A 144,179-nucleotide genomic window follows, 5' to 3' on the forward strand; every position below is an offset into this window, starting at 1 on the left:
CCGTTGGAAACAGCTAGTGGGATACAACAGAATAACAATCAAGAAACACAACTTTCCACAAAACAGACAAGAACACACACAACAGCTATTAAAATAGCTTTTTTGCAAAAAACTTCCCTGATAATGAAGAAAAAGGGTACTTAGCCACAGTCAAGAGCGAGACCACATCCAAGCTATACGAGCGGCAAATGAGATCTGGGGATAGAGAGCAGTGCAGCATGGGATACAATCTTAGCCCAGCCAATAGAAAGACTTTGAGCTAAAAAAGTATGGCCGAGTCGGAGCCGGCATTTGGCTCCGAACCCACGGGTAAGAATGTAGGCGAGATTGGACTACATAACATCAAGAAGTTATGTACTCACCATAATGTTCGATGTATGTAGTCCATCTCGCCTCACATTCTTACCCGTGGGTTCAGAGCTGAACCTTGGCTCCAACTCGGCCATACTCTAGCTCGAAGTCCTCAATTGGCTCGTGGCTAAGAGGTATCCCATGCTGCACTGCTCCCTTTTCCCAGATCTTGTTTGCTTCAAGCTCAGGCAATCACACCCCACACACACACAACACATAGAGAGGAAGAATCAGCCCAACAACAAAAGGGGTACTGAAACCAGAACTAACCTCTAGGCCCTCCAGGAGGGGGAAGGCGGGAGGGTAAGTAAGAATGTGAGGCGAGATGGACTACATACATCGAACGTTATGGTGAGTACATAACTTCTTGATGTTATGTAGTCCAATCTCACCTACATTCTTACCAGTGGGACAGCGTCCCCAGCATCTGAACCTTGGGCGGCTCAGTGGAAATTACTCCTGAGCACTGTGGAACCAAAGGAAGATCTGCCTCTGGATATCAAATCCAATTTGTAGTGACTGATAAAGGTGTGAGGAGATGCCCATGTAGCCGCAGCACAAATATTATCCACAGACATCCTGGCCTGAAATGCCGTAGAGGTAGACGTCGATTGTGTAGAATGAGCCTTCACCTTAAAAGGTAGTTCCTTACTGCTTGAGGCATAAATGAAGGAAATACAACTAGAGATCCATCTTGATAGGGTTACTTTGTCTGAAAATGAGACAAATAGCTGATTCGATTTCCTAAGATCCTTAGTTCTATGTAAATAGAAACACAATTGTCTATGAACATCTAGCTGGTGGAATTTAAATTCTGCCTTATTAGAAAATTCTGGGAAAAATACAGGCAGCTCAATAGACTGGTTGAGGTTAATAACCAAAGCAACCTTTGGCATAATGGAAAGATTTGGTCTGAGGGAAACCCTATCCTTGTGATATACCAAGTAAGGAGGTCTAACTGGCAAAGCTTGGAGCTCAGAGACTCACCTAGCTGAAGTGATGGCTACCAAAAAGATTGTCTTCCATGACAAATATTTCAAGTCACAAGTAGCTGCAGGCTCAAAGGGAGATGAAGTGAGACACTGTAGCACAAAATTGAGGTCCCATGGCATTACGGGATCAAAGACTGGAGGTCGAAGCAGCATAGTGCCCTTTAAGAATGCCTTACAAAGTCTATGCGCCATTAGACTGGGTTCATTAGCGACATGAAAGGTGGAGATAGTGCTAACTGGACTTTAATGATTGCGGCAGCTGACCCCCTGACTGAAAAGCATAGAGAGAAATTCCAGAACTGATGAAATTGGTGCGGTGTAAGGGTCAATCTGCCTTTCATGAGCCCAAATGGAGAATCTTTTCCATTTACTGGAATAAATCTTCCTAGTCGAAGGCTTATGGGAAGAATATGAACCACGTCCGGAGAAAAATGATGAAGCCTGACTAGTGATGGAACTGGAGTAGCCAAGCTGTCAACCGGAGGGTCTGAAGAGAGGGATGGAACTGCCCTGACATATGAGTCAATAGGTCTGGCTGTGGATCCAGAATCCAGGGGTCGTCCATGAGATAGGAATGGAGAAAAGGGAACCAAATTTGACGAGGCCAGTGTGGAGCAATTAGAATCATTCTGCTTACCAAGAATTGTGTTTTCTGAATAACCTTTGCTATCAGAGGAACAGGTGGGAAGACATAAAGTAGACCGGAGGGCCAATCATGAAGTAGAGCGTCCCTGGGTGTCTCCCCCTGAAGGGGGATAAGGGTGAAGTAGCTGCTGCACTTGGTATTGAGGGGACTGGCAAATAGGTCACAGCAAGGCTGACCACCATCTGCGGAAAATCTGCTCCACAACCTGCTTGTTCAGGGACCACTCGTGAGGTATCAGAATAGCTCTGCTCAACCTGTCGGCAATCACAATGGACTTCCCCAGAATGTGCGTTGCCACAAGAAAGCATTGGGAAGACACTGCCCACTGCCACACTCGAATAGCCTCTCTGCAAAGGGGATATGACTTGGTTCCCCCCTGTTTGTTCAGATACCATACCACCGACATGTTGTCAGAGTGGATTGCAATTGTCCCGAGAGGAAGAAAGCTCTGGAGTGCTTGCAATGCTAATAGCACTGTTCTCATCTCCAAGACATTGATATGCAAATGTATCTCGTGCTCTTGCCATGTGCCTTGGGCTGTCCTGCCGAGATAATGCCTCCCCCACCCAATCTGGGAGGCATCAGGGGTCACCGTGGCAACTGGAGGAGGTGGAATGAAGGGCTTTCCCACATTCAGATTTCTGGTCTGAAGCCATCAGCGTAGATCCTGCTTGCACTTGTCTGTAATCATAATAAGATGGGAAAGCGGAAGGTGCTGTAGGGACCACTGGGCAAAGAGCAGCCACTGAAGGAGTCTCATGTGTAGTCTTGCAAGAGGGACTAGCATAATTGTGGCAACTATTGTCCCTAACAATTTGAGAACCATTTTTGCCTTTACCTTTTTCACTGGAAGCAACGCGTAGACCTGTTGTTGTAAAACCTGAATTCTTTCTTGTGGTAAGAAAGCCCTCATGAGCACGGTGTCTAAATCAGCGCCTATAAAGGTGACACGCTGCGTGGGCAACAAGACAGACTTTTCCCAGTTTAGTGTGATACCCAATCGTTGACACAGCGCAACGGTGGCATCCCTGGTCTGTAGTAGTAGATGCCTGATGGTGGCAGACAGGAGCCAGTCGTCCACGTACAGAAACTCTTGGAATCTCTGACGTCTCAAGTGAGCCGTCACCACTGCCATACATTTGGTGAACACTCTGGGGGCTGTGGGGAGACCAAAGGGCAGGGCTCGAAACTGAAAATGACTAGCTCCCAGCCGGAAGCGTAAATGACTTCTGGATGCCCTGTCCATCTTTATATGGTAGTAAGCTTCCTTGAAGTCGATGGAGCACATCCATACTTCTTTCCCCAACAATGGGAGAATAGACTGTAAAGTGACCATTTGGAACTTGGACTTTTTTACATGGCGGTTCAAGTGGCTGAGTTCCAAGATGGGTCTCAGGTCCCCTGTTCTTTTCAGCACTAAAAAGAATCTTGAGTAAGTCCCTAATCTGAGCTGGTCTGAGGGGACATGCTGGATGGCTCCTTTTGCTAGCAGCTTTTGAACTTCTGAAGCTGCGGAATCCCTTTGACTGGGTGGGGCATCTGGGATTCTCTTAGTTGGCAGGGGATGAGAAGAAAAGGGAATATAATATCCTCCAGAAATTATCTTTAATACCCACTCGTCCTGGATGATGCCTTGTCAGGCTTCTGGGTATATGCGACCCCGACTGGCTCTGGAGAAGCGCAGTTGGGCCTCCCATCAGGAGCACTGGTAGGGGGAACCGTGAAAGGAATCATGGTCCCCCTGGTTACGCGGGTCTCCTCTGCCTCTAGGGCAGCATCTACCTGAGTTACCAACCCCTCCCCTGCCTCTGGAGGGGGAATCACTTTGTGCATCTTGAAAAAACCTATGCGGCTTTCTGAACCACATTTTCCCACCCTTCTGGCCCTTGGGATAAGGTCTAGAAGGCATGGAAAAACAGACTCCCACGGCAGACAGGGTTTTTCCTTCCTGCTCGCACCTAGTGAGAGTATCCTTCACCTTGGTTCCGAACAATGATGAACTATCAATGACGTAATTGAGCACCATATATCTTACATCTATCCACTTACACCTTGACATCTCCATTTGTTTCATTCACTTTCTTCCTATTTTCCTTCCTTTCTTTCCCTCACATTTCCCCATTCCACCCTTCCTATTTATCCTGTCACTTCCCCCCTCCCCCTATCCACTTACACCTTAACATCTCCATTTGTTTCATTCACTTTTTTCCTATTTTCCTTCCCTTCTTTTCCTCACATTTTCTCCCTTCCACCCTTCTTATTATCCTGTCACTCCCTCCCCCCCTCTTCCACCCCCCATCGTCCCCTCCCCCTGCTTCCTTTTGCACAGTATTCATTTAGGCCATTTGATATAACATCACATCCCCTTCCCCCTCTTCCACCCCCCATCATCCCCTCCCCCTGCCTCCTTTTGCACAGTATTTATTTAGGCCATTTGATATAACATCACATAGTCTGATCATTAACTGTTTTAGATATTCTACACATATAGACATACATACATTTTTATGTGTCATCTGCCTACACACATTATTTTTCATAAATGCATACACGCAATATCATAGTTCCACATCTCCGCTCCACTTCCACTAGTACATGACATGGATATTTGGATGTATGCATTACACACATGATATGTGTGGATGCACACTTTAGCTTTGTTGCAAAGAATAGAAATTATTATTTCTTCTTTTTATGTATAAAGTATGTTCATAAGATTAATTGTTTAGCAATACAGTATGGCTGACTATATATATATATATATATATATATATATATATATATATATGCCATATATTTTTATGTTTTATTTATGATTTTAGAAGTTGCTTAGAACAAACTATGTTTGTAAAAGAGGGCAGCACTTCATGTCCCTTTAATTTTTAAACAATGTATGCACTTCAATTAATTCAGGATGTGACATCATTGCATTTTTAATGTTTGCATATTTAAATGTTTGCACCAAGCACTTTAGTTATTATTGGCCTGAAGAAGACCACCAGTTGAAAGCGCTTGCCGTTTTTATTTAATAAATATTTATAACCTCCGCTTAACACTTGTATTAACTTGACTCTGCATGACAAGCTATCGTTTAGTGGAGTTGCACTAACAAGAGTCTGTGGCTGTGCTACTAGGAAGAGGAACACACCCGCTGGTTTTGGGTGTAAGCAATTGCCTGCATAGGCTATTTACATCAAGGAGACATCTGAACCTGACTCGTATTGTATTTGGAACTTTACAGTGAACTATTTGGGATCTAAAATTTACTCTGCACATTGCTTCCCACACATTCTCTTTTTTCCTGTTTTGTAACCTTAGACATATTGGTATGACAGTGCACACAATACCAGAAGACAAACCCGACATCAACAACAGAAAAACGCGGGAACTATTCCTCTAAATTTAACAGTTGTTAGAACAACAAACACCACAAGGAAGAAAGAACCTCTAACTTAAACGGCCCAGACAAAAAAAACAAAGGAGGACTAGGTCCTCTAAGTTAAACGGCCCTAGCCCAAAGGGAACCACTGGAACAAGCACGCACAGGGAAACTAGGACACACACAGCTAGGAGGGAGGACTAAGTCCTCTAACTGAAACGGGCCAAGCCCATAAGAAGGGAAGGAACGCAAATGGGATACCAAGACAAAAAGCCATGGAACAGGCTACACAAACAGTTTTATCAAAAAACAGAAACTAGTTATGAAAATAGCTTTTGGAGCAACAAACTACTAAAAAGTAGAAGAAAAAGTTATACTTAGCCACAGCCAAGAGCGAGACCACATCTGAGCATAACGAGTGGCAAACAAGATCTGGGGAAAGGGAGCAGTGCAGCATGGGATACCTCTTAGCCATGAGCCAATTGAAGACTTTGAGCTAGAGTATGGCCGAGTTGGCTCCGAACCCATGGGTAAGAATGTAGGCGAGATTGGACTACATAACATCAATTGTTCCCATAATAACTGTCCAGGCTGTTCTTAAAAATATCTAAATTAGGCTTGCTTTAATGTAGTTTGGCAGTCTGTTCCGTGTATCAGAGCTCTCTCAGAGAACCAGTTAGTACACTTCTCATTCCTATAGGGTCGTCTACATAGGTTGTCTGATGATTCTCTACTGCTTTTGATAACCATAAAGATTCCAAGAGATAGTTGTCTGTAAATGCCCTACATACCTGAATAAGATCTCCTGTTAAATATCTATAAGTTACACTGTACAAGTTCAGATAGTTTAGTCTTTCATAATAACTTACACTTTCACATTCATGGATGCGCTTGGTATAGTTCTACTGTACTCTTTCCAGTTTACTCATGCTTATTTTCTTAAAATGTTTCCATATTGTTAATCTGTACTCAAGTTTAGGTCCAATGTAGTTAACAAACGATGACTTCATAAGTTCTGATTTCCTAGACTTTATAAATCTTTTCATAAAACCTATGGTTCTATAACTGTCATTAACCAATTGGATGATATGATTAGAAAAGGTCAAAGCTGGATCTACCCATATACTCTGGTCCTTAAATGTATCTGCAGTTTCAATCATTGTGTGCTGTATTACATATTTACCTTTCAGTTAATGTCTCCCAAACCTTATATGCTTAGTTTTTGATGTATTCATCAACATATTATTCTCCTATGCCCAAATGGACAATGTAGTTGAGTACTTTTGCAGACAAGCCTTATCTGTAAGACATGTAATCAGGTTACCCAATTTCAGATAATCTGCATACAGACTGTAGAACACCTTAGGTGAAAAAGATAGGTCTGAATGATACAATCTAAACAAGTAAGGGCCTATGACAGAGCCCCGTGGTATACCCTGACTGTAACCAAGAATTTTGCCTATCTAATTGCTGTATGATACTTGCCATGTCCTATTTGTAAGCCATGCAGCTATCCATCTTATCAAAAATAAATAAATACCTAGTTGTTTTAATTTATTGGTCAGTGTTTTGTGTATGACCCTGCCAAATGCTGAAGTTAAATCTATATAAATTACATCACAGCACAATTTTTCATTCATAGCTGTTATTATATTGTTATAGAACATCATATGGTAATAGATCTATTTTCAGCATATGCATACTGATATATGGTTTCAAGCCATAACCTTTCAAGTTCTGACAATAACTTTTCCAATATTATGTTCTCCATTATTTTCCACAACATGAAAGTAGATTTAAGGGCTTATACGACTCTGGGTTTGTCCTGCTCCCCTTTTCCTTAAAGACAGGTTTAACAAGCACATGTCTCCAATCTTGAGGAATGTCTCCATATTTGTATGCCCTAGTAAATAATAGATATAATGGTACTATAAGTTCTTGCTGAAGTGTTCTCAAGTCATTATTACTTATTGTGTCTCCTCCTAGTGCTTTGTTTGAATCCAGTTTGCATAGTTTTTTCAGTATAATCTATTTTGATTCCAGTATCTGAGGTTACCTGGATATCAATAGAAAACTTATCACCACCCCCTTTGTGGAGCCAAACTATACTGCGTAAGGTTTTGTAAATACATCTATAATCTGTTGTGTCTGAGAAAAAGAAGCCAGTTCTAAAGAATATTTTAAACCAGTTATTATTATTAACACTTTTTATTCAACCCTTTTATTAAAGTTATGTGTTTTAAATGATAGGTGAATACAACACAATTTTTTAACATAAAGAGGTTATTCTGGACTTTCAAAATCATAACAAAGTTATAACTTATGTTCTGCTTCATTTTTTGTGAATTATTAGGCATTCACTATGCTTCAACACATTTTAATTTGATTTAGATAGTGATTGGTTAATTACTGTGTTACAATTTTATTGTTAACTATATATGAGTTACAGATTGATGCCAGCCCACATCTGATGAAGTGTGTTTCAAACGGAAGAATTCCAGGCTGTTCAGGGCTTTATTGTTTTGCCGTGGAGGCTTCTTATTCGGTTTACTGGTTCTATTTTGAAACCGAGTGGATTTTACCTTGTTTCTGAGAAAAAGAAGTTATGTACTTACCATAACGTTCCGTGTGTGTTGTCTTTTTCTGCCTTTATTCCCTCGGATCCATCTTGGCCTTATACAAAAGCTTGTGGCCTTTATCCAAGCTCTCAGGCACCCTTCCCTTCCCAGAATGCACCTCTCCATTACTTCAGATCTTGTTTGCCAAAAACCATAAACATTATATGTAAACAAAAATAATGATAAGAAACTATGTTATAGTAACGCATGTTCTGAAGCCAATGAGTCGATGAAGAAAGGAATTTTTATTACCCGTTCTCCTAGGAGACTAGGAATGGGGTTGGTGGGAGGGTTTTGAGAATAAAGGCAGAGATCAACAACACACCCATGGAACGTTATGGTAAGTACATAACTTCTTTATGTGATGTTCTCAATCTCAACTTTCGTCTCATGTACGGGACAGCGTCTCTAGCAACTTGAATCCTGGGCGGCTTATGGAAGAATATTCCTCGGTACCACAGATACAAAGGAAGCTCTACTCCTGGAGATCAAATCTAGTTTTAATGAGCAATAAAGGTATGGGGGTTTGACCATGTTGCTGCTGTACAAATATTATCCATAGAGTCTAAGCCGAAGTAGCAACAATAGTTCTAGTAGAATAGGCTCTCACAGGTTCAGGTTCATGCTGCTTACTCTGGGAAGTATAAATAAAGGTAATTCAATCAGAAAGCCGTTTAGATAAGGTAACCCTGGATGCTGGTAAACCTTTTCTTATTTCTGAAAAAGAAATAAATAATTGTTCTGGCTTTCTAAAATCTGTAGTTCTGTGCAAATAGAAACGTAATTGTCTGTGAACATCCAATAAATGTAACCTATACTCTCCTTTATTTTGGAAATTTGGGAGACACACCAGCAGTTCAGTTGACTGGTTTAGATTATTGTCCAATACTACTTTAGGAAGAAAAGGGTTAGTACAAAGAGAAACTCTGCCCTTATGAAACACCAAATAAGGAGGATTAGCAGATAAGGCCTGCAATTGGATACTCTCCTTGCTGAAGTAATAGCTACCAGAAAAATTGTTTTCCATGACAAAAATTTTAGATCACAAGTGGCTGAAGGTTCAAAATGGGGACGAATAATATGAGACAGTACAACATTTAGATTCCAAGGAGGAGATGGACTTTTATAAGGAGGTCTTAACATCAAGGTTCCTTTTAAAAAGGTTTTACAAAGCTTGTGTGACATGACTGGAAAGCCATTTCCCCCTAGATGAAAATTAGAAATAGCGGCCAACTGAACCCTGATAGTTGCTGCTGCAGCACCTTCATTAAAGAGCTTCACCAAAAAATCCAAAATAAAATGAAGTGGGCAGTAAAAGAATCAACATTATTCTCTGTAGCCCACACAACAAACCTTTTCCATTTGCTTCTATAAAGTGTTTGTGTGAAAATTTATGAGAGGAAAGTAAAATATGTCGAGTTGGGGATGAAAGTAGAGGATGCCTGGCTATCACTGGTGCAGCCATGCTGTTAGTTTGAGATTCTGCAAATTGAGTGAACCGTTTTCTCCAGATGAGAGGAGATCGGGAACTGTGTCCAGTATCCATGGTTCTTCCAGAAGATGAGGCCACAGGGAATGGAACCAAATGGAACCAAATCTGCCAGGGCCACTAAGGGTCAATAAGGATGATTTTTTTCTCTTTAACATGCTTGCTTTCTGTAAAAATTTGGTATTCAGTGGTATTGGGGGATAAGCATAAAGTAGTCCCAGGGGCCAGTCTTGAACAAGTGCATCTCTCGGGGTCTCCCCCTGAGGGGGAATTAGGTCAAAGTAGCTGGTACATCCGAAAGGTCAAAAGCAGGTGCATTGAATGTTAAGAGTACGTGATTGACTACACGGAGTAAGTAATTAATACAAAAGTTATGTGGTCAAGAAAACAAGCCCCTATAAGGACTTATGTACAATTTTCTTTCTCTACCTAGCAATAAGTATTCAGGTGTGTCTTAATGCTTACATGGAACTACCTGATTGGTATATGTAAATCCTCCATAGTCTACTGGTGTTAATATTCAACTCAACATCAGTATTATCTAAGCATATATAAGCTCACAGTTTCTTTTGTTCGAGGAGATTCTCTGTATTTACTTTGGGTCTCCCACACGTGTTAATAAAGTTACTACAAAAGGGAGAACTGGTGCTGCGTATCATAATTTGTGATTAATTATTTGAGTAACTGTACTATCAGTTTATATTTCTTAACAGTTGTTTATTGGAGAAGCAAAGAGGTCACAGCAAGGCTGGCACCATTTTTGGAAACTTCTTTCCACAATTTCTTGTTTGAGAGACCACTCGTGAGGCATCAAAATTACCCTGCTCAGCTTGTCCGCTATGACTTTCGATTTCCCTGGAATGTGCATTGCTATCAGAAAGCGGTTGGGAGATATCACCCACTGCTAAACCTAGATGTCTTCCCAACAAAGGGGATAAGATCTGGCTCCCCCTTGTTTGTTGATATAGCAGACCACCAACATGTTGTCTGACTGTACTACTACTGTTCCCAGATTAATAGAGTCTAGAAAGGCTTGCAACTCTAGAAACACTGCTCTCATTTGTAGAACATTTATATGCAGATGGGCCTTGTAAGGGGAAGAAGTGCCCTGGACTGTCCTTCTCAGATAATGCCCCCCCCCCCCCCGGAGGCATCCATAGACTGACTGGATCTGAATGGCTCCATCACTGAAGATCCTTCTTGCATGAATCTGTAATAAAGATCTTGTGTGACACTGGAAGATCTAGAAAGGACCACTGAGTCAACAACAACCACTGCAATATTTGCATATGTAGGCGGGCTAATGGCATTAATATTATTGAAGCCACCATTGTTCCCAAGACCTGTAGTACTAATTTTGCAGATGCTCTTTTCTTGCAAATCAGTACTTTCACCTGTTTGCGCAATGACCTTATTCTGTCGGAGGGAAGATATGCTATCATTTTTCTTGTATCTAGATGAGATCCTATGAAACCCAAATTTTGTCAAGGTTCTAGAGCTGATTTTTCATAATTCATGGTGAATCCTAGGTGTGAGCAAAGGTGTAAGGTAGTTTCTCTTGCCCTTATGAGTTGATCCCTGGTCGTGGCAGTTGGGAGCCAGTCATCTAAGTATGGAAACACTTGGAATCCTAGATACCTCGTGAGCCGCAATCACTGCCATGCATTTGGTGAGCACTCTGGAGGGCTGTAGTGAGACCAAAGGGTAGGGCCTGAAACTGATAATGACTGGTTCCCAGCCAGAAGTGCAAATGTCTCCTGGACAGTCTGTCCATTTTTATAAGGTAGTACGCATCCTGAAGATCTATCGAGCACATCCAATTGTCTTTTCCCAGAAAAGAAAGATTAGACTGTAACATGACCATTCGAAACTTACTCTTTTTGATCAACCTGTTTAGGTTGCTGAGATTCAAAATGGGTCTCCAGTCCCCTGTTTTCCTTAGTACTAAAAAGAATCTTGAGTAAGTTCTGAATCCTTGTTGGTCTGTGGGGACTTCTTGGATAACTCCTTTGTTTGGCTAGTTTTGAATTGATTACTTGATCCCTTTCATTGGGTGGCACATCTGAGATTTTTTTTGTTTCGGGGAAGGGGATGGGCAAGGGGGATGAAATAACCTCTGAATATTATTTGCTGCATCCATTTGTTGTTTGTAATCTCTTGCCAGGTCTGTGGATGCAGAGGCAGTTGGCCCTCGACTGCCTCCAGATGTGGACAATCTGGCCTACGTTCAGCAGCGCTGAAAGGGTTTGCCAAAGAAGGTGTCTCTATAGCCCTGGTTTTGTGGGCCTCCCCTGCCACAAGAGTGGTGTCTTCCATTACTGTTCCCTCCTCTGCATCTGGGGGAGCTTTCACCATGTGTGTCCTGGAAAGACCTTTGAGATTTTTGAAACCACATCTTTCCGCTACCTTTTTCACCTTTGGGCTAGGGCCTGATTGAAGTAGAAAAACAGACTCCTACGGCAGACAAGGTCTTGCCTTCATGTTCACACCTAGTGAGCATTTCTTTCACTTTCAGCCCAAAAAACAGATGGGCCATCAAAGGGGGCATTCACAAAAGAAGACTTGAAAGGCTCCACAAAATCACAAGGCCGCATCCAGGCCTGCCTCCTAATTGGCATACCTGAACCTGCGGCTCTACTCACTCCATCTGCTGCATACAAAATCACTATCATGGAGGAATTAATAACAAAATTTAGGGTGACGAGCTGAGGGGCTACATTATCTGAGACCTGCTCAGCTAGAGCTTCTTCTAGGGTACCTGTCAACTCCTTTAGCAGATCCCTCTGAGGTCTCATAAAGTGGGTAAGGTAATTCAGCGAGCGAAGAGTAAAGCCTGCTTAAGAGAGGATGCACTTCCTGTATCTATCCATCAGCCCAGAGTCCTTATTAGGAGGGTGGACAGCAGAACTCGTCTCAGAAAGTTCTTTTTTGGTGGCCACCACAACAACCATGGCATCCAAAGCTACTCCTTTTGAAAGAACATTCTTGTCCGATGGTGATGTGATGTTTTTATTTGGCCTCCTAGGAATAGGAACTATGGTATCTGGGGTCTCTCAAGCCTTCTGAGAGATTAAGTCAATAAGCTCATTGGAAGGAGGGGTCACCCAAGAGGTGGAAGGGCGGGACCCGAAAGCCTTCAGGCATACCAATTCCTTGGCTAAGGGGATCTGGACTGCCAGTCATTTCTCTGTTTAAGCATTTTCAAGATGTTTCCAAATGAGACATCTTCAGGAGGTGACCGTGGGGACCCTTCAGCTTCCTCAAAATCAGTATCCGAAGTGACAGGCTCCTAGATGTTTCCTCTTACAAGTCCTCTTCCGAAGGACTTCTTCAGTGGGATAATCTAGGGAAGTTTTGGAAGAGGGGGTTCCTTGAGGGATGTCCTGAGGCCTGGGGTTCCACTGTCCCTGTGGATGGAGTAAAATAGAGGATGAAGGCACCAGCAGGGAAGGGGGAGAAAGATCCTGAGAGGGCTAAGTTTGAGACTGAGAAGCAGTCAAAGCTCTCTTCATAGCCTCAAAGGCTCCCTGCCCCTGATCCAAGGAACTCCCTGGTGCAGACAAAAATGTAGCATCGCTGGAGGCCCCTCCAGACCTGAAGACAAGAAGTCCAAGGTCAAGGTAGGAGCCAAGCTCATCTGAGCCAACGCTCTGAGAGGCAGGGTCTGATCCAAAGGAAAAGTGATCAGATCCCTATCCTCGGAGCCAACCAGAGAGCTACAGCTCCTAGAGTCCTCCTGCTCTCTCACAGAAGGGGAACTCGGAGCAGATGTTGGAACAGATGGCTGGAGGTCTCTGATCTGACACAGACACAATTCAGACATCAGAATCTTCCAGCTCTGAACTCAAAGGTTGGGTCAGAGGAGGAAGAGAAGCTTCAAAGTCATAGGGCTCAGATCCAATAACAACTTGGTTGGCGCATGTGTCTTGAATAACCTCTATACAACCTTATCCACATCATCGTCTGAGAGGCTCCTAGTAGATCAGGTAGATAGGGTTGGAGACATGGATCTTGCCAAAATAGGGGAAGGCAGTCTGGAAGAACAGATTCAATGGAAGTAGACTGTTCCCGGGTCCGAGTCGGTGTCAGAGCACAGGTTGTTGGAGCAGAGACTACTAAACACTCTGATGAACCTTCAGATCTGATACTCTTCTACTCCAAAGTACTTAATGGAGCAGAGAGTTTTGTCTTTTTCTGAGCTGGCTCCAATGAAACCTTCGGAGCTGACAGAGGAATCTTTTTTGGTTTATCAGAAGTTGTTGAAGAAGCAGACGAAGATTTAGCAGACCCATGGCCAGAAATGGCTTCAGAAAAAAGGGCTTTTCAATAAATCCTTTAACATCAACATATTCTTTCTCTCTAACAAAGCATGCTGATTAAAGCCATGGCAAATGCTGCAAGATTCTTGCAGGTGTAAAGGGCACAGACAATACACACAGAGTATGAGTATCACTCAAAGGCATTTTTTACCACACTCCTCACACTTCTTAAATCCTAAGGGTTTGTCAGGTTTTTGAGACATTGTAATAACCAACAAAAACACAGGATAAGCAATGCAGAACTAGTAACACTACCGCTATCTTAAGGAACTTCTACCAGGAAAAAACACCACTTAGTAATCCTAATATTGAAAACTAGAAAGATAGTAAATATTACTATATATATATTACTATTTCTATTATTTCTTTTTTTTAAAGGAAGAATGAAAGAAATCCTATTTAAAACAACAGAGTTTAGACTAACAAGAAAGGAAGGGGGGAGAAAGGGAACAGAGTTCTTTCTACTGACAAATACAAATTCAGTAGAGACAACTGGACAAGGAGTATAAGAATATACAAAGAAAGGTTAGAACAGAAACCAGTGTTAAAGGTAATATAATATATGAAAGAAATAGACAAAATTTAAAACTTAGCCTGGAGCTCAGTGAAAAAAAACACGTCATTCGTGAAGTGGCAAATGAGATCTGAGGTAATGGAGAGGTGCATTCTGGGAAGGGAAGGGTGCCTGAGAGCTTGGTTGAAGGCCACAAGCTTTTGTATAAGGCCAAGACAGATTCAACCCATATATGTGAATAAAGGCGAGATTGACAACATCGCATTAAATTTTAGAATCTAGACAGTTTATCAATTTGTATGTCTTTACTGCTTCCATATCTCATGTACCTATAAAATTGTTTCCTATTATGCTCAATATCTTTATATGAATATTCGTCAAATTATTTCTTGATCTTATCTCACACTATGCTTAATTTGTTTATGTAACTTGTTTATTTCTGTTTTCAAAGTTGTAGTTTGACCTCTTTTCCCTTTCTCATATTTTTTGTCTCTTGCCTTAATCAGGTATCTTGTTATTATGGAAATATATCCCCCTGACGTTGTATGCCTAGATCCTGATGTTAAACATTTTTTTATCTTTTGCACTCAATTTTTCTTTCAAAACTTTCCACATTCCTTCTGTAGTTTTTTCCACTGAATGCATCACTCCAATTCATTTTATATAGTGACTGTTTTACTTCCATATAATATGTAATTAACCTTCAGTGCAACGGTTTAGATTTCAGTTTGGCAGAATTATCTAGCAACAAATTACCCTTTATAACCTCATGATCACCGCACATCAACAGTGGTAAAACTTTACATGGTTTAACAGTAATTTCTTTAGGAACACAAACAATGTCTAGTATGTTCCTTTACCTGGTAGGTTTTTTTTACAATCTGAAGCAATTGCTGTTCATGAACATACATTGTGAATAATTTCCTTACTAATGTTGTATCAATATTATTCCAGAATGTTTCTGGTAAATTTAAGTTCCCAACCACTATTATTCTTCCCTCCTGTGTTTCATGAAGAATTCCTCTAGGTCATCAGCATTTGACTTTGGTGGTCTATACACTCCAATAAATGTTATATTTTCCAGGGTTGTCTTTATTGTCACAGTTATATGATCTATAGTATTGGTGTTATCGCTGAACATGTAACAATCACAGGTTTCATAACTATACTTAATCTCTTATCATAATACCTCCACCTGATTTTTGTTAGACTGTCTGTTGCAGTAAAAACATTTATACCCTGACAGAACTGGTTTCCAGTCATTGCTCTTTAACCATGCTTTACAAACAATAACAAAATCAATGTTGTGGAAATGTAGCAAATTTTCCAGTAAAAAAAAAAAAGGTTATGTACCTACCATAACGTTCCATGTTTGCTGTCGTCTATCGCCCTTCTTTCTTACTAGATGGGACAGCGTCCCTAGCACCATCTTCCTCGGTGGCTTACAGGAGTACACCTTTGAGAACTGTGGACCCAAAAGAAGCTCTGTCCCTGGAGGCGAAATCTACCTTGTAATGAGTAATAAAAGTACGGGGCCTGGCCCATGTAGCAGCTGCACAAATGCTGTCCATAGACAGTCTGGAATACTAAGCAGAGGATGTTGCTAGAGCTCTAGTTGAGTGGCCTTTGATTTTAAAAAGTAAACCTCTATTGTTTGAAGTGTATATAAAGGTAATACAACTGAAAAGCCAATCTGAAAGTGTAACTTTTGAGACTGGCTTGCCTCGCTTTGCTTGAGAGAAGGAAATAAATAGCTGGTCTGTTTTCCTGAAATCTTTAGTTCTATGTAAACAAAATCTCAGTTGTCTATGTACATCAACTGATGTAATTTGTATTCTGCCTTGTTGCTATGATTAGGAAAGAAAGCTGGAAGTTCAATAGACTGGTTCAGATTGGTTTGTGAGCAGACTTTTGGCACGAAAGATGGATAAGTCCTCAAGGATACGCTATCCTTATGAAAGATAAGGTATGGTGGCTTAACTGATAGAGCTTGTAACTCCGAGACTCTTTATGCAGATGTAATGGCCACTAACAAAGATAGCCTTCCAAGAGAGAAACTTTAGATCGCATGAAGAAGCAGGCTCAAAAGGGGGTAAAGTTAGGTAAGTGAGAACAAAATTTAGGTCCCAAGGTGAGAGAGGTTCCTTTATGGGAGGTCTCAACAAGCAAGTTCCTTTTAAAAATGCTTTACAGAGCCTGTGTGACATGAGATTAGGAGAGTATTCACCGATGTAATAATTGGAAATTGCAGCTAATTGGACTTTAATTGTAGATGCAGCAGAACTTTGCTGAAAATGTTCCACCAGGAATTCTAAAATTGAACTAATAGAGGCATAGAAGGGATCTATGTCTCTCGTCCTTGCCCAGTAGGAGAATCTCTTCCATTTGCTGAAATATATTTTTCTGGTGGAAGCCTTATGAGAAGAGACCAGAATATGTTTAACTGCTGGAGTAAAATTTTGAAGCCTGACTGTTTGGAAGTGGAGCAGCCAAGCTGTCAAATTGGGGGTCTGGAGAGAAGGATGAAGCGCACCTGACATATGAGTCAGAAGGTCTGGAACTAGGTCCAGAGCCCATGGCTTCTCCTGAAGATGAGGCCAGAGGAAGGGGAACCAAATCTGACAAGGCCAATATGGAGCAATGAGAATTGGCCCACTTCCCAAAACCTTGGGTTTCTGAATGATTTTGGGAATTAGCGGAAAGGGAGGAAAGCCATACAGTAGTCCCCAGGGCCAATCGTGGATGAGTCCTTCTCTTGGTGTCTCCCTCACTGGGGGGATTAGGGCAAAGTAGCTGCTGTATTTGATGTTCAGGTGGGTTGCAAATAGGACGCAGTAAGGCTGGCCCCAAGTTTGGAAAATCTTGTCCGCTATGCTCTGTTTCAGGGACCACTCGTGAGGCATCAAATTAGCTTTGCTGAGCTTGTCGGCTATCACGCTGGATTTCCCAGGGATATGCGTTGCTACCAGAAAACGTTGGGAAGAGATTGCTCATTGCCATACTCTCAGTGCCTCTCGACAAAGGGGGTATGATCTGGTTCCTTCTTGTTTGTTTATGTACCAGACTACCGACATGTTGTCTGACTGGAATGCAATCGTTCCTAGTGGAAGAGAGTCCTGAAGTGCTTGCAACATCAGAAGCACTGCTCAAATTTCTAGAACACTGATGTGCAACTGAGCCTCGTGTTCTTGCCATGTGTCTTGGACTGTTCTTCCCAGATAATGCCCTCCCCCACCCTATCTGAGAAGCTTCTGTGGTCACAGTAGCAACAGGCTGTTGTGAAACAAAGGGTCTTCCAATGGTCACATGATCAGACTGAAGCCACCACAGGAGATCTCTCTTGTATGAATCTGTTATCCCTATCTGATGGGACATACAATGTTCTTTTAGAGACCACTGCACAAACAGAAGCCACTGAAGGATTCTCATTTGCATCCTGGCTAGAGGAACTAGAGTAATTGGTTGATGCCATGGTTCCAAGAAGTGTTAGGACTACTTTCGCTTTTATCTTGCTCTTGGGAAGAAGGTCGATTATTTGATGTCTGACTCTGTCAGACAGAAGGCAAGCCATCAAGGAAATGGTGTCTAGATCTGCGCCGATGAATATAATACGTTCACAAGGCAACAAGGCAGATTTTTGAAAAGTCACTGTTATGCCTAACTAAACACAAAGTTCCGGTGTAGTGTTCCTGGCCTGTAGAAATAGATGCTCGGTGGTGGCAGTTAGGAGCCAGTCATCCAGGTATGGAAACACTTGGAATCCTAGGCATCTCAGGTGAGCCGTTACTACTGCCATGCATTTGGTGAACACTCTGGGGGCTGCAGTGAGACCAAAGAGCAGAGCTCAATACTGATAATGACCGGCTCCCAGCCGGAAGTGTAGATGACTCCTTGATGCTCTGTCCACCTTTATATGGTAGTATGCATCTTGGAGGTCTATTGAGCACATCCAATTGTCTTTCCCTAAAAAGGGAAGAATTGACTGCAGTGTCACCATTCGGAACTTGAACTTCTTTACAGATTCGTTTAACTTGCTGAGATCCAAAATGGGCCTCCAGTCCCCTGTTCATTTTGGTACTAAAAAGAATCTTGAGTAAGTTCCGAATCCTATCTGGTCTGCTGGGACTTCTTGGATGACTTTTTTGTTTAGCAACTTTTGGACTGCTATGGTTGCTTGTTTTCTCTTACTGGTTGGAATATCAGGGATTCTTCTGATCTGTGGAATGGGCTGGCAAAAGGGAATGGAATAACCTCTGGATATTATACTTTGTACCCACTTGTCTCTAGTGATATTTCGCTAGGCTTCTGGGTACAAAGTTAATCACCCCCGACTGCCTCTAGAGAAGAGCAGGCAGGCCTCCTTTCAGGAGCACTGATAGTTAGCCACGAAAGGAATTGTGGTGACCTGGTTTTGTGGGCCCCCCTGCCATGTGGGCAACATCTACCATTATTGCCTACCCCTCTGCCCCTGGGGAAGAGTTCACCTCGTGCATCTTGAAAAACTCCCTGGGATCTTTTGAACCACATCTTTCCACTCTTCTGGCCTTCAGGATAAGGTCTTGAAGGTACGGAAAAACATACTCCAACGACAGAGAGAGTTTTCCCTTCCTGCTCTCATTTGGTGAGTGTGTCCTTGGCATTTGGTCCAAAGAGTGAGGAACCATCAAAAGGGGCATTGGTAAAGGTAGACTTGAAAGGTTTTTCAAAATTCTACAAATGCATCCAGGAATGTCTCCTAAGGGAAACTCCTGAACCCACAGCTTTACTCACTCCATCTGCTGCATAAGAGATCAGTCTCATGGAGGAGTTGACTATGGAATTTAAGGTGGATAGCTGAGAGGTCACTTTTTCCAAGACCCCCACAGCTAATTAACCTTGTAGAGTATCTCCTAACTCCTTCAGGAGATCTCTTTGAAGTCTTGTAAAATGTGTGAGATAGATCAGCGATCTGAGGGTGAAAATGGCTGACAAGAAAACACACTTCCCGTATCTGTCCATCATTCGAGAATCCTTATTTGGCAGATGGACAGATGATAACATCTCAGAGAGTTCCTTCTTGGTGGCTGCTGCCACCACCATAGTATCTACATGTACACCTTTTGAGAGAAAATCCTTATCCAAAGGAGCTGACAGGAACTTATTTGGCCTCTGAGAGACTGGCTCCATAGTGTCTGGTGACTCCCATGCCTTTTGACTAACCAAATCCATAAGCTCATCGAAAGGCGGAGAAACCCAGGAGGCTGAAGGTTGAGATCCAAAGGCCTTCAGGTACATTATCTCCTCATCAGAAGGATTAATGGGTTTCTAGTCGCCTCTCTGTTGTAGTATATGTAGGATATCTGAGAAAGAGATATCTTTAGAGGATGATGGTGGGGACCCTTCTGCTTCCTCGAGGTCAGTGTCAGAAGTGATGGACTCATCAGGGGAGTCTATATGCTTCCTCTTCCATGTCCTCATCCGTGGTGGCTCCTCAGATGGGTAGTCTGGGGAGGTCTTGGAAGAATGGGGCTTGCCTGATGGGACTTCCTGAGGCCCTGAATCTCTGCTGTCCTGTGGATGGGATGGTGCCCAAGCAGACACCGGTGCTTGAGGGGGAAGAATGCCAGTATCCCTGAGTAGAGTTGTAGGAGGGGACAACACACTCTTCATCACCTCAAAGGCTGATCCTCCCAGTTCCAAGGACACCTCAGGTTTCAAAGAAGCAGAGGAAATCTCCAGCCCCAAGGAGATCGGCTCCAAGGTTGATGTAGGAGCCAAGCTCACCCACGCCGACGCACCAAGGGGCAGACTTGCAACCAAAGAAACTCAGGTCCAAGACCCCCCCCCCCCCGGAGCCAACTGGAGAACTATGGCTCCTAGACACTCTGGATGGCACAGAAAGTGTCGGAGCAGGCAACAGTTCCGAAGACTCCCGAAGGGGTCTAGGAATCAAAGGGTCTACCGCAAGAGGTATCTGGCATTCTAGCTCTGAAGATCCAGCTTGGCTCCGAGGAGGAACAGTGGATGTAGTCATCTTGGATGGCTCCAAGGACTGGTGGGGGTCGGAGCCGAGAACAATTCTACCAGCGCCAGCGACTTCAAAAGCCTGCGCACCACCCTGTCCACGTCATCGACTGATAAGCTCCTAGAGGACCTGGAAGAGAGAGTAGGGGATCGAGACCTTTGAAGAATAGGGGATCTCAAAGTCAGAGATACCAGTTCTAATTCAATGGACCGGCTCAGAGAAGTAGTCTCTATTGGCTCCGAAGTCTTTGGATCCGATGAGCAAGAGTTGTCTGCACCAATTGCCTCCCTCGGTTCAGAAGGTGGTGGAGCTGAGGAGATACATTTTTCAGTCAGTTTAGGTATTTTCTTTGGAGGCTCTGAATGAGCTGAGGAAGATGATGAAGAAGAAGGTCTCAGACTTGTTACTAGTAGTTAAAAATATGACCCAGCCAGTAAATCCAATAATTTATAAAATAAATTATTGGATTTACTGGCTGGGTCGTTTTTTGGATATATATTCTTCTTGTGTGGTGAACTATTGTTACTAGTAGTTGGCTAAGTTTGTAAAGCTTCATCAAAAGCAGGCTTTATTAAACCTCTTAAAATCATTTTTTTTTTCCTCCCATGTAACACTTGAAAGCTGAAGGAGTGACAAAACCTGCAAGATTTCTGCAAGTGAATAGCTCCTAAGCAATACACGCACAGACTGTGGCCATCAGTTATAGACATTTTCTGGGAGCATTGTTGGCATTTCTTGAACCCAGAGAGCTTGGGTTCCTTATCTCTGGAACCTTTAGGCATGTTGAGCAGGAAGGAATAAGAACTGCAATTAGAAATATTGCACCAAAAATTACCCTAAAACAAACACACAGGAAAAAAACAGTACAGGGAAAACACAGCTATACCCTCTAAGTTAAACAGACGCTAGGCCCTCTAACTTAAACGGACCTAGCTGAGCTGACAGGAAACACACGACACAAGCCTTCTAATTTAAATGGGTTACTTTTAGCTCTCTAATTTAAAAGAGCTAAAAGGAAAATACACAAATTACCATAAGACCGGCAGGGATAGGGCAGGCCTAGCGAGAAAACGATGGCCAATAAACAACAACACAACAGGCAATAAAAGAGTTACACCAAAACCTATAGGAAGGATAAACTGCCTAAACTAAGACCTATAACAACTCTAATAATAAGATTTTGCAAAAAACACCTATCAGTAATGAAATTGAAAAACAGCCACGGCCAAGAAGAGAGCATCCAACTCTAATAATAAGATTTTGCAAAAAACACCTACCAGTAATGAAATTGAAAAACAGCCACGGCCAAGAAGAGAGCATCCAAACTCGTCAAGCGACAAACAAGATCTGGGGGTCACTCCAATGCATTATGGGATAGGTATTGAGCCACGAGCCAAGTGAGAGACTTTGAGCTAGTGTATTGGCCGAGTCAGAGCCGAGTATCAGCTCTGAACCCATCCAGTAAGAAAGAAGACGAGAGGGACAACATAACATCTTTATTTTTAATGCACCTAGCATTAACACCACCAGAGATGCATCAAATGTTGCTTTCTGTGAACTGTTAAATTTTCATCCTGGCAAAAAATCCTGCCTTGTGTTTGTCAAATATTGCAAAATATCTGCTGGAAAAATTCTCTTCTCTGATGATAAATGCATACCATCCTGTCTGAACACGTCTGCCCAAAATTAGGCTTGCATGTTCTACACACTTCCACTTTTTAAAACAGGACATTTTTTCATGTAGGTATTTAGCCAAAAAATATTTTCATTCACGGTGACGTGACTCTCCATTCTATATGTGATTTGTGAAAAATACTTCCTAACATCAGTACCAGCTATACTATCAAAGAGGGCTGTAAGTTCCCTAGTTATAGTCAGAGAGTCTTTGAGATGAGGTCATTTGTACCGACATGAATAAAAACAGATCCATACTGCCTTACATTACAGCATTCTAAGGCTTGTCTAACATCCTCTGTTTTTGCACCTGGCAAGCATAACACAATTAAAAGTTCATTATCTTCTCTTGCAAATGTAAATGTATCCATTTCTCTAGTAATTGAATCTCCAATTATAAGAATATCTTTTCTGACCAGATCTGAAGAATCTTCAAGAATCTTCAACTTCTAATACAGTAATATCTACTCTGTCAATTGTTGCAAAAGAATGACCACCATTAGTCTTATTAATCCCACTGTTTTCATTGTGTATTACATTTGCAAGCATACAATTTTCATCCAGCTAGCTTTGTACATCCACAGCTTTAGCCATGTTGTCAACATCTAGCTTTCTCCTCTTTTTTCTTACAGTAATGTTCTTCAGTCCTTTCACATTCAATTTTAATTTCTTCCTTTTCATCTGCCCCTTGCATCTTCTTCTAATTTATCTTTTGGAAATATGCTACCTTCTTCTGCAGACTGAAGGTTTTCTGATAGAAAAATGCTATAATTCCTTGTAATCTGTGTATTACATAACAAAGCAGGGTATTTTTAATATGTATTGTTTTTATTTTACAGACATTTATCAGTTTCTTTTCTTCCTTGTTATTTTTTGTGAACCTCCTCCTTCCTTTCTTTTTTTATTTCCTTCTAAACTCTCTGAAACCTTAGCTTGGTGAATTCTTGTATCCATAATTCTAAATATGACAGGGGCATTGTCTTGTTTCACAGGGGCTGAGTGATCTTTACAGGCAACAGACAAATTACTTCGTACATGTGTTCTATTTGCTCTTTGTCTAACATTATTTATATTACCAGTCCAGTCAATATATGTAACAAAAGTTCTCCAAGCCATGCCAATTGCACAAGTGCAGTCGTCATCAGTAATGGTAAGCAAATCATCCAACTTTTGACATGAGGAACAGAAATCAACAGTGTTATCGGGTGTTACCTTTAAATAGACATAGCATTTATTACACTGTACAAGATATTTATGCTTTAGCAAATCATTAATGGCATACTTATTTAAGGAATCCATATTTAGCTTCAAATGAATAAAAAGTCATAAAAGAAAAGAATAATCAAAATCAGTTACCACAGAATTCAAAAAGAACTTAAATCAACTTCTGTGAGAAAAATCCCACAAACAATATACAACTAAGTTCTAAAGTAAGTACAGTAAAGTTGTTGCTCTGACCATACAAGTTCTGAAAGTCAGACAAAAGCTAGAATTTATGTTGCGCACAAATGCATGCAGTAACGTCTGCTCACTATCACTTGCAGTCTCACCTCTTTTTAAAAGTAAAGGTCAATAAATCACAAACCAAGACAGGATTGTTTAAATAAATCTGGATAGTAGTCACCACTCACTCTACATACATCTCGATCCACAAGTCAAGAAAGCATCTGACTAACTATATCTAATAACAAAATAAGATTTAAAGCAACCAAGAACTTAACGAGGAGGGTGGAAGGGTATGTAAATTATGACAAGAATAGTTTAGTTCACCTGTTGTTATGGCAAGTACTTCACAAAACTGTTCTGTAACATATCATCATCCTAGTCCTCAAAGTTCTAAGCCTCTTTAGGGGCAACACCAAATTATGCTTCTAAAGACAAGGGGGATGCTTAATATAAAGTTTAAATATAAAGTTTCTTAGACTACTACTGCAACAAAACTGACCTATGACAACGTCTTTAAAGCTGCCACATTATTTATTTATTTATATTTGTTTACCAGGGTAGTGCAGTGATCAGTACTGAATACTGAATATCAATATTACAAGACCTTTTTACTGAAGTCAACCAAAATGTCCATATTTTGAAAAAGATTGTTTTCACATGCAACAGTTCCCCACATCACCAGTCTAGTGGCTGCACACTAAAGAGATGAATATAATCAATTCTGAGAGATATTCATTCAGCTGATGCAAAACTGAAAGTTGCTCAGGTGTTTTAGTTGATTAATGACACAAATCTATGAAATGAAGTCCAGCTTATAGTAGTTAGTAAGATTATAGATTTGGAGAAAGTCACTTCTTCAAAAATAGATGTCACAGAGCCAGTAAAAAACACAGACACAAATGCAGTTGCTTCCCCTTGTTGAATGAGTAGTAACCAGACCCTGAACAATCTAACTTAAGAAATCCTAACTAAATCTATTGCATATTACAAGTCAGTGATAAACTACTCACCTGTCTAATGGCATACTGTAGTGCCTCTCAGTATTCTGTTTTGGGAACAACTTATATTCTCTGTATTCATAAAAAACATTTCCCCCTGCCTTACCTTTATATTGTTGTTCCTGTCCTCCTAAAATGGAACTCTTCACTGTTTATACATCATTTCAAAATAACTTCTTCAAATTCTGGGATGAAAGACAGGAAGACAGCTGCAGATTAATACTGTTAAAACATACATTTACACTTGGAATCCCACAGAAGGCAAAGCTTATATTTCCCATCACTGTGCTCAATGCCCTGAGTAAAATGCTCCCTATGTTCCTACTTTAAGTACTTAGGCCTCTGGAAAGATCCTACTCTGCTGTTCACCCTTTCTATTACTATACTTTATAACTTATCTAAAATGCTCCTTCTATATTGGCAAATCACTTTACAAGATAAAAATAATTTTAATTCTTAAATATCAGACTCTAGAACAATCATAATGATTCCTCTCCAGTTTTGAATAAGCCATCCTTTTTCTTTCCTCTGCCTGTTTCAATAAATCATCCAGTCTCCAAACCACATGAAGCACAAAATGCCAATTCATTTCCCATTCTCCAAGACAGGAACACAACTGTGTTTCGCAGTCCTAAGTTAACTGTCTCTCACAGACAGATCTACCTTTTCCCTTTGGCAATTAATTCAAACAACTATGATACATTCTTACAATATCATTTGATCTATGAAAGAACCCTCTTTGATTGGTCCCATACTTGGGTTTATCCTCTTCACTAATCAGAATTTGGTATCTTTTTTTTTTTTATGTTCCTATCCCTGGGATTTAGTCATTATTGCCAGCAGTGAGTCCTTTTTTTAATGCTGGCGGTAGCTATTTCTAATTCAAAGACAGCCCCACTACTATGCTTACCATGAAGGGGTGCAGCACCACGATCTGCTGTCTCTCTGGCCTACCCCAAATGTAAATTAGATGTTCCATGGAGAGGCATATGACAATTAGCTATGCGCTTTCCCCAGGAAATGACTATTAGTGCTTTACACAGGCAAGCAAGTGATTCACAGAACCTCTCAGCTGCATAAATCACTATTGCCATACACTTTAACTCTGACAAAAGCTTGCGTCCACCCATTACCTTTAATGGCTAAAACTGTGTTAGAGGTAATTGCCAGGGAGTTTAGTGGAAAGGTACTTTTATGGGGTGTGCATGTGTGTAGTAATGTGCAGATTTCTGTGTGGTGTCCAATGAGTTAGTGAGTAAGTATGTGTGTGTGTCTGCCTAGGTGGTTGCAGTAGGAGGAATCAGTTAGGGGATAGATAAAAGGGGTGTTTGTGTGCATGGGTGAGTATGCGTTTGAGCACAATCAAGTGAGGGTGTGTGTGCTGGGTTGGTAAGTGTGTGGGGGGGTGGATCCTTATCTCTCATCTCCTACTAGAATAACAAGCATGGGTGTACTACTGGGGGAATCAGGGTCACTTCTTATATATTAATCTAATTTACACAAAAAGATGATAAAACAACAGGTTTGGCATTGAGATGCAATTTCTAAACAATAAGAAGTATGAAACTGTAACATCTGGCATTACTAAAAAAAATCAGGAATGTTCTGTAAAAAGGGATGTTTTAAGGTGTGTGTGTGTGTGTGTGTGTGTGTGCGCGAGCGTGTGTGTCTGTCTGTCTGTCTGTCCATATTTTGGGGGGGTTGTTCTGCCTCTCAACGTGCATGCTCAGCACTTGCAGGCAAAGCTGGCAGTACCCCTAGATGACACCAGGAAAACTTTGTAAATATTACTGTCAGCAGAGCAACATGTCTTGCATCACAATCTAGTTTCTGAACAAGATAACAGAGAAAGATCTACTGTGCAGCATTAGTGACTAATTTTAATGTCCATTGCTTATGAGGGGCAGGGATAACCTGAGGCACAATTTGGTATGTACCATAAAATTGGGGACAGTTAAGAGGTATGGGGATGTATATGTGTGTGTGTGTGGGGGGGGGGTGTGAATGAAGTGGGTGCCTGTATCAATGTGATGCACTGGCCACCGGCAGTGACTACCAAAGAAAAATGCTTTTTATATTTTGCCGTATTCACTGAGCAATTCAAAAAGATGCAAATTAGCTGATAATGAAGTCTTTCTTCATTGCAGCAACTGTGCCTCTAAATAGCTGATTTCTGCAATAGCACTAAAAGGTCATTTTTGCTACAGCCTTACTGCTCATAGCCAGACATGTTTCAGAATCCTAGCCTATATTCAGTGTCTGTCATACACACATATTGGCATTTGCCATAATGTCTCAGCTACCTAATCTTGCTTATCACCCACATCAATCAGTTCCTCTCCCCATGACTAAGGAGTACATTCCTATGATTAAAAAAAAAACAAAGATGATTTGGTGTTCTCATCACCAGTAATGTGTATGATAGTATTGCCTTGATCAGCTTACAGAAAACTCAGCCAGGCTGTAGTGGTTACCACCCAAAGAGAATGGCAGACAGGGTATTCCTGACTCATCAAGAATGGACCACTAATTGATCCCCTGATATTGTAAAATATATCTCTTTTGTCTAGCATCATGTCTAGCATGTGGTTGAACTGAATCACAAGCAATAAACCAAAAGGCTGGATGGAGCTAGAGGACTGCATCACATAAAGCTCACAGGACTGAAATCTAAAGAACAAATAAAGCTAGAAAAGGCTAGATTCAATAATGAAATTAGAATGCCTGGAGAGAGGTAGTACTGCAGGAAAAGGTTCATAGAGCCATTGCCTGCAGTAAGACATTCCGAGTTAGGCAATGGAAACAGCTACTCCTGTACAGCAGCAGACTTTGAATGCAGCCAAGATAAGCAGACGGAACCATCCAATGCAAAGTGAAAGCCACTGTTAGTCATCAAAAATTGTTAATTTGACAGCTGTATGTTGGTTATTCACCACAGTAAGCGAGAGAGAGAGACATGGGCCAGCATAAACATTTCAGGAAAAAAATGAGTTGGCAATGCACCCCCAGGATTTAAAGGGCCTTCACTTTAACAGGCCTATACTTCAGTATCCGTGTCTGCAAAAAACTTAGGGAGAAAAATGGACTGGTTCAGATAAAAAAAAAAATCAAAGCTGCCTCCTAACTGGAAGTGGAATTATGGTAGTGGTCTAGACCCCTTAAGAGGCACAAAGAAGGTCCCACACCTGCACTCCTAAACCACTAATCTTTGCAGAGGTGAAGCCACATGGTACGGGATTTAGTTCAAGGATGGAGTCCACTACCACCAGACTCACAGACCAATTTATGGGTAAGCAATGTTCTCAAATATAAAGTCCAAATCTCCTGTGGATCAGGGTTCTTCAAGTAGTAGTGGTAAACAGCTCTCCAAAAGGTGCTGCTTGACTAGTCAGAAATTGTACTCAGTTCTGCCCTGTACTGAAAATAACAGACAGAAGACTGAACAGGAACCCTTATGCACAAACATATTCTTGAACAGCTCCCAGCAGCTTCTGGCTCCCAATCCCAGCTGGCAGGCTCATAAGGTTGGGGGAAATAAGTACTGGACCACACTCTGAGGTATAGCTAAGACCAGGAGGGTCTTTTTACCGATAAAAGGCTGGCAGCCCTAACCTCATGTCCTATTCTGCCACCAAGAAGCACTGAGGATGAGTCTAATCTTCATCCTTAAGCTCTGCATTGAAAAGTGGAATCAATGACAACAACAAAACAACATACAGGACAATACAGCTATGTAAGTAAACTTACTGCAACTTTAGATGTTAAATGATAAGTTATACGAGTTATATCCTGCTATGGATATAACAGCCGGCCAGCTTACAAAACTTAGGGGCATCTTCCATGTGTCCAAACCATTAGACAGCTTGAATGTAGATAACTGAAACACCAGTTTGGGCACCAAGCCTTTCAGAGTTTTCATGCTAACTGAGAGAGGAAGTTTAAGTTCTGAGAAGCTATTGTAAGGAAAAGGAAAAACACATGTCCACACCCTGACATAAAAAACACACAAAAAAAGGGGGTGAAAGCAGGGAGCAGCTACTGCAACAAAGATCAATTGAACATCTATTGTTACGGTAAGTTTACTTAATACAACTGCATTATGTTCATCATACCTTTCACTGTTGCGGTAGCCTAAGCTATACTGGTGTTCCACCATAACTTAGAACATCTAGGAGAATGGTCCTAGTAAAGTCAGACTTAGACCTACAAAAGGAATCTAGCATGTAGTACTTTGTAAAAATATGTACACAGGATGGAATAACTGCTTCCAGAATAATTCTAGACTCCAACCCTTTCCAAGAAACTATAGTTGAAGACAAGGCCCTAGTGGAGTGTGTCTTCACCCTGCCTGGAATAGTTTTGGTATGGTAGGAATAACAAAGGTAATGGTCTTAAACAACCATTTGGAAATAGTCTGCTCTAACACAGGTTGTCCTATCTTTTTACCTTCACAAGAAATGAACTACTGCTCGGAAGTTCTGAGATATTTTGCTTTGTCAAGATAGAACCATAGTTTTCTGTGGATATCCAAGGTGTGAAGTATCCTATCTCCTCATTTTTGGGATGAGGGAAGAACACATGGAGATGGATAACTTGGCTTAAAGTAAACTTGAAAACCACTTTTGGAATAAAAAAAGGATTAGTTCTCAAAAAAAAAAAATTGTCTCTTGAAAATGAGATAGGATTGACCCATCACAAAAGCTTGCAACTCAGATACTCTTCTTGCAGAGGTCACAGCAATCAGTAAAACTGTTTTCCATGTTATGAACCTCAAGTCAGCTTGCTGAGCTGGTTCAAATGGAGCATGTGTTAGTTTCTCTAACATACAATTCAGATCCCATGGCAGAGCCACAGTTTTTCTTGGAGGTCTCTCATGTAGCACCCCTTTTAAAAACATTTTCACATGAGAATACATTGAAAGAGGGGGATCCATAGGCAGATATGCTGAAATGGCCAACAAATGAACCTTGACAGAGGAATAAGCTGGGCAACAGGATAACAACTCACACATATATTGCAAAACCAATGAAATACTAGCCCTGAATGGTTGCTGGTTATTTTGTTTGCACCAACTATGAAACCTTTTCCATTTACTTATACATGATTTTGCAGTAGAATACTTTCTTGCCTTCATAAGTACCTGCTGCACACCCTCAGTAAACAAGTGCCTAAAAGGTATTAATTACCTATCATCCAGGCAGTCAGTTGTAGTTGTTTGGTATCAGGATGTATCAAGTATCACTGTTCTTTTGTGAGTAGATCCAGTCTGTGAGGAAGCTTGTGGCAATTGCCCATGGACAATTCCAAATGACAGGAACCACTGTTGTCTGGTCCAGAAGGGAGTCACCACAATGATCTTTGGAGATTCATTCTGAATCTTCAGAATTACACTGGATATCACTGGAAAGGGTGGAAAAGCAAACAGGAACATTATTATCCAAGGAAAATAAAAGACATCTGTCTTCCAGTCTTTTTGCATGGGGTCCTATAGCAGAAGTTTTCCAGCTGATTGCTCAGAGAGGAGGCAAAAAGGTCTACCTGAGGAACTCCCTACAAATGGTTCGAATCTTGTAAGACCCCCCCCCCCGCCCGATATAGTTTTCATTTGTGAGAGTTTGCCTTTATCCTGTTCAACTTGTCTACCATGCAATTTTGCTCTAACAGAATAGAAGATGCCGGTAGAGTATGACTGTGCTGTGAAGCTATATCCCATGCTAACATGGATAGTCTGCATAGGGGGTAAGATCTGGTTACCCCTTACTTGTTTACATACCATATCCCTGTGGTACTGCCTGCAGCAATGTGAAGAGGTCCAGAAGATCACAGATGATTCACTGAGTTAAGAACCTTGACAAGAGCTAGCATCTCTTTTATGTTTATGTGCTTTGGTCTGTCTTTCCTGTCCCAGAGACCTTGCACTTTTATCCCTTTTGAAACTGATGCCCAAGCAAAGTCAGAATCATCTGTTATAAGTGACTGGAACAGGAAGGGAGAAGGGGAGACCTGGGTTCAGGAATATTTGCTGCTTCCACCATGTAATTTCTCTTTTGACAAATCCCAGCAAAGGAATCTGAAAAGATAATGGATATGGGTACAAGTACCAAAGAGACTAGAGATACCACTGTATCATTCTCAAGCTGAATCTTGCAAGAGGATCCAGAATCCAGAGGTATTCCCTCACTGTGACTGAATTTTGAGTGAAAAACCCTGGGAATACATCTAAAGACAGGTCTATTTTTTCCTGTGGAAGACAAGCTCTTTGTACTGAGGCATCTAGCAGGCAGCCTACAAACAAAATCATGTATGAAGGAATCAAAAAACACTTTTGAATACTGTCTTGGAATCCCAATTTGTATAGGAGATCCCTCACCCAAGTGAGAGATTCCTGAGACTTTGAAAAGGACTCAGCAAAGATAAGCAACTCATCTAAATATGGAAAAAATCTGGGTTCCCTGTATAAAATGGGCTATGATAGGAGCTAGACACTTTGGGAACATTCTTGGTTTAGTGGATAGCACAAAGTTTAAGGCAGAGAAATGATAATATGATCCAGACACTCAAAACTTTAAGAAACACCTGAAATCTGGATGAATAGGAATGTGATTATAAGCATCTGTAAATAAAAAAAAGTGATGCATTCACCATAATGTTACATCTGCGTTGCCCATTTTCATTCTTCCTGAACTAATGGGTTTCGGATCTGACTCAGATCCAACTTGGCTGCTTCTCCAGACCCTCGGATCCAACTCTTAAGCTCCTCCCTTTACCCATAAAATAAAAAGGTAAACTCAAACAAGGAACACTAGTTCCCAAAGTGATATCTCTTAGGTCTCTCCAAGAGCAAGAGGAAGGGGGTTAGGAGGGTGGGAAGTTGAGGAAGAATGAAAGTGGTCAACACAGATGTAACATTATGTTGACTATATCATTTTTTATCTTATGTTGTTATTTTCATTCTTTCCTCAACTGATGGGACAGAGTCCCCAGCTAGATGAACCTTGGCTGGTCCTCACTGAAGGATATTTCGGAGTACTACAGAGCCAAAAGCAGATCTGTTCCTTGAAACCAAAGCCAATTTGTAATGAGGAATAAAAGTATGAGCATTGGGCTAAGTGGCAGCTGCACAAATGTGCTCTATGGAATCACTTGACCAAAAAGATGAGTACAGAGCCATATACTTTGTAGAATGAGCTCTAGGGGCTTAGGCAAGGACAACCTTCTTTTACTACAGATAAAAGATATGCAATCAGTTAACCATTTGGCCAGAGCAACTTTAGAAACTGGCACGCACAATCTGTTAGGTGATAAGGACACAAACAACTGGAAACCTCTGGTCCAATGGAGATAAAATAAAAGATGCCTATGCACATCCAAAAGATGGAGCATGTACTTTTCCCATGTTTGAACATTTTGGAAAGAAAATCGGGAGGTTAATGACCTGGTTGATATATGACTCAGAAGCTACCTTAGGCAAAAAAGACAGGTTGGTCCATAAGGAAACCCTGTCTTTGTGGAAAACCAGATAAGGAGATTTGGAGAAGAGTCTAGAGTGCAGATACTCATCTAACTGATGTAATAGCAACTTGAAAATGGTTTTCCAGGACAAAAACTCAAGATCTGTCTTGGCTGAAGGTTCAAAGGGGCCTTGGGTCAAATCTTGAAGCCTGAGATTTACTGGCGGCCTAAGTAAAAATGTTCCTTTGAGAAAGGCTTTTCATAATCTAGAAGAAGCTAAGGAAAAAATATTTTCATCTAGATGAAAGTCTGGATAGCCCTTTCATTGAAAATTGAAGCTAAAAACTTAAGTACAGCTGGTATAGGGCAGATAAAAGACTCCAAATCTCCCATAAGGATGCAGAAAGCAATTCTCTTCTATTTACTTCTGTAAATCTTTCTAGCAGAAGCTTTTTGAGAAGATAATAAAGTATGAAGGACCAGTGAAGAAATTCTGGGCTGTCTATAGCAATCGGTGGCACTGGAGAAACCACACAGTTAGTTTGAGGCCTGTTATGTCCATTTACTTATGTAAATCTTTCTAAGAGAAGCCTCTTGAGAAGATAATAAAGTATGATGGAGTGGGGAAGAAAGTCTGGGCTGTACAATCTGTGGAACTGGAGAAACCATGCAGTCATTTTGAGGCCTATTAGATCCAGATGAGTCATCCCTGTAGGGTGAGACAGGAGGTCTGGATTGAGGTCCAGTATTTAGGTCGGATGTAAAGATTAGGCCAGAGGAGGGAAAACCAGGAGTGAATTTATGGTCACCTATCCTAGATCAATGGAAGGGTGACCATAAATACACTCCTGGGTGTCCCTTGTGTTCTTCATGGACAAAGGCAGTTGGTATTAATTAGCATAGACTCATACTGCTCTGAACTTCGCTGACCTAACTACTGACAATTGGGGCAACTTGGGATAAATATGGTTGGCTTGTAAGGGCTCTAGGGCCATTGGCCTAGTAACCTCATGTGAACCTATGATGAGGCCAAAACGGTACAATAAGCATCTTCAACCTGTATGCTTCCTGTAGACATCTGGGGATTATAGGTAACTGGGGGGGGGGGGGTAAGCATAGAGAAGACCAGACGACCAGTCATGGACTACAGCATCTCCAGGTGACTCCCCCTTTGGACAGACAAGTGCAAAGAAACTGCTGCACTTGTTGTTGAGGTGAGGAGTGATACAGTCACAGTAGGCTGACCCCATTGCTCATGAGGCATCAGAATGGACCTGTTTAGTTTGTTTGCAATCATGTTGGCTTTCCCCTGTATATGCATTCCTATCAGAAAGTGGCCAGAAAAGATCACGCATTGCTACACTTTCATTGCTTCTCGACATAGCAGGTAATATCTGGTTCCTCCCTGTTTTTTGATGTACCAGACTGCACACATATTGTCCATATGAATATTTTTTTAGTCTTTTATTTTATTTATTTAATATTTGTTAACTGAGAAAGTTTGACTTGGAATGAGCCAATTTTCAGTGGAGACCCGGAGAGAAATGCTCCAAGCACGTCTTTGTAACGTAGGTGGAAACCGGAGTACCCAGAGGAAACTCACATGAACACAGGGAGGACATGCAGACTCCACACAGAAGGCACCCAGATGAGAATCGAACCGGAGAACCTCTTGCAGTGAGGTGACAACGCTAACTGCTGCACCACTGCACCATCAAGTGTGAATAAAAAGAAGTTATGTACTTACCAGAACATTCCATCTTTGTAGTCCATCTCACCTACATTCTTGCTGGATGGGTACAGAGACGATATTTGGCTCCGACTCAGCCGATACTAAAGCTTGAGAACTTTTACTGGCTCGAGGGTAACCCCTATCCCATGGTGCCACAAGGCAATTCCCCAGATCTTGTTTGCAAGAAAACAATAAGTACCTAACAGTTATGAAACTATCAAAAACTGTGTACATACAGACAAAACATTATGCAATTAGAAGTTATGTACCTACCATAACGTTCCATGTTAGTTGTCTTCTCTCGCCTTCTTTCTTGCTGGATGGGGTTCGGAGCCGATCCTCGGCTCCGACTCGGCACTTGCTTAGCTTGAGAACTCCTTTTACCAGCTCGAGGCAACCCTATATCCCATGATGCAAGGCGGGACTACCTCAGATCTCGTTTGGTAGCTATAATACCCTGCTAAATGAAAGACTAACCTAGTAGAACTATGAAAACAAGTTCTTAATAAATAGACTCTTCTATTGAAGACTCAGGAGAGAAAAACCTGAGAAAGAGAAGCCCTTCAAGATCTGTCCAGGCCAGGGGGAAGGAGGGAGGGACACAAGAAAGAAGGCGAGAGAAGACAACTAACATGGAACGTTATGGTAGGTACATAACTTCTAAATGTTAAGTTGTCAATCTCGCCTTCATTCTTGCTGGATGGGACCGCGTCCCTAGCACCTGTATCCTGGGTGGCTCAATGGAACAGACTATTGAGAACTGTGGAACCAAAACTGGCTCTGTCCCTGGAGGCCAAATCTAATTTGTAATGAGAGACAAAGGTATGAGGAGTGGCCCAAGTAGCTGCTGCACAAATGGTATCAATTGGTAGCCTATCCTGAAAGGCTGTAGAAGTGGATAGGCTCCTGGTTGAGTGTGCCTTCGGTTTAGAGGGTAGTTGCTTGCCTCTGAGCGAATACACGTAAGAAATGGTGGAAGATAACCATCTGGATAAGGTCACTTTAGATACTGGGAGACCTTTCCTGTTTTCTGCATAGGAGACAAATAATTGGTCTGATTTCCTGAATTGTTTAGTTCTATGCAAATAATACCTGAGCTGACGATGGACATCCAAAAAATGAAGCTTTTGTTCAGCTTTGTCAGAATAATTCGGGAAAAAACTGGTAGATCGATGGATTGATTAATATTAGTTTGAGAAACAACTTTGGGGAGGAAAGATGGATTTGTTCTCAAGGATACCCTGTCCTTGTGAAAAACCAAGTAAGGGGAACGGATGCAGAGAGCTTGAATCTCGGATACCCTTCTTGCTGAAGTGACAGCCAGTAAGAATATAGTTTTCCAGGTCAATAACTTCAAGGAGCATGAAGCAGATGGTTCGAAGGGTGGTAAAATCAAGGATGCTAACAATACATTCAGATCCCATTGTGGAGGAGGATGTTTTATTGGAGGCTTAAGGAGAAAGACTCCTCTCAGAAAAGCTTTGCATAGTCTATGTGACATAATGTTACGATCTTGCAAGCCAACATGATATTTGGAAATAGCCGCCAATTGAACTTTGACTGTTGATGAAAAAGATCCTGACTGAAAAACTTCAGCCAGAAAATCTAAAACAGAATGCACAGGTGCAGTAAAGGGATCAATGTGCCTGGAGTTTGCCCAAAGGGAAAAACGTCGCCACTTGCTAGCATAAACCGTTCTGGTGGATGACTTCAAAGAAGCTATCAAGATATCTCTGACAGGATCAGAGATCATAGGAAGCCTGGCTAGGGAAGGAAGTGGAGCAACCAAGCAGTGAGGTTGAGAGAACGAATGGCCCGGTGCTGTTGACCCGATTGGTGGATCAGAAGATCCGGAATTGGGTCCAGATGCCAAGGCTGCACCAGGAGATGATGATGCAGAGTCGGAAACCAAATTTGTCGAGGCCAGTAAGGGGCAATGAGAATCAACTTGGCCCTCAAAACGGTAGCTTTATGAATGAACTGTGGAATTAAGGGGAAAGGAGGAAAGGCGTACAGAAGTCCCCGGGGCCAATCCTGGGTTAGAGAGTCTCTCAGGGGATGGCCTGGTAGGGGAAAGAGGGTGAAGAAGTCGGGGCATTTGTTGTTTTGGGGTGTAGCAAAAAGATCGCAACAAGGGGTGCCCCATTTCAGAAATATCTGGTCCACTATTGATTGATTGAGAGACCACTTGTGAGGCATGAGACTGGCTCTGCTCAGCCTGTCCGCTAAGAGGTTGGACCTGCCGGGGATGTGCGTTGCTATCAGAAACCGATGAGAGGAGATTGCCCATTGCCAAAGTCTGAGAGCTTCTCGACACAAAGGATAGGACCTGGTCCCGCCCTGCTTGTTGATGTACCAGACCACAGACATGTTGTCCGTTTGAACTGCAATAGTCCCCGCGGGAAGAAAGTCGTTGAGGGCTTGCAACGTTAAAAGCACCGCTCTCATCTCCAGGACATTTATGTGCAGATGGTATTCTATGGGTTGCCACGTCCCGTGGACCATCCTGCCCTGATAATGCCCCCCCCCCTCAGAGAGGCATCCGTAGTGACTGTGGCAACCGAAGGAGGGGGAACAAATGGTCGGCCCTGATGAAGAAGAGGGGAAGATATCCACCAGGTTAGATGAGTCCTGCACGATTGTGTAACTAAGATTTCGTGTCTCATAGGAAGGCTCTGGAACGACCACTGAGTGAATAACATCCACTGCAGAAGACGCATGTGGAAGCGAGCCAATGGTAGAAGAACAATGGCCGCAGCCATAAGCCCTAGAACTTTCAGAATCAATCTGGCTTTGACTTTGCTGCTCTGCAATAAAATCCGAATGTATTTTTGGATGTCCAGAATTCTCTGATCTGTTAGTCTGGCTAACAAACTGACGGTGTTTAATTCTGCGCCTATAAAGGTGATAGATCGGCAAGGCAGCAGAGAAGACTTTTCGAAATTCACTGATATTCCCAACCTTTTGCAAAGCTGCAGAGTGTAGTCTCTGCTCTGAAGAAGCTGATGCTTGGTGGTGGCGGAGAGGAGCCAGTCGTCTAAATAAGGAAACACCTGGAATCCTTGACGTCTCAGATGAGCTGTGACCACTGCCATGCATTTGGTAAACACTCTGGGGGCTGAAGTGAGGCCAAAGGGCAGGGCTCTGAATTGATAATGACTGGTCCCTAGCCGAAAGCGGAGAAACCTCCTGGAGCGCCTGTGTATCTTTATGTGATAGTACGCGTCCTGAAGGTCTATCGAGCACATCCAGTTGTCCTTGCCCAGAAAGGGCAGAATGGACTGAAGCATGACCATCCGGAATCTTGCCTTCTTGACAAATCTGTTTAGATTGCTCAGGTCTAAAATTGGTCTCCAATCTCCTGTCCTTTTGGGGACCAAAAAGAATCTCGAGTAGACGCCGGATCCTACTTGGTCTGCTGGAACAGTCTGGTTGGCTCTTTTTTCTAGGAGCTTTGAAACCTCCTGTTCTGCCAAATCCCTTTGACCGGGTGAGATGTCTGGAAGGGATTGGTGAGGTACGGGATACCTTTCGAAGGGGATTTTGTAACCCTCGGATATGATCGACTGTACCCACATATCTTGTGAAAGGGAACGCCAGGCTACTGGGTACAGCGAAATCCTTCCCCCGACTGCCTCCAAGGGTGGACAGTCGGGCAACACCTCAGGGATGCTGAAAAGGCTTCTCAGGAAGAGACTCCCTGTTGCCCTGGTTCTGAGGACCCCCTCTGCCTCTAGGGCGTCTATTATTGTTACCCCCTCTGCCTCTGGGGGTAAACTGACCACGCGTGTCCGGCGCTGCTCCTTGGGCTTTACGGAACCACATCTTTCCTCCTTTCTGACCCTTGGGGTAGGGTCTAGAAGGGGTGGAAAAATGGACTCCAACGGCAGAAAGAGTTTTGCCGTCTTGCTCACACCTGGTCAAGGTTTCCTTCACCTGAGGTCCGAACAAAGCCGAACCGTCAAAGGGGGTATTGGTGAAGGACGCCTTAAAGGGGTCCGCAAAATTACAAAGCCGCATCCAGGCTTGACGTCTAAGAGCCACTCCTGTGCCTGCGGCTCTGCTCGCTCCATCGGCTGCATAGGATATGAGCCGCATGGAGGAGTTGGTTAAAGAATTTAGGATTGCTAGCTGTGAGGCAATCTTGTCTTGAGCCCCAGCAGCTGAAGGATCCTGAACCACTTCACCTAGTTCCTTGAGAATATCTCTTTGAAGTCTGGTGAAATGACAAAGGTAGTTCAGCGAACGCATAGCAAAGGTCGCTGAAGAAAACATCCGCTTGCCATACCTGTCCATGGTCCTAGAATCTTTGTTAGGAGGATGGACAGGCACTGAAGGATCCGCAAGTTCCTTCTTGGTGGCCGCCACCACCATAGCATCCACAGAGACGCCCTTAGAAAGAAACTGCTTGTCTGAAGGGGCCGTAATAAATTTGGATGGTCTCCTGGGGACCGGTTCCACAGAATCTGGAGCTGCCCACGCCTTCCGAGCCACTACCTGCATAAGTGGGTTGAAAGGCGGAGACACCCAGAAGGTGGAGGGTCGGGATCCAAAAGCCTCCAGGTTTACCGACTCATCCTCGGAGGGGTCAATGGAGGGCCAATTCCCCCTCTGTTTGAGGAGCTCAAGGATGTCTGAAAAGGAGACATCCTCAGAGGGGGACCGTGGGGAACCCTCCGACTCATCTAAGTCGGTATCAGATGTTGTAGACTCAGGGGAGTCTGTGTGTTACCTCTTACACGTCCTCTTCCGAGGGGGTTCCCCTGCAGGATCAGGAGAAACCTCGGAAGAGGAAGTTATTCCCAATGGGGAAACCTGGGGCGATGGATCCCTGGGCCTGAGAGCAAGAGGCTGGCAAGAGACATCCACAGGCACCGAAGAGGGAGGAGCTAAAGGGATGGACCGTTGACCTGGCTCAGGTGCCAGGACACTCCTCATCACCTCAAAGGCTCCTCTCCCCGGGAGGCCAGAATATTCCCGTTCCGAAGAAATAGGAATTCCCGGCTCCACTGAGAGAGAAGGCTCCGAGGCCGATGTCGGTGCCGAGCTTACCAAAGCCGAAGCCCCGAGAGGGAGAGCGGGGTCAGACAAGGGTCCGATGCCACTAGCCCCCTCGGAGCCGACAAGGGAAACTCGACGACCGGATCCCTCCAAGGAAGGTCTCATGGAGGAGATCGGAGCCGAAGATGACGGAGCCGAAAGGGGATGTATCGGTTCCAGCGCCGACACGGTCGCTGTCCTGAGAAGCTCCGGCTCCGAACTCTGGAGGGGAGTCGGAGGAGGAAGTTCAAGGGGGAGAGCAATAGCCGAAGTCTGCTGAGATGGGCTATGGAGCATTTGGGCTAGTGCCTGTGACTTCAACAGCCTGCTTACCACCCTCTCTAAATCGTGGTCAGACAGCCTGGAAGATCTCGAAGATCGGCTCCGATGACTCCGTTCCGACAAAAGAGGAGACCTCGGAGCCGAGTGGATAGATTCCAAAGAAGGGGACCGAGATCTCTTCTTGGACGAAGCCATCGGAGCCGACGTCCTCTGGGTTCCAGATGGAGCCGAAGGCTTCTCGGCTCCGATACTGGATAATACGTCGGCTCCAGCCGGAGCCGACAAGGCAACAGTAGATTGAGTGTCGGAGCCGGTAGGAACCGACACTACCACATCAGAAGAAGAAAGATCGGCTCCGGCCGGAGCCGATCTCGACTCCGGCCGGAGCCGATCTCGACTCAGAAGGAGTCGGAGCCACCGGGGAAGGCTTAACAACTGTAGCCTGAACCTTAGGTGGCTTTGAAGGTTTACTCGACCCAGTTTTAGTGGGTGAACCTTCTGGCTTTAGTAAGCCACGGAGGATCAATTTGTTCCTCCTCTCCTGCAGGTGTAAAGGCCCCAGGCAGTAAACACAAGAAGTGTGACCGTCTGTCAGAGACATTTTCTGACAGCACGAGTCACACTTCTTGAAGCCTGAGACTTTTCCTTCCTTAGACATAGTCCAAGTAAAAAACAACACTCACACACCCCAAACAGTCACACTATTAATCCCAACAAAAACACACATACAGATAGGGATTAAGAAAAGAGGCCTAGGCCTAACTGAAAAAATTAAACTTAACTATAACTAGAAAGTTTTTAAATATATGGGGAAATAGGGTGGGCTGTAGAAACACTACACACTATGATATAGAACAAGGGAGAGACAAAACCCTGACTAAACTGTTTGAAATTTACCTGAGCTGGCAAAAAAGAGACCTCTTCGCAAAGCGGCAAACGAGATCTGGGGTAGTCCCGCCTTGCATCATGGGATATAGGGTTGCCTCGAGCTGGTAAAAGGAGTTCTCAAGCTAAGCAAGTGCCGAGTCGGAGCCGAGGATCGGCTCCGAACCCCATCCAGCAAGAATGAAGGCGAGATTGACAACTTAACATCATTACATTATCTATGCCAGGTGGACAACAACTACAACCAGGTCAGACAGCATAAGTATAGTCCACCAGATCCTCCAGGAACAGGAATGGGGCAGGAGGGAGGGACGCAAGAATGTAGGCGAGATGGACTACAAACATGGAATGTTATGGTAAGTACATAACTTATTTATGTTACGTAGTCCTATCTCGCCGTAATTGTTGCTGGATGGGACAGCATCCCTAGCACCTTTATCCCAGGTGGCTCAAGAGAAGAGACTCTTCAGCACAGTGGACCCAAAGGATGACCTGTCCCGGGAGGCCAAGTCCAATTTGTAATGAGTGACAAATGTAGGTGGTCTTACCGAAGTAGCTGCTGCACAAATACTGTCAATTGGGAGCCTAGCTCTAAAGGCACATGAAGTAGATACTGCCCTTGTAGCGTGGCCTTTTACTTTGTTGGGTAATTGTTTGCCAGCAGTCTGATAAACAAAGGAAATACAATCTGAAAGCCATTTTGAAAGGGTAACCTTAGAAACAGACAATCTTTTATTTTTGTCTGAAAAGGAAACAAATAATTGATCTGATTTTCTGAATTCTTTAGTCCTGTGTAGGTAAAACCTGAGAATTCTGTGAAAGTCTAATTGGTGTAGTCTGTACTCAGATTTATTAGAATGATTTGCAAAAAACACTGGTAGCTCAATAGTAGTGTTAAGATTATGCTCCGAGCATACCTTGGGAAGAAAGGAAGGGTTTGTCCTGAGTGAGACTCTATCCTTGTGGAAAATAATGTAAGGAGGTTGAATAGTAATAGCCTGCAGTTCTGAGACTCTCCTAGCAGAGGTTATGGCTACTAAGAATAGTGTTTTCCAAGATAATAATTTCAGATCCGATGAAGAAGAGGGCTCAAAGGGTGCAGAAATTAGTGATGTGAGAACTAAGTTCAGGTCCCAGGGTTCTGATGGTTGTTTCAGTAGATAAACCACTAATAAAAAATAAACTGTCAAGTCCTACTACCGTTCAACCTTTTATTGAGTGTAACAAACAATAAAAAGGACTAAAAGGACTTAGCGCTTTTCACCCATGAACTTCACTGGGCATCATCAGAGTAACATATAATGCCTAATTCATCATTTAAATACAATACATCACCACCCCTTCTATAAAACATCCAATCAATTTGTTCAATTCATTAATTATTTAAATACTTAAAAAAATAGTTAAAATTAAAACAAAAAACAATATATCACATACCAACAATTTATTGTGCCAACATCAATATTGTAAAAATATAAATATAAACATACATACATCTTGTTCCATATCAAAACAGAACCTACTGAATTTTACTTTAAATAAAATGTGACCTGTGTTTTAAAATGCTGGAAATAGAAATATATTCATTGATGGGGGTAGAGGCATCCAATCTCAACTGCCATAAACACTCTTTTGCTTCTAATAATATCTTACAGTCACCCCCTTTGTCATTGTGAGGAACTCGATCAATTACAAAAAAATTAAAAAATTTTGAAATTCAAACACTTTAAACTATGTGTATATGGAGAACTCACTAACTTTTTATTTTTAATGTCCCTCACATGTTCTAGAATACGTATCCTTAACTTGCATATGGTCTTCCCTATATAGTATGTGGGACAGCTCATGCATGTGGCAACATAGACCACCGTGTTCGTGTTACAATTACAAAAACCAGGGCATCTAATGGTTCTCCTGTAATTGTGAATAGTAACATATGGTCCATCATTTATAAACTTGCATACACTACAAAAAACACACTTACTCATTTTAGACATCTTATGTATACTAGTGTCTACTTCATATTCTAATAATTCTTTTCAGTTGACACCTCTACTATAAATAAACTCCAGAGATTCTCCCAATATCTGTCTTAACTCACTATTAAACACACTAGCCCAAGTTCCCACTATAATGGTCTTAACCTTAGCTGCTGTATCATTGTAAGGGAGTACTGATGCTCCTCTCTTATTACTCACAACCATATTATGATTATTGGTGTTATTGGTCACTTCATTAGTGTTACTAGGTCCCACTTTTATTAAACCTCCTTTAAGTATGGGTTGAAAAACAAAATTCCTTTTCTCTGTAACCTCATTACTGATTTTAAGTAGTATGTCACATGGGTACCCAATTTCACTAAACATATCCATCAGTTTAACCATTTAGTTATGGAAATTTTCATCCACACTAACCAGCCTTGACAGTCTCACCATCTGTCCTTTCATAATATTTCTCTTCTGGAAATAAGGGTGACAACTGTTGAAATGTAGAAAGGAATTAGAGTAAGTTTTTTTCCACTAAATACTGGAAATTATTACTCCATCTTCCTTATATAACAGAATATCCAAAATTTCACATTTGCTCTCAAAAACATTATTAGTGAATTTTAAAAATGTTGTTGTGCTATCTAGATATTCAATAAATTTTTTAACCTCATTCAACGACCCTTTCCAAAATATATTGTCTAAAAAATCCAGGTATAACACTATATTTAACATAAACCTCGAAGAGAAAACAAACTGTGTTTCCCATTCAGCTAGAGCTAGATTCATGTAAATGGGTGCACATCTGGCACCCATAGCTATGCCTCTAGTCTGTTTAAAATATTCTGCATCAAACATAATAAAATTATTCAATAAGACCATTTCTATGAGTTCCACCAATAATCCCCACTTCACATTATGTAAATCACTATATCGTGTCAAACAATTTTCAAAGAATTCCAGTCCAACATTGTGTGGTATTGTAGAAAAAAGATTAACCACATCCACAGTAACCATAAAAAAATCTTCACTAATATTAATTTCTCTAATTATATCAAGACAATGCCAAGAATCCCTTAGTATATGTGGTAACTTACGCAAAACATTTTTGCAACTGAAATCAACAAAATATGCAATAGCTTCAGTTTTGGATCCTCTAGCCAAAATTATAGGTCTAAATGGTGGGTCATTCATATTTTTATGGATTCTAGGGATGCCAAAGATGGATGGTATACTTGGTGTATCTACCATTAGATACTGAAATTCATCCTTGGTAATAATCCCCTCCATTAAAAATTCATGTAACTGCCAATCTATTTTAGTGTATGCTCTATAAACATCATATCTAGACACCCTTTCGTAAGTTTCACAATCATTTAACAACCCCATCATCTTACATGTATAGTCGGTGTTAGACATAATCACAACCCCACCTCCTTTGTCTGGTTTCATGACCCGATATTGATTAGTGGAAGTTAATTCTTTTAAACAGATTCTTTCTCCCATAGTCAAATTATCCCTCAACCCCCTCTCTGCCATTAAACATCTTCGTATTTGTTTACACACAACTGTTCCAACACAAATACCACAAAATTATTCTGGGGCATAAATGTACTACTTCTTTTTAATGAAAAAACACAATCAATACCGGGACTGGGGTTGTTAGCAAAAAAATATTTTTAAATTTGTCTCGTATATAGTTTCCAATTAATTAGTATTCTTCCTATATCATAATAGAATGTGGGGACAAATGAAAAAACGTTTTTAAAAAGTGAAAAGTAATCATATGTCAATTCCAAGGCAGTGAAATTGTATATAGAAAACCCCCCCATTCTTTACAAGTTTAAACTTACATTCTTGCACTGGAAATACATCATTTTCTTCATTTGCTCTTAACATATCATATGATTTATCATTATTATAATAAAATTCATTTGCACATGTAAAATTGTCCAGCTTACAATTGGTCATATGTAATGAAGTATCATTCAGTGTGTCCAATTGAGAAGATTGATCACATAACACTTGTTCATTTTCAAATATAACATTTTTACCAATACCCCCATGAAATATATCTCCTCATTATCATGTTCATCAGATGCTACATAATTCTCTTGAGCACAAACATTTTCAACTGGTGAAATAATGTCTAATAAATCACATTGTAAATGTGACTTATAAGTCACTTGAATCTATTGGGGCCTGGAGACCTCCATTGGTTCCTTTGACCTCTCTCCCTCCCCCATTGAATGTGTGTTGCTGTTGGCACTGATAATGGTTCCATAACTGATCCGAACATCTCAGGGGCTGTTGATCCAAAAAAGGCCTATGGTTTGCCCCCTCAGTAGCAACATTTTCACCTCCATTCACATTATCTGTTTGGGGCCTGTTATTAACAAATTTCTGTCTCTGTCCATTATTTCTACTGTTGTTATTCTTGTTCACTTTAAAATGAGCATGAGCCCAGTTTTCTGTACATTCACAGCTATCTCTAGCCAATTTCCCTTTGTTAGCCCTTTTTTAACAAAAACATCCATGTCTTTTTGAGGAAACGGAGGCGTTTCAGGACCTGATTGCATTGTTCGACCGCACAGGTATGGACCTTAAGCGTATTATTATACGCAATAATAATTCCAAGCTAGCTAAATTAAAAGACAAATTAGCATCTCTGAATAATAGTATAACTAACGATTTACTGTTTCACTTTAATAAAGTCCGGTTTGACAAAATATTGAAAGACATGGATGTTTTTGTTAAAAAAAGGGCTAGAAACAAAGCAAGGGAAATTGGCTAGAGATAGCTGTGAATATGCAGAAAACCGGGCTTATGCTCATTTTAAAGTGAACAAGAATAACAACAGTAGAAATAATGGACAGAGACAGAACTTTGTTAATAACAGGCCCCAAACAGATAATGTGAATGGAGGTGAAAATGTTGCTACTGAGGGGGCAAACCATAGGCTTTTTTTGGATTAACAGCCCCTGAGACGTTCAGATCAGTTACGGAACAGGTATCAGGGCCAACAGCAACAAACATTCAATGGGGGGAGGGAGAGAGGTCAAAGGAACCAATGGAGGTCTCCAGACCCCAACAGATTGAAGTGACTTATAAGTCACATTTACAATGTGATTTATTAGACATTAGTTCACCAGTTGAAAATGTTTGTGCTCGAGAGAATTATGTAGCGTCTGATGAACATGATAATAAGGAGATATATTTCATGGGGGGTATTGGTAAAAATATTATATTTGAAAATGAACAAGTATTATGTGACCAATCTTCTCAATTGGACACACTGAATGATACTTCATTACATATGACCAATTGTAAGCTGGACAATTTTACATGTGCAAATTAATTTTATTATAATAATAATAAATCATATGATATGTTAAGAGCAAATTAAGAGAATGATGTATTTCCAGTGCAAGAATGTAAGTGTAAACATGTAAAGAATGGGTTTTTTTCTATATACAATTTCACTGCCTTGGAAATGACATATGATTACTTTTCACTTTTTAAAAAAGGTTTTTCATTTGTCCCCACGTTCTGTTATGATACAGGAAGAATACTAATTAATTTGAAACTATATATGGGACAATTAAATTTAAAAATATTTTTGCTAACAACCCCAGTCCCCGTATTGATTGTGTTTTTTCATTTAAAAAAGTAGTACATTTAAACCCCCGAATAATTCTATGGTGTTTGTGTTTGAACAGTTGTGTGAAAAACAAATACGAAGATGTTTAATGGCAGAGAGGGGGTTGAGAGATAATTTGACTACGGGAGAAAGAATCTGTTTAAAAGAATTAACTTCCACTAATCAATATCGGGTCATGAAACCAGACAAAGGAGGTGGGGTTGTGATTATGTCTAACACCGACTATACATGTAAGATGTTGAGGTTGTTAAGTGATTGTGAAACTTACGAAAGGATGTCTAGATATGATGTTTATAGAGCATAAAAACTAAAGACCAAATAAAAACGCCAAACAACCAAAAACTGAAGAAAAATCGAACAGCAGAAGAACGCTGAAAAACAGTTCACAAAACCACAAGTCAATAGCGTAAATAAATTTAATTTCCGCTTTCGTCACAACTTTATAGAGCATACACTAAAATAGATTGGCAGTTACATGACTTTTTAATCGAGGGGAATATTACCAAGGATGAATTTCAGTATCTAATGGTAGATACACCAAGTATACCATCCATCTTTGGCATCCCTAAAATCCATAAAAATATGAATGACCCACCATTTAGACCTATAGTTTCAGCTAGAGGATCCAAAACTGAAGCGATTGCATCTTTTGTTGATTTCAGTTGCAAAAATGTTTTGAGTAAATTACCACATATACTTAGGGATTCTTGGCATTGTCTTGATATAATTAGAGAAATGAATATTAATGAAAATGTTTTTATGGTTACTGTGGATGTGGTTAATCTTTTTCTACATTACCGCACAATGTTGGACTGGAATTTTTTGAAAATTGTTTGACACGACATAGTGATTTACATAATGTGAGGCGGGGATTATTGGTGGAACTCATGGAAATGGTCTTATTGAATAATTTTATTATGTTTGATCGAGAATATTTTAAACAGACTAGAGGTGTAGCTATGGGTGCCAGATGTGCACCCATTTACGCTAATCTAGTTCTAGCTGAATGGGAAACACAATTTGTTTTCACTTCGAGGTTTATGTCAAATATAGTGTTATACCTGCGTTTTTTAGGCAATATACTTATATTTTGGAAGGGGTCATTTGATAAGGTTAAAACATTTATTGAATCTCTAGATAGCACAACAACATTTTTAAAATTCACTAATAATGTTTATGAGAACAAATGTGAATTTTTGGATATTCTGTTATATAAGGAAGATGGAGTAATAAATTAAAGTATTTAGTGGAAAAAAACGTACTCCAATTCCTTTCTACATTTCAACAGTTGTCACCCTTATTTCCAGAAGAGAAATATTATGAAAGGACAGATGGTGAGACTGTCAAGGCTGGTTAGGGTGGATGAAAATTTCCACAACAAAATGGTTAAATTGATGGATATGTTAAGCGAAAGAGGGTACCCATGTGACATACTACTTAAAATCAGTAATGAGGTTACAAAGAAAAGGAATTTTGTTTTTCAACCCATACTTAAAGGAGGTTTAATAAAAGTGGGACCTAGTAACACTAATGAAGTGGCCAATAACAACAATAATCATAATATGGTTGTGAGTAATAAGAGAGGAGCATCAGTACTCCCTTACAGTGATACAGCAGGTAAGGTTAAGACCATTATAGAGGGAACTTGGGCTACTGTGTTTAATAGTGAGTTAAGACAGATATTGGGAGAATCTCTACAGTTTATTTACAGTAGAGGTGTTGACTTAAAAGAATTATTAGAATATGAAGTAGACACTAGTATACATAAGATGTCTAAAATGAGTAAGTGCGGTTTTTGTAGTGTATGCAAGTTTATAAATGATGAACCATATGTTACTATTCACAATTACAGGAGAATCATTAGATGCCCTGGTTTTTGTAATTGTAACACGAACATGTTGGTCTGTGTTGCCACATGCATGAGCTGTCCCACATACTATATAGGGAAGACCATACACAAGTTAAGGATACGTATTCTAGAATATGTGAGGGACATTAAAAATAAAAAGTTAGTGAGTTCTCTATATACACATAGTTTAAAGTGTTTGAATTTCAAAAAAAATTTATTTTTTGTAATTGATCGAGTTCCTCACAATGACAAAGGGGATGACTGTAAGATATTATTAGAAGCAAAAGAGTGTTTATGGCAGTTGAGATTGGATGCCTCTACCCCCATCAATGAATATATTTCTATTTCCAGCATTTTAAAACACAGGTCACATTTTATTTAAAGTAAAATTCAGTAGGTTCTGTTTTGAGATGGAACAAAATGTATGTATGTTTACATTTATATTTTTACAATACTGATGTTGGCACAATAAATTGTTGGTATGTGATGTATTGTTTTTTTAAAAATTTTTAACTATTTTTTTAAGTATTTAAATAATTAATGAATTGAACAAATTGACTGTATGTTTTACAGAAGGGGTGGTGATGTATTGTATTTAAATGATGAATTAGGCATTATATGTTACTCTGATGGTGCCCAGTGAAATTTATGGGTGAAAGACCTAAGCCCTTTTAGTCCTTTTTATTGTTTATTACACTCAGTAAATGGTTAAACAGTCCTGGGACTTGCCGGTTTGTTTGTTTTTTTTTTATTTCTGATAGTTGTTTGTTTGGAGGCCTGAGAAGAACTCCCTTCAAAAAGGTTTTGTACAAAGAGTGGGACATGATGGGATTTCCCATGAAGCCAAAATTGAAATTAGAAATTGCAGCTAACTGAACTCTGACTGTAGTGGCTACAGCTCCTTCATGAAAAATGGATGCAAGGAAGGACAAAATAGATTCTATAGGAGCTGTATAGGGATCTAAGCCTTGGTTTACAGCCCAAATAGAGAACCTTTTCCATTTGCTGGAGTATAACTTCTGAGTGGAAAGCTTATGGGAAGAAATCAGAATGTGTTTGACTGAAGGAGAGAGGGAAATGCACCTGGCTATTCGTGGAACTGGAACAGCCATGCTGTCAATTTGAGAGTGTAGATGTTGGGATGGAACTGCCCTGACTGATGAATCAGGAGGTCTGGAGATGGTTCCAGAATCCATGGTTCCTCCAAAAAGTAGGGCCACAGGAAGGGAAACCAGACTTGTCAAGGTCAGTAAGGAGCAATGAGGATCAGGGTACTCCTCAACTTTTTTGCATTTTGCATTTTGTATTACCTTTGGTATGAGAGGAAAAGGTGGGAAGGCATAAAGAAGTCCCAGGGGCCAATCGTGGACTAGAGCATCCCTGGGTGACATCTTCGGATGGGGAATTAGGGCAAAGTAGCTGCGGCATTTGGTGTTTAGGTGTGTGGCAAATAGGTCGCAACAAGGCTGGTCCCATCTGTGAAAGATCTCTTTTGCAACTTCTGCATTCAGGGACCACTCGTGAGGCATCAGAATTGCTCAGCTGAGTTTGTCTGCTATCACATTGGATTTCCCCGGGATGTGTGTTGCTACCAGAAAGCATTGAGTGTCCCTCGCCCATTTCCAAACTCTTAAGGCCACTTGGCAAAGCGGTAAGATTTGGTTCCCCCTTGCTTGTTTATGTACCACACGACAGACATGTTGTCTGACTGAATCGCAATTGTTCCGGTGGGAAGAGAGCTGTGAAGTGCTTGCAACGCATATAGCACCGCTCATCTCCAGAACATTGATGTGCAAGTGGATCTCATGGTTCTGCCAAGTACCTTGGACAGTCATTCCCAGGTAATGCCCCCCCCCCCACCCTATCTGGAAAGTGTCCGTGTTCAAAACTGCTTTCTCTTGGGGAGGAACAAGTGGACAACCTAAGAGAAGTTGTTCTGTATGAAACCACCATGTCAGATCCTTCTTGCAGGTGTTTGTGATGAGAATCTGATGAGACAAGGGAAGATCCTGCATCGACCATTGGGCAAATAGTAGCCACTGAAGTACTCTCATGTGCAGACGGGCAAGAGGAACTAATAGAATAGAGAAAGCCATAGTCCCTAGGACTTGAAGGACTACCCTGGCCTGAAAGTTCTGACTGTTTAGCAAGGATCTGACTTGGTTGCGTAGAGATTCTACTCTTTCTGGTGTTAGTCTTGCTGACATGGTGATTGTATCTATTTCTGAGTCTAAGAATAAAATGTGCTGCGAAGGAGATAAGGCTGATTTTTTTAGGTTGACTGCGATGCCTAAACTGGTGCACAAGGATAGAGTCTCGTCCCTGGTTCTGATGAGTTGATGCTTGGTGGTAGCAGTGAGGAGTCAGTCGTCTAGGTATGGAAACACCTGGAATCATAGGTTCATAGTTCATAGGTTCATAGTTTAGTACTAAGCTAACTGCCCTTGCAAGCCATTTTAAGCCTAGCCAATTAACCCTTGTGAGACTCAAACGCTGCACCTTGTGTTTGTAAGGCTAACACCTTAGCCATTAAGCCACCCTCCCAACCCTTGATGTCACAGGTGAGCCGTTACCACTGCCATGCATTTGCTGAACACTCTGGGGGCTGTAGTGAGGCCAAAGACCAGTGTTCGGAACTGAAAATGACTGGCTCCCAGCTGGAAGCTTAAGTGTCTCCTGGAGCACCTGTCCATTTTGATGTGGTAGTACACGTCCTGAAGATCTATTGAGCACATCCAATTGTCTTTCCCAATAAAGGGAAATATCGACTGCAGAGTGATCATTTGGAACTTTGATTTCTTTACGGACTTGTTGAGTCTGCTGAGATCTAAAATTGATCTCCAGTCCCCTGTCATTTTTGGAACTAAAAAGAATTGAGAGCAAGTTCTGGATCCTATTTGCTCTGTGAGGACTTCTTGGATGACTCTTTTTTGCAGCAACGAGATGACCTCTGATGTTGCACGGTCTAGCTGAATGGGTGGCACGTATGATAGAGACCAGTTTACTGGGGGATTGGAAACAAAGAGGATCAGATAACCTCTGGATATTATGGTGTGTACCCAACGATCTTGAGAAATGTTTAGCCAGGCACTTGGGTACAGTGATAGACGACCCCCGACTGCCTCCAGAGATGGACAATTAGGCAACCCCTCAGGGGCAATGGAAGGGATGATCAGAGAAGGTTTCTCTATCTCCCTGGTATTGCGGACCTCCTCTGCCGTGAGGGCGGTGTCTTCCATTATATCCTCCACCTCTGCCTCTAGGGGAGGGTTGACCTTGTGCCTGAGGGAAACCTTTTTGGGATTTATGGAACCACATTTTCCCTCCTGTATTACCCTTGGGATAGGGTCTAGATGGGAGGGAAAAATGGACTCCGACAGCAGATAAGGTTTTCCCTTCCTGCTCGCACCTGGTCAAGGTATCTTTCACCTGAGGTCCAAAAAGAGATGAACCATCAAAGGGGACGTTGGTGAATGAAATCTTAAAGGATTCCGTGAAGTTACAAAGACGCATCCAAGAATGTCTCCTGAGAGAGATTCCTGCTGTGGCTTCTCTACTCACTCCATCAGCTGCATACAATATCAGCCTCATGAAGGAGTTAGCTATCGATGTAAGGGTGGAGAGCTGCGCAGAAACCTTATCCAGAGCTCCCGGAGCTACTGAACCCTGAAGGGTATTTCTCAACTCCTTCAGGAGATCCCTCTGAAGACAAGTGAAATGGGTAAGGTAATTCAGCGATCTTAGAGTAAATGCCGCTGAATAGAAGGTACGCTTCCCATACTTATCCATTGTCCTGGACTCCTTGTTAGGAGGATGGATATTAGAAGATGTTTCAGACAACTCCTTCTTGGTGGCTGCTGCTACCACCATAGCATCAACGGGAACTCTTTTGGCAAGAAAGGACTTATCTTCCGGTGCAGTCATGAATTTATCTGGCCTCCTCGGGATGGGCTCCACTGTGTTTGGGGAGGTCCAGGCTTTCCGCGATATGACCCCTAAGAGCTGGTCATAAGGCGGTGTAACCCAGGAGGTGGAAGGTCGGGAACCAAAGGTCTCAAGATACACTGATTTTGTCCTCAATAGGGTTAGAGGTCTTCCAGTCACCTCTCTGTCTAAGGATTTCTAGGATGTTAGAAAAAGAGACATCCTCAGACGGGGATCTAGCGGATCCTTCTGATTCCTCCAAATCAGTGTCAAAAGTGACAGACTCAAGATGAGTCAACATGCTTCCTCTTACACAGTCTCTTCCAAGGGAGCTCTCCAGTGGGATAATCTGGGGAGGTCTCGGAAGAGGGGGCACCTCCAATGGGGGCAGCTTGGGTCTCTGGTTTCCTACGCTGTGGGGGGTGGCAGGAGAGAAGAGGTTGCTGCCTGCTGCTCATGGGACATGGGTTCCAAAGGTATGGCTAAAGCTTTCTCTATTGCTTCAAAAGCCTTTCCCCCCCCCCCGCTCTGAAGAAGACCTCTACTCCGAGGAGATGGATGGTCGGCTCCTAGCAAGGGGGAACAGCTCCAAAGCAGATGTGGGAACCGAGCTGAGTCAAGCTGAGGCACCGAGAGGGAGGGTCGGTTATGAAGAAAATCCAGGGTGACTATCCCCCTCGGAGTTGACTCGAGAGCGTCGGCTCCCAGATCCCTTGGCTCCAAACTGATCCTCTGAGGTTAGAGTAATCAGTTCCAAGGAAGCAGGGAGGATCCCTGGAACCAAATGATCCAACACCAAAGAACCTGAAGTGATTGGCTCCTAGAGCGAAGCAGTCGGAGGAGGAGCATTGGTTAGCAAAAGGGTCAGCTCTGAAGCCTTTGGGTCCAGAGGGGCCAATTTCTTTGCCAGAGCTGGATCAGAAAGCAACCTCTTCACCACCCGTTCGATGTCCTCATCTGAGAGTATCCTGGAGGATCAGCTGGAGACAGAAGGAGATCTCCTCCTCTGCAAAATAGGAGATCTCAAAGTAGGTGATACAGGGTCAATGTCAAGTAATTGTCTCAGTACCGAAGGTTGCCTCGGCACCGAAGAAACTGACGGTACCAATAGAAAAGAATCTGAATCGGAGCAAGAACTCCTTGGCTCCAACGCTTTGGACTTTTTCGACGGCTCTGAAACTGGAGCTGAAGACTTACGTTTTGTAGTCTTAGGAGCTGCCTGACCAAGTTCCAGCTGTTCCTGGAAGGAACTGGTCATAAGACCCCTATCAATGAGTTTACGTTTTCTCTCATTCAAGACCCTGGTACTGAATGCATGGCAAAAGATACAGGGCTCTTGCAAGGGAGCTTCACCTAAGCAGTACACACAACTAGTGTGACTATCTGTCAAAGGCATCTTTTGTGAACAACTATCACATTTTTTTAAACCCAGAAGGGTGATGGTCCTTATGTTCTCTGTCCTTTTCTTTGTAAAAAAGAAGAAAAAAGGTGGAAAAGGACAAGATTTAGTAAATAAATCTATTACTTAGCCAACGAGCCAGTAAGGAGACAACTTCGAAGCTTTCGTGGCAAACGAGATCTAGGGATTTGCTGTGAGACACCATGGGACAGGGGTTAGCCTCGATCCAGTAAAAGCTATCGAGCTTTAGTATCGGCCAAGTCAGAGATGAATATTAGCTCCGAATCCATCCAGCAAGAATTACGGCGAGATAGGACTACATAACATCAATCATTCCAGAGGAAGACTGTCCTGAAAGGCCTGCAATGCTAGGAGGACTGCTCTCATTTCCAGGACATTGTTATACATCTTGCCCTATTCTGAGGACCACATACCTTGGACTGTCCTTCCCAAGTAGAACCTCCAGTTGGGAGGCATATATGGTCACTGTAGCTGCGGGCAGAGGGAGAACAAACGGATGGCCTTGGGGAAACTTTTGTCTTAGCAAAGCCACCAAAGAAGATATTTTTTGCAAGATTGTGTGATCTTGACAAGAGTGAAAAAGGGTGGAGTCCATTGCAGAATTTGCATGTGAAACCTGGAAAAAAGGAACTAGGGTAATAGCTGCTGCCATGGATCCCAAGGCATTTAATATTCTTTGTGCTTGAAAAGGATGCAAGATCACTTTCTTGACCTGGGATATGAGTGTCTGAATTCATACTGGAGGAAGGGAGGCTATCTGAGTGATGTTTACATGCACACCTATGAACTCCAGACTCTGTGCAGTTGTGAGTTGTGATTTGTTGTAGTAGACTGGGATGCCTAAGTGAAGACACAACTGGAGCTAGTAATCTGTTGCCTGTAGAAGTAGATGCCTGAATGGGGCAGTTAGGAGCCAATTGTCTAGCTATGGAAACCACTCTGAATCTAGTAGTCTCAGGTGAGATACTACCACTGCCATGCATTTGGTAAACACCCTAGGGGCTGTGGAAAGGTTAAAGGGCAGTGTTCTGAATTGGTCATGTCTATCTCCTAGCCAGAAGCACAGATATCTTCTGGAGCACCTAATCATTTTAATGTGATAGAATGCATCCTGAAGATCTGTTGAGCACATTCAATCATCCATTTGCAGCAGGGGCAAAATGGACTGAATCGTGACCATCCAGAACCTTGAATATTTCATGATTTGAGTTAGTTTGCTGAGATCCAGGATGGGTCTCAAGTCCCCTGTCTTCTTTGGCACTAAGAAGAATCTTGAGTAAGTTACGAATCCTATCTGGTCTGGTGGGAACTTCTGGATGACTCTTATTCTCAACAGCTTTTCTATTTCTAATGCCCTCTGATCGAGTGGAACATCGGCGATTCTCTTCATTCTTGCAGGGGGAATTTGGGAAAATTGTATAACCTCTGGATATAATTGTCTGTGCTAGGAATCTTTTGTGATGGATGCCCAGGCTTTTTGGTGCAGAGACAAATACCTCCTGACTGCCTCCAGAGGGCAACAGTCAGACAACCTTTCAGGAGCACTGGTAGGAGTTGTCTGAGAAGGAATCCCGGAAACCCTGGTTCTATGGGCCACCTCTGCCACGGGGCTGGTGACTTCCATTAGAGTTCCTCTCTCTGCCTCTGGAAGAACTAGCTCCTCATGAGTCTTGGAAAGGACCCTGTGATTTACGGAACCACATATTTCGACCTTCTCATTGATTCCAGGAAAAGGGCCTTTAAGGAGTAGAAAAATTGATCCCCATGGCAGATAGGGCTTTTCCTTCTTGCTCACTTCTGGACAGCATTTCTTTAACTTTAAGACCAAAAAGGAAAGATCCATCAAATGAAGCACTGATGAATGAAGATTTGAAAGGCTTCTCAAAACTGCATACTTACATCCAAGTATATCTCCTAATGGCTATGCTTGAAATGGCTGCCCATGAGGTGCACACTGCAGCATGGGATATCAATCTCATGCACATGTTAGCTATTGACTAAAGAGTGGCCAGTTGTGAAGATAATACTTTGGTCCTCTGCCGACATGGACCCAGAAAGATTTGGAGAACTCTTTAGTCAAATCTCTTTGCAATCTCATGAAATGTGGCACGTGATTCAACAACCGCAAAACAAAGGTCAATGAAGCATAAAAGAGCTTACAGAATTTGCCCAGTGTCTTAGATTCTCTGTTAGGGGAATGGACAGAAGAGCTCTACTCTGCAAGCTGTTTCTTAGTGGCTGCTGCCACAACTATGGCATCAACTGAGACCCCTTGCTCTAGTGTGTTCTGTCCTTCGGTGAGAGCTAAAAATTTATCTGGATGTTTAAGGATGGGCTCTACAGTATCCGAATCCTTCCAGGTCCAGCATGAGACAAGGTCGTTAACTTCATCAGTGGGGGGGGGGGGTTACCCAAGATGTAGCCAGGCCAAACCCGAAAGCCTCCAGGAATACTGACTCCTCTTGGGACAGGGTGTCAGAAGATCAACCACCTTTTTGCTTTAGCATTTCAAATATGTCTCCAAAAGAGATGTTTTCAAGTGGAGATCTGAGGGACCTTTCCTTTTCATTGAAATTGGTGTCTTCAGTGAGAGATTCCTGAGGGGAATCTAAGTGTATCCTTTTACATGTTCTCTTCCAAGAGACCGCATCAGTGGGATGGTCTGGTGATGTATCAGAAGTGACAGTGGAGCCCTGATGAACTGACTGGTGACTTGAATGGGCTGGTTTTCCCAATGGAATAGAAGAACAAGGCTCAGATACAAAGACCTGAAGGTGGTAAAGATATGTGATCTGATTGGGGTAGGGATGTCCTTTCTCTAGGTAAAGATATCAGAGCTGATATTTCCTGCACCTCCGACCCCTAAATCTGTCAAGGTCATCCACCTGAGATTGGAGTGGGACCTGAGCAGTCCAGCGCCAAAGCTCTGGGGGGCAAAAATAGCTCTGATAATTTTGGAGTCAACCCCAGTTCCTGGATCAGAGGCCAACACTTTGGTTCCAAGATTCCTCCTGCTCCAAAAGGTTCAGAGACAGACAGCCCAGGGAAGTGACATGAGTCAAAGCATGACCTGACTTCAGATCCAATGAGGACATTCCCAGGGATCGTGGATCTAAGGGCTTGAAACCACAGGCTGAATTGTAGAAGGAGAAACTAAAGAAGGACTTGTAATAGACAGGTTCACAGATCCAATGGGAGATGGAGATGGAATTGCCCCCATCTGGTTTTGAACTCTGAGGAATTTCCTCATCATCCTATCCATTTTGGCCTCAGACAAGCTCCTGGAGGACCTAAGTGAGGAACTAGTAGATGATGGCCTGGAGTGCTTATGTGGAGACTCCTGCAAAAATGGGAAAGGTATCAAATCTGGCAAACAATGAGATGACCAGATTTGAGGAGATTTCAGTTTTGAAGTAGTTGGATCAGATTTCTAAATTTTGGATGGTGACTCTAAGGACAGAGCCAAAGATGTTAATGGATCTGGAGACCTCTTCCTGGTATCCTTGTTTTTGGAAGCTGAGTCAGACTTTCCTTTGTCCAATTTCTTGGAGGGGGTTGAGCACCAGTTGAAACTGTTGAAACTGAAAAAGAATAAGAAGGAAGAAGGCCTTTCAAAACTAATTTGTTCTGTATGTCAGTAAGTGCCCTGGTGTTGAAGACAGCACAGCTTGAACATCCCAAATCTAGATGAGTAGTACCCAAGCAACAGACGTATTCCCTATGGGTATTGGAATTGGGTATTTTGTGCCCACATGAAATGCATTTCTTGAAACCAGTTGGTTTGTCTGCCATAATGGAGATTCTTCCTCAACTTATGGGTATCGGATCCAACTCGGATCCAACCTGGACACTTCTTCCAGATCCTCAAATCCAAACTCTTGAGCTCTTCCCTTTACCCATAATGCCCCACCAGCCTAACATACCTGAGATGAGTTTGCTGCCCATAGAAGACAATGGATAAAACCTTAAGAAAACTCAAAAAGGTATAAAATAAGAAAAAGAGCTGGAGCTCAAACAAGGAACAACAGTTCCCAAGTAATACACTTAGGCCTCTCCAGGAGGAAAGGGAAGAGGTTTAGGAGGGCAGGAAGTTGAAGAAGAATGGAAATGGACAACATGGATATAACATCATGGTGAGTACATAACTTTTTATCTGATGGTGTCATTTCTGTTCATTCCTCAACTTATGGGACAGAGGGACTAGCTAGATTAACTTTGGGCAGTCTTCATGGAAGAATATTTCAGAGTACTGCACAGCCAAACGTAGCTCTGTTACTATAATCCAAAGCCAATTTGTAATGAGCAGTAAAAATATGAACAGTGGACCAAGTGGCAGCAGCACAAATGTCATCTATGGAAGCTCTTGACGATAAGGCTAGGGAAACAGCCATAGATTTTGTGGAATGAGCTATAAGAGGCTTAGGTAAGGACAACCCTCTTTTACTACAGACAAAGGAGATGCAATTGGTTAACCATTTGGCCAGTGTAACTTTAGAAACTGACTTAACAATCTGATAGGTGATAAGGATAGACTGGACATTTTTGGTTTGATGGAAATAAAACCGAAGTTGTCTATGTACATCCAAAAGATGAAGCATGTACTGTCATTTATTTGAAAAATGTGGAAAGAAAACCAGGAGGTTAATGACCTGGTTGATGTTAGACTCAGAAGCTACCTTAGGCAAAGAAGATGGGTTGGTCTGTAAGGAAACCCTGTCTTTGTGGAAAACCAGGTAAGGAAGTTTTGAAGATAAAGCCTGGGGTTCGAATACTCATCTAGCTGATGTAATAATGCCTAGAAAACTGGTTTTCCAAGACAAATACTTAAAGTCTGACATAGGTTCATAGATTCATAGATCAGTAATAGGCTAGCTGCCCTTGCGAGCCGTTTTAAGCCTAGCCAATTATCCCTTGAGAGACTTGAACCCTGCACCTTGTGTTTGTAAGGCAAACACCTTAACCATTAGGCCACATGAATGAAAGTTCAAAGGGGCTGTGGGTCAGAGCTTGAGATAAGATAGTTAAATCCCAAGGAAGAGTAAGATCCTTTAGTGGAGGTCTTTAAATTACTAGTTTCCCATCAGGACACAAGTGCTCATCAGCAGTTGAATTCTGTTCACTGAACACTCGGGCAACTCTGCAGTCCACGGCTACCATCCTACCCATACAGTCTAGGAAGAAATGAGTACTGCAAAACTAAACCAAGGATATAACCTTTGAGTCTGAAGAGCAGGCACACCCAGACAACTCTGCAGTCCACGGCTACCACCCCACCCATACAGTCTAGGAAGAAATCAGTACTGCAAAACTAAACCAAGGATATATTCTTTGAGCCTGAAGAGCAGGGTTAGTCCACCCAGGCATTCTACATGTATGTGTTATGATAGTGAAGCTTTAACATTAACATTAGCTGTGTTAATTAGTAGTTCTCAGTGTGCTAATAACACTGACTGTTTGAGCCTTGTGTCCTCCACCCCCTCCAGCTTGTGTAGTAATCCTAACTGCCCACTTGACAGTATACACTTAATTCAGGTCCCTCCTATTCTCTGTGATTAAAACTTAACCTTCAAGCAGCCCTTTCAGTGCTGTTTGCCTTAGTTTTGTATCACTTGACCTCCACCTGTTTATTTGCATCCCTATACATTCCCCCTCATTGTTAATGTATCTCCCTACTCTAATCTGTGCATAAACTGACTACTAATAAGCAAGTCAATGTGAAGACACACTCCCAACCTTAATAACCTTTGCTGTCTCTTCTCTCCTTCACTTTACAAGTAGAGTTTGTATTACTACTCACCCCCACTGAGGCCTTCACTCATAGTTTTCCACTGCTTGCCTCTCTGGTTTGGCTGGTTTCTTTGCATTGCACCTAGTTCACACCCTTTTTGCTACCCCTACCCCCAATACTAAGTCTATATTAGATTCCTGCTGTTTATGGAGCCATCTTTAAATTACTAGTCTCCCATCAGGACACAAGTGCTCATCAGCAGTTGAATTCTGCTCAGTGGTAAGCCATTAGACATCAGGAATTTCTTAGTGTTGTTTTTAGCTAATTATTTGGTCGCTAGTTAAAGAGCTACTAGTGGCAAATATAATCTTCTTTACCTCCCCAAGTGTGTACTATCAATCTGCAGTATAAAACTAGAGAAATAAAATATAACATCTGCAGTATAAAACTAGAGAAATACAATATAACATTTTACAACTACTTACCTTACATGCACAGAAATCAGGTACCTCGTGGTTTGGTTTGGCCCCACTCCACTTGCCCTCGCTGTGCTCGGGCTTGCTCCATGCCCTGCCCCCAAATCCCACTCACCCTCAGTGGTGCTAAATTTAAAGCTCTAAAAAACACACCCCTCCACTATAACCTATCAAAGGTAACCTCCTAGATCAAACCACCCCCCACCTGCCACTAATCTTCCTAGTCTTCTTAATTTACTCCTGCTCCAAATACAGTTCCATCATAATGTCCCAGCCAGGCACTATGTTATCCCTCAAAATACTGCTACTACTTTCACTGTTACCTCTGTTACTCATTCCATATCTCCTCAGCACCTATGAAAATCAGCCCTACCTAGGTTTCCACTATCCAAAGTCCCAAACTATCACTATATCAATATCAAGCAATACTGAACATTTCATAATTCCCCACATACTTGACCCCACCATTCCTAAAATCAACCACCCAATTAGACTCAGTTATATCAGCCCCAAAACTAAACAGGGGTTGGGAGGGTGGCCTAATGGTTAAGGTGTTTGCCTTACAAACACAAGGTGCAGGGTTTGAGTCTCACAAGGGATAATTGGCTAAGCTTAAAATGGCTCGCAAGGGCAGTTAGCTTAGTACTAATCTATGAACCTATGAACCTATTACCAAAAATGTATAAACAAAATTATTAAACTCATAGTTACCTTACATTACAACCTGACAATGGATGGAGGCATCCACACAAACCCTGGCCCATCCCCACCTGCTGATTCCAGTTCGCAAACTAATATTCCTTCTAACATAACACTGGCTAATAGGCCCCCTGCTTCTCTCTTGTCCTGCCAACTAAATATCAGAAGCATAAACAATAAGGTCCATAATTTGCATGCCCTCTTAGCAGTTTACTCCCCCGATGTATTATGTCTTAGGGACTAAAACTGGTAACTAAAGACAATGACATAATACCACCAGAGTATGACATACTCAAATTAGATCGTACTATTAGGAAGGGTGGGTGGGTAGCTGTACTCTATAAAAATACACTACATGTTGCTACTGTCTCCCTACAACCACCCCAGTTTAATAATGCAGAAATTCTTATTGCCAAACTACAGATTAACAATAACAAATGCATAAACATTGCCTGCGTTTACATTTCCCCAGGTAATAATACAAACACCCTAGAGGACATCCTCCACTGGTTATCCAGTACTTACTCCCAAGAAACTATGGTGCTTGGAGATATTAACATTGATTAGAACACCTGTTCCTCGGAATCTCCGACAACCCATGTCAACCTACACGGTTTTACACAGCTCATATCCTCCCCCACCAGGATAGGCAAACCCAATAACAAAGACAGTATCCTAGACTGGATACTTATCAACAGCCATCCCTATATGTACAAGTCAGGGACTCTCCCAGATGACCTAAGTGACCACTTATGTACATTATCAAGCATAAGGTGGACAACCCCCACCAGACAACCTTTAAAACCATCAGAAATAATAAGAACTTCAACTCCACCAATTTACAAAATGAACTTAAAGCTTGCAGTTGGTCAATCTTAAAGCACCTTTCACTGGATGATGCAGTAGCATACTTTAATTCCATATTCCTTACTATTCTTGATTCTCATGCGCCTGCTCGCTCCATTGGAACCAAAACAAAAACTGCCCCTAGGCTCTCAAAAGAGACCGAATCTAAAATCATAGCTAGAAATAATGCATGGGACAAATGGCGTGCCACAAAAGACCCACTAGATCAACTCAGATACCGACAGCTAAGGAATCACACAAAAAAATCTATTATACTAGACAAAAAAAAAAAACTTCTACCACCATCTTCAACAAAAAACATCACAACAAACCTCAAAAGTTTTGGACAGGAATAAACAAACTTCTTCACCCAGGACAGTCCTCCACTCCTACCCCATCAGCTTCCAACTATAAATCCCCAAAGGATATTGCAAATACCTTCAATAGTTTCTTCACAGAGACTATCCAATCCTTAGCCAGCCAACTGGCACCCAGCTGCTCCAACTCAAATTCTGCAACAGGCAATAGCCCACTCTCCTTTAGCTTTCAGCCTGTTTCTGCATCACTTATCAGATCTCTAATTAAGAAATTAAAACCAACTACTCTAACAGCAGATCTCCTCACACCAGAGTATCTGCGAAAAGCAGCAGATGCCATAGCATACCCTATCTCCATCATAATCAACAGAACCTTATCTGAAGCCACCATTCCCTCCATTTGAAAAATATTTAATGTAATACCACTCCATAAAGGAGGCAACTCCTTCGAACTGTCAAACTTTAGACCCATAGCTATTCTGTCACCATTGGCTAAAATTATGGAGAGGTGTGTCTATAAACAACTTATACATTATCTTACCCAGAATAAGCTGTTGGCTAACTCTCAGCACGGTTTTAGGCCACAACATAGTACCACCTCAGCCCTCCTATCCTTCTCTAACACCATAAACCATAATCGAAATAATAGCAAGCTTTCCTCAGCCCTCTTTTTAGATCTCTCCAAGGCCTTCAATATGGTCAACCACCAAATACTCATGCACACCCTTAAGGCATTCTCACTAAACAGCCTTGCACTTCAATGGTTCCAATCTTACCTGTGTGGTAGACAGCAAGCCTTCCTATGGCAGGACAAACTATCAGCTAGTCTACCCATCACCCTAGGTATCCCCAAGGCTCCATACTAGGACTGCTTCTTTTCTCTCTCTTTATTAATGACCTTCACACTGTCATCCCAAATGCTACCTGTATCCAATATGCAGATGACTCCACCTTAATTTGTTCAGCCACTTCCCAGACAGATCTAATGACATTAACCCAGAATACTTTCAATATAGTTGAAAACTGGCTCTCTAACTATCAGCTGATATTAAACCCTAACAAAACAAAGTTGCTTCTCCCCCCCCCCCACTTGTAAGTCTTCCTCACTACTCTTTACCATAAAATCTAATAATGGTATCATTATCTCCCCAGATGCGCAAACCAAACTCTTAGGCGTCACAATAGACAACACCCTCAAATTTGATATCCATGTCAATCAAACTATCAAAACCATTAACAAAAAAACTTGGCTCCCTCTATAAGATCAAACCTTTCCTTACTCCATTTGATAGGACTGCTATTGCTCGTTCCCATCTACTCTCCACTCTTCTCTATGCCTCCCCTCTACTCACTAATTTGAACAAATCCGCTCTTAGCAAACTCTCCAGCTGTTATAACCATATTGCTAGATTTGCAACAGGCTATAGGACCCACCACTGTCACAATCTAAATCTTCTGGGGTGGCTAGAATGGTCTAACCTACTTCAGTACACCAGCTTATAACTGCCTATAAAGTTCTCAACTACCCTGATAATACGCCTGCACTTAAAAATATCATTAACCCTTATAGCAACCTGAGGTCACTTCACTCTTCTAATAAACTACTGGTACAAACATCCAAAAATCAACAACTCTGCTGGGGACTCTCTGTTTGCTAACTCTGTTGGGAAAACTTGGAATGCTCTTCTTGCTGATCTTGCTCTTGAACCCTCTCTTACTCAGTTCAAAAAAAGCCTCAAGCTATACTTTAAAACTCAGTGGCTATGTCCTTGTTCCAAACCCAACTAGATCCTCCTCTATAGTCTGTAATCATGTTACACTGCCTAGTCAATTTGTCAACACTGTTTTAAAAATGTATGATTATATTACCTGCTTGCTCAACTGGAGCCTGTAAACTGTGTGTAACTTGTAATCATTTTGTGATTTTTACTGTATGTTTTACCTTGGAGCTTTTCTCTCCGGGCATCTGCTGAAAATGGACATGTATCCAGATGGACTATCCTGGTCAACAAATGTAAAATAAATAAATAAATAATAAGTCTAAGCAATAAAATTCCTTTGAGAAAGATTCTGCATAATTTAGAAGAAGCTAAGGAAAATTTATTTTCAGCTAGATGGAAGTTTGAAATGGCAGCCAACTGGACCTTAATAGTAGAAAAGCTAGCCCCTTCATTGCAAATTAAACTAAAAAGTCAAGTACAGCTGTTATAGGGGTGAAAAAGGAGTTAAGATTCTGCTTAAGTACCCAGAACACAAATCTCTTCTATTTACTTTTGTAAATCTTTCTAATAGAAGCGTTTTGAGAAGATAACAAAATATGATGAACCAGAGAGGAAAGCCTTGTCTGTCCAGCAGTCAGTAGGACTGGAGAAACCATGCAGTCAGTTTAAGGCCTGTTATGTCCAGATGAGTCATCCCTGTAGAGTGAGACAGGAGGTCTGGATTGGGATCCAATACCCAGGTCAGATTTAGAAGATAAAGCCAGAGGAAGGGAAAACAAATTTGATGAGGCCAAAAAGGTACAATGAGGATAACTATACTCTTCAACTGCTATGCTTTCTGTAGAAATTTGGGGATGAGAGGTAATGGGGTAGGCATAGAGAAGACTGGAGGGCCAGTCGTGGATTATAGAATCTCTTCATGACTTCCCCATTGGAGGGATCAGGGCAAAGAACCTTCTGCACTTGTTGTTGAGGGGAGAAGTAAAAAGGCTATAGCATGGATCAATGGAAAATTCTCTCCACCACTTGGACATTGAGAGACCACTCATGATGCATCAAAATGGACCTGCTTAGCTTTTCTGCAATCACATTGGCTTTTCCCAGTATGCAGCCAGAAGAGATCACCCATTGCCACACCCTCAGTGCTTCTCAACATAGTGAGTAAGATATGGTTCCCTCCTGTTTGTTGATGCACCAGACAACAGATGTATTGTCCATCTGAATAGCAATGGTCCAGAAGGGACAATGTCATGAAAGGCCTGCAATGATTGGAGGACTGCTGTCATTTCCAGAAAACTAATGTGCATCTTGGACTTTTCTGGGACCCCATATCTTGAGGTGGGAAGGGGAAGAACAAATGAATGGCCTAAAGAAAGTTCATCTAAGTGAAGCCACCAAATAGATATTTTTTGCAAGATTATGTTTTTGACAGGAGAGGATAAAGGCTGCTGAAGAATAGACCACTGTATTGATAGAAATAAACAACTGCTACTCCTTCTTCCTCAGATAATAAAACAACTCTGACCCAAAAAAACACCAATTGTGGCAAACAGAAACAAACAGCAAGGCAAGTACTAAAATTTTATTTTCCTAGCACTTCGGTGTCACCACCTTCAAGGAATATCAAACAGTAACAAGCATTTACACACATTTTTCTAACTTACACAATTAACATCAATCATTCACCAATTAAATAACCACTTATCCCTTAAAGCAAACATTTCCAATTTAGATAATTGTTTAAACCATTAGGCACTAGCGTTTTATATTTCAAAATATAAATACTCCCTTTATACCATAATTTATGCTTCAATACATTTTCATCATCACAGAAACATTCTACAGCTTCTAAAACTGTGCCTTGTAACAAAGTAGTATCACTACTATGTAACGCTTTAAAATGTGAAGCAATTATTTTGTTTTCCCTCATATTTCTGATATCTCTTATGTGTTCCATGAATCTGACATGAAATTCCCTTTTAGTTTCCCCTATATAATACAAAGTACAAGGACATCTCAATGCATCTCAATGCATAGACCACCGCTTTACTCCTGCATGAATAAACATCTCTGGGTTCAAACTTAACCCCATTAATGTTATTGAAAGTCCTCACAATATTTGCACAAATACTACATCTGTTGCAGTATGCAGCCAGAAGAGATCACCCATTGCCACACCCTCAGTGCTTCTCAACATAGTGAGTAAGATCTGGTTCCCTCCTGTTTGTTGATGCACCAGACAACAGATGTATTGTCCATCTGAATAGCAATGATCCAGAAGGGACAATTTCGTGAAAGGCCTGCAACGATTGGAGGACTGCTGTCATTTCCAGAAAACTAATGTGCATCTTGGACTCTTCTGGGACCCCATATCTTGAGGTGGGAAGGGGAAGAACAAATGAATGGCCTAAAGAAAGTTCATCTAAGTGAAGCCACCAAATAGATATTTTTTGCAAGATTATCACCACCTTCAAGGAATATCAAACAGTAACAAGCATTTACACACATTTTTATAACTTACACAATTAACATCAATCATTCACCAATTAAATAACCACTTATCCCTTAAAGCAAACATTTCCAATTTAGATCATTGTTTAAACCATTAGGCACTAGTGTTTTATATTTCAAAATATAAATACTCCCTTTATACCATAATTTATGCTTCAATACATTTTCATCATCACAGAAACATTCTACAGCTTCTAAAACTGTGCCTTGTAACAAAGTAGTAACACTACTATGTAACGCTTTAAAATGTGAAGCAATTATTTTGTTTTCACTCATATTTCTGATATCTCTTATGTGTTCCATGAATCTGACATGAAATTCCCTTTTAGTTTCCCCTATATAATACAAAGTACAAGGACATCTCAATGCATAGACCACCCCTTTACTCCTGCATGAATAAACATCTCTGGGTTCAAACTTAACCCCATTAATGTTATTGAAAGTCCTCACAATATTTGCACAAATACTACATCTGTTGCAACATGATGTTCCTTTAACCACTAGTGTATTTGGTATATGTATGCCAACCTTTTTATGTCTTTTTTTGAGACACAATTTTTATTTAAGTTGGGTTTTATGGAAAAAAATGTCGATTTTTATTTTCGATACATAGATGATTTGATATTTGTGTGTAATGGAGGTTTGGATGAAGTAGATGAGTTTATACAGGAGTTGCACAAAAACTCATTTGGCCTGTCATTTGATGGATTACAGAAGGGGAATAAAGTGATATACTTAGATCTAATTTTGGAAGGAAACATTGATGGAAGTGTCTCTTCCAGTATACATAGAAAGTTTGTGGATGGCAATCAATATTTACATGCTTCTAGTTGCCATCCTCCCCATGTATTGAAGGCTTTGCCTTATGGGGAACTAGTTTGTATTTCCAGATTATGTAGTGATAAAAATTTGTTGAGGAAGGAAATGGAACAAACTAGGTGTATGTTCTTGAGAAGGGGTTATGACCCTGATATTTTAAAGGAAGCCCTAACCAGAGTATGGGAAGGGGTGTATAAGAACAAAGATGGAAGGAATAACAGATATAGGTATGGAGTGAGAGGTAGTGATCGGGTACCTTGCCACAGAGATGTGAATAGTTACATGACAAACACAATTTACTATGTATCTGTATATAACATCAAAAGTGAGGAAGTAAGAGCATTGATAGAATATTATTGGAAATATTTGCTGGAAGATAGATTTCTGGCAGAGATTTTACCTGAAAAACTTCTTTTTTGCTATAAGAGGGAAAGAAATTTAAAGGATATAGTTGTACATGGTAGGTTTTGCTTGCCAGCTACTGGTATTGTCACAATTGGTGGTTTTTTGGGTCAGAGTTGTTTTATCACTGTATTGATAGAGTCCACTGCAGAATCCACATGTGAAACCTGGCTAAAGGAACTAGGGTGATAGCTGTTGGCATGGACCCCAACACTTGTAAGATTAGTTGTGCTGGCAGAGACATATGAGAGATCATTTTCATGACATGGGATCTGAGTGTCTGAATTTGTGTAAGTGGAAGACAGGCTATCTGTGTGACCATGTTTAGATGAACACCTATGAACTCCAGACTCTGAGTGGGTTTGAGTTGAGACTTGCTGCAATTTACTGTGATGCCTAGATGAAGACACAACTGGATCAAGTAGAAGTAGATGACTGGATGAGGCAGTTAAGAGCCAGTCATCTGGGTACAGAAACATTCTGAATCCCAGCAGTCTCAGGTGAGCTGCTACCACTGCCATGCATTTGATAAACACCCTGAGGGCTGTGGTGAGGCCAAAGGGCAGTGTTCTGAACTGGTAATGGCTGGCTCCAAGCCAGAAGTGCAGATATCTCCTGGAGTGCCTGTTCACTTTGATGCGATAGTATGCACCCTGAAGTTCTGAGCACATCCGATTGTCCTTTCATGGTAGGAACAAAATGGACTGAATAGTGACCATTTTGAAGCTTGAATATTTCATGTATTGGTTTAATATGCTGAGATCCAGGAGGGATCTCAAGTCCCCTGTCTTCTTTGGCACTAAGAAGAATCTTCAGTAGGTTCCGGATCCTGTCTAGTCAAGGGGACCTCCTGGATGATTCTTTTTCTGAGCAGCTTTTCTACTTCTAATGCTACCATCTCCTTCTGACTGGGTGGAACATTGTGGATTCTTTTGATTCTTGCAGGAGGAATTTAGGAAAATGGTATGATATATCCTATGACTATAACTCTCTGCACCCAGGAATATTTTGTGATGGATGCCTAGACTTCTGGTGCAGAGACAGATGCCCCCCCCCCCCCAACTGCCTCTGTAGGGCAACAGTCAGGGACACCTTTCAGGAGCTCTGGTAGGGTTTGTCTGAGAAGGAATCCCAGAAACCTTGGTTCTATGAGCCACCTCTGCTGCGGCATCTTCCATTAGAGTTCCCCCACTCTGCCTCTGGGACAACTATAGAGGACCCTGGGATTTGCGGAACTACAACTTTTTACCTCCTGGATGATTCCAAGAAAAACGGTCTTTGAGGAGTAGAAAGACATATCTATGGCAGATAAGGTCTTTCCTTCTTGTTCACTTCTGGAAAGCATGTCTTTAATTTTCAGGCCAAATAAGGATGATCCATCAAATGGAGCACTGATGAACAAAGACTTAAAGGGCTCTGCAGTTTCACACAGTCACATCCAGGCATGTCTACTAATGGCTGTGCCTGAACCTGCCACCTGTAAGGTACCTTCTGCAGCATGGGAAATCAGCTTTATGGATACGTTAGTTATAGATTGAGGGAGACTGGTTGTGAAGAGACTTTATTACGGTCCTCCACAGACATGAACCCAGAATGAGATATGGAGAGCGCTTTAGTCAAATTGCTTTTCAATTGCATGAAATGTGTCAAGTAATTCAATGACTGCAGTGCCAAGGCCACTGTAGCATAACCATGCTTACTGAATCTGTCCAAGGCACTAGATTCACTGTTAGGGGGTGGACAGAAGAGCTCTGCCCTGCAAGCTCTTTCCTACGTGAATGCTGCCACAACCATGGCATCAACTGTGACCCTTGCTCCAGTGTGATCTGTTTTTTTTTTGAGGGGCTCAAAAGTTGTCTGGATGCTTAGGGTTGGGCTCCACAGTATCTGGTTACTTGCATGCTCGGTGAGAGATGAGGTCTATAAGTTCATCAGCTGGAGAGGTGTCACCCAAGGCATAGCCAGGCCAAAAAAACTCAAAAACCTCCAGGAACACCAACTCCTCCTGGGAAGAAGTGTCATGAAACCAACCAACATTTTACTTTAGGAGTTCAAGAATGTCTCTAAAGGAGAAGTATTCCGATGGAGATCTGGGGGACTCTTCCCCTTCATCAAAACTGCTGTCTTCAATGCGAGATTCCTGAGAGGAATCCAAATGTCTCCTTTTACATGTTCTCTTCCAAGGGACCTCATCAGTCGGATGGTCTGGTCTGGTGAGGTATCAGAAGTGATACAGGAGTCACGACAGACTGACTGGAGACCTAGTAGAATAGAAGATCAAGGCTCAGAGCAAAGACCCAAAGGGAGTAGCATTATGTGATCCAAGGGGGGTAGGAATGCCCTTAGCTAGAAGGCAGAGTGCCTAGGGGAGACCAAAGCCGGAGGTAGTGGAGCCAACATTTTTTTCCACCATCAACCCCTGCGTCCCTGTAAGCTCTCCACCCGATGAAACAACCAGATCCAAGCGGAAGCTCTGAGGGGCAGAGACATCTCCAACAACTTAAGAGTTGACCCTAGCCTCCCAGATCTGGCACCAATGCTTCGGCTCCAAGAGTCGTCCTGCTCCAAAAGACTCAGAGATGGATGGCTCAGGGAAACGACTGGAGTCAAAGAACGAGTTGTCTTTGGATTCAATAAGAGCACCCCCAGGGATTTCTGATCCAAGGGCTCCAAAACCACATCCGGATCAGAGAAGGAGAGACTAGAGGAAGAATAGTCAATGGCAGGCTCATGGATCCCATGGGAGAAGGAGATGGAATAACCCCCATTTGGATCTCAACTCTGAGGAATTTCCTCATAATCCTATCCACTTCAGCATCAGAGAAACTCCAGGAACACCTGAGTGGGGAGCTAGTGGATGGTGGCCTCAAATGCTTACATGGAGATTCCTGCAATAATGGGAAGGGAGTTGAGATGGTAACAGATTGAGCAAATGAAGAGGTGATGGGATCAGAGGCAATTTTGTTTTCAAAGCAGTAGGATCTGTAGTTGTTGGGTCTGATTTTTTTGACATTTCTGGAGGTGGCTCTGAGAATGGAGCTGAATACGTAGGATTCAGAGACGTCTTTCTACACTCTTTCAGTTTTTGGGAGCCAAGTTAGGCTTCCCTCTGTTGAACTTTTTAGATGGGGGTTGAGCCTCAGCTGGAATAGAGAAGTAGATGGAGAAGGAAGAAGGTCCTCCAAAACTACTTTGTTACATCTATCTGTGAGTGCCCTGGAGTTAAAGCCTGCATAAACAGTACAATCTGCATCTAAATAGGCAGCACCCAAGCAACAGACACATTCCCTGTGGGCATCTGAATTAAGTATTTTGTGCCCACAGGAGATGCATTTCTTGAAGCCAGTTGGATTGGCAGCCATCCTTGTGTGTTAGTCTTAAAAAAGGGGAATGCCCAAGCATGAAAAAAACAGAAAATTATACATTACTTTTTTTTTTAACAAGGGTACCCTAAAACAGGTAGAAAAAGGACAATGAGAAAAAAGCCAAACTACCAGCAATGGTACTGGAAGAAAATACCAAGGTCTCAGTAAAAGTCACAGAAGAAGGAGGACTCGACTAAAAGAAAAAAAAATACTGAAATAAAGGGAGGAAGGTGAAAGTAATTCAGAGCGCACTCCACTGAATGAAAAAATTGAAAAAAATCTCACTGCTTTATTCCTAAAAAAATCACCAATAGCTCGAGAGCGAGAAGATCCACATCTGTAGTGATATGGCAGCAAACAAGATTTGAGGCTGGCCAGGCATTGTGGGTAAAGGAAGGAGCTTAAGAGTTTGGATCCAGAGATCTGAAAGAAGTGGCAAAGTCAGATCCAAGACCCATCAGTTGAGGAATGAATGAAAAATAACAAAACAAGATTGTATATTTTATTATTATTATTATTATTATTATTATTATTTTACATGAAAACTACCAGCAATGGTAGTAAGAAGTACCCTAAAATGGATAGAAAGGGACAAAGGGGTAGAAAAGGAAAGCAGAAGTACCAGCAATGCTACTTAAAAGAACTACTGAAAGTTAGTAGAAGAAAAAGGAAAGAACCTGATGAGCACAGAAAAAACAATGAAAACTCTGAATTAAGGGACAACAGGTGAAGAAGCTAAAGGGATAGCCTGCTGGAAAAATAAGTTAAAAAACTCACTGTTTTATATTAAATTTCACCTGATAGCCCGAGAGAGTGAGTGGATCCATATCTGTAACAATATGGCGGTAAATGAGATCTGAGGTATGTTAGTCTGGCAGGACATTATGGGTAAAGGGAGGAGCTCAAGAGTTGGATTCGAGGATCTGAAAGAAGTGGCCAAGTTGTATCTGAGACTCATCAGTTGAGGAATGAATGAAATGACAATATCAGATCAAAAGTTATTAAAACCTCAAAAGAGGAGAAAGGGGTAACAGGTTGTGAAAGTAAAGCATTTTCAACTTGGGCACGATCACAAATTGGTTTAGGAAAGAGAGATCCAGATCTCATCTCCAGGCATATTCTTTCTTAGACACTAAAAACATTCTTGAATAAAATCCTTTTCCTAAATTCAAATGAGGACCTAGTTCAATTACCCAAGACACCATGTGCCATAAGACAGCAGGAAATAGATGAGTTTGTCATGGTGGATATAGAAGAATTCCTTGAAAGGGAGGATTTTTTTTCTAGCTGTGATTTAATCCTTTTTGATTTAGCTTCAAAACCCATTTTATTGAAACAATCTGTTGCCAAAAACAGAAATGGAGATTCAGACTTTCTGGAATGGGGAACGGACTAGGTTTGGCCACAGAAGAGTCACCCACATGCAGCTAAGGCAAATTACTCGCCTGCTGTTGCGGCAAAATTTGTTTATTTTTTTTCTTTCTTTTTGTGGCTGTAAGATGGTATGACCGAGGGGCTGGTAGTTTGTTCCATGATCAAGCCAAAAATGGTGTTTATTTCCTGGGAAAGCAAAGTTGTACAAATTGGTAAAGCATAGAAAGTAACTGAATATAGCAACACTTTCAAACACTTTACCAGCCTGAAAAAGTAAATTAAAACTAGTTTTAAACAGTTTTTAACGACTTTTAATTATCAAAAACAAAAGTGCACTCCAGTTTAAAAGTATACATAAGTTGCATGACAGTCAACAAAAAACACATTTCCAAGCTTAAAATACTTTAGTTATCGGCAAAGTAACTTTAAACAATAAAATCTCAAATGTGGATTTTTTTTTTCCTAAAGGGAACTTATCTGCCCAGCAATGAAACAGCAATAACCATACTTCAATCCTCAAAAACCCACAAAGGAGTGCTATCTTCGGCAGCAGGAAAGCTCTGAAGGGCTTGACAACTAAACCTGTCTTTTAGTCAGCTTAGCTCAAGCTGTCTAATGGTGCGGGAGTGTGGAAGGTGACCTGAAGTTTTGAAAGCTGGCCAGCTTTTAGGTTTGTAGCAGGAAATAACTCATCTACTGCAGTAGTCATCAATATGATGAACATCACCCCTAGCCAGAAAGGGAACATGACCACTCCATACCTCTCCCTTCCTTACATGCTGGTCAATCAATTTAGAGACAGAAGACTTTATCTTTGGAGAGCCTCACCTAAAGAAATTCAGTCCAGACATGGTCTATGGAGCCACAATTGCAGAAGAGGACCATAGTAGTGTCTCTTAATGAATCATAACATGCTGTCACTCAAAGGAATGAAATTGGCCAAGAGAATTAAATCCAAGATCACAGCATGCAACCACACAAACACTACAACATGGAATAGTCTTGTACATCCTTGCTGAAAAAAGGGATCATATAGTGGAAAACATACATAGCCACAGCATGGAAACCCTTTAAAGAAAGCAAATTCTATGTCCAAAAGGGCCAAGAGCTTTGCCTCTAGACCTAAATGGTCAGAGAGACTCACAAAGTGGAAACAGACATGGTACCAAAGACAACCTATACAAATTACCCCCCCCCCAATAAAAGCATAAATGAAAGACCCACCCGGGGTTAGGTGGTGAACTCCTCCAACTCTATGGTCTGTGACTAGGATCTGACACAATGGCCTACATGTCCAGAACATGAGGAAGGCCTGCCACCCCAGAATCCTTGAAGTCCATAGCAGTACTCATATCTACAGGTGTGCCAATGCACCATAAGGAATTTGCCTACATTCCTGCTCTAAGCATGCAATCAGCTCCAACTAGGATACTAACTGCATCTACACAAAGGCTGACAAATCAAGATTTGGTCCCTCATAATGGACAGCTGCGGCAAGTAAGGGACTGCACAGATCAACTACTAAAAGGAACAAAATAACTAGCAACCAGAAAGAGAATTTGCAAAAAAGCATGGCAGCCCAAGACTATAACCATGAGGGACCCTCCTGCTGGAAATTTCTATAGGAATCCCTATATATATTGGTCATCCCAAAAGGAGAGCAAAGGGAATCTCCTTTTACAAGGTTTCAGTTAAAATAGCTAACACCTAGGATGATCTGGATTAAGAACGAACCTGAAAGGGGAACCCCCTTATCCAGTATCAATACCCAACAGAGCATATCAGTGGAAATCAAGGTGAAAACTGCAGATACTAGGTTGCAGAAATGTCCCAAACTTAAACTACTGACCCATAAAAAGAACCGAAAAGAAATAAACTTTAAAATTCTCTTTAGGATAACACAAAAGAAAAGGACCAAATGAATGCTTCTATCCTGTAATGGTAAGGAGGATTGAAGGGGCACAATCCCATCCTACCATCCCACTAAAACAGAGTCAGTTTCTACTGTCTTGAGAGTAATGGAGTTTGATCCTGTCTCAAGAATTCTGCTATGACAGAACAGGCTGTTGTGGAACAGGAAAAGGAGTGGGTGATGAGAGTAAATTGGAAAGATGGGAAGCATCTTAACAGTAATTCTGCCAGACCCCAAAATGATGACTGTCCCCACTACTGCCAGACAGGACAGCCACCATTTCCCCCAGGCCTCCCAGACTAGTCTAAACTGTAGCAAGGGGGTCACAACAATGACCTTCCTAGTGGTATGCAGCCAGGGCTGGCAGACAACACCTGGCCTTGTGCCTAAGACAGTGATGGAGCCTTCACCTCTTCTTCTAGAGAGAAGAAAAGAGAAATAAAAAAAGATGAAATGGCATCTCCATCAAGAGGATGGCTTTCTTATTCTTAGAGATACCATCGATCACATTCTGAAAGGTCTGACTAAGCAGCACTCATTTGAAGGAAGCATCCACAACACAACAATAAAGTCAGTCCTTGAAACAGGATGACCTCTGCCCTGCTATACTGTGCAAGCACTTGCCTGAGTCAACAGCACTATACGTAACATCCATGCAATCACAGTTATGATGTAGACAGTGTAAATCAATATTTTAGCAAATTTCTGATAATTAAATTCCATGGAGTTCAAAGAAATACATCTTAGACAATCAGCTAAATTATTTCCTTATAGAATGTTCTGTGCTGACATTCTCAAAAATTATATGTTATGTACTCACCATAACTTGGCATCTGTGTTGTTCTTTTTCATTCTTCCTCACTAATGGGTTCAGATCCAATCCTCAGATCAGACTCAGCAGCATATACTAAACTTCAGATCCAGCTCTCGAGCTACTCCCTCTACCCATAATGCTCTACTCCTTCCCCATCACCTCAGATCAAGTTTGCTGCCTTATCTCCCACTTGTCCAAGAGAGAAATAGGATAGACAGAAATAAAGACAGGTCTCAAACCTGGAACAGTAGGTTCCAAACACAGTCCAATAGGTTCTTCCAGAAGAAATATAAAAAACAATGGAGGATGGATGGGAAGGGAGGTAATGAAGAATGAAAATGGACAACACGGATGCCAACTTATGGTGAGTACATAACTTATAAATCTGATGTTGTCCTTTTCATTCTTCCTCACTAATGGAACAGAGTCCCCAGCTACATAGACCTTGGGTTGCCCATAAGGAAGGATATTCCGGAGTAATGCCCAACCAAAGGAGGTTCTATTTCTAAATATGATGTCCAATTTGTAATGTGAAACAAAGGTATGAGCCTTGGACCAGGTGGCTGCTGCACAAATGTCATCAATTCACATCCTTGACCAAAAGGCCGATGAGGTAGCCAAGGAAAGAGTTGAATGAGCTTGGGGTGGTCTTGGTAAAATTAAATCTTCTTGGGAATAAATCAGTGAAATACAATCTGTAATCCATTTAGCTAGGGTAACTTTAGAGACTGACTGACCCAGGCAATTTGAGGACAAGGATATGCAAAATCAGATCTGACTTTCTAAACTCTTTTGTTAAGATAAAAATGTAGTTGGCTGTGCACATCAAGGATATGTAGCATGTACTCTCCCTTATTAAAAAAAAAATTGGAAAAAAGACTGGTAAATTGAGTGTATTTTCAGATGCCACTTCAGGTATAAAGGAAGGGTTAGCCCATAGAAAAACCCTGTCTTTATGAAACGCAATGTAAGGGGGGGGGGGGGGTTGCTGATAGATCCCGGAATTCAGAAATTCGTTTTGCTGAAGTTATGGCTACCAAGAAGACCATTTTCCATGACAGAAATTTTAGATCACGTTTATCTGACAATTCAAAGGGCTTCTGAGTTAAAACCTGAAGAGCCACAGTGAAGTCCCAAGGTGGTGAAGGATCTTTTATCGGAGGTCTGAGAAGAAAAATGCCCTTCATAAATGCTTTACACAGTCTGGAAGATGCCAAGGAGAAAGATTTATTTCCTGAATGGAAATTAGAAATTGCTGCCAATTGAAGTGTAATTGTAGAAAAAGTGGACCCTTCTTGAAAAAGAGTGGTTAGAAAATGAAGAATAGCAGAAGTTGGAGCCCAAATAGAAAACCTTTTTCATTTGCTTCTATAAACTTTCTTGGTAGAATTTTTTTGGGAAGCCAAAATAATATCCTGAACTGGGAAGGAGAGCATGGACTGTCTATTACTGGAAGTGGCAAAACCATGCAGTTAACTTGTGGGCATGAAGGTTGGGAAGCTGAATCCCTGATGGGTGAGATAAGAGAGCCTGAAGAGGCCCCTGTATCCATGGAGGATAACAAAGATGAAACCACAGATACTTCCCAAGGCCAGAAGGGGGCAATGAGGATTACTGAGCTCTTCAGCCTGCTTGCTTTTTGTAAGAAATTTTGTAATCAGTGGAAGAAGAGGGTAAACATAAACAAGACCAGAGGGCTAAGCATGAAGCAAAGCATCTCTCTCAATGACTCCCCCTAAGGAGGGATCAGAGTGAAATACTTGCTGCACTTGTTTTTGAGAGGGTTGGCAAATATGTCACAGCAAGGTTGGCCCCAATGATTGAAAATCATATTCGCTACCTACTGATTGAGAGACCACTCATGAGGCATCAGAATAGATCTGCTTAGTTTGTCTGCCAGCACACTGGTTTTCCCCGGGATGCATATTGCAATTAGAAAGCAATTTGAAGAGCTCTCATGACCCCTCTGCATGGGGGGGGGGGTAAGATCAGGTTCCTCTTTGTTTGTTGATGTACCAGACTACCAACATGTTGTCTATCTGAACTGCAATAATCCCTAGGAGGAGAGTTTCTTGAAAGGCCTGCAATATTAAAAGAACTCTAGGACGTTGATATGCAATTTGGTCTCTAGGGGGGACCATATGCCTTGGACAGTCCTTCCCAAGAAATGTCCACCCCACCCACCCCAGTTGGGAAGTGTCCATGGTCACTGTGGCAACTGGATTTGGAAGAACAAAAGGTCTGCCTAGAAAGAGATCATCAGACTGAATCCACCAACGAATATGATGCTTGCAAATTGGGGTGGGTTTTATTTGAAAAGACAGGTGTTGATGTAGAATGGACCACTATATGGCTAAGGTCCATTGAAGAATTCACATAAAGAAGCGTGCTAGGGAAAGCAGTATTATGGCAGCTGATATAGACCCCCACTGCTTGAAGCACAAACCTTGCTGGAGGAGAAACATGAGAAAGGATATTCTGCACCTGATGTTTTATAGAAGTAATGCAGTGGAAAGCTAAATGTGCCACCTGAGTTGTAGTGCTCAAAAGCATTCTGATGAATTCCAGGCTCTGAACTGGAGCAGGCTTTGATTTGGCACAGTTGACTGAAATGCCCAAGGCATTGCAACTCTGGAGTAAATAGTTCCTGGTTTGTTGGTTTGTTGAAGTTGATGCCTGGAGGGGGCAGTGAAGAGCCAATCATCTTGATATGGAAACACCTAGAATCCACTGAGCCTCAAGTGAGCTGCCACTACTGCCATGCATTTGGTAAACACCCTGGAGGCTGTGGTGAGTCCAAAGGGCAGAACTCTGAAATGGTAATGATTGGTTCCCAGCCAACAGTGAAGATGTCTTCTGGATTGTCTGTCTATTTTTATATGATAGTACTCATCCTGAAGGTCTATAAAGCACATCCAGTCATCCTTGTGCAAAAAAGGGCAGGATGGACTGAACCATGACCATTCGGAACTTTGACTTCTTTATATACTGGTTCAAGCCGCTTAGATTCAAAATGGGTCTGAGGCCCCCTGCTTTCTTTTGCACTAAAAAGAAGCGTGAGTAAGTTTCAAATCCTATCTGGTCGGGTGAGACCTGCTGGATGACTCTTTTCTTTTAGCAGCTTTTGTATTTCTTGTGTTGCTTCCTTCCTCTGACTGGGTGAAACATCAGGAAGTTTCTTCCTAAACAAGGAGGAAGAAGGGAAAAGGGCATGCAGTAACCGCTGGATATTATCCCTAGCACCCATACATTTGTTGTGATATTTGTCCAGGCATCTAGGTGTAAAGATAATTGACCCCCGACTGCCTCCAGAGTTGGACAGTTGGACAGCACTTCAAGAGCGCTGATAGAGCCTGTCTGAAAAGGAAACTCTAAAGCCCTGGTTCTGCTGGCCTCCTCTGCCTCTAGGGTGATGTCTACCATTAAAATTTCCTCCTCTGCCTCTGAAGGAATTATCCCCACACAACTCATAGAAAGGTCCTTGAGATTTACGGACCACATCTTCTTACTGCCTCTTTGTTTTCCAGAAAAAGTCCATTAAGGGGTAGAAAACTTGATTCCAATGGCAGACAGGGTATTTCCTTCTTGGTTATGTTGGGAAGCGTATTCTATCCTTAACTGACAGCCCCTACATGAAAGTGCTATCAAATGAGGCATTAACAAAAGACACCTTAAAAGGCTCCAAAAAGTTGCCTTGCCGCATCCAGGTGTTTCTCCTTATGGTGATACCTGAACTGGCTGCTTGTGAGGTATCTTCAGATGTATGAGAGATTAACCTCATTGAAGCATTTGAGGCCACGTGAGAGGAAGTCCTTTTGAAATCCTCAGCAGACATGGACTCAGAAAGAGTATTTGATAGTTCTTTAGACAAATATCTCTCTGCAGCCTAGTAAAATGTGCCAGATAATTAAGAAACCTCAGAGTAAAAGTAGCTAAAGTGAACACTCACTTTCCAGATCTGTCAAACACTCTGGACTCCCTGTTTGGCAGATGGACAGAAGAGCACTGCTATGCTAGCTCTATCTTATTGGTTGCCACCATCACCATAGCATCAACAGGAACTCCTTTGCTTCAGTAAGGTCTGTCCGAAGGAGGGGCCAAAACCTTATCCAGGCACTTGGGAGCGAGCTTGATAGTATACAGTTCCTTCCATGCTTGGCGGGAAACTGAGTCGATAAGTTCATACACTGGTGGGGGGGGGGGGTCATCCAAGACGTAGATAGTCCAGAACTAAAAGCCTCCAGGATCACCGATTCTTTAGGAAAAGGAGTTTGGGACCACCAACCACCTTTCTGCTTTAGGATTTCTAGAATATCGCCAAAGAAGATGTCATTGAGTGGCGATCTGGGGGATCCTTCTCCCAAATCAAAATCAGTGTCTTTTGTGAGAGACTCCATAGGGGAGTCTATGTGTCTCCTCTTACATGTCCTCTTCCAAGGGACCTCCTCCATGGGATGTTCAGGGGAGGTATCGGAAGAGAGGGGAAATTCCTCTAGTGAAACTGTCTGGAGACTGACTGGAAATGGCTGTCCCTGAGGAGTAGGTTACATGGACTCAGAGCTCACAGCCAGTGAGTGAAAAGGGGGTAGGATCTGAAACATGAAACGACAGTTCTCTGTGGAGAGAAAAAGCCCTTTCTACCACCTTGAATGCCAAGGAACCAGGGGAAACCTTTTTCCCCCCTCATCGGAACTGAAGCTTCCAAAGAAGGTAGGTCAGGGCCACCCTCGGATCCCAGCCTCAAGTGGAAAATCAGATCTGAGCCATCCAGGGAAGAAGCTCAGAGATGGAGGGATGGATGCAACAAAATCAGAGTCAAACCCAACCCCTTGGACTTGGCACCAACATCTCAGCTCCAAGACCTGCTCAAATTCAAGGGTATTGGAGCAGAACCGGTCAGGGAAATTGTCAGAGTGGAAGAAGGAACCTTCCTCAGATCTGATGCCAAACCTCTCAGAGATCTTTGATCCTAGGACTCCAAAACCCCAGGTCAGATCAGAGAGGGAGAAATAATGGACTTTGTAGGCACACTCACAGATCTGGTAGGGGACAGAGCTGGCAGTACCCCCATCTGGATCTGAGCTCTGATGAATTTACTCATAATCCCATCCACATCCGCCTCTGACAGACTTCTGAAAGACCTAGAAGATGCTGTGGAAGGGGGCTGAGAATGTTTCTTCAGAGTATGGCATAACTGCATGGGTAGGGAAAGAGAAATAGGTTTAAATGCATATTCTGGAGTACGGCTTCTGCGGTATGTACTGACTCTTTGGTCCGAGGGCTTAGGATCTGAAGAAGAAGTAGAAGGTAATGCAGATATCACTATAGGGGGCCGACCCTTTTGGATCTGAGGATGACATCAGATCCAAGGGAAGGCCAAGAGTTTTAGGATCCAAGGAGGTCAGATCAGAAATTTTTCTAATCACGGACGGCACACTGGTACGGCAGTAGCATTGTTGCCTCACAGCAAGAGGTTCTCCAGTTTGATTCTTGGCTGTAGTGCCTTCTGTGCGGAGTCTGCATGTCCTCCTTGTGTGTGTTCATGTGGGTTTCCCCAGGTACTCCGATTTCCTCCCACATTACAAAGACATGCGTCTGGAGCATTTGTCCCTGGCCCTCTGCTGAAAATTGGCTTCGTTCCAAGTTGGACTTTCCCGGTAAACAACTGTTAAGTAAATAAGTAAATACTTTTTTCTATCAGCTCTGAAGAACCCTTGGGGACTTCAGAAGAGACCATTTTCTAGTATCTAAAGAAACAGATTTTGACGTTTTTGAAGGGTTTCAGCCCCACAAGTAGCAGGAAGTAAGCATTTGAGAATGAGCTTGTTTTAACTGTTAGCGAATGCTCTCAGATTACAAATAGAGCATACTGTACAGGCTGTGTTAAGGTGGTCTGGTCCCAGACAATAAATGCACTTCTTGTGGCATCTGAGTTTGGGATCGTAAGCCCACAAGAAGTGCACTTCTTAAAAGCTGTTGGTTTGTCTGACATAACTACAGAAAAAGGAGAACAAACCCTGTACTAACAAACAGAGGGTAAACCACAACAACAGCATTTTTTTAATACAGAAAAAAAGGATAGTTGCTAGAAAAGAGATTATCAGGAAAAGGTAATTTGGAAAGGAAAGGGAAGGATAAAAATACCAACTATGGTATTTAGAGAAAGTAGTATCTTTTAAATCAGGTAGATGCCACGGTGGTACGGCGGTAGCATTGTTACCTCACAGCAAAAGGTTCTCCCGTTCGATTCTTGGCTTGGATTGGGAGTGCCTTCTGTGTGGAGTCTGCATGTCCTCCCCGCGGTTGGGTAGCGTTCGAAAGACATGCATGCATAAATGGGCGTGCCTTTGTTGAAGGTGGGTGTCGAGCTGGCACCTATGCGTTTCGTAAAAATCTCCTGCCAATCATTAGCGGGCCAGAGTTCAGCTGTGGCGACCCCTTACCGGGAAAAGCCAAAAGACAAACAACAACAACAACCTTTTAAATCAGGTAACAGAAGGTACCAGCAAGGGTACGAAGAGTACTAAGCACTTAATAGAATGGAGGTTAATGTAAGGGTCAAAAAAGAAATCCCTAATGCCAGTGCTAACTAAGAGGGAGGTTGCAATAATTTGTTTGTGTCTTTCGGATTTTCCCGGTTAGGGGTCGCCACAGCAGAACTCCGGTCCACTAATGATTGGCAGTAGATTTTTACGTGCTGGCTTGCCAGGCCTAACGCACAACCTTCAACGAAGGAACGCCCACTCACGCATGTCGCCACACAGAAGACGCTCTAACTGAGAATCGAACGGGCAACGTCTAACTGTGAGGCGACAACGCTACCACAGCATCACCACTGCAGTGGTTGCAAGAATAAATTCTAAAATTTAGAAAAAAAACTAGAGAAGTTCTAACACTCAACAATAATAAATAAACTTGCTTACAATGCTAAGAGTGGAACCTACGTCTAACCATGATGTTGGCAAACAAGATCTGAGGCAATGGGGATGGAGTGGAGCATTATGGGCAGAGGGAGAAGCTCAAGAGCTGGATGCGAAGTCTAGTATATGGGACCAAGTCAGATCCGAGGATCAGATCTGAACCCATTAGTGAAGAAGAATGAAAAGGACAACATCAGATCTGAAGTTAAGACAACTGGGACATTTAAAAGTTTTCTTCCTACAGCAGAGCATGTAGTTGACATTTGTTCCCCTTAAGTAGCATTTCCATTATGACTTGGGAATGATTTATTGTTAGGAAATTTATTTTGACAAGTTTAGCAAGTTATGCTATCATCAAAGTTCCCTAAACAGCACACAAACATGATATTTTTTTCTTTGTAATATCTTCAGAAATTGCAGGCAGTAAAGAAACATCGTTACAGCTCAGATTTTTTTTCTGAGCCTGAAAGTAAAACAAGATTACTTTATTTAAACTGCACTGAAATAAAAAATAACCATGTCAGAAACCAGAAATGATAATATACTACCAGCATTTAAAAATAAATAAAAATAAACATTTTACATACCCTGGCAATCACAGCTTCCACCAACTAAATTAATAAAAAATAAATAAAACATAACAATTGCAACTAAATCAAAACACCAAACTGAACAAACTAATTCAAGTGATCTAGAAAACATCAGCACCAAACAAGAAAAGGATAGTGATTTATTTTTTGTTATATCAAGTGTAGAACCACTTCTGATCCATAACAATCAGGGGACACTTAAACTTTTAAAAATGTAATTAGAAAAGTGTTGTCCATCCATCACTCATGGGAAATGAGTTGCATTTTAAATTTCTTTCAGAAAATAATAAAAATTGTTTTAATACAGTCTGATGAACTGCTGGTGCCCTCATCAATGGCCCTTTTTGAAGAAATCCACCAGGTTTAACAGGCAGGATCTGCTCTTGATGAAACTGAATTGGATCGGATCCAGGGTTTGGATGTCATCTATGTCTACATTTATGAAGTCCATGATAATGATGGCTTTACAGATGAGGCTGGTCAGACTTATGGGTCTATAATTCCCTAGGTCTGTTGCTAAGCCACCTTTGCGGAGGGGAATAACTGTTGCTGTTCTCCATTCCGCAGGAACAAAGCTAGTAGTTAGGCTGTGAATGAATAGGGTACTTAGTGGTGATGCTAGTTCATGTTTTAGTTTGTTTAGAAGACAGCCTGGGATGCCATCTGGTCCCATACAGGCTTTGTTTTTTGCCTCAGACAATGCTTTAATGACCTGCTTTTCAGATATATAGGATTGGGCGGGGAGTTGGGGGCAAGGTTTATGATAAGTTTGAAGAGGATAAGAGAGTGAAATTTTTGCCACATCTGTCCGCTAGCAGGTTTGCTATTTCTGCGGGACCAGTGTGTGTGTGTGTGTGTGTGTGTGTGTGTGTGTGTGTTTGTTTGTGTGTGTGTGTGTGTGTGTGTGTGTGTGTGTGTGTGTGTGTGTGTGTGTGTGTGTGTGTGTGTGTGTGTGTGTGATACTATTAGTCACTACTTTGGCACATGCTTGGGTCCTACCTTTTAGGCTACATACAGAGCTGTAAAGGCCTTATGATTATCCTTGGCTGTGATTGCTAAGTTTTTCTCAAAGTTACCCATAGAGGATTTGACATGTTGTCTTATTTACCTGTTAAGGCTGAGGAGGGTGCATTTCCATTGTCAGGGCCTTGCCCAAGTTTTCTTAGAGAGCAACTTTTTGTGTTTGCTGTAAAGTTTGTTGATGCCGAATGTCCACCATAGTGACTTTTTTCTTAATTGGGGCTCTGGCTTTGATTCTCTCTCTCTGGAACAGCTGAGTCTATACACTTATACAAGTGATTGTACAGGGCTTTAGTGTAAGCTTTGGTGTAGTTACTGCTTCCAGCTGGGGTTGGGGCTTGAAGTGCTTTTATATCTTCCCCTAGGACCTTATAGTTTGCTTTGGTGAAGTTGTTTAGTCTGACTTCGCCCTTTGTGCGTTCTGGTGTTAGTGCCAGTTTAAAGGCGACTGTTTTGTGGTCACATTTAACTGAGTGTCCAACAGATGCAGGGGAGCATCTGTTTGTCATGTTGGTGAAGACCAGATCTAGTATGTTTGTTCCTCTTGTTGGGGTTTGAGCAATTTGTTCCAAGGCATTTGAGTTAACAAAGTCAAGCAACTTTTGCTCTAGTAAGTTAGGGCTAGAATAGGTTTCCCAGTTGGTGGTGGGATAATTGAAATCATCCCATGACCAAAGTGTTTGGCAATATTTGGATTGACTCCAGTTTGGTCAAGTAGGCCTCATGCACATCATGATCCATGGAGGGGGATCTATAACTAGCTATGACTAGAATGGGGGGGGGGGGTCTTACCCACAGTAATCTGAACTTGCAGTAACTCCATGGAGTTGTCTAGTCTAACTACTCGAGAGGTGAATTTATCTCTAATATAGATAGAAACACTGCCTCCTTTGGTTCTCACATGTTCATTTTGCAGTCTGAAGGTCTGGAAGGTATTGTAGCCTTGCAAGGCAGGGGTGCTCCCCAAGACGTTGAACCAGGTTTCTGTGACTGCACAGGCATCTACATCCTCCAGTGATAGAAGTGCTTCCAGGGTGTGCAATTCAATAGGATCTCTGACCTGATGATTATTAGTTAACCAGTGCTAAAAGGCTTATTAATACACTTTACAATGTAAACCACAATTTTACCAGTGCATCAGGATAGGCTCTAACTACTGCTACTCTTCTTGTAAAATTGCTGTACAACTGCATATTGTTTATTAACATTTCAGTCAGTAACTAATTATATCTAAATGTAATCTTTAATCAGGACCTCATACTCAATGTTCACATCATCATTAACCCCTTTTTTCCATTTTTCTACACAGTGTTGGGGTGTCACATCAGCTGTCACAATCTCTCTCGATTCACTGCCACTCTCCCACCTTCTTCAACAGCCATGCCAGACTGTCATAGGTCTTCTTTCTCATAACTGATTCATCTCTTTACTGGACACCCTCATTTCCTCTTGTCTTCTTCCTGTCTGTCCCAAATCTTCTCCACTAGAATTCTGGTTTCCTATACATGTGCCCAAACCACCGCAATCCATTCTCTTTGACTTTCTCTGCAAATCGAGCTATGTGGGCTTCTGCTCTGATGTCCTCATTTCTTTGTTTGTCCCACAGTATGCATTCTAGTCAGGCAGTTCATCTCTATCACTTCTAGCTTCCTCAAATGCTCAGCCTTCACTGCCCAGGTTTCTGATCCATACAGTAGTACTGGTCACACCACTGTTTTGTATGCCTTACTTTTCATCTTCTTTGGCATTCTTCATTCACATGCTACCTCTAACACTCTGTATCAGTTGGATGCAGCCCCTCTGATTCTAGCTTTGACCTCCTCATTCAGACTTCCCTTCTCCTTAACAACCCCTCCTACAAAGCTGTTAATCTGTTCTGCTATTTCCTTCTATTTTCTGTTGTCAGCTTTTTTCTGATTTCCCACATTTGCTGCCATTGCAAGTGTCTTATCTGTACTCAGGTTCATCCTGTGTATTCAATGTTTACATTTAAATTTAATAAACAAAATTAGTAAGACTTATACATTCACTTTACAGACTGAAACACTATCACGCCAGTACACAGGAAAGGCTCTACTTGAAATCAACTCTAAAACTGTTCTATGGACATATTTTGTTCATTAATACTTTGTTCACCACCTATAACTGGCCTCAAGTTGAGTACCACACAGAAATTTGCTGCTGATATGCAATGAAAAACACACCAATGCACCACCATCAAATCACTAAACTGCTAGACTTCGAAAATGATCTGCAGCTTTACTCAATCACACCTGCCAATGCCTGGGCTAATGAAGTGTGAAACACCTCTGTGCTGGAGGTTAGATGGTGTCTGCCTGGAACTTTGCAAGAAAATATTGTGTAAGAAAGTCATTAAACTGAGAAAATAAAGCAATGTTTTTATATACCTGTTCAAGTCAATGTTTTTCTTACACATTTAAAGGGCATAACTACATTACAGAATGCCACAAATTCATTACTGAGGTCATGTTAAACCCTCTGGCTGTGGTCTACTCTTGAAGCAATCCACAGCATTAGAGTCATACTACTTTAACAGTTACTTGTGCAAACAGTACTGCAAGCATGGTGCTAGTGAAAGTTAAGGGGCATCAGCAGCTCATCATCTACCTTCAATGCTGGGAAGATTAGAAGGCTGGGGGTTCTAGCCCACTTCAGGTGTTTGGATTCATACTGTAGTGTAAGCAGGGTGCTTCACTCAGGAGCTTAGGAGGTGCCATTCTTTAGACCAGACATTAAGCTGATGTCCCAGCTCCTGAAGGAAGATGTGGCTTAGATGGGTGTTAAACAGTGGAAAAATTCCAGTGTCTCAAATTACCCTTATGGTAAATACCACTCTTTCAAGAAAACAGATTATACATGTAAGTGGAGATAACCAGTCGGGGGAAAGCTATTGTCTCTCGTTTCAAACACAAGTCATCAGGAGACCTGCTACTATATCTCTTAAATTAACTAATCATCTTGGTCACTCATCATACAAACATACATATATCAGGGTGCAGCAATCTCACTTCATATAGCAAATGTTTCAAACTCCCCACTTATAACTAGTTACTAGCTCCTTACCAACCTTCATGCAGTGTGCCAAACTATACCAGAACAATTTATAAAACAGTTAGTATGGAACAAATTAATTTAACTTCCAGTGATCTGTTTATTTTATTTAGACTAATAGTCTTTGTACCTTCTTTTTCCTTACTACTAAGCATGTCAAGCTTTATTTCTTCTCACTGCTAAGGTGGCTGTCATATTACACTATCTTGCCACTTTGCATTACAATTTCTTCTTTTGGGTCTACATGTTCCCTTACCTCAGGGTTTCCATACTGCCAGATCACTTCATATTAAGTCAAATTCCCTCTTCCTTACCTTTATTCTCAATCCTCTATCTAATTACAAATTCTACTGCCTACTTCCCAAACCTCAGTATTAATCATCTGTCTCTTTCACTATCTGCCCTCTATACTGAGCCACAGCTACTCCATCAGTTCCTCCTCAGTATGTTTACCCTTCCATCCACATCTTAATAACTTCTCATCTCTGCTCCATTGCGCCGTCCCACTGCAATACATAAAACCCATAAATATAGTTCATTTTCTCAGTTGATACCTTTTTCTAAAATTTTAGCAAGCTATGTACTGCCATGTACCTTGTATGGTAAGTCAGCACATTTCACTTTGATCTGTGTATCATATTTAATACCATCACTTATTTGACTACATCTTTAAAATAGTCTTTATATATAGTACTTCTATGATCCACTTGTTTGACATAAATGTTTTTTCAGAATACTGTATATATTTCACTAGCATGAAAATGTCACATCTTTCCTTGAATGTATATCATTTTTGGTTTTATGACACTTGCTTCAACAGTGTCAAAAACACAAAACCAAATCCCAGTGTTCAAATATCTAGAGGTCTGAAACCCATTTTGTCTATACAACAATTGTATAAAAATGCACAAAGTATTCCAACTTTCATAAATGTCCACAGTATGACTTGCGGAACCCACCCCCATACAAGATCTGTACCCAACAACCATGCATATTACAGCTTTAACATTAAATCTGGCTCATTCCCTAAAGATAATCCTATCCCACCCCTAAACCTAGCTCCAGCCCAACACCAAAACCCAAACCTAACACTTCTCGAAAATGTAAACTCAACCCTAACTGTAAATTTACTCCTACTCCTACCCCTAAAGGTAAGCAAACTCAAAATCTCAGTTCTAAACCCAACGAAAATTCCACCTGCTGTGTGTCTTGCCCAGATTACCCTTAGTCAGTATGAACTCCATCTCAAGCCTCCACTAAAAATACTCCATAGACCTAGTGGTACTAAGCTTTTCAAAAAAGTAAATAAATAAATGAATGACTGATTAAATACATAAATTAAACAATACTCTTATAGATACTTCTTCTTCTTCATTCAGCTTTTTCCCGGTCAGGGGTTGCCACAGTGGATCATCTGTCCGCTCATGACTGGCAGTGGAGTTTTACAGTGTCGAGTTGCCAACCTGGTGCCCAAACTTCCACAGAAGGCACATGCAAGCACTCACGCCTAGGGCCAATTTAGAGTGTCCAATCCACCTACTCTTTGGGATGTGGGAGGAAACCGGAGCACCTAGAAGAAACCCACGCGACCACAAGGAGGACATGCAGACTCCGCACAGAAGGCACCCCAGCCGAGGATCAAACTGGAGAACCTCTTGCTGTGAGGTGGCAACGCTATCTGCTGCACCACCGCAGCCACCCACTCTTATAGACACTGAATTCTATAATTATTGAAGCACTGACATTAAACCAAATGGCATTCCATACATTGTGACATTCACACAAGAGTAACATTTACTGAATGCAACATCCACAGACAAGGACTCATCCAAACTATTGTTGAACAAGTGTCACATGTCAAAGGGAAGAGCAACATACTACAGCAGCATCTGTATTACTTTTGGAATGTCTCCAGTAATGTTCATCATAATGATCACTGTTGCAATAGCCATAGCTATATGGGCTATATCCTACCAAGGATACAACAGACGGCCAGCTTCCAAAGCTTCAGGGCACATTACATGCATGCAAACTGTCAGGCAGCTTGAGCTTAACTGACTAAAAGACAAGTATGGGTGTGAAGCCCTTCAGAGCTTTACTGTCAATGAAGAGTACACTTCTCTGAGGATTTTGAGGATCAACAGCCAGCTTGTGCTTTCCTTTGAGGGGCACATAAATTCCCTTTGGGGAAAACAGCTTCCACTTTCTTAATTTTGTTGCTGTATTACTACCGTACTTCCCCAAAAATAAGAATGGGTATTATACTTTTTCCCCTGGCAAAATACACATTAGGGCTTATTATCAGGTGATGCCTTATTTACCTCCCCCCTTGTACAACAATCTACATTTATTCATTTATTCAGGTACAAAAATCGACATTTATTCATGTACACAAATCAACATTTATTCATGTACACAAACTGACATTTATTTGGTGCTTTTCCGTTATTGAGCAACAGTTCTAGGTAATGCGTTAACAGTTGAGTGAGAATTCTACATAAACAGGGCAACAAACATTTTAACTTTAGAATATCTACACCTTGGCTTTCACAGTGCAATATTTCATGCTTAACAGAAAGTGCAGAAAAATCTCAATACATGTGCATTGGAGGAGGGGAATAAAACAGGGGCACTGGAAAATAATTTTCTTGGGTGGCAAAAGCCAGGGTACCTTTTTGGCCAAGCTTATATAGGCCCTAGGGCCAATAGACTAGTACCCACCTATGAACCTATGACAGAAGAATAACTGACACTTTTTGAGTGGTGATGCTTTCTTTATTCCTTACCCAAACTGTAAGAGAAGAATGATGGAAAGTCATAAAAATGAAGTCTGGGAACTAGTGGCCTTACTTTGTAATTACCCCTTGATAATGAAACGTTGCCTTAATACAATAAAGTCAAAAAACTGACAAGAGCTTGCTGGCAGCTGAAAGCAGACGCAATCCATTCTGTTGCCCCCATAATGGAAAAGCTATTCAAATACAGCCATGTCATCTTTTTCTGGAACATTGTCATAAGTCTCCAACCCCCAAATTCCAGCCTGAATTTCTTGCAACTCCATTTTCTGTAGAACCATTGGCCCCAATCTATCATGCCTAGCAACAGAGTTCTCCTTAAATGACCACTGCTTGTCCATGTAGCCTGTTCGTAGTGCATTGGCAACACAGCTGTCAGTGATTTTATCCCATGAATTCTTCACCCAAGTAACGACCTCTTGCATGCTAGGCTTCACAAAGTTTCCACACTGATTTCTCTCCATCCATTTTTCAATGTAGTCATTGAGTTCCATGCGCAAATGGTCCTTGAATGGCTTGTTTATTGCAATATCAAGAGTCTGGAGATAGGCAGTCATTCCTGCAGGAATCAATATTTGATCTATTCTTCTCTGTGCAAGGAAGTTCTTCATGTCTTTAGTGTGCTGAGTGCTGGCTGAATCCTAGACTAGCAGACCTCTTTTGCCACCTCGCAAAACAAGTGGCAGCATTACATTGACCCTTCCTTATAAATGCTTGTGTGCACCAGGCTTTTTTGGTTTCAAGAATCTTGCCCTTACTAATAATTAGAGGTGGGGTTTTCTTTCCATCTAGATGAATTTCCAAAATACAGGTAACAAGTGCACTTTTGTAACCAGTGGAGGAAATGTAGATTGATGAGGCACCCCTCTGATCAATTGTTGTTTGAGATCCTTGGCCCATAAACACTGCAGATTAATCCATAGCAATCATGTTGGAGAGATAGTATTTAGAAAAGTCGATGCCATCAAAAAAGGACTTGAATGCAAGTGCATGTTTAATAATTTCAGTATCTTCCAGCTTGAACAGTGTTGTCGATCTTCTTAGAGACAGTCCATATCGTTGAAGGAAGCCATCCAGCCAATGTTGTGATCCTTTGAATTCTTCTGGGGATATTTCTAACTGTGGTGCCATTTCAAGTGCAAATGCTTGAATATCAGCCCTGCACACAACCAAAGCCTCTGCTCTCCTGTTAGCAGTCCATTCACAGATGATGTCTTCCAGCTCAGGAAATAATGGTTGCCGACATGATCCACACTTGCACTTCTTAGCATTTCCCTCGTCCACCTGTTGACTGAGGTTATCGTACTCTGCTTGCCATTTTCAGACCATTCGTAGATCCAACTTTTTATCTTTGCAGGAAGCCAACAGATTCTTTCCCCAGGAGTCCTCCACAATTCCTTTCTTGTACTCGACGGAATAGCTCTTTCTTTTTGCACTCATCTTGTCTGGGGGGGGGGGGGGGGTTGAAGACTTACGAGACAGGAGTGGCAACAAAAACGCCGACAGTTTAGAAGACACAACCACACCCATTTGCTATCAAGTGTGCACGTTTTACGTGTGACTTCTGTACATTGACCAATCAAAGTACACTTGTCAGTGTTTACGGGCCAAGGATCTCAAACGTCAAGTGAGAGTGAGGATTAGGGTTAAAGTAAGAATCATGGAAGACTCTCGGGGAAAGAATCTTATGATTGTCTGCAAAGAGAAGAAGTTGGGTGTCCGAATGGTCCGAAAATGGTGAGCAGAGTATGATAACTCAGTCAACAGGTGTCAATAATATTATTATTTTATAATTCAACACGTCCGTCATGTGTTGTTGACGATCTTAACTGGAGCTTATTTTTGGGATAGGGCTTGTATCATGACCAGCCTGGAAAACCATGCTAGGCCTTATTCTCTGGTTAGGTCTTATTTATGGAGAAATATGGTACTTACTTCTACAAAGCTAGCAGTGTTGTGTTTTAATAGTGTCTCAAGACTGTAATGTACTTTTAAACAGAATGCTTGTTCTTTCTGTCAGTTTAAAAGTGGTATAAAGTAACTGAAAAAAAGAAGTTATGTACTCACTATAACGTTCCATGTTTGTAGTCCATCTTGCCCTTCATTCTTACATATGGGTTCAGAGCCGATCCTCGGCTCCGACTCGGCCGATTACAAAGCTCAAAGTCTCTTAGTTGGTTCATGGCAAGGTAAGTGTCCCATAGTGCACTAGTAAGAATCCCCAGATCTTGTTTGCTGCTAGCTATAGAGAAATAAAAAAGGTTATCCAGAAAGAACAACAACAATGAAAGGTCTCCACCCTACCAAAGGCAATACTATCCTGTCTCCAGATCCTTCCAGGATGGGGTAGGTGGGAGGGTTCGTAAGAATGATGGGCGAGATGGGCTACAAACATGGAATGATATGGTGAGTACATAACTTCTTTATGTTCTGTATTCCTATCTCGCCTTCATTCTTACATATGGGACGGCGTCCCTAGCACCTTTTCCTCAGGTGGCTCACAGGAATATACTCCTGAGTACCATGGAACCAAAGGAGGCCCTACCCCTGGAGGTCAAATCCAATTTGTACTGAGTAACAAAGGTATGAGGGGTAGCCCAAGTTGGTGCTGCACAAATACTGTCAATTGGAACTCTGGCTTGAAAGGCAGCAGATGTGGACAGGGATCTTGAGAAATGAGCCTTAATTTTAAACAGAAGGTTATTTCCATTGGAGGAGTAGATAAAGGAAATACAGTTGGAAATCCAAGTAGATAGAGACACTTTAGAGACTGGCAGACCTGTTCTAGGTTCAGAAAAGGACACAAACAATTGGTCTGATTTTCTAAGTTCCTTAGATCTATGCAGTTAGAACCGTAACTATCTGTGAACATCAAGTTGATGAAATTTATATTCTGCACTGTTTGAATGATTAGGAAAAAATATAGGCAGTTTGATAGTTTGGTTCAAATTAGTCTGAGAGCAAACTTTAGGGATGAAGGAAGGATTTGTACGAAGGGAAACTAGGTCTTTATGAAAAACCAAATAAGGAGGTTTGATTGACAGTGCTTGCAACTCACTAACACATCTAGTAGATGTGATAGCTACTAGAAACAAGGTCTTCCAAGACAGAAACTTCAATTCACACGAATGTGCGGGTTCAAAAGGCGGGGAAGTTAGTTTGGAGAGAATGAAATTTAGATCCCAAGGAGGTACAGGTTCCTGAAAAGGAGGTCTCAGCAAGGTAGTGCCTTTAAGGAAGGTTTTACATAATCTGTGGGCCATCAGATTAGGCTCATGTTGTCCCAAATGAAAGTTTGATATCACTGTCAGTTGAACTCTAATTGTAGCAGCAGCTGATCCCTGATGGAAAAGTTTGGTTAGAAATTCTAACACCAAAGGGATGGATGCTGTGTAAGGATCTATATTTTTCACTTTTGTCCAGATAGAAAATCTTCTCCATTTGCTAGCATATAACTTCCCAGTGGAAGGTTTGTGGGAAGACGTAAAGATATGAGTCACAGCGGTGAAAAATCATGAAGCCTGACTAGGGATGGAAGTGGAGCAGCTATGCTGTCAAGTTGAGGGTATAGAGGCAGGGGTGAAAGGAGCCTGAAATGTGTGTCAAGAGGTCTGGAACTGGGTCCAGAGTCCACGGATCATCTAGGAGATGAGGCCCGAGGAAGGGAAACCAAATCTGACGAGGCCAGTAAGGAGTGATCAGAATCATTTTGCTTCCCAAGAACTGTGCTTTTTGGATCACTTTCGATATGAGCGGAAATGGGGGAAATGCATAAAGGAGTCCCAGAGGCCAATCATGAACAGGTGCGTCTCTCGGTGACTCCCCCAGAGGGGGATAAGGGAGAAGTAACTGCTGTATTTGGCGTTGATCGGGCTGGCAAAAAGATCGTAGCAAGGCTGTTCCCATTTGCAGAAAATCTATTCCACTACTTTCTGATTCACAGACCACTCGTGAGGCATCAATATTGCCCTGCTGAGCTTGTCGGCTATCACGTTGGTTGTCCCCGGGATATGTATTGCTACTAGAAAGCAACGGGAAGATATTGCCCACTGCCAAACATGAAGAGCCTCTAGACAAAGGGGGTAAGATCTGGTTCCTCCTTGCTTGTTTAGATACCATACCACTGACATATTGTCTGATTGGATTGCTATCGTCCCTAAGGGAAGAAAGTTGTGAAGTGCTTGCAACAGTAGAAGCACTGTCATCTCTAGGACACTGATATGCGGGTGAGCCTCATGATCTTGCCATGTGCCTTGGACAGTCCTGCCTAGATAATGACCCCCCCCCTATCTGGGAGGCATCCGTGGTCACAGTAGCAATGGGTTGGCGAGGGAGGAAGGGTGTCCCTGCCGTCAGCTGATCGGGCTGAATCCACCAACGAAGGTCCTTTTTGCATGACTCCATTATGAGAATATGATGAGATAGAGGCAATTGTTGAAGAGACCACTGGGAAAAAAGTAGCCATTGAAAGCCATTGAAGAATTTGCATATGTAATCTGGCTAGTGGAACTAGATTTATGGTAGAGGCCATGGTCCCTAAGAGTTTCAGCACTGTCTTTGCCTTGACTTTTTGTAGAGGAAGTAAGCTGTAAATCTGTTGTCTGAGGTTCTGAATTTTGTCTGCAGGGAGACGGGCCATCATGGCGATTGTGTCTATTTCTGTGCCTATAAAAATCACAAATTGAGAGAGGGATAAAGCAGACTTTTCCCAATTTATTGTAATCCCCAGCTAGGTACAGAGCTGGATGGTTGAATCCCTGGCTTGTAGGAGTAGGTGCCTGGTGGTGGCGGTCAGGAGCCAGTTGTCCAGGTACAAAAACACTTGGAATCCACAACATCTCAGGTGAGCTGTCACTACCACCATGCATTTGGTGAACACCCTGGGGGCTGTGGTGAGACCAAAGGGCAGAGCGTGAAATTGGTAATGACTGGCTCCCAGCCGGAAGTGTAGATGACTCCTCGATGCTCTGTCCATTTTTATGTGGTAGTACGCATCTTGGAGGTCTATGGAGCACATCCAATTGTCTTTCCCTAACAGAGGGAGTATGGACTGCAGTGTTGCCATTCATGGCCTTCTTTACAGATTCATTTAGTTTGCTGAGGTCAAAAATGGGCCTCCAGTCCCCTGTTCATTTTGGCACTAAAAAGACTCTGGAGTAGGTTCCGAATCCTATCTGGTCTGTGGGGATGGTTTGGATGACTCTCTTTGAAAGCAACTTTTGAACTTCTATAGCTGCTTGATCCCTGTGATTGGGTGGAACATCTAGTATCTTTTTGGGGGTGTGGGGTGGAAGAAAGAAGGGTATGGAGTATCCTCTGGTGATTACTCTTTGTATCCACTTGTCTTGGGTGCTGTTGAGCCAGGCTTCTAAATACAAAGATAAGCGACCCCCAACTGGCTCCAGAGAAGCGCAGCTGGGCCCCACATCAGCAGCGCTGATAGGGATGGCCTCGAAAGGAATCATGGCTACCCTGGTTTTGTGGACTCCCCCCTGCCTCTAGGGCGATGTCTACCGTTAGCTCCTCCTCCTCTGCCTCTGAAGGAGGAATCACCTTGTGCATCCGGGAAAAATCTCTGGGACTTCTTGAACCACATTTTCTTGCCTCTCTGACCATTGGGATATGGTCTAGAAGGGACGGTAAAATGTACTCCCAAGGCAGAGAGAGTTTTCTCTTCCTGTTCGCACCTGGTGAATGTATCTTTTACCTTTGGTCCAAACAGAGAAGAACCATCGAAGGGGGCATTGGTAAAGGTAGATTTGAAGGGATTCACAAAATTGCATAAGTGCATCCAGGAGTGTCTCCTAAGGGAAACTCCTGAACCCGCTGCCCTACTCGCTCCATTGGCTGCATAGGAGATCAGCCTCATGGAGGAGTTCACAATGGAGTTTAAGGTAGACAACTGAGCAGTAACCTTCTCAGGGACTCCTTCAGTTCTCTCTGAAGCCTAGTAAAATGTGTGAGATAGTTCAGCGATCTGAGAGTAAAAGCCGCTGAAGAGAAGATACTCTTCCTGTATCGATCCATCATTCGAGACTCCCTGTTCAGTGGATGGACAGATGTAGAAGTCTCCGCTAGTTCCTTAGTGGCTGCTGCCACCACCACCATGGCATCTACAGGCACACCCTTGGTCAAGAACTCTTTCTCTTTAGGGGCCAAGAGAAATTTGTTGAGTCTTCTGGGAACTGGTTCCATGGCATCAGGAGTTTCCCACACTTTTCGACTAACTAGGTCCAGGAGTTCATCAAAAGGTGGAGACACCCAAGAGGCTGAAGGTTGAGACCTGAAAGCCTTCAGATACACTGACTCCTCATCAGAAGGGGTGACAGTGGGCCAGCCGCCTCTCTGCTTCAGGATCTCTAAGATGTCTACAAAGGAGACATCATCAGAAGACGACCTAGGGGACCCTTCTGACTCCTTGAGGTCAGTGTCTGAGGTGATGGACTCATCCGGGGAGTCTACATGCTTCCTCTTGCATGTCCTCTTCTGAGGGAGCTCCTCAGAACGGTATTCTGGGGAGGTCTCGGAAGACTGGGGGCCACCCAATTGGGGCTCCAGAGGCTGCAGATCTCTGCTGTCAAGGGAGAGAGAGGGTGCTGAAATAGATGGTGCTTGAGGGGGAAGAGTACCAGTGCCCTTGTGCGGCACTGATGACCGGAACAGCACGCTCCTCATCATCTCGAATGTAGATCTCTCCGGCTCAGAAGACAGCTCGGGTTCCAAGGAAATGGAGGTAGCCCTCTGCTCCAAAGCAATCGGCTCTGAGATAGATGTTGGGTCTGAGCTCAACCTAGCCGATACACTGAGAGGGACACTCGGCACCGAAGAGGTTCGAGTCTAAGCTTCCCTGTTGGGGCCAACTGGTGAGCTTCGGCTCATAGACACCAAGGATGGCGCTGAAGGTGTCGGAGCGGAACTCTGCTCCGAGACAGCCACAAGGGGAGCTGGAACGAGGGTTCTACAACAAGCGGCACCAAATCTCTGGCTCTGAAGGACCAACACGGCTTGGAGGAGGAACCACAACAGGGAAGATGGTCTTGGATGGCTTTGGAACCAACTAGGTTGGAGCCAACAACAATTTGGGTAAAGCAGATGACTTCAAAATTCTAAGCACTACTCTCTCTACATCCTCTTCCGAAAGGCTCTTGGAGGATCTGGATGACAGGGTAGGCGACCTAGATCTCTATAAAATGGGAGATTGTAAAGTTGAGGAGACCGGAAATAGCTCTCTGGACCGGCTCCAATGCAATTTCTCAGTAGTCGGCTCCAAAAGAGTTGGTGCTGACACTGCAGTGTCAACATCGATAACCTCGACTGGCTCAAAGGACAGTGGAGCTGAAGAGGCAGAAGGCTTATCCAATTTAAGAGTTTTCTGAGGAGGTTCAGACAAAATAATCGGTGCAGGAGAGTGTCTCTTGGCTGACTTGACCTTCTCTTTCTTTGATGAGTGAGACTTGGAGGATGAAGAAGAGCTGGCTAGGTCCTCCTCAAAGGAAGGCTTAAGGAGATCTTTCAGTATTAATTTGTTCTTTCTTTCCTGGAGAACTCTGGAGCTGAAGGAGTGACAAAAAGAACAAGTGTCCTGTAAGTGAATGGCTCCGAGGCAGTAAATGCAATTACTGTGCCCATCAGTAATCGACATCTTTTGGGAGCACTTAAGGCACTTTTTAAAATCCAAAGGTTTATGATCTTTGGATTCCTTTGACATGTCTACAAAAAGAAAGTTCTATAAAACAGAAGAGAGGACAAGGCTGTCTAACTTAAACAGGCCTCACCCTTTAGGAAACTACACACAAAACACAACGAGGACAAAACACGTCCTCTAACTTAAAACGGGCCTAGCCCCACTAAACTAATTCACACACAGAGGACTAGGTCCTCTAACTTAAACGGGCCTAGCCCTGTGAAGAAAGAATCAGAAAGTTAAACAGAGGACTAGGTCCTCTAACTTAAATGGACCTAGCTGCGGAAACAGGAAAGAAGCTAAGTCAAAAAATACCACAATAGTACATATTAAATAGCAGTCAAAAACTAGTCAATAATGGTAAATGACATTGCACACAATAAACTATACTATTGAAAACTAGTCAAAAACAAGATCCTAACCCAAACGCAGACCTACGGTAGTAGGAACTATGTCAAAAACTAGCACACAGAAGGATACCACACAGGGAACAAAAACGGGCCTAAAACGGCCAACAAATTCTCAACACTAACTATGTAAATATAGCAAAACACACTACTATTAAATACATATGAGAAACTATCATTAATAATAAGTAAACTAAGCTATTTTATATGAAGAAATATCAATAAAACTGCAATAATAATGAAAAATATTCAACTTAGCCACGGCCAAGCAAGAAGCACTTCTGAACTCGTAGATGCGGCAAACGAGATCTGGGGATTCTTACAAGTGCACTATCGGATACCTACCTTGCCACGAGCCAGCTAAGAGACTTTGAGCTTTGAAATCGTCCGAGTCTCGGCTCTGAACCCATATGTAAGAATGAAGGCGAGATAGGACTACAGAACATCATTTTTACTATGGAGAAATGGTGCTTATTTTACTTTTGTTGGGCTGGCACAGTGTTTTGAAATGCTTTTTACTGTGTTTTACTGTCAAAGAAAGTAACGTTTGTGGACTAATATTTACTGGCAGCTGCTGCTTGTCTTTCCTGGGAAAGAGGCATCATTTTCATCTTGACCATGGAACAGACTACCAGTCCCACTGTTGGTCCTTCTTCCTGCCATAAAATAAAAATTAAGCAAGCAGCCTTTGCCATCACAGCAGGATAGCACTTTGCCTCAGCCACAGGTAGTTGACTCTACTGTGGAAATTTGTGTAAATCAGACCACTCATCTTTTACCTTGGATCCCTCTGGTGTAGTACCTACAGCCACTATAGACTGGGAATTAACCGCATCCTTTGTGGCTGTTGAGGTCCTCTCAATTGGCATGAGAAAGCCACGCTTGTTGTTCCTGGCAGACAGAATGGGGAGGTTTCCCAGTTAGACTGTTGTGACAATCCTTTGGGAAGCTGCTACTGCCATTAGTAACATGGTAGGCCTCATTTTTCCTGTCAAAAAGAAACAGAAAAGCATGGCAGTATCTAAGCCTCCTCAATTTTCTATGGATAGGAGTATAGGAATAGTTCGCTGGGTCTGGCTCGGGGTTTAATTCAAGCTACTGCTAATTCTTGAAAAGTAGTTTCTCATAAAAGAAAGCGGGATTCCTCTTTTCCTGATGAGATTCAACCTTTTTAATCTGAACAGGAAGATACAGAGATGGATACAGTTTTTTTTTCCTTCAGATTTCTGATTCAGACTCACAGGAGGGTTCAGTTTCTGGTCTTCCCTTTGGGGGGGGGGTCTCTTTCTCTGAAACTATTACTAGAATGTGCCAGTGTTTTCAGTGGGAAAACACTGAGGATTTTCAGTCCCTCAGAAAAATACTATGAGTTGTTACAGAAGGAATTTCTAGAACCTACATCCATTCTTGCTGTTCTGTCTGTTTTCAAGAACATGTGTGTTATTGCCTGCAATTTTCCTGATAGTCCACCAGCTGCCCCTAAAAGGCAGATAGGCTGTATAAAGTTCCTCAAGTCTTTTATGTTTTATAGACTATTCCCAAACTTGACCCAACATCTATAGCTTTAGTTGATCCCACTGCTGTTAAGCACTTAGTTAATTCCAATCCTACTCTTTTTGATGATTATGGGAAACTTTTTGATAGGCATGGAAAAAAGCAGCTTTGGTGTTCAGAATAGGCTCATATATTAAAGTTTGTTCTGACAAACTGTGAAAGTATGAGGAATGTTTTATCAACAGGTTCTTCTTGTGAGGAGAATCTGCTTTAAATAACTTAGTTTCTTGAAATGCATGCCACTAAGCATTGTTTACAGTGTGTGTATGACTCTAGATACTTCCTCCATGGCTATGGCCACTAGTACTGTTTTCTGGAGGTTTGCGTAGCTGCATTCTCAGAACCTTCTAGATCATGTTAAAATGCAATTTTAAATTCTTCCTTGGACAGAGATTTAGTGTTTGGTCCCTCTGCTGCAGAACTGATCAAAAAGTGTGATGAAAGAGACAAGAAGATCCATGGAATCTCTAATTTTTTTTAGTTTCAGCCCTCTTTTTCAAAATTTCGAATGGATTTTCTATCTCCTCATCCAATTTTGGCAAAAAAAAAAAAAACAGAATAAATAGCCTCCACAAAATATGGGCAAACAGATGTTTAAGAAGAAATGGTAAAGAGGTTCTAAAATGAAGTCTTGAACCTCCCAAAACCAAGGACAGTCCATTAAGTCAGAATGACTATTCAAGAGACTTTGTGAACCCCTCCTACCCTGGCCCCACTTTTTTCCAGAAAGTTTGAATCTCCATTTTTCTCTTTGCCAACAGATAGTTTCAGACAAATGGGTTCTGAAAACCATCCCTCAAGGTTACAGATGGCAGTGGGAGGAAATTCCTCCTTCCAGAGGGTCTTTCTTCATCCTCCAGATCAGACTCTTTTGTTTTCACCAGCCTTTCAGTATATGTTGTCCCAATAAGTGATAGAACTAGTTCCTCCTTCCCAGGTAGGGAAGGTTTTAATTCAAAGATGCTCCTAGTGCCAATGAAAGAAAATTCTTGGAAACCAGTTCTGTATCATTCTTTCCTAAACCTGTTTATGATAATACCCAAATTCAAAATTATGTAATTTCACAACCTGTTACTTCTTCCTCTTTCGAGTTCCTCACAACACTAAACTTAAAGATGCTTATCATCACATCCCTACTCATCCAGACTTCAGACATTTCTTAAGGTTTTGTGTGTCTGGATCACACTATCAGTTCTCTGCCTTACCCTTTTGACTATCCGCTGCACCAAAAGTGTTTACAAAGTATCTAACTGCAGTTACAGCTAACTGCAGGCTACCGGGGTGTCCACATTTTCTATATTTAGCTGATTTGCTTATTTTTTCAGAGTCTTTTTCAAAGTGTCATGAATCTCTCTCTCTCTTGGGTGAAAATGTCTTACACAAGCTTGGATTCCAACAGAACACACAAAAGTCTTTCCTGACTCCTTCAAACAAGGATGTCAACTAGATACTTCAGTTCAGTCTATTTCTAAGATTTTTCACTCACATTTTGGTCACTGCAAGGGGATACCTTAGGATTTTGGGTATCATGGCATCTATGATTCTCATGATACCCCTGGCAAGACTTCACACATGGCAAAAATACAGTGGTATCTAAATTCTCTTTGCACCCAGCATCAACACCTTTTATCTTTTCAAATCCCAGTGCTGGGGTTTGCCAGAAAAGAAATCTGTTGGTGGAGATAACAAATACCCTTAAACGAAACCCAGGTCTCCCCTTCTCCCTCCTTGCTCCAAAGCAGTAGGTCACCACAGATGCTTTAGACTTTGCTTGGGAAGTAGTTTCATAAGGGATAAATGTGTAGACAGTGCTGAACACCAAGGACAGATTCAAGCATATAAATATCAAGGAGATGCTTGCCCTGATTAAAGCGCTCAACTCTCTGAACCATCTTTGGTCTCTGTGACCTCTTCAAGTCGTTACAGATAGTACCACAGCCATGTGGTACATCAACAAGCAAGGGGAACCAGGTTGTACCTCCTTTGCAGACTAGCCTTATTAGCTTGGGATATAGCTTCACAGCACAATCTTACTCTACAGGCATCCTACATTCTGTCAGAACAAACTGTGTGGCAGACAAGCTGTGCAGGACCAGAGCAGACTCTTATGAATGGAAACTAGATCAAGGGTCTTCCAAGATTTGATCTATTTGTGGGGAGTTCCTTAAGTAGACCTCTTTGCCTCCTCTCTGAACAATCAACTGGCAAAATTCTCTTCCAGGATTCCATGGAAGAAGGCCTGGAAGACAGATGTGTTTTCTTTTCCTTGGGCAGGAATATTCCTGTATTCATTTCCACCCTTTCCACTAATATCCAGGGTATTTCTCAAGATTCCTAAGGAATCCTCCAACATCATTGTGATGACTCTCTTCTGGCCCAGGCAACCATGTTTTTTCCTTCTTTTGTTAAAGGCAATGGGCAATTACCACAAGTTTCCTTGCAGACTTGATCTACTGATACAAGAACAGGAGTGTTTGATACACCTAACATCAGTCAACTTCAACTGACTACCTGGAGGATAGGGTCTTAATTCCTTTTAACCACCTGTTTACTGAGGACATGCAGCAGGTGCTAATGAAAACAAGAAAGCCTGCTACTAGAAAATCATATATTAGCAAATGGCAAAGTTTTTATAGTTGGTATTATCAACATAGCCAGCACCGATTCAGGGCTAATTCTTCTCTGGTTTTACAATATTTGTGTGAGTTACTATCATATGGTATTTTTGTTCTTCTGTCAAGGTTCTTTTATCATCCATTTCAGCATGTCTGCCCATGGATCCTTCTCTTTCTCTGCAGTTTCAAAATGTTCTTGAAAGGATGTTTGCATAAGAGGCCTCCAAGAAAATTGGTGTCCCCTCCTTGGGATCTTAATTTGGTGTTAGAAAGCTCATCTGGCTGACTTGAGGTTCTTAACATAGAGAACAGTTTTACAGAGTGCTCTGACCTTTGCAAAAAGGGTATCGAGTTGCAAGCTCTTATGGTGAGTCAACCCTATCTCTTTTTCCATAGAGACAGGGTTTCTTTGAGAACTAATTCTTCTTTTATGCCTAAAGTGGTTTCCAAGTATACTTTAAGCCAAACTATCCATTCCCCTGTTTTCTTTCCTGAACCTAAAAATGAGGGAGACATGATACTCCTTACCATGGATATCCACAGACATCTCAGGTACTATCTTGATAGAACTAAATCCTCCAGATCTTTGGATCAACTGTTCATTTCTTGTGAAGGTAAAAAAAAAGGGCAGCCTGTGTGAAAACAGACTATTTCCAAATGATTGTCCAAGGATATTACATTTTGTTATACTTACCATAATAAAACTATTCCAAGCAGGGTCAAGGCCCACTCTACCAGGCACTTGGCTTCATCTATGGCTTTTTGGAATGGGTTAGATTCTAGAAGTATTCTAGAAGCTATTTGGTCCTGTGTACAAGCTTTTACAAAGCAATATAAGCTTGATTCCTTCTCTAGGTCCAGATCAGTCTTTGCTAGCATCATTCGCCATAGGCTCCTGCACTCTTTTCCTTCTACCTCCTAAATGTAGTTAGCAAAGGTAATCAATATGGTGAACATAATACAGTTACATAAGTTAAACTTACCATAATAGTGGATGTTTGAATGATCACTGCTATAATAGCTGCTCCCTCCCTCCCCTTTGTTTTTTGGTGTGTTTTTTAAGACAGTGTGTGGGCATCTATTTATTTACTGTTGCTTCTAGCATTGTCCTTTCAGGACGCAGCCTTCCTCTTTCTGCTGGGACATCCAAACTTGTCTTTCAGTCAGCTCAGCTCGAGCTGCCTGACAGCATAGGCGCATGAAAGGTGTTATGATACTTTGGAAACTGGCTGGCTGTTTTAGCTTTGGCAGGATATAACCCATATAGCTATGGCTATTACACTAGTGATCGTTCGAATACCTATTGATATGGTAAGTTTAACTTACACAAGTATACTTTCTCAACTGTGAATAGAGACTGCCCAAATGAATTTCCCCAGTTGAAAATACAAACAAACTAATAAATATAAACAATAAATGCTACTGGCACCTTCAAATAGTGCTGTACTGAGGATTTTTTTATTTATCATCATGAAGTGACAAGCAAAATAATCTTGCTAGTGTTTAAACTTATAAAAAGTAAAAAAGAAAAGTCTTACGTAGTAAAATCTTCACAAGCCTTAAACAGTTCAGCTTGGAGTCTACATAGTTTAGCCTTCAGCTCCTACAATAAAATCCTTATGTTAGTTATACATTCATATGCCATTTTAAACAATTTCATTCTGATAAAGTACAGTTACTTCAACTACTCACTGTTAGCAGTAAAACTTCAAGGAAAAGATACTTATAATAGTATTCATAAAATCTGTGTTCTACTCACTGACATCAGTTGTCATCTGACTACTTTTCAGAAAGGCATAAATTCCCCTAAGCAAAGATAATGTTGATATTCTTATAGGATAAGATGTCACATACTGCATAGAAAGCCAGTATACCTTGCTTCATCTTTAGGTATTCTCTCACATACTCCATAGAAAGCCAGTATTACCTTGATTCATCTTTAGGTATTCCAGCAAGAGACTTGTAGCAAAATAGTGCAACAAATAATAACTGTAACACTGTATGCACACTGCAACTACTTATACAGAATAGTAAGTAGCCAAGGACACTTTTTCATTTTTTCTCAGAAAATATGATATAAATTCACAGGTCTATATTATGAACGCGAAAAACCGTATGAGCGAATAAGAAGACGTTGACCCGTATTGCGCGAAGTATGGAAATCCTGAACGTACAAAACCGCAAATTCCAAAATGTCGATTTGTTTTGGTTGGCCCGTCTGCGGTATAGCTCCGTAAGGTAAGTGTGCGATAGGTAGGACTTTAGTGTTAGGATCTGGGTTAAGGTAAGTGTATAGATAGGTAATGTATGTAAGGTTTAGTGTAGTGTTAGAAGTAGGGTTATTTTAAGTGTATGTATGTGTATTGTTTATTTTGTTTGGGTGTATGTCTGTAGGGGAAGTGTGTGGTAGTTACGGACCTTAGGGTTAGGGAAGGGTTAAGGATAGTGCATAGATAGTTGTGTATGTGGAGTTTAGTGTAGTGTTGGAGGTAGGGTTTTGTTAAATGTATGTATGTGGATTATTTATTTTGTTTGGGTGTATGTGTGTAGGGGACGTGTGCATTAGTTACGGACCTTAGGGTTAGGGAGGGGTTAAGGATAGTGCATAGTTAGTGTATGTGGGGTTTAGTGTAGGGTTAGAGGTAGGGTTTTGGTGCTTTACCTTAGGTTAGAAGTAGGGGTTTGGTTAGTGTATGTGTGTGGTTTATTTATTTTCTTTGGGTAGGTAGTATGTAGCGGGTGGTGCGGATGGCCGACTATGACAGTTCGATATTTTTTTTTTCGCTATTTAGTGCTTTCGGGATTTTCACGGTTCACAGTATAGGTGTCGACGTTTAGGTATTTGGGAATAGGGTTTTTCGCTTTGGTAATATAGCCCCAAATTCACAATATAAACTGTCAGAATACTGAAAAAAACATGACACTTCATGGAATTTAGCATTTCAGCCCACAATACTTATTTACCATACTTGGTATATTTTCTTTTATTTGCTAACTGTAAAACTGAGAGTTTCTTTATTCAGTGTTTTGCTCACAGGACTGGTTTTAATTTTGCTTATATACCAAACCTTGTATTTCTTTTTTTATTTGCTAACTGTAAAGTTAAGGTCCATATTCACGAATCTCTGCTTGTCACACTAAATCCAATCTAGGGTTTGCTGCAGCTATTATAAACTTAAATCTGCAACAGGGTCTCATAGAGTGTGTTGCTACTACTGCAGATGTTGCCCTTGTAGGCATATAATTCTTAGACCATGTTTAACCTACCATGGGTTACATGAAACTGAAATACTTGACTGTTACATGGTGGACAGGGCCACAGTACAAACTCTGCCATATCTGAGGCCTGTAGAAATAATACAGAACCCATCCCAGTGGAGTTTTATGTATTTTAGGTACACGGACTTTTCAGCAACCTACAGGGACACAGTGGGAGGTTTCATAAGCCTCTGACTCAAAAATACACCACCAGTTCCTCAATCCTTCAACATGGGTAGTATATCTGATTTCCACAAACTTCAGAGGAGAGAGAACCAGCACCATGCAAAATTTCTAAGCCATGCTCATTTCACTGAGGTACTGGTGACCACAGACTGCACCCGCACTGAAATATAAACCTCACCTTGTGAACTGGGAAGGAGGTATACGAATAGAAAAAGTAATCACTCCATCTGTAAAGCACAAAGAATCATCGATAATTGTTGTGCAGGCCACCCAGGCAGTTTTAACGATTCCCACGTATGACACACCTGTGACATGTGCCTAAGGTTTGCAAGGGGTGACTTTCCTCAGGGACCTCTAGTGGGGGATGCAGGATATGCCCTAGAACCTTGGTTCATGACTCCTGTGAGAAACCCACATAACCCCACTGGCAAAGGTTATAACAGTATACATATCTAGACCAGAAATATTATACAGCATGTATCTGGACTGCTCAAATCACAGTTTTGCTGTTTGGATACATATGGAGGTGCCCTACAATATGATTATGCCACCGCTGCCAAAATAATGACTATCTGTGCCATCTTACATAACATTATACTTAGGAAACAGTTGTGGCAGGTTGTCCTAAGAGAGGGGCTGCAGTTGCCAGCACCATAGGCAGTAGCAGCTGACAAAGATGAGGAAACAGCAGCGGGGGGGGGGGTCTATATTACCATATCGAATGGTAATAATCTCGAACGCAGGTAAACAAACTTTTTGGGGGGGTCGCGGTACAGTGAGGATTGGAATATTTGCCCTTTCCTCACTGTAGTGCAACCTCGGAGTTGGAATATATATTTAGTGGGGGGGGCTCAGCCCCCCACAATAGCAAGTTTGTTTACCTGCGTTTTTGCTAATATCAGCATTCAAGATTATTACCATTTGATATGGTAATATAAACCCCAGCAGGAGATGATCATAGCAGGCAGAGTAGGACACAATATGCCTTGTCATTTGCTAACAGGCAGCGAATTGTACATACACTCACCACTTAATTAACACGGGAGCTTAGCAGATACAAACCGTAACACTGATGCATGCAAACAAATCAGAGTTTGCTTACTTATGTACTGGCTAGATAATATCAGCATCAGACATAGGCAACCCCAGGCTAGGATGTTTTCCGGAGCAGTAGCCAGATGAACCTGTAGTGAAATCAAAAAAACAGTCCAGTACATAAACTGAAGTAAGCAGTATGTAAAAATGAATGGTCTCTATACAGGAAATATCATAACAATAAGTGATATATCCAGTAAATACAGACACTGGTGATGATTCATTCAAATAAAACAGACTTCTGCTTTTCACAAGCATTTCACGGCCACCCTGTGCATCAGGCATAATCAGCCTATTTTAAACTAACCCACAGGAAGTAAGGCAATATCAGCATCATCTGCCCAGGTGGATGAGCAAGGTAGCTACACAACAACATAAGTATGGTCTGTAAGCCAATAAATTAAGATGCAAATAACAATTTGCAGTTGTACAGTACAGAGAAACATTTGTGTCTGAACTCTGTATCATCTGCTCATTTATGTGCATCAGATATAAGTAGCCCAAGTGAGATGCCCCTCCAGAGGGCAAGGCACTCTCAGCATCATCTGCCCAAGTGGGTGAGTAAGCTAACCTACACAACAACTAAGACTACTATTACTGCCACTACTACAAAAGGTAAGCATACTAAACAAAAAGTAAAAATTACAATGTATCCAAACAAAAACAAGACTTTTGATTAAACACGCATTAGTTGGCCATTCTGTGCATCAGACATAGGCAACCCTAAGTCACAGTCTGTGCAAAGGACAGGGACACAATTATCATTATTTACATAGTGTAGGGGGGTACATGAGCAGAAGTCATACACAAAGGAACTGTGTGAAAGAATGAGGGATGATGTAATAGCAATTATGCACTCTCAGAGCCAGGATCTCCAGATGTGATGAATTCCATTTCGAAGAGTGTGTGTGTGTGTGTGTGTGTGTGTGTGTGTGTGTGTGTGTGTGTGTGTGTGTGTGTGTGAAGCCATGGCCAATGTGAGGTGTCTTGTGTGTGGGTATGCAGAGACATAGCCACAGCATTTGAGCCAGCACTTTATCCTTGCATCCTGAACAAGTGTAAAGCCATGTATGGTCGAGGATCAAGTTCACTGTGGATGCCCTCTAACCATGTGAACTTTCTCCACCAGTAGTTGCAGTGCTAGTTGCACAGCCCTGGCTAGAAGTCTGAGTACTACCTGAACATGAACAGTGTCTGCTGAACATGATGTCATCATGACTACATCCACTTCCATGACCACGTTTGGGTGTTGTCACATCCACCACTGATGTAGCAGTGGAAGTGCTACCACTATGGGAGCAGGGTATGGCATATCCATGGCCATGTTAGCTAACAACTGATACTGTACCAGCAGATGGGCCTCATGGATGCCATTTCACCCCCAACATATGATCTAGAACAGACATTGCACTGTCCAGTGTGTCATTCATTCTGTCCAAGGTGTCACACTCACAGTTTATGCAGTCTCGTTTGTCAGAATACATGACATGCAGTAGTCTGATTATCTCTTCCAAGGCCCTGGTGGAACTTGCCTGTGCCTCTGTGACAGCCCTGTACATACGTTGGGTAGCAGCTACTGTCACACCAGCATCAAGAGGTGGGTGGTAAGCATATCTTCTCTGAGCATCTCTAACATCACCCCTATGTGGTACCCCATCCTTACAAGTGTTCAGGGAAATTTCTGCCGATTCTGTAATTAGTGTAACCACACTACCTGTTTAAATCATCTTCCCATTAATCTGTCCACTGTCAAATTGTTCTGTGTCATGGATATGTGTAGGCATACTGACTGTGTCCATTCTGTGTGTAGGGAATGTGGGTGCCACAATCCCTGCATCTGATATACCCCCAGCAACCCCAGACTATGCCGATTCAACATGGCCATAATCATCAGAGGATAACATTCTTCCAACATCAGATGGATGGAGGTCCACAGAACTGGTGCCTCATAATGCTTTACCTGTAAATACACCAAGAAAAACAAAAAGAAAAGAAAAATAAACATAACAATGTAATACCAAGGCCAAAAGAAACAACCACACATGCAAATGCTATAATCTCAGAGACAGTAGTACATATAACTAATACAAAAGTATGTCCATACCATGTGCAGTTGGTTGTTGTACCTCACTCCCTGATGTACCTAGATATAATAGTTGGTAGAGATATTACAAGCATACAAGTTACTAACAACAGTAAAGATGTATGTAATAAATACTTGATTTGCATACCTATGGCATTAGTACTGGAAATTCTCTGGGTGTGCTCCATCTCTACCTCAACATCCAGTACCACACTGTGAAATTCTTCTGAGGTCTTGGATCCCTAATAGTTGACAGGAACTCCTCTGTCTCAGTGAGTGGTGGCTTGGTTGATGGCCTATCACCAGTACACCTTCACTCCTGAGCTACAGTCTTTGCTCTGTCAATAACCTTTTTAATCATGTCATTGGCCGTGTGTTGGATGATATGGTATACCTGGCCATGCCCACCATCAGCAGTGATATCATCAAACACCTGCCACAAGAGACGGTCATGGAACAACTTTTTGGCAGAATCTGTACCAAGGAACCATCCATCAAGAGGACAGATGGCCTGTATTATAACCTCATTCTCAGCATCAGAAAAGGAGGCTTTTGTGAGAATGACTCAGTCTTATTTTTTTGATTTATGAACCATATCCCTGTTGTGATGGAAAAAAAATGTACATCATAAAAATAATTAACACACTTGAGCAGGAGTAGTACAGACAGTTATACTCATGTAGCAACAAATACCACTATGCATTCAGGGATTAGCATAGTATAAACAACAGTCTAAACTCCAACTGACTTTTTACTTTCTTGCAGGAAGGTTTGTCCCAAATAAGTAACTGATGCCAAAATCATGGACTGAAACTAAATGCCAAAAAAATGCATTACTGTATTGTTTTGGAAGTCATCTATCCCAGGGAACTATCACATTAACAATACACCCCTAAGAGTTGATCCACTTATTCGAGATTTGGAAAGTTATATGGACAGTGACCTAACTTTTGACCAACATGTGTCCATTGTTGTACAGTTTATAAATAAAGAGATTGTGTCTAGACCTAGGGATATAATTTCCTCCTTTACTCAGCCCTCATTAGGCCAGTCCTTGAATATAATGTCCATTTGACATGTATCTGTCCAGAGGTGACTTGTGTCTAGCATGCAAGGCATCCTTCAACCCAATACTGATGCCTTATATGCCAGACACAGGTCACCTGTTAGCAGTCTTTAGGATACAGAGTATAGTGACAGGGCTTTAAGGTTGGTCCATGTGAGACATATTGTTTAGGCCTTGTATCCTTTTAGTAAGGTACCTCTGTGGCCATTCCAGTTGTTGAATGTGTCCCATCCATTATCTAAGGCTTTATCCCATGCATGTGTTCCCTCAAATTATCTAAGGTATGATCCTAGTTATTCTCATTTAGAGTAATATATAACCCACCACAACCTAATATCTTATCAACAAAAAATTCTGACACTCTCCTAATTAATATAAACATCAGTTAAACTGTTAATCTGTTAAACAAAGTACATGAACTGCATGCCACCCTATCCCAGTACTCCGCAGATATTGCTGTCTTTACTGAAACCTGGCTTAAACCCTATATAAACAACTACAAACTCATTCCTACTGGCTACAACATCCTTAGACAAGACAGGACAACAAAACCTGGTGGAGGTGTAGCAATTATATATAAGGACTGTCTCAACATTGAAGAATTGCAAGTTAACACACCAGACCTAAAAACACTGAATTACGAGCCTCAAGACTAAAAATCAATAACAATAACTAGATAGTCTTACAAGTAGCTTATATCCCACCCAACAACAACCCCACCAATATAGAAAACCTGCTTTCATGGGCATCGACCACATTTAACAAAGAAACTATAATAGCAGAAGACTTTAACTCTGACTGGCAAATGTACTCCTCTGATAATCCATCCAATTACATAAACTTACATGGTTTCACGCAACTGATACACACACCAACTAGAATTGACAAAAATAGCAACAAAAAATCTATTCTCGACTGGACCTTAACAAACAAGCCCTCCTTAATCCATCACTCAGGCTGTCTACCAGACACTCTAAGTGATCACCTACTAACCTGCTTCCTCAGGCACCATGGCTCACAAACAAAAACAAAAACAACAACATACAGATACTTAACACAAAAACACTTTCAAATAAATACTCCAGAATTGTAATTGGTCCCCATTAAAATACCTTCCATTGGATGATGCAGTTGAATACTTCAACGCCAAATTCCTAGATATACTAAATACTCTGGCCCCTATCAGACAAATATGATCTAAAACAAATTACTGCCCATGGCTCACAAGGGAAACCAAAAAACTACTAAAACAGAGAGACAAACTTTGGCACCAGTATGAAGAAAGCAACACCCAAATCTCCCTTGATAAATACAGTCACTTAAGGAGCATTTGTAAAAAACAAATCAAAGCTGATAAAAAACAATACTATACAAACATTCAGTACAAACATCAAAATAACTCACAAAAATTCTGGGCTGCTATCAAAAAACTAATTCACCCAGGCCATACATCTACCCCATCACCAAACAACAACAACTCAGAAGAAAGTATAGCATCCCAATTCAATTCCGTTTTCATAAATTCTATACTCGCAATAACAGAAAATAAAAACAGCTTGCCACAAATTGATCATCCACCAATTAATGACTTCCCTACCCCACTGTCACTCCAACCCATCCAAACATGTATAATAAAACGTCATTGAATAAACTCAAACCTACAACTCTCGCTATAGATGAACTTCCATGTGAATACCTGAAAATAGCAGCTGACGTTATCTGTTAGTCAGTATCAATACTAATTGATAGATCCATCACTGAGCAGTATGTACCTAAAATTTGAAGGATCTCCCATGTTATCCCTCTCCATAAAGGGGGCTCCTCATTAGAACTTTCCAACTACAGACCAATATCCATACTTTCTAAAATTTTAGAAAAATCCATCCACACACTACTTATGCAACACCTACTAACCAATAAGCTCCTTACCAGCACACAACATGGATTTCGACCACGCCGAAGCACCACCACGGCCCTTCCTGACTTCAACAATACAGTTAACCAACTAAAAAACAATGGCCAAATGGTTGCTGCAATATTTCTAGATATAGCAAAGGCATTTGACACAGTGTCCCATCAGCAACTCTTACAAGAGCTGGCATCGCTTAACATAGCTAATAATACTCTCTTACGGTTCAAAAGGTACCTCTCTGACCACCAACAAGCAGTCAAATGGCAAGAGTAGGTGTTCCACAAGGCTCAATACTTGGCCCTATACATTTCTCAGTCCTTACCAATAATTTGCACACAGCAACTAACCTCGCTACCATAATACAATATGCGGATGACTCCACTGTCATCTGTGCTGCACCCACCCACACATCTACAAGAAACTACCCAAACATCATTCTCTGCCATCAAATCTTTCCTAAAAAATACCAACTCATCCTAAACCCAAACAAAACCAAGTTAATGCTTTTCCACAACAACCATCACAAAACAAACAATTGTAACCAGAACTTCAAAATTATCTCATCCAATCAAACAGTAATTGAACCCATCCAAGAAACCAAGCTACTGGGTATCACTATTGATGATAAGTTAAAATTTAGCAAGCACATGTCACAAGCAATCAGGATCTCTTTACAGGTTAAAACCATATCTAACCAACATTACCAAACAAGCAATTGTCTGAACCTACCTACTATCAATTCTATTATATGCCTCCCCAATACTGACAAACCTTAAGAAAGCTGACCTAAGTAAACTTGAGGCATGCTATCACAAGATAGCCAGATTTGCCACCAACCTTCCCCATAGAACACATCAGTCAGGCCCTTAAACAACTCAAATGGCTGGAACTTCCTAAACTCTTAACTTTAAACCAACTTACCCTAACCTATTCCATAGTACACCTACCTGACAAATGTCCAGCCCTACACAACCTGGTTCAAATTCACCACAACAGCAGGACCCTGAGAACTAATATTAATTAATGTCACAAAATCCAATAACAGCTTCAGAGACTCACTATACTCTAATAGCATCTCCAAAGCATGGAACTCTGTTCCCCAGAACATACTTAACACAACTGACCCAGTACAGTTCAAAACCCTACTAAAAATCCACCTAAAAGATAACTGGTTATGCTCTTATTCCTCACCTGGATGAACTTCTTGTTAACCAACCTTCCTTTCCACACTTTTATAGCTCTCATTTTTTTCTTAAACCTCTTATGTACTTTCAACTTTTGATTAACTGTAACTTTTTACCTCACCTCCCCATCCTTTTCAGCAACCCTACCTGCTTCAGTATATATCTTTAATGTACATAACTCTCGACTAGTTCATTGTATGTTTCTTAAAAATATTTTTCAAGTATTTTTGCTAATAGTTATGCCATTGTATATAATGCTTATTTTATGCTCTGTCATACTGTTTTCCGTCCTACTCAAATTTTTTTAATGTATTGTTTTGTGATGCCATAATGTATTGTTTTGTGATGTCATGATGTTTTTATGTGGAGCTTTTATCCCCGGGCCTCCAATGAAAATGGGCATCTAGCCCATTGAACTTCCCCATAAACAAATGTTAAATAAATAAGTAAATAAATACATTTTATATATATATATATATATATATATATATATATATATATATATATATATATACCATGGTATGGGTAAGGTCATTCTCTAACCAAATGAGATAGGTTAATTCAAGCACAAAAAGGGCTTAAAATGCCCCTCAAGGGTATTTAGCCTAGAACTTACTCATGTACCTCTAAACAACAATGATGTAATATCCCACATGCATTGACCCCCTCAAAAAATAAAAAAGTATAAACTACAGAAGATGACAAGCAACAGCAGATGCAAGAATACACAGCTACTAAGCAGAGAAAATATCATAATCAGAGACTCAACTGGTTAATGTAACAAAAACCTACTGAAATCATTCAAGTCAGAAACTGTTTAAACTTTTAATGATGTTACAAAAATACTAAAGAAATATTAACACATGAATGTTGTCTGACAGCCATTAAATATATTTCCAGATAACGGGAACATAAATTATTCAAAAACACTGCCAGATATATATAGCACTCATTGCAAATGTTCATCAACATACAAGGAATCAGGAGTTCTATGCTGAAATGAATACCTTGAAAGATTTTAAACACTATCCTATGTAGTACTAATCAAAACTGTTATCAGTAATTTGTTTGGCAGCACTTGGGAATTCAAGGCAGTCCTTCCTAGCACAGTGGAAGTTCCATAGTTTCAAGTCAGCTTATAAAGAGTAGGTTAATCCCTCTGGGCACGTGGAATATGTTACTTAGCTCCCAACTCATTACCATTTCTGAATCATTCAATTAGCTCAGTGTTGTGGAGATAAATATGGTGTTGGTTCCTTCATGATAATGTGCACATGTCTTAGCAGTACAAGATCGTGAATAAGATTTTCTGGCTAGCTAATGCCTTGCAAGTGTGCCACATTAGCAGTACTGATCTGTCAACGATCTGTTAAGCATCTCTGCTAAGGAGAATTACACTTCAATAGGGCTAGTCACACAAAAAAGGCCTAAAAGTTTTTAGTTAGATTTTCTTACTCAGGACTGAACCTTGATACACATTTTTGTCAACATTTTGAAAAAATATTTAAAGTGTCTATGCACACATCTTACACACGGAATGATAATTGCTGACAATGTGGCTGAAACCTACAGCATATGTACACCATAAAACAATTGGTTATACTTATAGCAAACTTTAAGATATTCCTTGTACAAAGGTAATACAATGAAGTAATGCACAACAACTGCTATCAGTAACTCCTGCCTTGCAGACAGTTGTTTCTATCCTCACACCCTTTAACACTACCATGTTTCCAATGATGACAATCACACAGTTGTACTCTGTTAGGAAAACATCTGATATCATGGGTATAGTGAAACATAAATACACATTTCAAAAGTACCATGCTCAGCTCATGTGCTTGATTTTCTCCTTTTTTATTTAAATGTTCAGGTGCTGGATCATGTATATCACGACTGTCTCGATTTAATGAGATAGGTCCAGTGTCCAAATCTTGGGAAGGTGTTATCTAGATGAAAGTAAGGACCATTACGGTAAGCATTTTACTTGGCAGATGCACACAAAGATGATAAATTATTGCAGTGATTTATGCATAACCTTTTTTGGACTGCATCCTTTGGTTGGTATTGTGCACTGATGCCTATCACTGATGTCCTTTACTGAATGACTGTATTTATTTTTTGTTTATTTTATTATATTTTTATTACTTTTATAGTTTGTATTTTTTGAATTTTGTGACCCAGTTTTCATTTGTCAATGTCACTGTAAAATCTTAAAATGATTAACTTACATTAGGAATATTTAGATGTACTTCTAATTTATTTTTGAATCTAATATAGACAACACTGGTGACATTAATAACAAATACCATATATATTCCTTAGAGAGCTACTGTTACTACTTAGTTATGAATTTTTAGCTATAGTGAGATTTTCTATATTATGTTTTTATATATATATATTTATTTGTTTACTTGATTGTCTCTTGATGATGGCTTACAGTTACTCACACATATACATTTACATTTGCAATACTCTTAACCATTTTTTTTTGAAAACAGGTTTATTGTTTTAATATACAAGAGAAATATCATAACAATTTTATACAAGTAATTAAAAATAGATATGATTATAACATTCAAAAAAACAACTAAAGTATTTACAAAGACATCCACTACAATCAGATCAATTAATTGAACTAAAATACCATGCTATTGAAATTAGGATTTTTTTAACAAATTTTGTAAATTATCCCATACAATATAATAAAATGTTTTTCTAGTTGTTCTTGACCTAATTGTGTTTATTTCCATATGGCACACTATATTCATAACATTTTTAAATTCATTGAATGAAGGAGGTGTATCTGAAATCCAATTTCTGGTTATTATTTTCCTAGCCACTGCTAGACTCTTAACCATTTTTGGTACATTGGACATATAGATATATTTTCCATTGGCTCTGCTTTGTAAAAGTAGCTAGAATTCAAACGGGAATTATTTGACGCATTTTATTTGTTCAGTTTTCAGACACTATAAAATATAGCCCCTTTGCTCATGCACAAAGATTCTGTGACATGGAACATATAGTGAATTTAAAACTTTTGCTACACATATAATATACACTTTTTTATATTGATACACATTGGAAACTAACCTCTATACCCCTAGTTTGTGCATATTTGTGTTTTTAAATTTTAAACTCATAGGTTTTAAATGGGAACATTCAACCTAATGTAACCTGTAAATGCTCAGTTTATTCTAACGTGTAGCACACGGCTGTGATATAACTGTTTGGGGCTTGCTTTATTATTTAATCAGAACCTCAGCTTGTCCTAAACTGTAGTTATCCTGAAAACTCCACCACAGTGTTAGCAAGGAAGGCACGAGCACCAAGGCATAAAAGTTATAAAATTTATTCCAAAAGATGCGAAGACTGAGCGCTTTCACCAGCAACCTGGTATCATCAGAGTCATAAATCACAGTCAAAGCAATCACATATATATACACTCCCACTACACCTACAGACTAATTAATTAATTACTTAATTAATGAATATAAGTTGATAAAATGTTACAGCACTATTTATAAATGCCCTATAAATACATTCATACATAAGATTATTATCAAATTACAAAAAAAGTTTTGAATGTAAAAATACATATAAAAATATATAATGAAGCTGTAATGAAATTAAATTAAATCACACTTGCTCTGTGTTTTAACTGAGGTTTTAAAGAGATGTGTTCATTGAGTCCTGGATGCCTCGTGGCATTTAATCTAATCTGCCATTCCATTTCAAGTAACGCTACCTTGTTACTGATGTCACAATTTGTGTGAGGCATCACCCTATCTATAATAAAAAATAAAAAATTGTTGAAATTGTCACATGTTTTGGTGTGCAAATATAAAGCATTGTGTTCATCCTTCCTTTTTATACACCTATTATGCTCCCCAATTATTCTATCTCTCAATCTTCGGGTAGTCATACCGATATAATAAGCTTCACATGTCATGCATGACGCAATGTATACACAGTTCTTCGTGTTACAGTTACATAACCCTGGACTTGCAATTGTGCGCCTGTAACCAACCGCACATATGTAGGATCCCACTGCTATGAATCTACATCCTGTACATTTACCACATTTACTCATACGAGACCTTGTGTATCTTATATTTTCCTTTTCAAAAATGTTTTTTACATTGTTGCCCCTACCAAAAACTATAATAGGGCTGTTACCCAAGGATTTTTTGGTTTGACTACTTAAACAATAATCCCGTATACTCTTTAAACTAGTACACAGCTCAGTAGCCTTGTCATTGTATTTTAATACAAACTTGGGTCCACCCTTCTGTGTGTTGGTGTCTCTATCCCAACTAACCAAAGATGTCATGTTACTATTACTCTTTAATATCGGAATGTATAGTTTTTCTTTTCTTATAAATTTCTTTCTTAATTTTAAGTAACACTGCTAAAGGATAGCCCCTCTCAAGGAACAACCCAATCAAATTGTATATTTCCTTTTTGAAGATCTCATCGTCGCTAACAAGTCTGGACATACGTACCATCTGTCCTTTTACCGCCCCTTTTCTTTGATGAAAAGGATGGCAACTCTTGTAATGTAACATGGAATTGGAGTAGCTAGGTTTCCTATAGATGTTACTAACTAAACTCCCTTCCATTTTAAATATAGAAATGTCCAAATAATTTGTAGCCATCTTGTTCCAAGAATAGGTGAACTTGAGAAATTTAGTGGTGCCATTAATATAAGACATGAACTCTACCACACTGTCCTCATCACCCTTCCACAGAATTAATAAATCGTCTAAAAACCTACTGTACATTAAAATGTTGTCCTTGAAACTAGATACAAAAATGTACTGCCTTTCCCATGCCAAAAGAACCAAGTTGGCATATACAGGGGCGCATCGAGCCCCCATCGCCACACCCTTAGTTTGTTGGAATATTTCACCTTCAAAAAGAACGTAATTGTTTTTCAATATAAGTTCCATAAATTCATGACAAATATCTATTCTTTCGTTATTAAAACTGGGACTATCCAACAAACTACTGTAGAACAATTCTAAGCCCTCTTTGTGTGGGATCACCGAAAAAAGATTTATGACATCAATAGTTAAAAAACCAAATGTATCAACATCAACACAATGAATATCCCTGAGCCTCTCCAAGCAGTGCCAAGAATCTTTAAGGATATGTGGAGCATCAACAAGAGCTTTTTTACACAAATGGTCAACAAAGGATGCCAAAGGTTCAGTTTTAGACCCTTTAGCTGATACTATAGACCTAAATTGTAAATGGTCAGTACCTTTATGAAACTTGGGTAAAAGTATGTTTGAGCAGTTAGTTGAGCATGATTTTAGGAGAATATGCTCTCAAAGATGTCAACTTGATGACAATTTATCAGAAGGGGAAAGAAGGGTCATACATGAGTTAGTAACAACAAATCAATACAGATGTATGCGTCCCGACAAAGGGAGAGGCATGGTTATCATGAGTAAAATAGATTACAGTGGACATATTATGGAGTTGCTATGTGATGAATGTACTTATAGTAGAGTTTCAACACATGAGGTCAACAGGGCATACATTAAGATAGACATGTTTTTATTGGATGCATTATATCAGGGGTCAATTAGTGAAAGTGAATTTGACTACCTATCTGTTAAGTTTCCAAAAATGCCTAAGTTATTTGGGATACCCAAGGTTCATAAAGGTACTGCCCATTTACAATTTAGGCCTATAGTATCAGCTAAAGGGTCTAAAACTGAACCTTTGGCATCCTTTGTTGACCATTTGTGTAAAAAAGCTCTTGTTGATGCTCCACATATTCTTAAAGATTCTTGGCACTGCTTGGAGAGGCTCAGGGATATTCATTGTGTTGATGTTGATACATTTGGTTTTTTAACTATTGATGTCATAAATCTTTTTTCGGTGATCCCGCACAAAGAGGGCTTAGAATTGTTCTACAGTAGTTTGTTGGATAGTCCCAGTTTTAATAATGAAAGAATAGATATTTGTCATGAATTTATGGAACTTATATTGAAAAACAATTACGTTCTTTTTGAAGGTGAAATATTCCAACAAACTAAGGGTGTGGCGATGGGGGCTCGATGCGCCCCTGTATATGCCAACTTGGTTCTTTTGGCATGGGAAAGACAGTACATTTTTGTATCTAGTTTCAAGGACAACATTTTAATGTACAGTAGGTTTTTAGATGATTTATTAATTCTGTGTAAGGGAGTTGAGGACAGTGTGGTAGAGTTCATGTCTTATATTAATGGTACCACTAAATTTCTCAAGTTCACCTATTCTTGGAACAAGATGGCTACAAATTATTTGGACATTTCTATATTTAAAATGGAAGGGAGTTTAGTTAGTAACATCTATAGGAAACCTAGCTACTCCAATTCCATGTTACATTACAAAAGTTGCCATCCTTTTCATCAAAGAAAAGGGGTGGTAAAAGGACAGATGGTCCGTATGTCCAGACTTGTTAGCGACGATGAGATCTTCAAAAAGGAAATATACAATTTGATTGGGTTGTTCCTTGAGAGGGGCTATCCTTTAGCAGTGTTACTTAAAATTAAGAAAGAAATTTATAAGAAAAGAAAAACTGTATACATTCCGATATTAAAGAGTAATAGTAACATAACATCTTTGGTTAGTTGGGATAGAGACACCAACACACAGAAGGGTGGACCCAAGTTTGTATTAAAATACAATGACAAGGCTACTGAGCTGTGTACTAGTTTAAAGAGTATATGGGATTATTGTTTAAGTAGTCAAACCAAAAAATCCTTGGGTAACAGCCCTATTATAGTTTTTGGTAGGGGCAACAATGTAAAAAACATTTTTGAAAAGGAAAATATAAGATACACAAGGTCTCGTATGAGTAAATGTGGTAAATGTACAGGATGTAGATTTATAGCAGTGGGATCCTACATATGTGTGGTTGGTTACAGGCGCACAATTGCAAGTCCAGGGTTATGTAACTGTAACATGAAGAACTGTGTATACATTGCGTCATGCATGAAATGTGAAGCTTATTATATCGGTATGACTACCCGAAGATTGAGAGATAGAATTGGGGAGCATAATAGGTGTATAAAAAGGAAGGATGAACACAATGCTTTATATTTGCACACCAAAACATGTGACAATTTCAACAAATTTTTATTTTTTATTATAGATAGGGTGATGCCTCACACAAATTGTGACATCAGTAACAAGGTAGCGTTACTTGAAATGGAATGGCAGATTAGATTAAATGCCACGCGGCATCCAGGACTCAATGAAGACATCTCTTTAAAACCTCAGTTAAAACACAGAGCAAGTGTGATTTAATTTAATTTCATTACAGCTTCATTATATATTTTTATATGTATTTTTACATTCAAAAAATTTTTTGTAATTTGATAATAATCTTATGTATGAATGTATTTATAGGGCATTTATAAATAGTGCTGTAACATTTTATCAACTTATATTCATTAATTAAGTAATTAATTAATTAGTCTGTAGGTGTAGTGGGAGTGTATATATATGTGATTGCTTTGACTGTGATTTATGACTCTGATGATACCAGGTTGCTGGTGAAAGCGCTCAGTCTTCGCATCTTTTGGAATAAATTTTATAACTTTTATGCCTTGGTGCTCGTGCCTTCCTTGCTAACACTGTGGTGGAGTTTTCATGATAATTTTCGTGTTTGGATCCTAATTTTGGCATTCTTTTGTGGAGTTGGACTTTGTCCTGAACTGTAGTTATTTGTATTTTTTGTGCTTGGTTCTGCCAGGATCCTAATGTATGCTCCTGTCCCTTTTAAACTGTAGTCTTTTTTTTGTGCTTGGTTCTGCTGGAATCCTACTGTATGTATATCGCTTGGCTATCTCACCGCTTGCATGAGGATTCTCAACTCAGCTGGGTCTGCTTATTTAAATTAATCAACCGATTGTCTGCTAATTGAAACTACCTCTGTGCACTAGGAACTGTTTATCTCAGTTTATCTACCTGTGCTTGGCTGTATCATTAGGATACTGAAAGAGTGTAACTTATTTTTTTTCATCTTGCTGCTATATACATTTATTTTGTTTCAAAATTAATTTATGTATGCTTGACAACTGTCTCCTTGTGTACTCTTGATGCCTGCACTGCTTGCTTTAAAATCTTTCTTCTTTCTCCTGTATGTTGTAGCTTGGGATCCTGCCTACCCTGCCGTAACCTCCTGAAAGCACCCTCCTGAACATACTGGCTAAGAACCAGCTAAAACGGACACTTAATCCAAAACTGAAAGGCCATACTGCTCCCTGAGTGCTACTCACAGCAAGGATTACAAGAAAGTATGTGTACTACTCTAAAACTTTGTAATATTTAATTTGATTTCTACTAGGTCACAGTGCGCTTCCCTGCCAGGCTAGCCAGCAACCACAACTCCCTCTTCTTTGCTGCTTTTACTCCTAGTTCTCCCCTTAATTTATACCCCCTATCCTGAACCATGATAGCTCCTTCCTCCCTTTACCTGATATCTCTCCCTGGGGTCTCTACTGCATTAGACTGACTGACCACTAGGTGGCCCTCCTCTACCTTCTTGTTGTCCCCACTACTTTACCCTCTCCTTTCTCATCTCCCCCTAAACAGCCCCCTGACATCTTTTCCCTCTGCTCTCTCCCCCTCACTACTGTCCAAGGACTACCTATCCACTCTTCGCATTACAAACACCCCTTCTCTATCTTTTTTTGAAGTCTCTTACCTTCTCCCACTGTCTTTCATCTATACATCTACTCACTAATCCACTTCTCTGTAAATCTTTCTACCTATTACACATCTCTGCCAAACTTACCTTCTGACTATCACTCTTTACTGATTGTCTTCCTCACTTTCTCCTCCTCTGGCTCTTCCCGCTCCGTTCGCCCTGTGGGCTCACTCCACTCCCCTACCCTACTCCCAAATTCCGTCCACCCCCAGCACCTCTACATTTATCCCTCACATACTCCTCCCACCATTTCTATTAAACAGTCACAGTCTTCTTACTATTACCCCTCATTCCTACATCAATTAACTAATCTCAACCCCCTCTTATGTCCCCACCCACTCTTACTCCTCCCACATCTCACTACACTTAATCTCCCCCTCTCCTGTCTACAAATTTATATCTCCCCTTCTACTTCTTTACCTTCTCTCCTCAACTAGCTTACTAACTTCCTTTCTTATTTCTCCCTTCCTTACCCCACCCATTCTAAACATGCCCTCCCAAATCCTCTTTATTTCCCGACTCCCCTGCTCCCTTCTCTTCTTACTAATTCCTCTCTATCATGCTACTTCATACTCCTCAAAAGCTCCCCCATACCTACCTTCTACTCAAACTATCCCTTACACTCATCCGCAAGCTCTTCTACTCTCTTACTTCCACTCCATATCCCCCTCCCTTAACCCACCCAACCTACTGCACTTTTTCCATCCCAAACTATTCTCCACCTCTACAAAAACCTTCTCTCTTAAATTTCCGCTAACCCCAAACAACTTCCTACTATCCAAACATAAAAGGCTAAAAGTTAACACCTGTAATGTCCTAGCCTTATCTGGAGACATACATCCTAACCCTGGCCCCTGCCTCAGTACAAACAACTCCTTCCCTCCTTCCCTTTCTTCCCCTACTTCAAATAAGCCTTTCCCCCTTCCCCTTCTTCTCCTGCTTCCTCTCTTAGCACTCTTAAGGTATTCACTATCAATTCCCAGAGCCTTAACAACAAAATTCACCATGTACATGCTTGGATCAATCACAACCAACCTGACATCTTAGCCATCTCTGAAACCTGGCTAAAACCCCATATTACTGATTCTGAAATCTTACCTTCAGGTTTCCACATCCTCAGGAGTGACCAATTAAATAAAAAAGGTGGAGGCTCTGCCCTAATCTACTCTAACCTTCTCTCCCTAATCCCTCTTCAAATCCCAACCCCACAATTCACAAATACTGAAATAACAGCAAGTCTCCTCCAATTAAATAAACATAAAAATATCTGCATTATTTCCTTATATATCTCCCCAGGCGATAATATCTCTACCCTTGAGAATATTCTCCATTGGGCCTCAACTGAAATAAAGTATGAAACCTTTATTCTAGGTGACGTCAATATTGACTGGAATAAAATCAACATGCCACCCCCACCCTAGCCATTAACCTTTACAACTTCACCCAAGTAATCCATTCTACAACCCATCCTAACAAAAAACACTCCCCAGGGTCCATCATAGATTGGATTTTAGTCTCCCATCCAAACAGAATCACTTTCTCTGGCGCTATCCCTGACACCTTCAGTGACCATCTCCCTGCCTTCATTCATTGCTCAACTAACTCCTCCCAATACCAACATCATTACATTCAAACTCGTAACCTTAGCAACTTCAACCCCACAATTTTCTCAAACATTTTTAAACAAATTAACTGGCAAATCCTTAACACTCTCCCCCTTGACAACGCTGTAGAGCATTTTAACTCTATCTTCCTAAATACTCTTAACTCCCTAGCCCTCACCCCCCCAAAGAAACAAACGAATCAAAGCCAATTCTGCTCCTTGGCTGACCAAAGAGACTAAACAAACCATGTGTCTCAGAGATAAATCCTGGAAGCTTTTTCAGAAAAATAAACTGTCTACTGCCTTGCTCCAATATACCCAACTCCACAACCAAGTAAAAAAATTAATCACCTTGGACAAAAAAAACTACTACAATAAACTTCAGTCCAATAATAATAAGAACCCAAAACAATTCTGGAAATATGTTAACTTTCTTCTCCATCCAGGGTCAAGGAATAACCCCTGCCCTGACCCTAGTTTAACTGACAGGGAGCTGAGCTCTCACTTCAACACTTTCTTTACAGAATCTATAGCTAAGCTAACCAAAACATTTCCAGACAATAATCCACCCAACTCCCTCAACTCTACTCCCAACAACCCTAATAACTGTCCCTTTATGTTCCAGCTCAAACCAGTTTCCACAATTTTTATAAAAAAGCTCTTATCCAAACTAAAGCCATGCTCTAATGCCCCTGACAACATACCCCCTCCTTCCTCAAATGCGGAGCCGAATGTATTGCTCTCCCAATTAGTATCCTGATTAACAGATCCTTAAAAGAGTCATACGTACCCAAACTTTGGCGTTCAGCCTACATTCTACCTCTTCACAAAGGAGGTAAAAACACCACCATTTCTAACTTCCACTCCATTGCCCTACTCTCTCAATATCTAAAATTCTAGAAAAATGTGTCCACCACCAACTTTTGCTCTAGTTAACTCAGAATCAGTTACTTACACCCACCCAACACGGCTTCTGTCCTGGCCACAGCACCATAACTGCCCTACTGTCCTTCCTAGAAACTGTTAATCAAGCCCGAGATTCAGGACTTCTTGTATCCACAGTACTGCTAGATCTTTCTAAAGCCTTTGACACCATCTCCCATACACACCTTCTCTTTCATCTCGCCAACCTTAATCTCTCCCCTAATACTCTATCCTGGTTCTCCAGTTACCTTTCTGACAGATCTCAAGCTGTCAGATGGAAGGACTCTACCTCTTCCTTCTTGCCTACACCTACCGGCATTCCTCAGGGGTCCATCCTCGGTCCCATGCTTTTCAACATCTTTATAAATAACCTTCACACTGTCATCCCTGACACTACAGTCATCCAATACACTGATGACTCTACCTTAGTTTGTGCCGCCTCCAACATTTCTGAACTACTGATTAAAACACAAATAGCTTTTTCCACTACAGAGAACTGGATGCACCAAAACAATCTCTCCCTCAACTCCAATAAATCTAAAATACTAATTTTACACCCGACCAGGGCTTCTTCCTTTGACAAAAACGCTTTCAATGTCCTAAGCCAAACCAACACTGCTATAGAAGTGGTCCCTTCCGCAAAACTCCTTGGCATTACCATAGATGAACACCTCAAATTCGATCTCCACATACAACAAAACATAAAGAAAACCCACCAAAAGTTAGGTATGCACTACAGGAATAATCAATTTCTTTCAAACTCCTCTAGGCACACCTTGGCAATCACCTACCTCCTACCCTCTCTACTATATGAAGCCCCTCTTCTAACTAATGTGTCGGCTTCCAACACCTCAAAACTTGAAGTTTACTATAATAAGATCTCTAAATTTGCCACTAAATCCAAAACCTCAACTCACCACTGCCTTACCCTACAATCTCTGAACTGGTTAGAACTCCCTAACCACCTAGACTATCTCCAACTAACCACCGCTCACAAATTAATATTCTACCCAGATAAATACCCAGCCTTAACTAACATCTTTCCCCCATACATCCCAAACAGATCTCTGAGATCTGAACACCAAAACCTAATCTCCATTCACAAACCCAAACATCCCGCTGGCCAACTTCTACTCTCCTTCTCTCTAGGTAAAAAATGGAACTCTCTCCCTCCATCACTTAGGACTATACCTAACACGGAATCCTTCAAGACCCAACTTTTCTTACACCTATCAACCAAGGGAAGGAGTGGGGATTGTTTTTTACTACAGCTAGACTGATTTGTGTTTACAGTGGAAATTTTACCACTCCCACTTCAACTGCTGTTTAAGTGATTGTTCTTAAATGTATTAACTATTAAGTCTTCTGGATCGCTTCTCTGTACTTACTAGTAAAGAAACTGTGAATTCAACATATCCTGGATTGGATTTTTACTTGATTTATTAAGTTTAAGAGATTTATTTAAGTAGACAGCTTTGTTTTTATTTATTTATTTATTTATCTTTTATAACAGTTACTACTAGTACAAGGTTCATATTGTTTCAAATCTGGGGAATTTATTGGTATATTTATTCCACTGAGAACACCTGGTGGAACGTTTCTTACAGTGTTTGTTTTTTGGCTGTGTGACACTTGGCTTACTGAAACTTTAAGGGACTCTGTGGATATTGTCTTGATATATTTTTTTGGATGTGTGGGTGACTTTGATCCCATAAATGCTCTAGCTCTTTGTAGATATACCCAGCTTAACCACATACATTTTGACTATTCCATTGACAGACTGGTAGCAGAAAGATCATTATCAATTAATGGTGGCAAATACTAATTGTCATTTCTCACCTTGTGGAGAACATTGCTGAGAATTTGGCTTCAACCTCATGGCTCTGCTGACTGTCGCACAACAGAGATTAGGGATAATGTGTGAATGACAACAGTGTTTTGGCTTCTCTACAAATGTTCACAGGTTCATAGGTGTGTACTAGGCTAATGGCCAGGGCACCGTACCACCCTATGTTAGTTCACAGTGTCCCTATCCAGTAGGGTAAGTGGAGTGATCCCTGGAGTGAAGTTTCTGTTACCCATCCACTTGTCAAGATTTCTCTTGAAGAAGGCCAACAAAGTGCTCTGCTTGACATGAATGGGAAGCTTATTCCAGAGTATGGGAAATCTTTGGGAGATGGCATGTACCTCACTAGGCACCCGCAACAACTGGAGAGGCCACAAAAGTACCTCACAAAGAGGATCCTAAGCCTTAAACACTTGTCCTATATGGACAGATTCAAAAAACTCCAACTATTCTCTGTCTCATAGGTTCATAGGTTCATACTAGGCTATCTGCCCTAGGGCATTTATAAGCCTAGCCCGATTGTGTTTGGCTTACGCCACCCCTTGATTTGAGTATACTGTGCCCTTTTTAAAGTTTAGTTTACTGTGCCTCTGTCTAATAGTGGCACGGAAGTAATCCCCGGGACAAACCTATGATCCCCCATCCACTCATCAAGATTCTTCTTGAAGAGAGTCAGTGAGGTGCTCTGCATAACATGAATTGGAATTCTATTCCAGAGCGAAGGGAGCCTCTGGGTTATGAATCTGTCCCTCCAGCATGTTCTATTTATTTCTGTGCTGAGGTTCAAGTCCCTCGAGTGCATGGCTCTAAGGGATTTAGATTTACTGAGGTGGAGCATGTCCATTAATTCTGGGTTGGACATAGCTTTATATGTCAGGCATAGATCACCTCGAAGTAGGCGGTATACAACTGAGTAGAGCTGGAGTTTTTTTAACCGAGCAGCATATGGCATCTGTTTGAGTCCCTTGATCCTCTTGGTGAGGTACTTTTGGGGTCTTAGAAAGCCAGAAAAAAATGCAGTAAGCACAGCTATGTCCAATAAACTCCTCCAAGCTTCTACGAATTGGTAAATCCTTTATTAAAGCACGAACAACACAATGAGGTGAACGAAACAAAAATAAATCAAGCGCTTTCGCCTGCGTGAATGTCAGGCTTTATCAAGATAAATCAGCAGGGTAACAAATTTCTTTAAATAGGGCAGTTCATCAGTAATTGGTGCAATTAAGCAATTCCATTCATTAGAGTGCTACCCTGTAACCAGGTTACAAAATGTTTTGCTTAGATTAAAGCGTGATTGTAAACAGTTCCTTGTGGCTTTGATGGAATAAAGCCATTTTAAAATACAAATATGTAAGCGTTGTCATGCAGGAAATGAAAACGCTAAACTTTTAATACTTAATACTGTCAATATTTTGTAAAATCTTTGTGATAAGGTTCTTTGTTAAAAAATATTATGAATGTCATAAAAGGATGAAACCAAAGTAATACAGCGACTGCATTTTTTTGTTTTTTAAGTCAAACCTCCTAAAACCACTGCATAACATGTTCTAACAAGTGTTTGGTTAAAAATAAACATTAAAAATTCACTTGTGCACTATGTGCCAATAAGTTAGTATGAATATAATGAATGATATATTTCATTTGGTAAATACATTGATTGTAATAAATATAATAAATATTAAATTATATATTAAATATGCTATCATAAATATAAAAAATAAAAAATCATGGTTATAATCGATATATTATTCATTTCATAAAATATGTACAATGATGTATTTATATGATGATGTGTCCTTATGCTAAAATGCTCTGTTAAAAACATGTAAAATTTAAAACTTCTTAAATCCAACATATAACATTTTTACATAAACGAATTTTCAAATAATCAATGCATAACCAGTTCTTAAGATCTTCTTTAAACCATAAATTGCTTATATTGGAATTATAGTTTCGCTCGTCTTAATTTTAGTAAACTACTGATGCTTATAGCATCATTTAAACCAGGTGGTTTGGTTGCATTTAATCTGAGCTGCCATATTAATTCTTTATACTCAATAGTGGCCTCCCAGTCACCACCTCTTGGGTTTTGGGGAACTTGTTCTAAAACCAAAAATTTCACAGTCATATTAGGGCATACCATCTGATGTCTATAAAAGGCGTTTGATTCTTTCTTTTTTTGGATGTCATATAGGTGCTCGTATATTCTCCTACGCAGCGTCCTCTCCGTTTTTCCAATATAAAAACTTTCACAAACCTGACACAGACCTAAATAAATAATCCCTTTGGATGCACAATTATAGTACAAATCTGCTCTGACTCTAAAATTTCTAGATTTAATGTATACAGAACCTGTGTTCATAATATGTGCACATTGTTTGCAAGCGTTGCATTTGTGGGTACCCATTGAAATCTTCCCGGTATGTTTTGTGTGTTGTCTTTGTCTCTCAAATATATTTTTGAGATTCATGTTTCTTGCATTAACAAATGTTGGTTGAATGGGTAACCATTTGTTAGTCTCTTCATTTGATCTTAAAATGGGCCAATATTTTGTTATGGTATTTCTTAAATCAACAGCATTGTTGTTGTATGTGTATACAAAAGCAGCTTTAGAGTCAAATTCTTTACTTTGTGCTTGAGTGTTAATTTCGGATGTTGTCTCCTCATTTATTAAACCTAATAAAGGTGCGTATATGTTATCTCTTTTAATTACTACTTCTTGATGCATTTTGTTTATTAAATTAATGGGGTATCCTCTTTCTAAAAATAAGTTCTTTAATGTGTTCACTTCCTTGCAAAATAATGCTTCCGTGCTACACATTCTTGAGGGTCTGATAAATTGTCCTTTCAAAATGCCTTTCTTTTGTGAATAGGGGTGACCGCTGCAAAAATGTAAAAATGCATTAGAGAATGTACTTCTTCTAAACACTGATGACTCAAATCTCCTTAACTCATTATTTTTAACCAGCCTGACATCCAAATAATTTAATGTGTCATCACTGATGTTAGATGTAAACTTTAAAAAGTCAGTGGTATTGTTTATGTACTTTAAAAATTCATCAAGACTTTCCTTATTGCCACTCCATAACAAACAAATGTCATCCAAATATCTTTGGTAATATATAATATTTTCTTTCCAGGGTGAATTAAAAATAAATTGACTTTCCCAGTAAAATAAGACAATATTTGCGTATGCGGAGGCACAGGGTGTGCCCATTGCTACACCTATTCTTTGTTTAAAAAATTCCCCATTAAAAAAGATAAAATTATTGTTTAAAATGATTTCCATAAAATCAACAATTAGGTTAGTTAACTTTGTACTTAAACCTGAATATTTAGTTAAAATTTCATTGAACCATTGTAGTCCTATCACATGGGGAATACTAGGAAACAGCTCCACTACATCCACTGTAACCATTACCTCCGTACAACCATAGTATTCATTTCTAATATTCTTAAGGAATTCCCAAGAGTCCTTACAGATGTGGCCAAAGGATGAAACCATTTTCTTAAGTGACACATCCACAAATTTTCCCAAAGGTTCTGTGATACTTCCAGATCCTGCCACAATAGGTCTAAATTTTAAGGGGTTTAGGCCCTTGTGGACTTTGGGAATCCCAAATATGACCGGGGTCAGAGGTTTATTAACCATTAGAAAATTCAACAATTTTTCATTAATTACCCCTTGTAACAAATGATCTTGTAGTAAAAATTTTATTTTTGCATATGCTATATTAATTTCATTTAGAGAAATGATACTATATTGTTCAGTGTCTTGTAATATGTTGTGTATGTTTTCATCATAGTCATGTTTATACATTAAAACCACTCCACCCCCCTTATCTGGTTTCATAACCCTGATTTGTTCCTCTCTAAGTTGATTTATAAGGGAACAACAATTGATGGATAAATTCTCTTTTGTATTACTAGTTGTTTTTAACTTTCTAATATCTGTCTCAACCAGTTCTTCAAAAATTTTAATAACTGGGTGTAGAGGGGGGTTGAAAGTGCTGGTTCTGCTAAGTGGTTCCTTCAAAGAAGGTGCACCTTAATCCCCGGGACAAACCTACGATCCCCCATCCACTCATCAAGATTCTTCTTGAAGAGAGTCAGTGAGGTGCTCTGCATAACATGAATTGGAATTCTATTCCAGAGCGAAGGGAGCCTCTGGGTTATGAATCTGTCCCTCCAGCATGTTCTATTTATTTCTGTGCTGAGGTTCAAGTCCCTCGAGCGCATGGCTCTAAGGGATTTAGATTTACTGAGGTGGAGCATGTCCATTAATTCTGGGTTGGACATAGCTTTATATGTCAGGCATAGATCACCTCTAAGTAGGCGGTATACAACTGAGTAGAGCTGGAGTTTTTTAACCGAGCAGCATATGGCATCTGTTTGAGTCCCTTGATCCTCCTGGTGAGGTACTTTTGGGGTCTTTCTAATTGCTGCAGGTGTTGGGTAAGGTACATCCCAAAGGGGGCAGTGTATTCTATGATGGGCCTGATGAGGGATGAATAAAGGGGCATGATTACCTCTCTTGATCTAGATGTGAATCCTTTCATGATGAGGTGGGCTATGTAGAAGGTCTTTCTAACCACTTTGGCAATGTGGTTGTCAAAGGAGAGATTGCTATCAACTTGGGTCCCCAGATCCCTAATTACTTTCTTTGTACTTAATGGGTTACCACCTATGTGGTAATTTGTGGGCACATTGTTTTTGCCAAAGGGTATGACTATACACTTTTTGGCATTTAGCTTTAGACCATGGCTCTGGCACCAGTTATCCATCTCTGCGAGACCTTTTTGAAGGATGTTTGTGTCAACTGGAGAGTCGATTATGGCGCACAGTTTGCAGTCATCTGCGAACTTGGTGAGCCATAGTCCTCCCACGTTGGCATGTACCTCAGAAAAGTAAATACCGAACAAGAGAGGTCCCAGGACAGAACCTTGTGGGACGCCACTTGTGACTGGTTTCGAGTCTGACATGGCTCCAGCAATTCTGACTCTGTGAGTTCTGTCTTTGAGCCAGTTTGTGACCCATCTTGTGACATAGGGGTTTATATTTAGGCTGGATAGCTTATCTATGATGCCCAAGTGGGGTATTGTGTCAAATGCCTTTGCGAGGTCCAGATAGGCTGTGTGGACTACCTTCCCTTCATCTATGGCCTTGGTGACTGTTTCGAAGAAGTCGACCAGGTTCAAAAGGCAGGATCTGCCCTTGACAAAGCCAAATTGGGTAGGATCTAGTGTCTGTAGGTCCCCAATGTCTTTGTTTATGAGTTCCATGATGATCCTCTCCATAGCCTTGCAGACTAGGCTAGTCAGGCTTATGGGGCGATAGTTTCCAGGGTCCGCAGAAGCGCCACCTTTGTGGAGTGGGACCACTGTTGCTGTACGCCATTCTTTGGGCACATATCCTGTAGTGAGGCTGAGATTGTACAGCAGTTTTACTTGAGGGATTAGTTCTTCTTGGAGTTCATGTAGGACGCAACCCGGGATGCCATCTGTTCCCATGCAAGCAGTGTTTTTTGCTTTGGAGAGGGCGACCTTCACCTGAGCATCATAGATGTTTGGGAGGATGCACTCTGCCGGGATAGATACTTGCTCTTTTGGGGGGGTGTGTGGAGAAGTTTGCACTGAACCTGTCTGCCAGGATATTGGCGATGTCTGTGGGTTCAGTGTATTTTTTGTCACTTAGAATCAACTCAGAACAAGTCTGGGAGTTGCATCTCAGGTTCCTAACATAACTGAAAAAAGCCTTATTTAGAGGTGATCTCTGCTTGACTTACAAATCCATGTCTGATCCAGCTCTGTTAGAAATGCTACATCTAAAGAAATCCCAATCCCATCACACCACATGCTCCAGAGACCTCAACCTCAATACCACAATCAACAGAACAAGCTGGAGGGACAGGTTCATAACCCAGAGACTGCCCATGCTATGGAATAGACTTCCCTTACATGTCGAACAGAGCACCTCACTGGCCCTCTTCAAGAGAAATCTTGATGAGTGGATGGGAAATAGAAAATTCACCCTGGGGATCACTCCAGTGGCTCTACTCGACAGAGGCACTGAAAACTAAGGTCGGTGGCACGATGCCAGGGTAATCCTATGGGCTAGGCTTGTAAAGGCTCCAGGGCAATTAACCTAGTACACACCTATGAACCTGTTCCTCCAGCATGTTCTGTTATTTGTGGTAATGAGGTTGCAATCTCTGGAGCATGTGGCATGGGAGGATTGGGATTTCTTTAGGTGTAGCATTTCAAGTAGGGTTGGGTCGGACATGGCTTTGTAAGGCAAGCAGAGATCACCTCTAAGTAGACAATAAGAGACTGAGAACAGCTGAAGTTTCTTGAATCTGTCCATGTAGGACATGTGTTTAACGCCTAGGATCCTTTTTGTGAGGTACTTTTGTGGCCTCTCCAGCTGTTGTAGGTGTCTGGTCGGGTATATGCCAAACGGGGCAGTATATTCAATGATTGGTCTAATGATGGATGAGTAGAGAGGAATGATGACCTCTTTCTTCCTGGATATGAAACCTTTGGTTATAAGATGTGCCACATAGAAGGACTTTCTGACCACAGTGGCAATGTGGTGGTCGAAAGTGAGGTGGCTGTCGACCTGGATGCCTAGATCTCTTATGGCCCCTTCAGTGTTCAGTGGGCTCCCATCAACATGGTAATTTGTGGGAACTGAGTTTTTTTCCAAAGGGGATGATAATGCATTTTTTGGCTTTAAGCTTCAGGCCATGGTTCCGACATCAGTCATTGATCTCAGAGAGGCCGTTTTGTAGGATGTCTGCATCAGTTGGGGAGTTGATAATGACTTCTAGCTTGCAGTCATCAGCAAACTTGGTCAGCCAGAGTTCTTCTGTGTTGGCCTGGACTTCAGAGAATTAGATGCCAAACAGGACAGGGCCCAGGACCATTCCCTGTGGGACTCCAGTCATGACTGGTCAATAGTCTGACTTGGAATCCGTAACTTTAACTCTGTGGGTCCTGTCTGTGAGTCAATTTGCAACCCACATAGTGATGTATGGATTGATGCCTAGTTTGGTGAGTTTATCACTGATACCTGAGTGAGGAATGGTATCAAGGGCCTTGGCCATGTCAAGGTAGGCTGTATGCACAGCCTTACCCTCATCCACAGCTTTGGTGACTACCTCAAAGAAGTCAACCAGGTTCAGCAGGCAGGATCTCCCCTTCTCAAAGCCAAATTGTGTGGGGTCAAGAGTTTAGAGATTGCCTATATCTTTGTTAAGCAGGTCCATGATGATGAGCTCCACAGCTTTGCATACCAGATTCGTCAGGCTAATGGGGAGATAGTTCCCAGGGTCTGTAGTTGCTCCCCCTTTATGGAGCGTGATGACTGTAGCAGTACGCCACTCATTAGGGACATAGCCTGAGGTAAGGCTGTGACTGAACAGGGTACACAGATGTGGTGCTAGTTCATTTTGCAGCTCATGTAGGATGCAGTCAGGGATATTATCAGGTCCCATGGACACTGTATTCTTGGCTTTGGACAATGCAGCTTTTACCTGTGCATCAGAAATGGTGGGCACCAGGCTTTCTTCTGGTATTGTGATAAGGCCCAGGGGGGGTAAAGTTGGCACTGAATCTGTCAGCCAGTATGTTGGCTATATCTGTTGGCTCAGAACAGGAGGTGCCATTGTGCAATAACTCAGAGCACATCTGGGTATTGCCTTTGAGGTTTCTGATATAGCTATATAAGGCTTTGTGGTTGGTTTTGGTGTTGGCTGCAATTCTGCCTTCATAGCTGGCTTTAGAAGAGTTGATAAGGGAGCTCAGCTTTTTGTTGAGACAATTAAGGGAGGTTTTCCAGTCTTGTGACTTCATTTTTTTCTGCAACAGTTTCTTCCTTCTGCTGTAGAGTTTATCAATGACTGGGGACCACCAGATTGGCTTCCTTTTTTGGGAGAGCATCTTACTACTATTTGGTATGGCAAGGTCCATGCATTTGTGTACATGCTCGTACAGTGCACTGGTGTATGATTCGGCAGTCATGCAGCTATTTTCCATTGGCATGGGTGCTGAGAAGTTAGCCATCTCTGTTTTTAGGAACCCAAAGCCTGCTTTAGAGAAGTTGTTCAGGGTGGTCACCTTAGCGGGTGGTGTAGGTGAGATGGAGATTTCCATTGTGATCAGTTTGTGGTCAGATTTAACCAGGGAGGAATTGACTATAGGTGTGGAGCAATGGTCTTCCATGTTGGTGTTAACCAGGTTGAGGATGTTGCTTCCTCTAGTGGGGGTCAGAATGAGCTGGTCCAGGGCACTGGAATTGATAAATTCCAGAAAGCATTGGGCCTGTACATTGGTACTTGAATAGTTTTCCCAGTTGATGGAAAGGTAGTTGAAGTCACCCAGTATGACAGTATTGGATTGGACCTTGATAGATTCCAGGGTGTTTAGGAACTTGGAGTGAGAGTCTATGGATATGTTTGGGGTTCTGTAGCAGGCTATGACTTGTATCGCCGTCTTACCCACTGTTAGTTGTAGTTGAAGCATCTCGGATACATTATGCTGGGCTACCATTCTAGAGGTGTGAGTATCCTTTAAGAATATTGAGGCACCACTGCCTTTGGAGCTTCCGGCTGTATTCTGGGGCCAAAAGGTATGGAATGTGTTGTAGCCTGGGAGCACAGGGCTACTTTCTGCCTCTTTAAACCAGGTCTCCGTTAGAGCACAGATGTCGACATCCTCCATTTGAGGAGAGCTTTCAGTGAGCACATCTTGAGATTTAGACTTCTAGCATTGAGCAGCATGACCCTCATTTGTTTGTAGCTGTTGCAGTGGAATTTTGGTCTTTGGAACACTGCCTAAAAGGCACTATAGGGGTGGCAAAAGCCTTAGCCAGTAGCTGGATATTATCTCAACTCCCGCAGCTTTCACAGTTCACTGTAAGCCTGATGTCATGTTCCAACTATTGGAGAGGTACATCAGGTGCTGTAATCCATTAATAATTGTTGTCTGTTACATAGTGCTCACGAGTCACATTCCAATAATGTTGTCACACACCCCTCAGATATGTATTTTCTCACTAGTGTTGTAGCAATTTTTGTATGGTAGCATTAGCTAATACACATCTCATGTGATTATGACAGGAAGACATTCTTTTCAATCCCTACTGGTTTACATTGAAGCAGTGTATGAAACAATTGTTGTTAGACAATGACAACTTAATACACAGATGTGTTTATGATTAATTCTCCTTGGATATGACCCTTTCATACATTTTCTTATGCTCACTTTTAATCATTGCCCTGTTTTCATTCACAGACATATTTACTGATGAATTTCCTCCATATGTGTGTTTTATTGAAAGAGTTCAATCACAGTACAAGTTTAATGACATGCCCCACATCCATCTCTCTTGTACATACATCTCACCTGTTATGATGTCCACAGCTGTTTCAATTTATGCATCATAAACATTATTTGCTGTCTACCTGCCATTTGTGTTTCTGTGGCATATCCTTGAGGATTTCAGTCACTAATGAATGATCTTTGCTGTGACTCACTTCCTACCCTTCACAAGCTACTGTCTCAAATGTTATTGTGTCTACTTTTACAGTTTGTAAGAGCAATATTAGGGGCTGTAAGAGCAGGGAGCTAATCTAAGGGGGAGGTGAAAGTCAACACATTCTGGCTGGGCTTATAAGTGCCTTCGGGCAGATAGCCTAGTACCTACCTATGAACCTATATGTAGAGGTTTACCTTAAGTTTGTGCGTTTGTCCACACAGTTATGGATGTCTGTCCAGCATTCCTGCACTGGGAGTTTAAGAGATGTGCCCATGTGGAGTTGAAGAAACTTTTACATGCCAATATTTTCCTTCAACACCTTTTCAACCTAAACATGTAGTGCTGTTTGTTAATGAGGATGATAATGCTACTATTGTTCAATATGCCCATGTAAATTTAATCAGTGCTCTGTACAGCTCTATTAACATTCATTGCCCATCTGTTGTTAGATTTTCCTTTGCTGATGTCTTCCTGATTAGCTTCTATCTGATGTTTTGAAGTCTGCTTCCACTTGCTTCTGAATCTCTGGTTTGTTTTGCACGCACTTTGTTTGCATCATGCACACACTCATGTTGTGCAATTCCTTAAGTTGATGCGGCCATGAGCCTCTCTTGTGGGCTTAAGGTGAGGCTGCTCATCGTATTGTAAGCCTAGGCTTCTTGCTTATTTGATTAACAATGCTGTCCATTGTGCTAAAGCCAATGATTATGTTAGGTTCAGCATTATGAGTATGCACTGTTAATGAATCCCCATCTACGAGTGTCTTTATTTGATGTTCTGTACTTAAAATCAGTTTTAATTTTGCTTATCTTTTGTTATCAATAAAAAGTCACAAAAGAATCATCACAAAAGCCAGAAGTTACACTTCACAATCATGGTTATAGTTCAATGAATTTCATCTTTAGAAAACGGAATTGATTTTTTCAATAATTATAAATTAGTGACTTACCACTACTATCAATAAGCACAAACACTTCAATCCAGATACAGATGATAGGGATGCTATAAGGAAATATAAACACTCTCTTCCCCTTTTTGTAAGCACTTCACACAAAAGTACTGTTTTTCCTCTGGGGGGATGAGCAGCAGCAGCAATCAAAATATTTGGGCTGAGTACCATCTTCCTTTGGAAGGGATGCATAGCAGTAGTCAAAACATTTGAGCTGAATACCAAACAGTTCTAAGACTAATCTAGGACAGGAGATGGCTATTATAAGCTTTGGCATTATACTGCCTTACTTTTACTGTTTTTTAAACATCTGGACATTTTACAAAATCTCAGCTTAACATGCCAGTCCTGAACAGACTGGTACAGAGAAAGAACTGAGAAGACATTAGGTGTGAAAGATAAATTAGTATCACAGACACCCTGTTACTCTGGAGCATTGGATAAAGATCTTTGCACAAGACAGTATGTAGCTTAGACAGTAAAGTTGCATTGTATGAGGCAGACACTATAAATGTAAACCTCATATCAAATTATATGACTTCTGCTGTACAGCCCATCCATATGGTTACAGCCCTGTAAATCACCCCACCTCATGGGTAAGAAATCAAATAAATCAATCCCTCCTGAAATCTTTGTATAAATCTTTTAAAGAAACAGATACACATTACATGCAAATAGAAAATAATTACATATTTACAAGTATCCTTTCTATCATTATTCTTTCACAGGCTAAGAACAGCCATGTAAGTAAATGTACCATAACAGTAGATGTTCAAATGATCACTGCTACAGTAGGCTTAGATATATATGGGTTATATCCTGCCTAGGATATAACAGCTGACCAGCTTCCAAAGTTTCAGGGCATCTTTCATGCGTACAAATTGTCAGGCAGCTCAAGCTGAGCTGACTAAAAACATTTGGATGCAATGCCCTTCAGAGATTTCCTACCAGCAGACAGAGGGAGGCTGAGCCCTGAAAGGACAACACTAAGAACAACAAAAAATAAATGTCCATACCCTGACATAAAAAACACCAAAATATGAGTTGGAGGGAACAGCTACTGCAGCAGTGATCATTCAAACATTTAGTGTTATGGCAAGTTTACTTACACAGCTGTACTGTATTCATAATATTGATCATTGCTGAAGTAGCATTAGCTATATGAATAGATTACTCTACCTTATAACATTTGGGAGGTAGAAGCAAAAGATTCCAGGAGCCACTGGGGAAGGGTTCTTGCAAAGCATGACCTGGACCTTGAGAAGTAATTAAGCTTATAGTGCTCTGCAAAAGTGAGTACAGAGGACCAAATAGCAGCTTATTCAAAAAACAAAGATGAAGCTAAGGCCCTGGTACAGTAGGCCTTGACTCAGCCTGGATTAGTTTTGCTATGGTGAGTATAACAAAAGCTAATAACCTTAGACACCATTTGGAAAATCTGTTTTGCCACAAGTTGTCCCTTCTTATGTTCACAAGAAATAAACAACTGATCCAACAATATGAAAGACTGAAATCTGTCAGCATAGTACCTGACTTGTCCATAGACATATAAGGTATGGAGTATAGTTTCTCCTTCATTTTTATGTTCAGGAAAGAAAATGGAGAGATGGATAGTTTGGCTTAAGGTAAACTCGGATGCCACTTTAGTCATAAAAAAATATTAGTTCTCAAAGAAACACTGTTCCTGTGGAAATGAGATAGGGTTGACTCACCATAAGAGCTTGCTAGTCTTTTTGCAGAGGTCAGAGTAATCAGTAAAACTGCTTTCCATGTTAAGAACCTCAAGTCAGCTAGGTTGGCTGGTTCAACTGGAGGAAGTGTTAGCTTCTCTAACACAAAATTAAGATCCCAAGGAGGGGCCACTGGTTTACTTGGAGGCCTCTTGTGCAAAACCCCTTTCAAAAGCATTTTGACATGAGATTGCACTGAAATAGCATAATCAATGTGCAGACAAGCTGAAATAGCCAATAAGTGAACCTTGCAGAGGAATAAGAAAGGCCATAGGATACTAACGCACACAAATATTGTAAAAAACAGAGACAATTAACCCTGAATGGGTGCTGGTTATGTCACTGGCACCAATTAGCAAACCATTTCAATTTGCTAATATTTGTTTTTCTAGTAGCAGACTCTGCTGCCTGCTGTATGTACTCAGTAAACAGGTGCCTAAATGGAATCAAGACCTTCCCAGGATTCAATAAAATCCATGTAGGCTCTACACAGAGCCTACCCAGATTTTACTGAATCCTGGGGAAGGTCTTGTACCTGTGTACATTGCCACAGTTTCCCCTCGGCAGCACGCCATGAATATTAATCATGACACGCTGCCAAGGGAGAGCATAGTAACAGGGATATGAAATCTGTGTAGGCAGTCATGCAAAGGTTATCCCATGTTTGTGGACTGTCCAGGAAATTCCTGGACAGATGTTATGTACGTAGGGTAGGTAAGAATCCCTGTAATGTACTCTGCTAGTGCTGAAATGTGTGTGACTAAATAGATAGTGTTTTAATTTCCTAAAGTTTCTTTTTTTTATTTTTTAATGCCCGTTTGCACAGCGGGGTGCAGAGCGCAGCAGTACAGAGAAATGCTTACATCTATATAGATGACACCTACTAGATATCTAAAAATACAAACCAGATGTAATTATTATATCTGTATATATATATATATATATATATATATATATATATATATGTGTGTATATATTTTTTATTGCCTGCTTGCATGGTGTGGCACAGAGTGCAGCAAAGCTGAGCTATGCTTACACATACAGAGCTGATGACACCTGCCAGACATCTAAAACTAGAAACCGGATGTATTTGTGGTTATGTTTAAGCCTGTTTGCACATCGCGCCATGGTGCTTAGCAATGCTAACAGGTAGCTTAGTAGTTTATGTGCAGATATACTAGTTTACATAATATCCAAGCAGCTAAATGGGTAGAGTCATGGCCTAAACCTAGTAGGTCCTGGGTTCGAGTCCCTAGCAGTCATACCTTTTTTGTAATGTAAGTGAATGTTTTGCTTAATTTAAAAACAAATATATTACATTTGGAAAAATGTCATGGTGCAAAACACAGCTTAAATACAGTTAATGGCTATTACTGTTTGAGCATTGCTAAGCTTTGCTAAAACCATGGTTATGCGAGTGTTCACAATGCTCAGCTCTGCTAAGCAGGTTTGTGTGATGCTAAGCAACATGGCACTTTTTTGAATGCTGCAGTATGACTTGTAAGGGCAGGAAAACAGCCAATATTAACTCCAATAGGCAGGAATTCTGCAACATTTGTTGGGGTCTTACTAACTGTTGGAATGGTGTTGGAGAGGGTGTGGGCTTTCGGGCGCAGAGGTGGAGTGTGCAGAAGTCCAGAGTGTTTGTTGGGCTCCTGGTACAGAATTATGAACCTGGGCTGTTGCAGGGCAATTATTAGGGCACAGAATATAAGGCTGAGGCCTGGGATTGGTTGGCCAAGTATGTTACCAGTGCTACTGGTATCCCCGGCACTGGTGAACAGTGTCGTCACCACTATGATAACCTGAAGCGACAGAAGAGGGGAACTTTGGACACCTGGGTCCAAGAGGCCAGGGACGGGCATGTCTCTCACATATATAAGTATTTCTGCTGCTACTTTACTAAAATACAAGCTGAATATGTACAAAAATGGTATGCATAATGGTGTGAGTCTCTTAAAAACAACTGCAGCTGAGAAGGCTCACAACATGCATTCTCATGCTGGGCGCCTAGCTAGGATTCACCATGAGTGTGGTAAGTATCGATATTTTATGATAACTGTAGTGTAATAAACAATAACCAATAAACAATACCAATAACAGTAAGCAATAAGGTGTAAAGCAGGATTGTGTTGTCATAACATAATTGCAGCAGAGCTGTATGCATCACATGTGTATTGTAATGTTGCTGCAGTCAACTATAAAACTGCAATAACTGTGGAATGCAACAGTAACTGCCTGATAAATGTATTACACAGACCACTTTCAGTCACATAATGCTCTCTTTTCCTCTCATTCCAGGAACAAAGTATATGGGTGAGTTAGCCCACTTTATGGGCAGATAGTGTGTGTCTATTTTTCAGATACTTAACATCAACACCAATAAAGTGTAAAGCAGGATTGTGGTGTCATAACTAAATGTGTCTAAATCCTTGCAGTAGGGTTGTATTCTTTGCATGTCTGTTCTAATTTGCTGTAGTCAGTTGTTACAATATTTGCAGATGCCCCCTGAAGTCATAGCTTTTGGGTTCTACTCCCATGCCTGCCAACTAAGGCATGATGGCTGTCTAGTCTACTTAATGTACACAAAATACCTCTCAACTGTCATGATTTTTCATAATGTAAATACAACAGCCCAATCTGTTTGGTCCATGATTAGCAGATAAATGATTACCTGGACTGCAATGTATTTTCAAATCTGTTTACAGAACACCTTGGTAGCCATGTATGTGCACATTATGTGAAACAGTTCCATGTAGTTGTGTACCTGCATTTGTTAGTGCTTGGCCCATACTGTCCCATGCTAACAGCCTGAGAGGTATGTAATTGCTACATCATCTATATAAGAACTGTAGTAATTGTACTCACAACTGACACTGCACACCTGTAGAATTATGTATCAGCAGTCTTTTTAGAAATATCATCTGTGACATCACTAATGGTATGTTTTTCTCTCTCTCTCCCCACCCCTTATCTTCTCTAATTTATTATTGTTATTTATTATTATGATTTAATTTTAATATATTCTGGTAAACTAACTGTTTTGTTTGCCTAATGGGTTATTTCATACTGGCTTGCTGTTAACATGCTGTTATGTTATTTAATGTTGTGTTCCACATAATATACCTTAATATGTATTTACATTAATCAATATTATGTTCCATTATCTTAATACTAACATTGGTTTGGTTACTACTAACCTTAACTTATTGTTATAACTAATTTACTACAGTGCATCCAAGTAGGCCAGTTTTCAGTAATTCACCTACCTTGCCTCATGTGGCTGTGGCACCGGGGCCCTGCACGTCTGAGACCCAGCTTGCTGGTGCCTCCTCTGCTATCCCTGTACTACCTGTGGTGTCAGGTAGTTCCTCCCCTCAGGACAGGGCTCGTTCCCCCTTCTAGGAGTGGTGGTAGAAGGGGAGTTGTCACCCATGAGGAACTGCGAGGTTTGGTGTGCAGGATCGTGAACAAATGGTTTGGAAACTGCCTGCACTGGATGGAGAACACGTTGGCTACCCTGGTGAGACAGGCTCACCTTGGAGCCCAGCCTCCACCAATGCCACCCAAGGGGCAGTGATGAAGCATTGCCGATAGTCCCAAGGGTGGGGACATGAGTCACACTGCTACCTTGTGAAGGCACATGAGACTGCAATTTCACAACACCCTCCCCAGCTAAGGTATTCACCCCCTCTTGCGTCACACACCACCCCTGTCTGCTGTCTTGTCTTTCTGCAAAAGGTTTCTCACCTACCCAAGTTACTTCCCCCACACATACCTATGTCCCTTCCCCAACATTCCACTCTCACCTTAAAAAAATGGGCACCTGTCACAAAAAAAAAAATATTGTCCCACACATAGCTCTCCATTTCGCACACGTGTCCACTGGACAAATGTAATTTGGTCTAATTGGCTTCACAATGCAGTTATGTTGTCCTCACCCTTCTCTCTGGGGGTGAGAGTCCAAATTTATCTACAAATTCTGTCAAAGTGCACAGTTGTTGATGTACAAGAAATGGATAGCTATGGTTCTTTCTTACACCCTTCCTATACATACCAACCTGCCTTTCACTATGTTTTCCCACCTGCTTGCATCCCATTTCACCACTTTCCTATCTTTCCATTTTTCTTTTCTTTAAAGATTTTTTGCATGATGCAGAGCATCACGCAGCACTGCTAAACTAAGCTACACGGAGCTGAATTTATATATGTGTTTTAAATGATAATATACACATACAAAATAAACACCCATCCCCTAGTTCGAACCCAAGATGATTGTACCTGCAGACCACTGCATTAACATTCCACACCACACAGCTGTTAAGTAAAACAAGTGGTTTATGCAAAATATGGTAACTGCAAGTTACAGTCATTAAGCGAGTTTAAGCAGAGCTGCGCATTGTGCCGCATCGTGCAAACTTGCTTAAAGAGTAATGGAAAAAATGGGAGTGTAACTTGGAGTCTAGTGCAAGAGTATACCAGTAGAAAGCCAGACACGGAATAATGGATGTAAATGAGGTCTCTAATAGCAGGTAAATGTGCACTGTGAGCCTGAGCTGAAACAACTGGCTCTTTAAGTCTGGAATTGAGGCTTACCCTTCCATTTCCAGTCCTGCTTCGTTGTTTGAAGTATCAAAGGAAAGGGATGCCAGACCAGCTTGAAAGATTTATGGCATTTGGGAGAGCCAGATTCACATGAAGGGTAACTCTGTTTTATGATACCGGCTTACTTGAAAAGTATTTAATTTGGACTTGACCCCTAGGGTTCTTAGAGTGGACCGGTTACCTTCATTTGATATTTCTGAAGAAGAGAATGATTTGTTTGAAGAGTGGAAGCAAATTGCTTTGGCATGCACTGCAGGTTGGTTGAAAATACTTGTTAGAAGAAATGTCAGACAACGTACTAAGGTGCAGGAGGAGATTTTACAGTTACAAGATCATTTAAGTAAATCCGTTCCTGTTTTGTCTTTTAATAACAGGATCAAAGAGATACAGGGCCGTATCAGTAAGGTTGAGGAGGCTGTGATTACATGGAAAAAGGGAAAATTAGAATGTGATATAAGGGACTATAAAAATGGCACCATTTTCTCATGGCAAAGGAAAACGAGAAGGAGAAGGTCCAGAAACGTTCGCAGTGGTAACAAATCCCATATACTACATGATTCTTCAGCTTCTTCGGCTAAGATAGCATCCAGTGGAAAGAAGAATGTGTCAATTGAGGAGGCCATTTTGAATGAGGACAGTATAGAAGAACAACCATCCCTGATACAACAAGTCAAAACCAGTGGTCGGAAGTGGCAGGGAGCAAACACTTTTGGTGGAGGTGGCAACAAAAGAAGAAGAAAGAATTAATGACACTTGTATTGATTTAAATGTGAATTCTGTGACTAATATTGATAATGAAGCTTGCTTTTCCTCCAGGTATGTGGTGCATGGGGCTGTTCTAGGTGATCGCATGGATTTAAATATTGTTAACCTTTCTGATTTAAATGTAAGTAATGATGTTGAAACTTTACTGTTGAAGGAAAACAAATTTGTCCCTACATTTTTTTCCATTATTGGCTGATGTCATTTTAGAAATCAGTCGTTTCTGTAGGAAACTACATTTAAAAGTGTTTTTTTTTTCAAAATAAGATGTTTAATGACAACGCTAATGAAGAGCTTAATAATGGTATTGAGGGGGACAATTTGAGTATTTGTTTGGACGATTCACTTTTGAATGTGTCTTTATATGCCAATGAGTTTTGTGACGAGTTGACTGACCTTCTGGTGGGGGAAGCAGAGGGGAATGTAGGCAGGTTTGATGCGGGGTTTCACACAGGGTATGGCAGGTTAACAGTTCCACAGGTCCCCCATCGCAGTGACTATTTTCCACCAAAACTGTCAGCTACTGTGCAACAATTTGAAAATGTGCTGTGTAGAGAGGTTGAATTGGAATATAATAGATTTAGACGAAGACACAGGACATAATTTTAATAAATGTCAGTGGTTGGCGTTGAACAGCTTGAGAGATGCAAATGATAAATATGTGTATATTCAAGCTGATAAAGAGGAAATTGGGTCATTTTACCTACTGCTAAGTATAACAGCATGGCTGAAGAGCTACTGAGGGATCAATCTGTTTATTCTTTGGTGTTGGAAAAAGTTGTTTCTACCTTTAATGGTGAATTATTGGATTTATTGGAAAGGGGTGAAAGGCTGGGTTTCTTTACCCGTACTGATATCAAGAAACTTTTTGTGAAAAACCCAAGGGATGCCATTTTTTTTCATTATACCCAAAATACATAAAAATTTGTACAATCCACCGGGTAGGCCGATAGTATCAAGGAAGGGTTCTTTCTTAGAAAATGTGGCCATTTTTTTGGATCATCAGTTAAAAGCTTATTTGAATAAGATTACTTCCCACATAAAAATGGTAAAGATGTATGTGATTTGGTGAGAGGTTTGAAATGGAACACTGGTTACTATTGGGCAATTGTGGATGTGAAGTCTCTTTATACGAGCATAAGAAATGTTTGGGGTTTGGAAGCAGTTGGCAAGATGTTGGGGGGAGGATCCAAGTTCGAGTTATATATTACATGTATTAGAGTTCTCTTTGACACACAACTGTTTTAGATTTAACAAGTAGTATTTCCTACAGAAAGAGGGCACAGTGATGGGGGCATCATATGTCCCATCCTATGCTATAATTTTTATGAATCATTTTGAAAATCTGTTTGTTTATAATACTGAATTTTTCAAAAAAACGTGATCATCTATAGGAGATATATAGATGATTTGTTTTTTATATGCAGGGGTGATGTCTCTGAGTTTCAAGATTTCGTGGACAATCTCAACCAGAAAAATAGCCTAGGGTTAGAATTCACTTATCATATAGCTAGGGAGAGAATGCAGTTTCTTGACTTAGAATTTTTTGTAACAAATGACAGGGAAGTTCCTTTCAAGCCTTTTGCCAAAGAGACAGCGGTTAACAATTTCTTATCAGCTGACAGCATGCATCCCCCCACTTACTGGCTGCACTACCCTTTGGGGAATATAATCGCATTTTCAATAATACTTGTGAAAAACATACTGTGAAAGAGGAATTCCTGAAAGTCAGACAAAAATTGTTGAAAAGAGGTTGTACTTCACATGCTCTTGATAAAGCAGAAAGGGAATTTGGGAATGTTGTTTCTTTTGAACATAGTTCAGGTGGTAATGTGCTGTGTAAATGTAGTCGTAACTTTGGCTCTGTATTTGATACAGATAATGACAAAAAATTATTTTTAATCACCAAGTATTTCCCATTTTCAAGAAGTCTGAAAATGGTTGTGGAAAGGTTTTGGCCTATAATTGTGAATGAACCACCCCTAAGAATTTATTCCCTAGGAGAATCACCTTTTCTTACAGTCATTTTTCCAATTTGAAAGAATTGTTAAATACTCAAAGAGTCAAGAAAACTCAGGGATTCAGTGGATATCATACATGTGGACATTGTAAAATTTGTAGGAGAGTCTGTAAGTTAGATGGAACTCTTATAAATAGGAAAAATATAAGACTATGGAGTTATTTAACTGTAGATCCTGTAGGGTGGTTTATGTCATTGGTTGTGGATGTGTTCTTACCAGATGGTATGTTGGGCAAACTAAGAGAATGGTCAAAAACCATATAATGGAGCATTTGGGTGACATCAAACATGGTAGAGTGGAAAATCCTGTGGCGGAACACTTTCAGACAGTTTATGCTGGCTTTGATTCCAGTTTATTCTTTAGTGTCCTGGCTAAACCATTCAACAGACAGGGCAACGCCTTTT

Source organism: Protopterus annectens, chromosome 17.part0 (genome assembly GCF_019279795.1).
Source record: "Protopterus annectens isolate FY-2018-M chromosome 17.part0, PAN1.0, whole genome shotgun sequence".
NCBI lineage: Eukaryota > Metazoa > Chordata > Ceratodontiformes > Protopteridae > Protopterus > Protopterus annectens.